This window comes from Talpa europaea (assembly GCF_964194135.1).
Source record: "Talpa europaea genome assembly, chromosome: 11".
Taxonomy (NCBI): Eukaryota; Metazoa; Chordata; class Mammalia; order Eulipotyphla; family Talpidae; genus Talpa; species Talpa europaea.
In genome coordinates this window covers 20,552,160-20,695,849 of record NC_140078.1, presented here as the reverse complement: position 1 = coordinate 20,695,849, position 143,690 = coordinate 20,552,160, and the positions used below count along the sequence as shown (strand labels likewise).

The window sequence follows — 143,690 nt, the reverse complement described above, 5'->3', positions numbered from 1 at the left end:
CTTCAGCCCCATCATACCTTTCGTGTTTTTCGTGGTGATGTGTTCCTGCATGTACTGCACACAGGTGTCCTGCAGGAATTCCTGCAGTTCGTACCGAGTACGGTTGTAGGTGTTGAGCTGCTGTAGGGTGTAGGTGGCCACTTTGGAAGGTGGTTTGGATCCTGCCACCCACAAGGCTGTCTCTGGCTGGAAACTCACAAAAGAACTCCCATTCACAGCCACTTCGAAGAAGACATGGGCTTTAGAGCCCTCGGGAGGCAACTCACAGCCCAGGAAGCAGCGAACGGTCAGAGGAACTGTGGATAGGAGAGTCAGGGTCAGAGGGCTGTGTGGAAAGGGAGCTAAGTGTGGGGTATGCCCACCAAGGGGAAGAGATTGTGGAGGGGGTGTGGGGAAGGTCTTGGGTTACACTGTTGGAGGCTGTGAAGAGGAGTCAGGGATAATGAAGAAATGGGAGGCCTGTGAAAGAAAGGAGTTGGAGGCTCTGAGAGAAAAGTGTGGAGCTATAAGGGAAGTAGCTTCTGTGAAGAGAGATGGTTGAGTTGAGGGTAAAGTGCTGGGGTGGAGAGAGGAAAGGGGATCTGTAAGGGAAAAGAGTTGGAAAACTGAAATGAGGGATGGGGAGACTTCAATGAATTTTTGGGGGTCAGGGTGAATCAGTCATATGGTCTTCTAGGGTCTACCTAGAGGCCACACCAGCAGGAAAAGGGCTTGACTGAGGACCAGTTACTAGGACATCTAAGAACTGCTTCTCTCCACCCTAGAACCCTGAAGCCACTGGAATGTTGAGCAGTCAGCTGACCCTGCTTCATGCTCACCATGCCACGCCCATCCACAGACCCACCACTCCTTGAACCAGGTCCTTCCATAAAGCCCTGCCCTCTTCCCTATAGCCCCACCCCACAGCCCTGTCCCCTGCACCACAACTCACAGGCCAAACTCCGCTCTTGGTGCACTAGCCTCACAAGGCCTGAAAATTGCTGCAGGTAGAGGCGTAGGCCGCGCTCCATGATGGCCCAGCTTTCAGGGTCCTGCAGGGGCTGTAGCTGGAGGATAGTGACATTGTTGTCTGGGCCTTCCAGCGTGTGTGTGGGAAGGCCCCCCAGCGTCGCGTTGCCCCGATGCCACACTTGATAGGGGTTGCGGAAGTAGGACTTCTGGATCATGTGGAAGTTCCATTGGCCTGGGGGTAGAGTCAGCGCGTTGGGCTCTGGCCAGCGTGGGAGGGTCGGTGTGTACCAACCACAGATAATAACCCCTTACCTGGAGGCCAGCCGCCCACCTTCTTGGCCCTTTATAAACTATAAAGTGTCCTCCCACCCTCCCTTCCATTTGGCTCTCACAGTAACTGTGCCAGGAGGGCAACACAGGGATTATTATCTTTGTTTTACAGATGAGGAGACTGAGGCAGGAAGAGCAGAAGCCACTTGCCCCAAGGTAATACAGACAGTGGTCTCCTTTCTCTCTCTCACCCCTCCCTCCCCCATTTCTGGTTGGCCAGCAAATCCTGACCCAGAGTAAAACCCCCATCCCATCTTCTGTTCTCTGTATCTGCCAAGACCTCACTTCAGCCGCATCTGTTCTCATCTGCACAGGGGAAGTAACTTCCTTCCTCAGCCCCTTACCCTCATATTTCAGCTTCACCCCTTCTAATCTTCCCTCTAACTGACCAGGAGTAAGATTGTGTCCTTTGCTGCCTAAAGTGTTCCAGTGAAACACTTCCCTATCAATAATAATAATAATAATAATAATAAAATAGCTGATTGATATTACATACTTATTATGACCTGGTCACTGAACTTCATACACATTATTAGCTTGTGTGTGCCTTCCTGCCAGTAGCTCAATGCAGTAACTACTATTATTAACCCCAGCTTATAAGGGAAACAAACTAAAATGGTATGGCAGAGTCCAGGTTAGAATGCAGGCAGACCAAGTTCAGCACTCTTAGCCACTCAGCTATACTGTCTCCCCATTGGCTGTCTTTCCACACAATCAAGTGAAGGTCTTTAGCCTAACATTCAAGTTGCCAGGGACCAGGCCCCGCTGCTTTTTTAGCCTCTTCCCTATGCTCACATTTATCAAACTACTGGAACTCCTGCTGCTTTTTGACTGACTTGTGACTAGTATGACAGGATTGCTCTGCCTCCTGGCAAACTTCTATTCATGCTTTAAGACCCAGTTCAATTGCCCTCTCCTAATAGAAGTTTTCCTGATGCCTCTCCTCTTTACCCTTCCAGACACAGTGGATCTGTTTCAATAAGCTCAGCTACTTCTTCACTCTTTCCAAATACACAGGCTACACTGGACTCCTCTAGGTGACTGAACCATGTCTGGTTATTGCTGTCTCCTATATCCATAGGGACTGCCACGGAGTTGGTGTCCTGAGAATATTCAAGGAGGGAATGCATCTGGGGTTGTAAGTTGGGGTGTGTGTGTGTATGTATATGTGTGGCCCACTTTTGCATTTGAGAAGTCAAGTTCTGCATCTGCAGGTGTGAATAAGTATATCTATTGGTAACCTTTAACAAGGGTCTTAACTGCTCTGTGTCCTGGTCTCCTTCTCTGTAAAATGGAGATACTATTATCCTCCTTGTGGGGTTTAAGTAAGTAAATTGATGGTTTAAACACAGTGAGTATCCACAGAGACCTGGTTATTATTTGAGGGGGAGACTGAAGCTAGAGAGATTGTGGGAGAGGAGAGAACAAGCCCCTGTATAATTACCCCCTTTTCTGCTTAAATGGAGTCCTTTCAGGCACCTGATTACCCAAGAGTTCTTCCACAGACCACAGCTTCTCCACCCCTGACCCCTGCAGAGAGGGGAGGAGGGCATTCTGCCTCACTGTCTATCCTGGTCTGCCTTCACCTTGTCTACACTCCCCTTTTGCCTCACACATCTCAGCCCCAGGCTTTCCCCCGAAAGTCTTCCATCCATTCTACCAATGTCTTCCCATTCCTTCCAGCTGTCATCTCATCTCTGAGTCTCTTCCATCTTTACTAAACTCACTCACTCCACCCTCAACTCAGACCTTACCCCCTCTAGCCCTCTCCCAGAGCCTAATTTCCTCACCCTTTCTACTTGTCCCCTTTCCATTCTGCCAGGTCTGTATCCCTCCAGCCTCTTCCATCTCCCCCCTTCCTATAAGCTGAACTGTGTTTTTCCTCGCCTTGACTTTGGGACACAAACCAGTCCCCAGGACCCTGCCAGCCCTATGGAGAGACCAGCCGAAGCAGACACAGACACTGGGAGAGGCTCTCCTCTGATCTCAAGCATGTCCCCAAACTGGCAGAGTCTCCAGTACCATCCCAAGGCGGGACATGTGCCCCGGACTCACCATCTGAGGCTTCCTGGCTACATTGGGCCCAGCCAGGCAGGAGCAGTAAAAACAGCAGTGGCAGCAATGTCGTCAACATCCTGGGGTTAGGTTCTTGACTCCACCTGGACCTGGCAAGCTGGGGGGCTCCCGCTGGCTGCAGCCTAGGGGAAAGCGAAGTGAGAACTGCCTTGGGAGGGGAGGAGGCTGGTCCGAGTAGGCTGGAAAGTGGCCAGTGGGGTGGGAGGAGAAAGAAGGCAGCAGACTTATAAAGTGTTATTCCTACCCTGTCTCATTTCCTATTAGGGGGCCGGCCTCCCTCTTGCCCTCCCTCTGCCCCGCCCTGCATTGCGCCCTCCTGCCCAGACCTGCCTTTTCCCTTTACCCAGGACAGCTTCCGAGGAACAGGGAGCGGAAAAGGGGGAGAAGGGCCTGGAGAGAAGCCCTGCCCTCTCTGAGTCAGGGGGTGGGGCATCTACTTTTAACTTAGAGCTGATTGTGGGATGTAGGATCAGCAGGTTACTGGTGGGGAAACTGAGGTCCGAAGAGGTGCAGGATTTACTTAACCTTTGTACATCGATGTAGTGACAGATCTGGGATAAGGATTCAGTGTTCCAACTTGGCCACATCTGTTCAGAATTTTAGGCATGTGTAATCACACAATTAAAATTCTTACTCTCAGAAATAGTCACAGAATGAGTATAAAGCAGCTTCTGCAGCATTGTTTGTAATAGGAGAGAATCAACATCTAATTCTCGACAGAGGATTGGTTATATAAAGCAATGTTTTTTAAACTGAGGTCACATAGTAGAAAAAAACAACAATTTAGCAGTCATGATGGGTAGGTTTTTATTTGTTTGTTTGTTTAATGAAATAGAACAGAATAAAAAAGTGTTAGTGCATCACCATTAACAAGGCAAACAATTTCATGTAATACTGTTCAGTTGTATAAGTGTGAGTTTTGGCTTTGTATGTGCTTGTTTTGAATAACAGCGTAAAATGTATTCTTACTCTATGAAGAAGGTAGAAAAGTGTGAAAATCACTACCCTAAACTACAATAAATCATACTGTTATAGCTTTAAAAAAAGCCCTCCTCTGCCAATATCCCCCCTATTTTCATCATATTAGTTAGCATTCCCTAAAATTATTTATTCATTTACATAATAATTGGTTGTCCCACCAGACTGTAAGCTCCCTGAGGATAGAACTCCATCTTGGTTCTTTACTGTGCCTAGAATAGTGTATGTAATAAATAAAATATATAATAAATAAATAAATGTCAGCTGAATGGATGGTTGAATGAGATAGTTACGATATGCATAGATCTCCAGGATTAAATCACAGAACATTATGTACAGTTTAGAACCAGTATTTGTCAACCACACATGACAACTAAATAACCTGGAAAGATTTACATCAAATATAGCAGTGAGTTAGCTCCAGGGAGGGGCCTGAGATTAAGTGTGTATGTAAGTGTCTTGGTGCATTAGGGGTGGTGATCTTGTGGAAGGTTCTATCCTTCTATTTTATGAAGGGCTTTATCACTCTATTGTGTTGCTCAAAAATTGATCATATATCTCTTGTTGAATTAAAAATAAAAGTTTAAGTAATAAACTGTGGTAGAAAAGGATCATTGTGAGCTGATGTATTGACATGAGACATTGATTGTCCATCTATTTTTAGTTAAAATTTTTTATTTCTATCCAAATAATACATATATAATTCCACTCTCAAATTTAAAAAAAAAAAACAACCTTTATGTGTGCGTCTGTGTATTTTTAGATACATAGGGAAAATGTTTGGAAGGGTACTGCTAATAGAGATTACCTCTGGGGGTTGGGATTAGAGAAAGGGCTGAGGGGGAATTTTTACTATTTTATAAACTGTTGCTTGGAGGGAGAGTTGGTGTCACAGTGGGCAAACCTTGGACACCTGCCAAGTTCCCAGTCTGCTAACTGAACTGAATACATGAAAGAGTGTCCATGCTCACCTCTCAGTTGACGCAAACTAGCTTAGAAATAACATCAGTGTCCTTTTCCAGCTCAGTAATTTAGTTTGGAAGAATGGGGCCTTGATTTCCTGTACTGGGGGAGGAGGGTGAAAATGGAAGCTCTAAATCACCACCGATTATATTGTCTTGCCTTTTATAAAAAATATTATGAATTATTTCATGCTGGAAGAATTTTGTTGCAAACATACATGACCCCACCACCCAGCATAAGAAATAAAATACTGCCAATATAAACCGTGTGTACTCCCCTTAACTGTGTCTCTCTCCCCACCCCACCACCAAAGTAATCACTAACTGAAATTTGCTATTTTTCATTTCCTTACTTTTCTATATACGTATACTTCAAATGCATATATCTCAAAGCTTTATATAGTGGTGGTTTGCATATTTTGGACTTTATGTGGTATCGAAGTGTGCATATTCCTCTGCAACTTGCTTTTTTCACCTTATTAACAAATGGCTAAAGTTATTAACATTTTAATAATATTCACCCATGTTGCTATATGTAGGTCCACTAAGTCCCACTCCTTTCTAATATTCCATCTTATGAATATGCCACCGTTTATTCATTCCCCTGTGGTTAGACATAGAAATTTTTCCCCAGCTTTTTGCTGTTGCATGAACATACTTATACATGTTTTCTTGTGCATATGTAGGAGAATTTTTGTAGGTGTGAATCTGGGAGAGGAATTGCTGAGTCATTGGGTATATTGCACCTTCAATTTTACTATCTATTGCCAAACAATTTTACAAAAAGTATGGGCCAATTTAAATTCCCAGCAGAGTTACCTTGCTCTGCATCCCTGCCAACCCTTGGCACTGGTTTTACTTTGCTTTATCTGACTCCTAGTGAGTTTGAGTGTCTTTTTGCTTTGCCTTTTTTCCCTTAAGGGCTTGGAGAGTGACATGGACGGAGAGCAATAAAGTGTGACTGAGCCCATTAGGAAGAATTGAGTGCTGTCATCTTCCATCTAAGCAGGTAGGGCCTGGGTCACTGGAGTTAAAGTGGATCTACAACACCATCCACAGAGCTGATTGCAGTGAGGTCTACCAAGCTACTGTCTGTCATGGACTGAGGTGGTTGCTGCAGTGGCTATCTCCCAAGCACCCTCCTCACACACCAGCACCCTGAGCATTAATAGCAGAGACAATAATTATTATCATAGCTAACATTTAATGTAGCTAAGAGGAGTGTTAAGCTCCTTACATAAATAATCTCACTTGCCTTGCCAGTCCTACAAGTTGGGTTTCATCAACATCATTTTACTAATAAGAAACTGAGGCTCTGAGAGGTTGACTTAACGGAGGTTACATAGCAAAAGCTAAAATTTGAACCCACATCTTTCTAATTCCAAAGCGTTTGAATTTACCACATATTATCTCAAAAATTTGGGGGGATCTTTGTCCATCAATACATTTTTGAACACATGTTCCCAATATGCTTGAATATTTGTTATATATGGTATAAAACATGCCAAACATTCATAGCATGTGATAAGCCTGTATATTTATCACTTCCTCTGGGGCAGATACTACTAGGCTCATTGTTTCCATGATACAGATGAACTAAATAAAGCCCAGAAAAGTTTAGTAACTTGCCCAAGATCACACAGCTTGCAAGTGCTGAGTAGGGATTTGAATTCAAAGACAAAGAGTATGGAATTGGGTAAAGGGAGAGGGAAGAGAATATTGGGGGTAGGGAAACATGAGTGAGGACAAGTTGAGGGGATCCCAGCGCTGGGAGTAGGGATGAGAAGAGAAATGCTGTGGTAAGAGCCGAAGCCCATGCTCCTAGCCCAGGGGCAGAAAACCACAAAGCAGAGTGGGCACAGGGCCAGAAATTGGGATTTGAATGAGACTTAAAGAATGAGGGTCCTGTTGAGCAAAGGGAAGTGAAGGAAGCTAGCGGTAGTGTTTCCCACTCCAGAGAGCACATGCTGGGAAAGATAAGGGGAGACAGGAAGTGGAGCAGGAGCCAATGCTGGTGCAGCCGCAGTGGATGAGGAAAGTCCTGCCAGGGGCTGGCAGTGTGCCCAGCTGGACTTGAGAGGCTGGGCTGCGGAAGATAGGCAGTTTAACCAGATAACCAGAGTGTGAGCCCTTCAGAGATCACCTCCCGCTTAGGGTTTGTAATAATAACGGTGACATGTACTGAAGGTTTTCAGTGTGTTACACCCCATATTATGTAAGCAGAATACATGTGTTTTATTCCCATTTAGTGCCCTATAAAAAGTGTGAAGAAACTGCAGTTATTCCTAGTTTACGGATGAGAACACAGAGGCACAGAACAGGGGACTGACCTGCTCAAAGATACCCAAATCAAAGAGCTGGGACTCAACCCCAGGTGAGCTGAACTTCAGAGCAGTCTTTCTTATGTGTTAGACCCTCTTCCCAAGAGGGTAAATGTGATAACTCATACGTGGTGCCAGAACATAGTACGTATTCAGGAGGTGGACGAGATAAGAAGGGAACTTGGTTGTGGGGGCAGCAAACAGCTAATTCTGTAGCAGGAAGAAAGGAAGGTAGAGATTGAGTATGATTTCTTAACAGGGAGGTAAAGGAATAGATAGGAATGAACCTTAATCAGGATTTTTCCCTGTAGATGCTAACACACCCCAACTTGGGGACTATGAAAAGAAATCCCTTTAAAGTCAGCATGATTCTAGCTTTTTACCTGCCCAGCAAGTGATGGAAGCCTGCTATTTTGGGCTTGGCTGCTGCCTTTCTTTACAGCCTTATCTTTCTGTGTATTCCAGACTCAGCTAAATCTACTCCTCCCGGTGTCCTGAACACAGAGCACACAAATGTTATCTTTTCAGTTTCTTCATCTTGTCTTTAGATAAACAAGCCCCTAATTTTAAGATGGTCGACTTTACCAATCTTTCCCATTAGTTCATGTGTTGTTTAAGAAATGTTTTCCTACTCTGGGATCATGAAGATATTTTCCTGTTTGTTTAAACAAGTTTCATAGTTTCACCTTTCACCCCTAGGTGTATGGATGCAGTAGAGGTAAGATTAGTTTCTTTTGTGAAGATATCCAAATGTCCCAGAATCACCTAAGGAAAGCCTGCCCTTCCTTACTGATTTGCAGTGACACCTCTGGTTAGTCAACATGGTTGTTTTGTTTTGGGGCCTTTTTCTCTCCCTGCACTAATGCCATGTGACCTCAGGGATATACATCAGGTGTCTCGTAGATAAAGTCTTCCTACTTTGTTCTTCAACAATGTCCTGGATATTTTTGTATATTCTATATGTAAGTTTTATATGTTTATATTCTATATGTAAGTTTTGAAATCATTTTATCAGGTTAGTTTCATGTCTAGAAATCTTAATAAATCATTAATTTATTCCAGTAATTGTTTGTAGATGCTTTTGGATTTTCTGTATGCATAATCATCCACTGATAGTGATAGTTTTATTTCTTCCTTTCCAATTTTTATCATTACTTTTTAAAGTTTATTATTCTGGCTACAATCACTAGTACAGCATTCAATAGAAATGATAGAAACTGTGGAAAGCATTATTATATTTTCTGGTTTAAAAAGAAATTTTCAGTGTTTTCCCATTAAATGTGATATTTGCTGTGTGGTTGTTTTAATAGATATTCTTAATCGGATTGAGGACTATTCCTTTTGCTCCTAATTTGAGTTTTTATTATAACTGTTTTGAGTTTTTCAAATATTTATTATAGAATAAAGTGATCATCTGATTTTTCATCATTAATTTGTTAATGTAGCAAATGCATTAAGTTTCTCGTGTTAAACTAACCTTGGATTGCTGAGATAAAACAACTTCTTTATGGACTATTATCTTTTTTTTTTTTTTTTTGTATAGAGGCATGCTTTATTTATTTGTTTGCTGGTCTGTTTGTTTGTTTTGTTTATACATGCACTGGGTACAGTCAGAAGCGCGGGAGGGTGAGAGAATTCACCAGAGCCAGAGCGGGGAGCAGAGCAGGCAGAAGGACCGAAGTACACTGCTGAGGGGAGCAGCGGGCGGCAGGAGAGGTCTGCGCACCATGTGGGACCCTCCTCCGGTGGCCGGGGAGCAGCCGGGGATCGAACCGGCGCCGCAGAGGCCGCGGGCAGCTTCGCAACCCAGCGCTCAACCGCTGCGCCACCGGGGAGGCCCTGGACTATTATCTTTTTTTACATATATTTCACTCTTCTGCATTCTTCATATTTCACGAAATCCTACCCAGGACTCCAAAGCCTGACTTGGATACTGCCTTCTTCTGAACGCCTTCTAGATGCCTCCTGCTGGAACTGACCTGTCACTCTTCTCATGAAACCAATAGAACATTGCCTCTCACTAGAGCCACACTGCCTGCTTCTATCCCCTTCCCTTTTCCCTATAAACTCTGAACTCCTGGAAGGCACATTTGTGTTCTCTTCTCAATCCACTTTCTCCACCTAGGCTAGTACAGAGGAGGGCAGAGAGAGGAACATAGAGGATGAGGCCATGAATGCTGGATTCCTGGGCTGCATGGGTTCACCTCTCAGCTCTGTCATCTGCTAGCTGTTGGAGTTAGGGCATACTACTTGGCATCTCTGAGCCCTCCAGTAAAATAGGAAGAATAAATAGTACCTGCCTCTTAGAGTTGTTATGGGACTGAAATGAGAGAATATAAGAGAATCAGTACATGGGTGTATGTTCATTTATTTTATTAGCTTAGTCCATACCTATTGCCACTGCATGCTATGCTTCTGATACTCTGAATTGCTCATAAGTTATTTCCAATAGCTGCTGAGAGCTAGCTCTCTCTCTTTCCTTTATTTCCTCTAGAGCTATTCATATGCTGCTTCATTTTTATTCAGTGGGCATTTACTGAGCACTTAATTTGTGCTATGACCTGAAGTAGACCCAATCCCTTCTCAGGAGGCAAACAGGACAGAGGTAAACAATGGTAATAGAATATATAAGTATTAAGATAGGGAGCCAGGAAGATGGAGGATTGGGACTAGAGAGCATGGAGGGAGAGATCTGGGGAGAGCAGTCTTCTAACTTAGCCTGGGGGTCAGAGAAGAGACTTTCAGAGAAGGAGATGCCTAAGCTGGTCTTAAAGGACAAGAGAAGGGTAGTGTGGGGTGAGGCAGAAAATATGGGGGGAAATTGTTTCCAATAGAAGGAAAAAAAGATGAAAAATAATATAATATGAAAGGAGAAAGAAAATAACAAACTTGAGGAATAGGTTGTGCTTAAGTATAACCCAAACAGGATAGGTAGGGGAAAGCAGAAGTGATGTGAAGAGGTAATCTGGAGTCTAATGACGAGCCTGTCATACCACACTAAGGAACTGAGACTTTATTTTGAAGTGATTCTTACCTCCTTCTTTGACTCACCTAACGTCTATTGGAATAGATGTCACCAACTCCAGGAAACCTTCTGTGACTTCATGCCCACGACTCTCAGTTGGATATTCTCTCTGTTCTACTTGTCTTTCCCCTCATCACAACCTTTACTTCTTTCCATAGTAATTGTTTAAGCATCTGTCTTCCACACGAAAAGCTATAAGGTGGAAGGGACCATGTTTTAACATTTGTATCACCAACCTAGCAGAGTGCTTATTTTTAAGTTTATTGAATGAATGAAGAAATAAATTGTTGTCTAGGGAAGAAGAGAAAATTGTGCCTAGCAAAGTGCCAGAACATAACTTGCATGGAAAAAATTATTTAGTATTTTAATGCCTCAGTTTTTTCATCTGGAAAATGGAAATAGAACAGAAATGATCTCAAGGGGGTAGCATGGCTTTGTGAATTTCTTAACTCAGGGTCTGACACATCATGTCAGGGATAAATCTCAGCATGTTAAAAACATAATTCTAATACACATAGTCCAGGGAGCATGGGTCAAAGTTTCACTTGGCTCATTAATAGGGGTCTAGCAGAATGGCAAAGCCAGTTCAAAATAAGGTATAAAGGGACTCCCCGGTGGCCCAGTGGTTGAGCGCTGGGTTGCGAAGCTGCCCGCAGCCTCTGCAGCGCTGGTTCATTCCCCGGCTGTTCCCCGGCCACTGGAGGAGGGTCCCACATGGCGCGCAGACCTCTCCTGCTGCCCGCTGCTCCCCTCAGCAGTGTACTGCGGTCCTTCTGCCTGTTCTGCTCCTCACTCTGGTTCTGGTGAATTCTCTCACCCTCCCGCACTTCTGACTGTACCCAGTGCTTGTATAAATAATAAATAAATAAATCTTTGAGAAAAAAAATAAAATAAATAAAAAATTAAAAAACAAAAAAAAAATAAGGTATAAAAACAGTAGATTTATTAGTCAGTGAAAAAGAAAAATATTGAAATGACATTACTAAATTACTTACAAAATGGATTAATGTCCTACAGGGTAATCAAACCATAACCTTGAGGATTATCTTTTCTAACAGACAGAAAATGAAATCGTCACATCTTAGCACACTTTACGGAATTGTAAAATGTCTGGGCTCTAATCAGCTGTGTAGATAATGTTAAACTTCTCTCAGAGACTGGTGTCTCTTCAGTAAACTTGCCAGTCACTGCTTTATCATGACATCAAAAGGCCACATCCACATGATCATGTTTTTACTTTATATGTTTTAGGTAATTGTTCTTAGTAAGTTTAATTCAACAGGTACTGTTATTATTGTAAGGCCCTCAATAAATGCTTGCTAAAAGGATTTTTATTCTATTATACTTTTTCATTCTCCCCATTTTCTTTACTCCTAACTACACAACTGACCAGCAGCAGAATTTGGGGACTATGGGATAGGTAGACCGAGAGGGCAACCCTGTTGGACACCTCTGTTCTTCCCTCCTGCAGTCTTGGGTGACATCTGACTAAGAGGCAGAGAAATTACCTTCCCCAAAGAAGAACATATATTCTTTTTTTTTAATTAATCTATTTATTTATACAAGCACTGGGTACGGTCAGAAGTGCAGGAGGTTGAGAGAATTCACCAGAGACAGAGCGGAGAGCAGAACAGACAGACTGACCAAGTACACTGCTGAGGGGAGGGGAACAGCAGGCGGCGCTCCATGTGGGACCCTCGCCAGTGGCTGGGGATTGAACCGGCGCTACAGAGGCTGCGGGCAGCTTTGCAGCCCAGCGCTCAACCTCTGTGCCACCAGGGAGGCCCCAGAACATATATTCTTTGAAAGACTGAATACTGCTTGGTGGCCAGGTGGCTTGCCGGCATTCTGCCTGTTGGGGGAAAAGAAAACCAAATATTCTCAAAAACGCAGTGATGTAGGCATCGTGGGAAAAATCAGAAGTTAATTGACCCATTATCCATTTATTTTTTTCCATTTTTTAATTTTAAAAATTGTGGCTATGTACATGTAATATAAAATTTACCATCTTAACCATTTTAAGTGTATCGTTCAGTGATGGTGGGTATATTGTTGTGCAACCAGCTCCACCATCCATCTCCAGGACTTCCTCATCTTGCAAAACTGAAACCCTATACTTATTCATCAATAACCTGTCCCTTCCTTCCATAGTCCCTGGCAACCACACTTCCACTTTCTGTTTGTATGAATTTGACTATCCCAGGTACCTCACGTAAGTGGTATTATATAATATTTCTTCTTCTGTGACTGTCTTATTTTACTTAGCATAATGTTCATCTATGTTGTAGCATATGTCAGAATTCCTTCCTTTTTAAGGCTGAATAATATTCCATTGTATTTATATTCCATTTTATTCAACCATTTGTCCGTTGATGGACACTTGCATGGCTTCCACCTTTTGGCTATTGCCTTCATCTACTTTATAGTATTGGATTATTTTTGTTTTGAGTGATAGGCATCATTTTCAAAGCTTGCAATCTCAAAGATTATTGCCTGGCTCAGTGCCTGGGGCTAAGCAGACTGTGAGACCACCTGTGGCCACTTCTTGATTCTGTACTTTTGCCTAAATACTGCCTGAATGGCTGTATTTCCCTAGGCAGACTTAACCTCAGGTCTGAGTTCACGTGGAACATGAGCATTATAAAATGCATCCTGGGACTCTGACCGAAGAGTTATTGCTCTAAATGTTTGGATAAGCAGGGGCAGGGGAAATTCAAGAATTTCTACATAACAACAGATGGAAAATTTCCCAGGACAGATTAGTTATTTCTTGGCAGTCCAAACGCATGTAGTGTGCACATTCTGCTCTGGGAGAATCCACAAAAATCTCCAGGTGCCAGAAAATTATTCCAGACACTTCCTTGCTAAAAGTAAACAGTAAGTACTGGATCAAAGGAGATCTAACTACCTTGGCTTTGAGCTTCAGAGATTAAACTTTTTACTCTGACTTTCTAATACAAAGGAAGAAAATACTGAATATCGAGTCACATGAACCAAAGGTTAGATGACACTGCAGAAGTTACTTAGCTCTCCACCCTCCTATCCTATATTGACCTTTTATTTATATATTTCTCATTAATTTCATCAATGCCATACAGTATAGCCTGTCTAGGTTCTAACCTTGGCAGTACCACTTATTCAGAGTGAGACATGGGTTGTTACTAAACCTCTCTTCAGCTTTTACATTTGTACTTCAAATTTTATGTCTTTTATGGTGATAAAAGTACTGTCTCAGAGGGATGTACTAAGGTGTTGATGCATGTAAAGTAGGAAGAACAGTGCCTGGAACATATGTAAATGCTTGCTATTATCATTGCATTTTGGTCTCCTCCTCCTCTTCCTACTCCTTCTTATTGTTGTTCAGTTCACAAATTGTCAAATTTAACTTGAAGTATTGTCCTATAGTTCTGTAATAATTCTTAGCTACTTCTGGAGGGAAATTTCTGCATTTGATGTGCGTTGATTTCTGTTGTGCTTTTTTTTTTCTGCAGTAATTCTATATGAATCTGCTAATATTTTCCTTGTGCTGAAATATAGTCTCATTCTCTCATTTTCTAGATATGGAAACTGAATGAATCTCCAAAGGGAATGCTATTTGCCCAAGATCACAGAGAGACAATGGTTAAACCAATAAAGAACTAAGGGCTTCTGACCATGGTTCCAAAGTTTGTTCCACTCAGTGCAGAGTTCAAGGATATTGAACTTGGGTATTGCTATGACTTGTATCCTCTGTTTACCCACAGGACAATGATGAATAACTGTGATTCCAAGTATCTCTGATAGGTATTGTTTCTTTCTCTCAAAATTGCAAGCCCTTCAAAGGATTGTGACTTGTCTACTTTGGAATCTTCACCATATGCCCAATACTTGGTTCAAACTGTTGGGGGCAAGAATTATTACCTATAACACATTGAATTACTAGGGGCAGATGCTCAGTAAATGGGACTGATAACCCTCCTCACTTAAAAAACAAAAGGAATGGGTGGGTGTGGAAGAAAATATTTATCAAGGACTTAGTATGTTCCAGTTACTATGTTGAGGATTTTCACCACTCTCCCATTTAATCCCCAGAAATATTTTATAGCACTGTCAATTTCCACATTTTCAATCAGGAAATAAAGATCCAGATAGGTCAGGCAACTTACTGTGAGTCTCTTCACAAGTAAATATTCAAATTTGACGCTTCACTGGTGGACTCCAGCTTTCTAGAATCCAATATAATAACACAGAGTGAGAGATACAGTTGGGAAGGAAGAATCCTAATGCTTTCCAGAGGGTAAAAAAATTGTTTTCTCCTGAGAAAACTATGAAATCAACTACATAAATTGTGAAAATATAAGTCATGGCTTTATTTTTTTTGTTCTGTGACAGTGTGGGAAATGCATATTTTGATCAAACTTGAAATTAAAAAAACAAGGAAAAATTATGAGCATTTCATAAAAAGAGACCAAACTTTACCCAATTCAGGCAACCTGACCCCACTCTCCCTGAAAGTATTTATCCATACTAGAATCTTGAATGTGACACAAAAGGTAAGCTATAGGATTTACATGGAGAAGGATGCTTAGTCCTGGTGAGTTTCTTAACAGGGAAAGGCCCAGACCTGAAATATGCTTAGTACCAGAGGGAAGAGGAGGGGAAAAGGCAAGGGGATACAAGGGATGGGAGAGTGAGGGAACAACTAAATCTGTTTTCAACAAAAAAACAAAAAACAGTGATCTTGTGGGGGAAAATATGGGGAATTGTGAAGAAAAAAAAAAAAACCCAACAATTTAGGACCTGTACCAGGCTGAAAAATGGCTCCCTAAAGACAGTTAGGTTCCATTCCCTAGAATCTGTAAATGCTACCCAATTTGGAAAAAATGTCTTTGCAGATCTGATTAATTTAAGGATCCTGAGATGGGAGATTATCCTGTATTATCCAGATGGCTTCTAACACATGCAATCACAAGTGACCTTATAAGACAGATACAGAGGGAGATAAGACACACACCCACAAAAGAGGCAATGTGCAGATGGAGGCAGATATTGGAATGATCTGACTACTGGCCAAGGAATGCCAGTTACATTCTTTCTTCCAGGATAAGCTGGACAAACTAGGTACAGATTCTCCCTGGAGCCTCCAGAGGGAGTGTGACCCCTTGATTTTGGCACACTGAAACTGATTGAGACTTTAGGCCTAGAACTGTGAGAGAATAAATTTCTCAGCCACCCACTAAGTTCGTAGTAATTTGTTACAAGTAGCCACAGGAAACTGGTATAGCTGTCCTGTGTTATCCAAGTCTCAGTTTACTCTCCACTCCTTTCCCTTCTATCTGGCACTTCCAAGGGAGTTTCCAAAAATATCCTAATATTTGTTGAGTCTCTCTTCTGCCATGCACTATGATAATAAGCTTTACATGCAATAGCTACTGAATCCTCACAATCCTATTAGGTAGGTACTAATATTAGTCCTATGTTACATATCAGCAAAATGAGTTTCAGAAGAAAACCAAGTGGGGTCACACTCTGAATTGGCAGTGGAAGTAGTATTCTAATTCCATCTAGCTCAAATACAAAACTCACACTTTAACCTCTACACTGTACTTCCACAAGCTCTCTCAGCTAAGACAGGGTTTTAATTCCTGTATTAACTAATGACATTTCAGGACATTTATCTGAGGGATATTTTTAAGGATGCTGGACCAATGGAGAACAAATCTGCCAGCTCAAGAAACGGAGCTGCCACTCTTTTTGGCAGAAAAGAGTATGACCAATCACAGAATTATGGAAAGGTCAAGTTAAAAGGATTATAGAGATCCATTTGGTCAAACTTCTCATTTTATAGGTGAGAAAGCTAGTTCTAGAAAGAGGGAGGTTCTAGTTTGGGTGTCACCCACAGAGGGTATCAGTGGTAAAGTTAGACTTGAATCCAGGTTTCACTTCGATTGCCTATCACACTGCCCAAAGTCATAGGTGTTGCTATGACACTTAATCTTAGCTAGAAGGCTGAGAAGTGCTGTGGTCTAAGATCCTGGTGAAATTCTGGGAACTTGCAAGAAGGAAAATGGAAAAATGTGTCTGAAACCTTTTCAAAGCTACAGTGCCTCCAGGATCTTCTTTCTCACTATATATACTTATATGATGGCATTGTATATTACTGCAGCTTAATGAGATGGCTCAGCGGATTGGGAAGAGGAGGCTTTTGCATTGACAGGGACTGAAGGGACCACCACGATGTGACCACATCCCAAATAAGAGTGTTAGACCAGGGAGGGTGATGCCTAAAGAAAAATTGTCATGTCATGAATGGCAGCCTTGTGTAAGTTGTGCCTTACACGATCAGCAGGGAATTGATTTGGAAACTCATTAATTTGGAAACTCCCTAAAAATACGGTAACATTCTTCATCTTTACATAAGCCCACTCAGTAATGAGGCCCCGCTGGTCCCTGTCTTTTTGTTTATTAAGATAGTTTTAAAAAGATAATGTATTTAAGTGTGGTTGTTCGGCTGTCCGAGGCATTTAAGGTGCCCCCCATATTCTTACTACATAATAAATGCTATTAGTAAAACATTAATAATGGTACCAGCAGCAGCAATAGCCACTGTCTTTAAGACACGTTGATCTTCGCTTAAGAAACTATATAACCCCAAATGCTCTTTGCCTGGGTTCCGCCATCCATTGCATTCTGGGGCTTGTAGTCCGGAAGCGAGTGGCTGATTCATCAGCGCGCAGGCGCACTGACACCGATTCCCGGAAGAACCTGCAGACACTCCGACGATGAGCGGGTGGCGGTGGCTGGTGCTGCTGTGGCGGCGCTGACAGGACACGAGCTCTATGCCTTTCCGGCTGCTCGTCTCGGTTGGCCTCCTGTGCGCGCTGTTGCCCCTGCACCATGGTGCGCCGGGCCCCGACGGCACCGCGCCCGACCCCGCCCACTACAGGTGAAGGGGGATCAGGCTCTCCCCACCCCCTTCCATAGTTGGGGAATGGGAAACGCAGACCCAGCCCCTTCCCTTTCCCTCCTTTCCAGGACTCCCACCCAGACCTGCTCGGACCCCGACACTGGGCTCCTTGCAGAAATCAGGTGGTGATATCCCCACTTTCTGCGTTATTTCTTGCCCTTCCCCTTGTTTGGTTTCGTTTTATGGCCCCTACCTTATATCTCGTACCCCGCACCAGGGAGCGTGTCAAGGCCATGTTCTACCACGCCTACGACAGCTACCTGGAGAATGCCTTTCCCTACGACGAGCTGCGACCTCTCACCTGTGACGGGCACGACACCTGGGGCAGGTAGAGCAAGCGGAGGAGCAAGGGGGCGGCCGGGGTCTGGCAGTCTGTTCTTAGACGGGTGGGTCTGCTGGGGCGAGTGGCTTCATAGTTCCGGAAAAGCTCCTAGCCAAGACGAGGCCGCCTTTCCCCCAACTCCGGCCAGCACCATCAGGATCCACACAGTCAGCTGAAAAGTTGGATCCCGAAGTGGAAAAAGCCCTGGGTACCCTGGTGGACTGGACCTCTGGGCTCCAACCACAGCAGTAACAGGCACCAGCTGTGGGGACTTGGGCACATCTATGGAGTCACGAGATAGTGTGGAAAGACTCCAAGAAATTAGAAAACTTAACCCCCTTCATTTTGTAAGTGAGCAAACTGATCCAGAAGGGGATATAACGCTCAAACATGAAACTTCAGAACCTTTGTTGTCAGTATAATGGAAACACGCTTCCCCCATTATCCTCACATCACTGCTTGTTTTGATTAGTCCAAAATGTCACCTCCTCAGCATCAGTTCCCCTAACTACGAACCTCTTACAGAGGTATTTCTCATATTCTGTGACCTACAGGTCTCTCATGAATCCTCCCTGTTAGTTTCTTCATAGCAGTTCTCACTCACTGAAACTGTCATTTTCAGTAATCTGTTTAGTTTGCCTGTCTCATTCCACTAGAATAAAAATTTGTGAGTTCTCTGTTTTGTCCCTTACTGAGAGAGTGTAGAAACATTACATTTAGCTGAAGCTGACATTGATTATTGTGCTAAGCATTTTACTTGTGTCAGCTCATTTAATTCTCTAGGAATTGAGTGCTGTTATCTTTGTTTTGTACATGAATATGCTAGGGACTGGGGAAATCAGTAAACTGAACAGAGTTTGGGCTATTTTTTTGTTTGTTTGAAAAAAAGTTAAACAAAAAATAGTAATTCGTGCAGTACAAAATCATATACAAAAAGTAATTATTTTCCTTACCTTAGAATTCCAAGTACTGTTAACTTTCTTGTGTATTCTTCTAGAAATATGTTTGTTTATACCATTATTTTTACATATATACATATATAGGTGTGTGTTTTAAATTAACTTTTTTTTTAAAGATTTATTTATTTATTTATACAAGCAGTGGGTACAATCAGAAGCGCAGGAGGGTGAGAGAACTCACCAGAGCCAGAGCGGGGAGCAGAACAGGCAGAAGGACCGAAGTACACTGCTGAAGGGAGCAGCAGGCGGCAGGAGAGGTCTGCGCGCCATGTGGGACCCTCGCCCCGGCAGCCAGGAATTGAACCGGCGCTGCATAGGCTGCGGGCAGCTTCGCAACCCAGCGCTCCGGGGAGGCCCTAAATTAACTTTTTAAAGGCACAATTTGCATGAAATGAAATACATTCATTTTAAGTGTAATAGCTATTCAGTCAAGCTATAGACTATCACCCTACAAAGTTTCCTTATTCCCCTTCAGAGTTAATTCCTCTACCACCACTGCCCAAACAATTGTTAACCTGCTTTCTGTCTATAGTTCTTTTTTTTGAAAATGTGGATAGAAGCTTACTATACTGCCTATTCTGTACCTTGTTTTTCTTCATTTTTCACTTAGTACATAATTTGAATACCTTAACATTAGCCCATAGAACTCTTGATAACTGTCTTTTTGACATCTTCATAGTTTCACATTGTTTGAATTTACTGTGATTTAGTTAATCACTCTTCAACTGGCTTGCATTTGGGTTACTTTTAGTTTTTCCTGCGATAAACACTACCATGAGCATTCTCAAGCATACAGTTCTGCACTGTGAGATAAATTCCTAGATGCGAAAAAGCATGTACTCTTGGCTATAATCTTACACTACCTCCCTATGGCAGAGAAGAATGCCAGGGCATATAGGCCATGTGTTTAACCACAGTTGTGCTATATCAGTCCACCCTGCATTAAACAGATCAGGGGTCACTGGCAGTTTTTATCCTTGTGACTGTAAGTGGGATCAGCAGAGACATCAGTGTGCCTCACTTATTAGTTTGGGGGGATCTGATCTGGGGCAGCCTTAATATCTGGTGTTTGGATTTTCTTACTAAGCAACTGGGATTTATGTCCTTTTACAGTTTTTCTCTGACTCTAATCGATGCTCTGGACACCTTGCTGGTAAGTTTCTCACCCATTCTTTTTCCTCTCTACCATTGCATAATCAGCATCCTTCCTCTTTGGATCACTTAACTGCAGATGAAAAATGAATTCTTCACCTACGCCTTTTATTTTCATCTCTTGATTCTAAAATATCAGTTTCTGGTTGCCCAGTTTAAGGAATATGATGAATTCCAACTTATTCAGATTCATTTATTCAGCAGATGTTTTCAGAGGTCTTACTATAAACAGAACTGTGATAGGCTTAGCTCATTCTGTGGAGGATATAGACACATTGATACTCTGCTTTTTTCAGAGGCTTGCCTTCTTTTTTTAAAGTTATGTTTTCTGAGATAATATTGATATACAACACTGTATTTGTGATTTAGATTCACACCTCTACATATGTGTGTTATCACATCCACACCTGTAAGGCACTAATCTTCCACCACAGTCCCTTGAACCTTCCACCCCTCCACCCCCCACCCACCTTTCAAAGGCTTACATTCTAATGGACATGTTCAGTAATAAAAATGATGATAACTAGTTAGTGTAGGACTTGTCTTCAGCACTTTGTATGTATCTTCTTGTTGAATTCCTCTGACAACTCCATGAGGTAAGTATCCTTATGCCTTACATTTTATCTTTCTAAGCATCAGATTTCCCAGCTTAGAAAGATAAAAATGACTTGGCTAGGGTATATAACTTTTAAATGGCAGAACTAGAAGTCAGTTTTGTCTGACTCCTAATCTTAGCCATCATTCTTAAAAGGATCACAGTAGAAATGTAACAACTTTCCTCCTGTTTCACTATTTCTGGTTCTCTTCTGCCTCTTCTCATTTTCATATGCTGTTAGTACTTAGGTAAATACTACGTGTTATGTAAATTTATGTAAATTGTGATCACTATGTAGACATAATTTAATTTGTTTTGTTTTTGCTCAATGTTAGTTTTTGTATACTTGTTCACCCTTCAGGTATTTATTGAGGGTCAACTCTATACCAAGCATAGTGCTAATCTCTGGGGTTACAATGGTAAGTTTAAGCAGACATGGTCCCTACTTTCTTGGAGTTTATGATTTTAGAGAGGGAAACAAAGAATATTCCTAAAGAATGTGTAATTGCAAATTGAGGTCAGTGCCTTTATAGAAAGGGAACATGGTTCTGTGAGTGGTTATGAAAAAGGAACCTGTTCTAGACTGAGGATATCAGGGAGGACTCCCTAAGGCAATGAAATGACACTTAAGTGGGAATCTGAAGTAGAGATAAGTGTTGGTAAGGGAAGTGGGGAGCGGGGAGGGAAAACAGTCTGTTCAAGTTGCTGGTGGCAGGGGAGAACATGGCTAATGTAGTGAATTAAAGGAAGGCCAGTATGTCTGGGATGTGGAGAAGGAAAAGAAGCAAAGTGAATCTACAGGGATAGATAGCAGCTGATGTAAACCCTTGTTCACTATGTTAGGGATAGTGATCTGAAATTTGAGAACAATGGAAAAAAATCACTGAAATTTCATAAATAAAGGGCAAAAGATGACAAGATTTCTGTTTTAAGATCACTGGCTGCAATGTGGAGAAGGATTAATATAATCATCAAATAACAATAAGTAGTTGCTTCATGGACTGTGCTTGGCATTCTGCAGGAATGAGTGAGGCTCCTGTCCAGGGAAAGATTCTCTTCACATAGAAAGAAAAGATGTTTTAAGAGATGTGTGGATAAAGTTATTGGAATATTTTAAAGGAAGAAGTTAATTTCAGCTGGAAGACTCACAGATTCTTAGAGAAGGTAACAGTTGAAGATAAGTTGAATTTGGAGATGGGAAAACAGATCTCTAGAAGACAGCATGTCTAAAGGCAGGAAATTGGAATAGTGTGTATGTTTTGCTAAAATGGATGAGAATAGGTTAGATGAACAGTGAGAGACATGGTCAGAAAGGTAGGTTGAGTCCAATCATAGAGGACACTGAAGGCTGAGATTATCAGGAATTCGTGTTTGGCCAACCAAGCTGCTGTGTTTTCCACAAGGAAGAATGTGACCAGAGAAGGTTCAACTCAATAGATGTGTACTGCAAACGTCATGCAAAGATTTTCTTATGTGGTCTTTGGTCTTTATAGTTTCTTTTTGAGTGGGTACACAATGCTCTTGAAATGGTATCTAAGAATTTACTCAACCAATTTCTTGATATTAGCTCTCAGTGTTTTTTCCTCCTGTCACCCAATTGTAGGGCAGAAACTGCAGTTCTTTCGTTAAATGAGGGAGGGGCACCCCAACATAGGAGCCCAGACTCTGAATCCAGCACCTTCAGGGCCTGAGAGATCCTTACTGGCATGTCTTACTTTCCTTTCAGATTTTGGGGAATGTTACTGAATTCCAAAGAGTGGTTGAAGTGCTCCAGGACAACGTGGATTTTGACATTGATGTGAATGCCTCTGTGTTTGAAACCAACATCCGAGGTGAGGGCTGCCTTCTAGGACTTCTGGAAGGAAAAAAAAGAAGCATGGAGGTTTTGTCTCTGTGTCAACCAAGAGGTGGTAAACAGGATATTAAGGACAAACCCTGCCAGGACACTTGGCCAAAATCAGTGCCTCAGAGTTCTTCTTCCCTCCTGTAAGGTAGGGGATGGGAAGGTCTTGAGATCCCTCATCATTTTCGGACATGAGAGTGAGCAAGAGACTGAGAAAAGACTGAAAGAAATAAGCTGGAGTTACTCATGTATTTAACATATATTTGATGCTAGGCATACAACTATGAACAAAAAATGTAATAGGGAACTTGTTGGTTAGGAGACCTCTGACAATAGAACTTCCTGAAAGTTCAGTAGAATTTTCTGCTATGATGTAAATGTTTTCTATCTGTGTTGTCTGACATAGTAGCCAGTAGCCATATGTGACTGGCTCCTGAACAATTGAAATCTATCCACTGCAATTGAAGGGCTGAAATTTTAATTTCACTTAAATTTAATGAATTAAATAGTGGCATGTGGTTAATAATTATTATATTACACAGTGCAAGTCTGGGGAATTAGTTTCCAAACCTGGCTGCCCATCAGAACCACTTGGCACCTTTTTTTTTTATTATTTTTTATTATTTTTTTTTTAGACAATATTTTTTCCCCCCCACCCCCTCAGGTTGAGTCCCCATAAAATTTCCTTCCCCAAGGCACCAGTGCACCATCACCACAGTCTCCTGTTCTCTTCCCTTTCTCCCTCTGATCCCTCTCCCTCCTCTTCCCCTGTAGAATGTGTCTGATTTGTAATTGTCTGTTTTTGCTTTGTTGTGTTTTGTACTGTTATTTTTTTTACACTGATGTCTTACTTGGTTCCCCTATATTCCTATTATAAGTGAAACCATCCGATATTTTTCTTTTTCCTTCTGGCTTATTTCACTGAGCATAATTTCTTCTTTAATAAAGTTCAAATGTCGGGAGGAGGAGGGAGTGGGGTCAGAACAGGGGAGGGAAGAGCACAAGGGACTGTGGTGATGGCTCACAGATGCTGTGATGGTGGGAAAATTATGGGGACTACACCTGCGGGGAAAAATTAAATACTGTCCAAAAATTAACAATTTTATAAGAAAATAAATATAAAAAAAGTTCCAGAGTCTGGGCTCCGCTCTAAACCAATGAATTGGGGTGTCTGAGTTGAAGCTTAGGATCAATATTTTTAGCAGGTTTCCACAAATTTTATAACATGCAGAGACCCTGTAGACCACCCATAGCTTAACTACTGTCAACTCTGGATAGCAGAGTTATGTTTTCTTTTTTATTTTGCTTGTCTTTATCTTGTATGCTTTCTGCAATCAAACTTGTATTACAGGTTTATGATAAATGAAGATTTTAAGAAGAGGAGGGAACAGGGGAGAGCTGGGTATAAAAATCCTAATTTTGGAATCAGACTGAGTTTGAGGATTTGCTTATTGCCATGTCACAATTTCTGAGCCCAATTTGGTTGTCCTTGCATATTCACTTCTGATTTGAATGTTATTATACCAGCTTTCTTTTACTTGATATTTGCCCAGTGTATCTTTTCCTACCCTTTTACTTACTTTCAGCCTTCCTGTATTTTTTTAATTAGGTCTTTCTTTTGCAAATTACATACAATATTTTCATTGTTTATCCATTCTGTCTTTTCACAGAAATATTTTCCCCATTTACATTCACTATAATTACTGATATATTTGCATTCATTTCAGTTGTATAATTTTGTACCTTTTGTTCCATCTTCTCTCTTTTTTCATGCCTTCTTTACATTATTATTTTTTTCTTATCCCATTTTCCTTTCACTAACTTAGGAACTATGTATAGCATCTGACTTTTAAAATAGTCTTCATGGAAAATTTAACAAGTCTAAAGTTAATGAAAATCTTTATTCTTCTCCTGAATAATACAAAACCTGGGTCTGAGGACATCATGTCTCTATGCTACAGTTAAATGTTTTAGTTCTTTGTTTAAACCTTCTAAATATTATTGTTCTATACAGTTGAAGTTTGAGTTCTATTCATATACTTACCACTTTTTTTTTTTTAAGATTTTTTATTTATTTACACAAGCACTGGGGTACAGACCAGAGGTGCGGGAGGGTGAGAGAATTCACCAGAGACAGAGCAGGGAGCAGAACAGGCAGAAGGACAGAAGTACACTGCTGAGGGGAGCAGCGGGTGAGACAAGAGGGCTCTGCCTCTTCATGTGGATAGCTCCCTGGCCAGCTGGGAATCAAACTGGCGCAGCAGAGGCTGTGGACAGCTTCACAGTACTGTGCTCAACCCTCTGTGCCATAGGGGAGGCCCCCACTTACCACTTTTTTCATCATCTTTCCTTCTCATGTCTCTGCCCGCCTCCCTGCAGTCCCTTCCCTTCTGCCTGCAGGACTCCTTTTAGAATGTCCCTGAATACAGGTGTGTGTTTGGCACTTTCTCGGTTTTTGTTTGGAGGAAAATGTTTTTATCTCACTGCCTTGGTTTGATCTTTGAGGGATATTTATCCTGTCATGTGGTTCTAGGTGGATAGTTTTTTGTCTTAACATATTGAAGAAAATTTCCCATTGTTTTCTGGTTTTATTGTCATTGTTAAGAAGTACTCTGTCAGTCTATTTCTCACTCTGGCTGCCCCCTCCTTTAAAAAAATTATTATGATATATTAAAAAATGCATAAAAATAGAGAAAACAATATAATGAAAGAGACACACCCATCAACCAGTTTTTACATTTGTTATTTTTATGCTTTTGCATTTGAGATCTTTTCTTTTGTTTGGTGTTCTATAATTTGTGATATATGTATATAAGTGTGGATTTCTTTTTATTGTCCTGCTTGGGATTCTTGAATTTAAGAATTAGTGTCATTCATTAGTTTAGAAAATTCTGTTTTCTCTTCAGATTTTGCTTCTCCCTATTTTTTCCCTCTTCTCTTTTTAGAGATCCTGCCAGATATAATTATACTTTCCATTGTATCCTCCAAGTGCCTTTTGTATTGAAAAAAAAAATCACTTTGTTTCCTTATGTTTTTGATATTTTTTTTTTTTGGGAGAGGGGGTGGTCTCTCTTCAAGTCCATTAATTCTCTCTTCAGGGGCCTCCCTGGTGGCGCAGGGGTTAAATTTCAGCGCTATCAAGCTATCACCAGCCACTGCAACATAAGATCCATCCCTTTCCAGGGAGCAATCCACATGGTGCAGCAGACCTCTCCTGTCTTGCCTGCTGCTCCCCTCAGCAGTGTATTTCAGTTGATCTGCCTTTTCTGCTCCCCACTCTGTCTTTGGTGAATCCTCTCATCCTGGAATACTTCTCTGGCCTACACCCCAGTTCTTCTATGCATAAATAAATAAAAAATAAATCTTTTAAAGAAATTCTCTCTTCGGGTATTTCTTACCTGCTGTTAAACCTACCCATGTAATTTTAAATTTCAATTGTTGTGTTTTTCACTGTAGAAATTCCCATTTGTTTTTTTTTTGTAAATATACTTGGTCATTTTTATAGTTCTTCGTCTGGTTACTCTCATATTTCAACCTCTTATTTCTTTAAATATAGTGCATGTAATTATTTTGTGTTCTGTGATAATTCTAAAATCGAACTGTTGATAAATCTGCTTTACTGTTGCTTCTGCTGGCTCTTACTCATAATGCTTTGTTTCTTTGTATTGTTTGTGATTTATTTTTAAATGTATACTCATCCTCTAGATTTTTTTTTTAAAGTTTTATTTATTTATTCATACAAGCACCGGGTACAGTCAGAAGCACGGGAGGGTGAGAGAATTCACCAGAGCCAGAGCAGGGAGCAGAACAGGCAGACTGACAAAATACACTGCTGAGGGGAGCAGCGGGTGGCAGGAGAGGTCTGCGTGCCATGTGGAACCCTCGCCCAGTGGCCAGGGATCGAACCCGTGCTGCAGAGGCTGCAGGCAGCTTTGCAACCCAGCGCTCAACCGCTGCACCACTGGGGAGGCCCCATCCTCAATATTTTATCTGTGAGATTCTTTGAAGGTTGGGTTGTGGTGGCTTCCAAATAGAATTTTGCTGACCTCTGCCTCTTCCCTATCTCCTCAAAGCCAGTTTTGCTAAAGGTTCGAGGTTTTCCAGACTACCTAGTTAGTGTGAATTCAGACAGTATAACTCAGTGAGAACCAACTTGTAGTAACTTATTCTTGGGGGAGATTATTTTTTTTCTTTCCTTTACTTAGCATGCAGTTTTCTTTACTTTTCATTAGGAGAGGTGTGGAGAGCTTACTTAATTAATTCTTAGAGTATATATTTATTTTAGATCGTAACTTGATGGAGAGACCTTTTATTAGACTTCCCATTTGGGGGAGGTCCTGCCCTTGTCTCCTATGTTCCCTCTGACAGGAGGAAGGGAAAACTGAAGCTCAGGGTCACCAGTTGTTTTCAATAAGAGGGTTATTCAGGATATCCATTTAGTCATATTTCCAGATACTGAACTTGTATCTTTTTATGAATCTTCAATATTATGTAATATATTGAAAAAGGTAAATTAACATAATGAAGGCAATAGCTACTCTTCCTGCCCACATGATTGTGGGGGGATTAGGAGACAGACACAGTGACCAAGAGGGATAAGTATGGGCTTTGAAGTCAGACAGACCTGTCCCTGCCACCTGCTGGGTGCATCACCCAGGGCATGTCACTTCATGTACCTGAACCTCAGAATCTTCATTTGAGGAGGGGACAGTAGAACTTAGTGCTTGGTACATAGTAGGGCCTTTAAAAAAACAGCCATTGCTTTTGTGACTCACTGAGAGAAAAAAAAGCTTTGTAAGTTTCACACTGTACCATTATGTGGGATTAAGGGGCTCTTCTTTCACTCACTGGCTATTGCCCCTTCCCAGTAAGCCACCCAGCAGCATTTAGGTTTCATTTGCACATGGGAAAGACTGATCCTTGGTGCTCTTACTTTTGCCTTTTGTACCATCTGCAGTGGTAGGAGGACTTCTCTCTGCTCACCTGCTGTCAAAGAAGGCTGGGGTGGAGGTGGAAGCTGGATGGCCCTGCTCTGGACCTCTCCTGAGGATGGCTGAAGAGGCAGCCCGGAAACTCCTCCCAGGTAAGAATCATATTGAGATGGGGGAGAACTGAATTTCAGCAGCCCCGCTTCTCTTGCTGGAGATGACTGTGTCAATGCTGAATTATTTCCTGTTGTTTTTACCCAAATGCTTGGCTTTTTTACCTCCACAAAAGAAATCAGGAGAGTTCTGTGCATTTTGAGGCCTTGTTGGGACCCTGGCCCTGGATGGATTAGCTGAATCCATTACTTTTTGCAGGGGAGAGTGGGTAGAAGGTCCTTAGCCTTATTCTGTGTGAGCCCCACACACTTCTAGGGTCACATGATGGAATGAAAGGCTTCCAGAGAAGAGGATGAGGAGTCCCAGGTTCTAGACTTAGTTGTGCCAACCAATGCCTTAACCAAATCTCTGTTCAATTTCCTTGTCTATCAGATGGGAATCATAATGCCTGCCTTTCTGCCACATTGGGTTTTTGGGAAGTTAAAAATGAACTCAGAAAGGAGAAAGCTGTGTTCAGGGCTACAGACCAACCCCCTGTGTTTGTATGTTTGTCTGCTGGGGCAGTAACCCTCGTCTCGGCAACATCAGCTGGACACTGTGTTCTCTTCAGGGTGTGGTTGAGACTCTGAGGGCTGTTCACACCCAAACACGTCACGGTTTGCTTTTCACCAGTTTCCCATCTTCTTGCTTCTCCCTTTCATCCTTAGGGAAGAGCTGAGGAGCCTGCAAACTCTGTTCAGGTCTTGCTCCTGGCTCACGGTTCATGGCCTGAGTGTCTCTTTCTAAACATTGTGTCTTGTGTGGTTCCTGTAGAGGAAAATCTGCCTCCACCCCCACCCCTTTTTTTTGTTCCTCATTTAAGAAAATTTTGTTTGAAGAAAACACATATTGAAAGATGCCAGTGTATCTACCATCCAGGTCAGGAAACATCTCAATCATCCTCTCTTTAACGCTGCCTGACTTTGAGCCCTTCTTGGCTGTGATTTGCATTCTCCTTGCTGCTCCACTCATACTTGCCATGCAGCAGGCTTGTCATCTGCAGCAAAGTTACTGGGCTTTGTCATTCTTGGAAGTTTTTGACAACTTTGTTCACGGTTTGGTGACGCACAGGCTGCTCTGGGATTGTTTGACCCTTTGGCCTGGAGAGGAAGCCTCTGCTTCTGGATGAGTATTTAGTTCCTTGCCTTGAATTGGAAGGTCCTGGGGTGGGCAGGGACTGAACTCAGGGGGTAAAGGAGTGGGTGTGATTTCCCACCCACTGGGAGTGGGAGTCATTTCCACCCCAGTTCTGTTTGGCTTTCTCTATGTGACTTTTCCTGTCCGTAAATTTGACCAAATTACTAGTTTAGTGGGGTTTTTTTTTGTCATTAAAAAAATAATAATTTAGCTCCTAAATGCTTTATTTATTTTTATTTTTATTGAGGTAACAATTTACAATGTTGTATAGGTTCCAAATTACATTTTTTCACCATGCCTGCCACCAAATGTCCATTCACAGTCCACCACAAACCAATTACCCTTTCTACCCCCTCCTTACCCCCACTTTCCCCTAAGGTAACTGCCTTATGTCATCAAATTCTAAGGTCTTGTTTCTGTTTTCTTTATGTTCCATACATGAGTGAAATCATATAGTATTTGTCTTTCTTCTGTTGATTTATTTCACTTAGCATAATCCCCTCAAGGTCCATCCATGTCACAAATGGAAAGATTTCGTCTTTTTTAATGGTTGAGTAATATTCCATTGATGTTTTGTGTGTGTGTGTGTGTGTGTGTGTGTGTGTGTGTGTGTGTGTGTGTGAGAGAGAGAGAGAGAGAGAGAGAGAGAGAGAGAGAGAGAGAGAGAGAGGGAAAGAGAGAGAGAGAGAGATGTATTTATCTGACATCTTTATGTGGTCATCTGTCACTGGACACTTAGAGTCTTTTTTTTTTTTAAGACTTATTTATTTATGCATACAAGAGCTGGGGTACAGGCCAGAGATGCAGGAGGTGAGAGATTCACCAGAGACAGAGTGGGGAACAGAACAGGCAAACTGACTGAAATACACTGCTGAGGGGAGCAGCGGGCGAGACAGGAGAGGTCTGCCTCGCCATGTGGGTTGCTCTCTGGCTGGCCCGGGATCAAACTCGTGCTGCAGAGGCTGCGGATAGCTTCATAGTACAGTGCTTAACCCCTGCACCACCAGGGAGGCCCATACTTAGATTCTTTCTATAACTTGGTTATTGTGAATAGAGCAGCAGTGAACATAGAGGTGCATATGTTTTTTTTGAGTTAGTTGTCATATTCTTCAGGTAAATACCCAGAAGTGGGGCAATTGAGTCTTATGGTAGTTCTAGTTCTAATATTTTGAGAAACTTCCACATTGTTTTCTAAAGTGGCTGTGCCAGTTTACATTCTCACCAATAGTGCATGAGGTTTCCTTTTTTTCCATACCCTCGCCATCATTTATTATTTCTTGCCTTTTTTGGTAACAGCCATTCTAACCTGTGTGTGGTAAAATTGCATTGTGGTTTTGACTTGCTTTTCCTTAATGATTAGTGATATAGAGCATTTTTTTTCATGTGTCTATTGGTCGTTTGTAAGTCTTCTTTAGTGAAATGTCTGTTTAAATCCTCTGCCTATCAGGTTGTATGGTTTTTTTGTTTTTGTTTTTGTTTTTTTAAAGATTTGTTTATTTACTTATTTATACATCTGGGTACAGGCCAGATGCGGGGGAGGGTGAGAGGATTCACCAGAGACAGAGTGGGGAACAGAACAGGCAGACTGAGAAGTACACTGCTGAGGGAAGCAGCGGGCATGACAGGAGAGTATGCAGCACCATATGGGACCCTCACTGGCCGGCCAGGATCGAACTGGTGCTGCAGAGGCTGTGGACAGCTTCATAGCGCGGCGCTTAACCGCCTGCGCCACCAGGGGAAGCCCTGTTTTTGTTTTTGAGTAGTACAAGTTGTTTATATATTTCGGATATTAACCTTTTGTCTGAAAATATCTTCTCCCATTCTAAACTTTTATTTAAAGCAGGAATCTCAAACTGGCTCCTCTGGGACTGTGTAGGGTCTGCAGATATTTTTCATTTGGCCAAAATGGTGTTTGAGAAAGTAAATGAATGGCTTCTAAAGAGGCATGCTCTTCAGTGTGCCACAAGCTCAATCATTCCCCTTAGCTTAAACCCACCTGCTTCAGACTTAAGTTATTTGCCTGGCCTCTGAATGCAGAGTGCAAAATAAATAAAAGCAGAGCTGTTCTAGCTAAAGTAAGTGTGTGTGGATTGTGATAACTTAGAGTGCTTTCCTCCTTATCACAGACAAGAAGAGTCTGAGGGCTAAGTAGAGCAGTGTTTGACAGCAACTAGGTTAGGTGGTCACTGAGGGCCTTCCAGATGTGACATTTATCCTGCTCTGGCTCAGTCTCTAGCAGATCACCCAGGAGATAAAAAGGCCTTAGGCTTTGGGCCTGTATCCATCTATCCCTATCACCCTGCTCTGTCTGGGGTTATAATTTTATAATTGTTCAGCCTTTCAGACGCCTACTGGCATGCCATATGGAACGGTGAACCTGCTTCATGGTGTGAACCCAGGAGAGACCCCTGTCACCTGTACAGCAGGGATTGGGACCTTCATCGTGGAATTTGCCACCCTGAGCAGCCTCACTGGTGACCCTGTGTTTGAAGATGTGGCCAGAGTGGCCCTGATGCGCCTTTGGGAGAGCCGGTCAGATATTGGGCTGGTAGGTCTGCTGCCACCCTTCCTGTCTGAGTCAAGTCATCCTCCTTGGCCCCGCTTATGAATCTCTGGGCTCTGAGCAATAAGTTGCAGTTCAGCCAAGGGAAACTTAGGGTAACCTCAGGAGTGACCCAGGACTTAGACTCAGGATAGTAGACCTAGCCTCCAATTTGAGTTTGACACAGAAGAAGAGAGGATACAGGTACATTCTCTGGCAAGGAAAAGGGCCTGTGTTATGCTTTGAGTCCTTGAGCGTCTCTGATTTCTAGTGAGTGGTCATATATCTTATGCCCCTGTCTCACCCAGTGACTTTATGTCATCAGTCCAACTGGCCCTCGTTTTTACTATCTATTTGTGTTTCTGAAACATGTTTCTTAGAGTAACTAGTTCTGAGAGGTGTTGAATGATTATCATAAAATAATGATTTCTGATAAATTATTTGGAAAATACTACATACAGTATACTGTTTTTTAAAGAATCATAATTAACATGAACAGGCTAAAGGTTATGAAATTCTCTAGTAAATAAATCTATTTACATTTGCTTAACTCAACATTTCCCAAATATGTTTGGCCCCAGAACGTCCCTCTCCTCTCTGATACCTAATTAACCTGTGGAAATTTAGCACACTTTGGACTAGGTGATCTCTAGGCTTGGTTTCAACTCCTAAACTGGATGATTCAGTGAAATTAACAGGAATTGAGCCAAAGCTGTACAGGAAATAGCACTAGATTTAGTCAGAACTGGGTTTGAGTTCTCACCTTGCCGCATTGAAACTGTGACCCTGGGCAAGTTACTCAGCTTCTCTGATCTCAGTTACTTCAGCAGTGACACTGATGTATTAATACCTCCTTGTTAAGTCATCATGACTTATAGAGACTATGTTGTCTGAAAGTGATTTGGGTGAGGCACATTTTATGCACAATTTGGTTCAAAGTCAGCTTGAAAAGTGAAATGTTTATGGACTGCCTCCCTTTCCCCCTCCTAGCCTGGAGTTTCCAGACCCACCTTCCAGATTAACTGCATATAATCCTTACTTGTCTGAGGGTCTGCTCCTGCGGGAACCCAAGCTCATACAGAACAGTTAGTTGTTTCTTTGAGTACCAGCTGAAGTCATTAGCTTCCGTAAGGGTCTAAGTTAAATAAAAAACAGCTCTTCATTTAAATCTTTTAAAATGTATTTATAAAAGTCTTTTATAGACACATTATTCATAAGTCAAAGAATACAAAAGGTATGCAGTGACATTAGTGATCCCTGACCCCCCAGTAACCCAGTTCTTTATTTTTTTAAAGATTCATTTCTTTATGCAGACAAGAACTGGGGTACAGGCCAGAGGTGTGGGGGGTGGAGGGTGAGAGGATTCACCAGAGACAGCGTTGGGAACAGAACAGGCAGACTGACTGAAATACACTGCTTAGGGGAGCAGCAGGCAAGATAGGAGAGGTCTGTTGTGCCAGCCAGGGATTGAACTACAGAGGCTGTGGATAGATTCACAGTGCTGTGCTTAACTCCTTGTGCCACCAGGGAGGCCCCCCCACACCAGTTCCTCTCTTTAGAAGCAACCTCTTTATCAGTTTCTAGGGTATCCTTCCTAAGTTAATTTTGGAAATACATAAAGTGTGTCTTGGATCTTTTAGACCCTGGAACCACATGCACAGTGCTGAGAAATCTCAGACAAACTGTGGAAGCAACAGGTTTTCATCTTGTAGCTCACACTCTCTTTAGGCAGGGCATAAGTACCTCAAGGCATTGTTCTTTTGTATTTTTGCCCAGTTTGTATAATTAAGTCCTTATAAACGTGCACAAATGCATTCCCAGTGTTCAGATATGCAGGAGAGCTGGCATTGATCCTGTCTTGCCCCCCAACCCTGTGTCTAGATAGCCCCAAGAAGTATTGGGGATGCCTGTCTTGCATCTTATGAGGCACTGAGGGGTGGGAAGATCCCTGTCTGGTCTTCGGCCCTTCCTTGGGACCATGTGTGTCTCTCCCAGGTCGGCAACCACATTGACGTGCTCACTGGCAAATGGGTGGCCCAGGATGCAGGCATCGGGGCTGGTGTGGACTCCTACTTTGAGTACCTGGTGAAAGGAGCCATCCTACTTCAGGATAAGAAGCTCATGGCCATGTTTCTAGGTAAAAAAAGGGCAGGGTAAGGGGGCCTTCCCATGATTTTTCCTGTTGACATGTTGTTTTTTGATAAACTTTCAGTTGTTTCCAAATACCTAGAGTCATAATGAACATGAACAGGCTAAAGGTTGTGAAATCCTCTGGTAAATAAATTCTATTAAACTTTGCTTAACTCAACATTTCCCAAATATATTTGACACCAGAACTTCTCTCTCCTAATTAACTATATGAATCTGCATTCAAAGCTACCAAGGACCCACATTCCCAATTGATACTTACTGCACTTCATGCCATCTTGCAAGAGCCATCTTGCACTCTCTGTTCATGTGGCACACTGAATTTCCTGGGTTTCTTATCTCCTGGCCGTGGCTCATGGTGTTTCCTTTGCCTGGAATACCTTTTTTTTCCCCTTTCTGTTTTCATGTGTCCAAATTCTATTCACGCTTCAAGGCCCAACTTAAATGTCATCTTGCCTGGGAAGTAAGTAGCTCCTTTCTTGGAATGCAGGCCTTCAGCACCTTACTTGCAGTTAACCGTCACCCATAGGGATAGTAAAATAATTGACAGCAGCATCCATGCCTTGGCATTATATTTCCCATGATGCTTTGCATGAGGTAGGTTGTAGATGAATGTCTATTGAATAAAAACATTTTACCTCCAGTCCTTTAGACACTAGCAGTAGTAATATTAAGGGTGATCTCAAATAGTGCTGTAAGAAAGAAATGAAATAATTCCTGTTCAGTGCTTGGCACAGCACTTGACATTTTTGATGTGTATTTGGTACTGTTTATTCAGATAATATTTATTGTACATATTTGTTAAGAACTATCTTAATGCTAGGGATTCTGCAATGAGCAAAACAAAGTCCTGGCTCTTGTGGATTTATTATCTAGAGGGTAGAGAACAAGGTATAAGTTCAAGTTCTCACTAGAATGTAAACTCTGAGAACTTGACTTCTGTCCTGTCCCAGGCTTCCTGGCCCCTAGTAGGTGAATATCCAAAATCGTTGAGTGACTAAATGACTGGACAATTCCATGAGGTATATAACATTACTCTCCCCACTTTACAGATAATAAGACTGAGGCTTAAGAGAGGAAAAACTTGCCCAAGGTCACAGCTAGCAAGTGGTAAAGCTGGAGCTGAAATTTGAGCCTGGAAATTTGACTCCAGAACCCATGCTCTTTCCTCCATGCCTCATTTAATCCCATTCTGCTTTGAGCTTAGGCCATTATGATTTTTGAAAAGTGTAAGCCCATGCTTCTGTTGTTAAGGTGTGCTTTTTGTCTCTCTAATCACTGATGTGTCCATCATCCCATCTCCACTGCAGAATATAACAAAGCCATTCGGAATTACACCCGCTTTGATGATTGGTACCTGTGGGTGCAGATGTACAAGGGGACTGTGTCCATGCCTGTCTTCCAGTCCTTGGAGGCCTACTGGCCTGGTCTTCAGGTGAGAGTGATCCTTTCTTCTATGGAAATGGCAAAGAAAGCATTTTCTGCTTTTGGTCAAGCATAAGTCAAATTGCTTAAGTATAAGCCACATAAAATATATTATCTGCTTGAGTTCTTGTTTTGCAGGGGTTGGTTAGGGATGAAAGAGAGATTTATTTATTTATTTAGTTAGTTTTTGAAAAAAAAAATTTTTTTTTAAATCTTTTTTTTTTTTTTTAAGATTTATTTATTTATTTTATATAAGCACTGGATACAGTCAGAAGCGCGGGAGGGTGAGAGAATTCACCAGAGCCAGAGCGGGGAGCAGAACAGGCAAAAGTACCGAAGGACACTGCTAAGGGAGCAGCGGGCGGCAGGAGAGGTCTGCGCGCCATGTGGGACCCTCCTCCGGTGGCAGGGGAGCAGCTGGGGATCGAACTGGCGCTGCAGAGGCTTCGGGCAGCTTCACAACCCAGCGCTCAACCGCTGTGCCACCGGGGAGGCCCTGAAAGAGAGATTTAGAATGAATCAGATGATTTAAGATTCTGCCAGACAAATTTTCCAAGGGGGGTTTTATGGTGTCAGGAACTGAACTGCTCTGGAATGTTGTACTGCTTAAAATACAGCAGACAGTGTCTTTGGCAACAACTATTTCTTTACTGGGCATTTTTGTCAAATCTTCTCATTCTTGACAGTGGATCTGAGAAAAGAGGGTGAAAGCTGGGGCTGCTCTGCCTGCCATCATTTTTTCCCCCCATTACACTGTCTAATAGAGTTGTAGCTGAAAGGGATTTTAGACCCCATCTAATCTACCCCTGAGGTATACCAAAATACTCTTATAAACTAATTTTTTTTAATTTTAAGAAAAGATAATAACATGTGGATGGTGGTAAACTTACAAAGTATGAAAAGCAATACAGTGAAAAGTAAGTGATGAGCCCCCATCCTCAACCCCTTTCCCCAGTCCATCCCCCAGATTAGTCTTCTGTATAGCTTTCCAGGACTACACACACACACATACACACACACACACATCTATCTATCTATACACACACACACACACACACACACATATATATATATATGGCTAAAGGGGGAGATAGATGGATGGATGGATGGATAGATAGATAGATAGGCACATAAATAAGGAGCTGGAGATGGAAGGAGTTTGAGCATTGCAATATCATTTAGTTCTTTGAATCTTTGAGTTAATATATTGAACCATGTAGAACTGCCAGCATTCAACCATTTTTGACCTATAAACATGGGTAATATATGGTTCGTTCAGTACTGTATGGTTCATTCTTTGTAGAAAATTAATCATATGATCTGTCATCAAAAATTATTTTTATGCCCTTGCTGTTAACAACTTGACCAGTTCTTCTTTCCATTTTTATGAAAGCAGAGAATTGGAAACTACCTGATAGTCAAAAAAAATTGTTATTGAATGCTTAGAGTCATTCATTTTTCTTAATGCCTACACTAGTATTTTAAATTTAACTGAGCTTGGTGCTCAGGAAGTTTTTTATACCCACAGTAAGTTTAGAAATTGGTGGTATGTACAGCTTGTTTTTTGTAAGATGAGAGAAGGACAATTGTGAAAGAGACAGTGAGACTGGATAGCCGGCCTTTGTGTTCCAAGGCAGAGTCATATTAGGAAAGTTGAGGAACTGGAAATGTATTTCTTTAAGACTATTTGTGACTACATTGCTCTTGGAAAATCTTCTTGTTCAACCCAAACATTTAACCGATCGTACCTTTTAACTTTGCATGATTCCATTTCTGTGCACATTTTCCAACAAAATAATGCAAGAGAAAATGATGCAGATATTCCTAGTAGCAAAATTTATGACAAAGAAAAAAATGATCAAAGTGCCCCATAATGGAGAAGCAAAAAACAATGGTTTTATTTTCATGGAGTGGATTATCATACCACAAATTGCACTTCATGAAAATTGAAAACATTTGTGCTTCGAAGTACACTCTGGGCCCATCATGGTTCCACTGCACCACTCTGCTAACTCCTCAAAGGACACTATGAAGAAGTAAAAAGACAACCTGCAGAATGGTATGCTAGGGTAACTATACTAAAGGGGGGATTCTGTACTTCCAAAATACTAACAGTGATGTGAACCAACAGTACTTCAATAAAAAATTTAACAAACAAACAAAAATCATATATACAAGGATATCTAGTATCTGGAATATATAAAGAACACTTAGAACTCAACAGTGAAAATGCAAATAACACAATTTAAAAATGGGCAAAGGATTTGAATGCATATTTCTTCAAAGAAGATATACAAATTTTAGTAAACACATGAAAATGTGTTCAACATCATTAATCACTAAGGAAATAAAAGTCAAAATGATAATAAGACATATACACTAGGACAGTTACAATAAAAAAGATAGGCAGTGACAACTACTAGATAAACTGAAACTGGAATCCTCTTCATTGCTGCTGGGACTGTAAAATGGTACAGTTTCTTTGGAAAACAGTTTAGCAGTTACTTAAAAAGTTCAACATAAAGTTACCATATGACCTAACAATCCCACCCTTAGGTGTATATCTATGAAACATTTATCCACACACAAACTTGTACTTGTTCATAGCAATATTATTCATAATAGTTGAAAATGGAAATAGGACAGATGTCCATCAACTGATGAATGGAGAAACAAAATATGTTATATCTATATGATGGGATCTTACTTGGCAATAAACAGGGATGAAGTAGCAATTCATGATAAAACATAAATTAACCTTGAAAATATTTCAAGTAAAAGAACATAGTCAAAAAAGAAACTTCTCTGAAGAGGAAATGCAAATGGCCAACAGGCATATGAAAAAATGTTCAACATCACTTGTCATCAGAGAAATGCAAATCAAAACTACCATGAGATACCATCTTACACCAGTGAGAATGGCACATATTAAAAAAACTAGCAACAACAAATGTTGGCGAGGGTGTGGAGAAAAAGGAACTCTTCTGCACTGTTGGTGGGAGTGCAAACTGGTCCAACCACTGTGGAAAGCTGTGTGGAGATTTCTGGACCTACTAAACATAGAGCTTCCATATGATCCAGCAATTCCACTCCTAGGTATTTACCCAAAGGACACAGAAACATCAATTCCAAAGAACACCTGCACCCCTATGTTTATAGCAGCACTGTTTACAATAGCTAAGCTTTGGAAACAACCCAAATGCCCAAAAACAGATGACTGGATCAAGAAGATGTGGTACATATATACCATGGAATATTACTCAGCATTCAAAAAAGATAAACACATGCAATTTGCAGCAACATGGATGGCGCTGGAAGGGATCATGCTCAGCGAAATAAGCCAAAAAGAAAAAGAAAAATACCGGATGGTCTCACTCATAGCAGGAATCTAGAAAACTTAAATAAGGGACCAGGAAAATGAATAACTATAAGAAAGTGAAAATCAAAATCAACAAAAAACTATGAACCAGAGACACTTTTAGGGGGGCGGGGGCGGGAGGGGAGGGATTGGGGTCAGAATGGGGGGGCTGTAATTGTATGGGGAATATAACAAATTTATAAAAAAAAAAAAAAGAACATAGTCACAAAAGACCACATACTCTGTTATTCCATTTAAGTGAAATGTCCAGGATAGACAAATCTGTAAAAACAACAACAAAAAAAAAAACATTGATATGGACAGGAGCTCGGGGAAGCCGGAGATGGAGAGTAACTACTAATGGGTACAAGTTTATTTGGGAGAGTGATGAAAATATTTGGAATTCAATAGTGGTAATGGTTGTGTAACTGAACGTACTAAAACCCACTGAATTTTGCACTTACAAATGGTGAATATTGTGGTATATAAATTATATCCCAAGAAAGCTTTTTAAAATTAAAAAAAGAAAATGACCACAGTCCAGGGAAGGGAAAGATCATTTTATGGAAGGTCAGCTCTGACCAGACGTTGAGGGCCACAGTGAGGTGTCCTGACTTTATACTGAGCCCAAGGAAAGCCCTGAGGTCTGGTCATGAAGTAAAGTGATTTCTATGGCTGCTTTGTGGATAGTGGACAGGAGAGTGGCAAGAAGACAATTGGTGGACCAGTGAGAAGGCCTTTGAGGTCATCCCAGTATGAGATGCTGGTGACCGGACTAGGCACCGACTCTGGAAATAAAGAGAGAAAATTCTTGCTGGTTTAGAGAGGGAATTGACAGAAGTTGCTGATGGAATGGATGTGGGAAAGAGGAGAAGGGGGAGGAGTAAAGAATGATAACCAGGTTTCCGGACAGAGTAACTGGGTGGGTGGAGGCGCCATTTACTAGGAAGAAAGAGACACGAGAGTAGGAAAGTGGGACAGTGAGGGAACCAAGAATTTTGTTTGGGAAATATCAAGTTTGTTCTATCCATGAGACAGCCAACCGAAGATGTCAAGAAGGTCAATTGTTTCCCTTTGAGCTTACATTAATATTATTAGCTGCTTAGCAACAGTTAGTAAAATCACAAAGGCATATATCCTCAGTCCCAGAAGTCTTAATTCTGGAAATTTATCTCACAGATACACTTTTATGTGTTTGAAGTGACATTTGTATAAGGTTATTGCAGTGGTGACTGTTATATAAATACAGAAAAATGGAACCAAGCCAACTAGCTATTAATAGGGAACTAATTGTGTTCCAAGCAGTGGAATGCTATGTAACTATATAACTGAGGGTAGTGAATCTCTTTAAGTACTTATATGGAAAAATCAAGCCATATTGTTAATTGAAAAAAGGAAACTGGAAAGTGGGGAGAGAGCACCGTGGATTGTGGTAGTGCACTCCGGGTGCTGTGTTGATGGGGTCACGCTAGGATAACTATACTTAAGGCAGAGGGGGCGGGGATCCTGTACTTCCAAAATACTAACATCTATATAAACCAATGATACTTCAATAAAAAATTTAAGCAAGAAGGAAACTGTAGAATGTTATATTTAATTAGCTTTGCTCAAAATGGGGGAAATAGTGTATATGAATACACATTTGCTATGTTTACAAAAGAGTAAAAAATGGTTATCTGCTGAGGTATAGAGTGGGAGTAAGAGTACAACTCTCCTTTTTTCTTTTCTCAGAATTTTGAATGAAAAGACTGACTGACTTATTTAAAATATCTTAGTAGCCAGCATTGGTTGAACATGTAGAGGCACCAGGGGAGCCAGGGACTTTGTATACAACCGCCTCCCTCACCACAATGTATGAGATACATTGTTTTTTGCATTTTAGAGATGAGGCTCAAAGAAGTTAAGTATCTGGCTTGGGGCCTCTCAGTGAGTTAATAGCAGATCCAGCATTTGATGGTGCACCTTTTGGCCCCAAAGTCTTTGCTTTTTCTTTTCCCCTGGGGTTATATGCATGGATTTATACATGGGTCATTATTCCTGGATGCAGCCTCCTAATAACCTCTATCTTACAGAGCCTCATTGGGGACATTGACAATGCCATGAGGACCTTCCTTAACTACTATACTGTCTGGAAGCAGTTTGGGGGACTCCCGGAATTCTACAACATTCCTCAGGGTTACACAGTGGAGAAGCGAGAAGGCTACCCACTTCGGCCAGGTAAGCAGCATCTCTGACCCATGCCCAGCCTACAGATTCTGGTTCTTCTAACTCCACCCACCCTTAGCACGTGGGTGTTTCTACGAGGTTCCACACCTTCCAAGTGCTCGCAAGTCCATTTTTTCCCATCTGATTCTCAGTGGCTCTGAATGGTTTTCCTATAGGAATCATTTATTCCCCTATTTTCAGATAAGGAAACAGGCCTAATGGATTAAAATGGTTTTCCCAAGATGTCATAACTAAATTGTATGCTTGTTCAAGCTTGGAAAAATGAGTAAGAAGGAAGACGCCAAGTTGACTCCTTTTGAGATCCTGTCATTAGGATTTCAAAAGTGTGATGGGCTTCCTAGGTTAGGAGGTCAGATATATTATGCCTCTGCGGCATGGAATGTAAGAACTTTGGAATGGACTTCAGGGATGAATCACGTCATCTCTTCCACCTTCCCATTGCAGCTCAGAAGCCAAAATGCAGAGAAGAAAGGGCCTATACACTATAATGTTCTTAAATTTATTTCTACTTCTTATCCACTGATTCACTGCAGGAAAGTTAAACATTGTGAGGAGGGGAAGAGAAAAAGGAATGGAGGAAGGAAGCTTAGTCAGCACACATAGTCATCCCCCACCCCCAAATAGGTTACTGTCCCATTGTCTTAGGTGCTTCCCACCTCCCACCTGCCACTTAGCTGTGGGGCAGGTCTTCTGGTAGCTTCTGCCCATTTTGCCCTCAATGTCCCATTTCCTTCCTCCTGAAACCCTAGTGATTCTTATAGGAGTTGTGGAGGGGAAGCAAAGAGGGACTGAAACAGCCACTGTAAAGAGCAAATTAGTCATTTTGACTCCTTAGAGGCTGCTGTTCTTGGTGTTTCTCATGCCTTTTTTCCTTTTCTTACGAGGAAACCCTTAGAAGGTATATTCAGTGCTACAATAGATAAAATGAAGATTTAGGCTTGGGCAGTCTCAGGGCTAGGTGGGATCTGAGAGGTCATCTAATTGAAATTTCCCTGTAATAAACCTGTCAAGTGGTCATGTAGTTTTTGCTCAGTTATCGCCACTGACAGGGCACTCATTGGGTACAGAGGAAATTGCTTAGGTTTGCAGGACAAACTTGCAGGAAGGCATCAGTGGAAAGTCAGTCACCACTGCCAGGAATCCAGGAATGCCTTCGTCCAGTCATCCTTCCAAAAGAATAGCAAATAAGAGATGAGGTGCTGTTCTATAATTAGATTGGCCTGTACCTTACATTCTGGTACATGTATAAGATTAGCAGTGTCAGAGCACAAAATCTAGTTTGATGGCCTGAAAGTCTGGGCTCAGCTTGTGCTGGCACCTTCTACTAGAGAGTTGGCTGGTTATACAGGAAATGAAAGCAACTACTGGTATACTTTGGCCATGTGTGAGGAAAAGAACATGAGATGGCTGACTCTGGGCACACTGATCCAGCAGCAGCTTAGGACAGGAGGGCAGGCCGCCCAGGAGTACACTCACTTTTCTTTCTTTGAACAGTATGTTCACTTACTGACTGCCCCAGTCATTGTCTTAGAACATGAGCAGCTCGATTGGCATCTGTCTAGAGGCCCATGGGGTAAAGAGAGTGAGACATAGGAGAGAACTAGGGAGACAGGCAGAGATCTTTTCTTCAAAAATAAGAAAAAAAATAAAGAAATAGAGTTTTCAGTAATCAATCAAAAGAGAGGAAAGTGCTGAGCAACAGAAGGAAACAAGGAAGGAGAGATCAGAAAGAGACATCAGTATGGGGTGGGGAGAGAATTTCTTCCCTCTCTAAGAAAAGGCAGGTGAAGGGCCTCCCCAGTGGCGCAGCGGTTGAGCTCTGGGTTGCGAAGCTGCCCGCAGCCCCTGCAGCGCCGGTTCGATCCCCGGCTGCTCCCCGGCCACCGGAGAGGGTCCCGCATGGCACGCAGACCTCTCCTGCCGCCCACTGCTCCCCTCAGCAGTGTACTTCGGTCCTTCTGCCTGCTCTGCTCCCCGCTCTGACTGTACCCAGTGCTTGTATAAATAAATAAATAAATCTTAAAAAAAAAAAAAAAAAGGCAGGTGAAGAAGTGGAAAAATGTGAGCTGTAGCTCCACCTATGGGGGGGGGTGCTGTTCTCTGTAGACCTCAAGTCTCTTTTTTCTGTAACAGCCCTCCAGATACCTGAAAGCACTAAACACATTTTCCTGTCTTTCTTTCCTCCAGAATAAATACTTTTATCTGAACCAACTCCTGTGGCTAGTATTCATCTTAAGATGGGGCCCATGTCAGAACATCAAATTCCAATTGTGTAGAAAAGGTCAAGACCACCATCTTGTCCACAGTGAGCTATGGCTGCATCTTTGTTAGATTGAAGCTTGGCCCTTGAATATCTTAACTTCTTTGTCAACTATGTCAGAAATGGCCTCAGAATGACAGGCTCATGTCTTTTTTTTTAAATATTTTATTTTATATAATTCTTACATCATTTTTCATTTTTGCACAATGTGTGCATTTTCATTTTGGTTATATTCCCCATACCAGGCTCATATTCTTTTAAGTTTTAGGATTAAATTAAGCTCTGAGTAACAGGGTAAAAAAGGTAGCTTAATTAAATTTCAGATTAATTACTCTTTCATGTTCTGGCCTCTTATGGCACTCTATGGTGTCAGGGACCTTAATCCTACTCCTGGCTGTTGGGAATAGTTGTTAGTCTAGGTAGCCAAGTGCTTGACTAAGTTGGGGATTTTGTTACTAAGGAAGAAAGAGGGAAAAGATACTGGGAGAAAAACAGCATCCTCTACCATTTCCCCATCCCAGAGCCTGCCTGCCTGTCTCCCTGGGGATGGGAGTCCATGACCAGTTTTAATGCTGGTCTCTACTTAAGCTTCAGCCTTTGGGTTTGTTGGCTCTGAAAACTCAGCATTGAATGAGTTGTCCAGTGTTCCTCTGAGCTGGGGCCTTTGGACGAGGTATGGAGTAGAGGAGATTCTCACTACCCTTAGTGCGCCCTGACACTTCCCTCCTCAGCCACTGGATGAAAAAGAATCTCTTTTGTATTTTGCAGAACTCATCGAGAGTGCCATGTACCTCTACCGTGCGACAGGGGATCCCACCCTCTTAGAACTTGGAAGAGATGCTGTGGAATCCATTGAAAAGATCAGCAAGGTGGAGTGTGGATTTGCAACAGTAAGTGTTTCCATAGATCCAAGAACTATGAAATGTCTAAATAGCCTCCTTAAGGTTGGAACATTGGGAGTTCTGGATTATTAGCCCTGGTAGGGACCTTAGAAATACATGTAATGACTTTATTTTATACATGGGGAGACTGAAGAACAGAGAAGCTAAGAGTCTTGCTAAAGGTCACGTAGCTAATAGAGGGGAGCTCAGATTAGTTCCTGGGGGTCTTGACCCCATGCCCTTGGCATTCTCCCTGTGTCAGAGATCCTTTTACTGTCTGAATGGACTGCTTTGCACAAGAGTTTTATGGACTTATAAAATGATCTCTAGAAGGGAAATACAAGTTCCATTGCCCTATATTCAAACCTGGAGAGCCTTCAGGAAATAGTTCCTGCTACTTTCACAAATGTTTCTTCAGTGTCTTTCACAGGTCAGGCTCTGTGGTAGGCTAGAAGGTTAAAACAATGAAGAAATACCAAGCCTCTGAGCTGACATTTTAGTAGGAAAAACAATGAATGTGTTTCTGGCAGACAGGAAGAAGGTTAGTGTGACTGGAGTGGAGTGAACAAGGAAGTGGGAAGAGAGAAAGTCCTAGGGTAAGCAGGGACTACTCAGGTAGGGCTTTGTATAGGCCATGGGGAAGAATTTGGATTTTATTCGGCTTGGAATGAGAAGCTTTGTGGGATTTATAGCATGATCTGATTTGTATTTTAGAAAGGGTACTCTGTCTGCTCTGTGGAGAATGGATTGAAAGGGCAAAGGGTGAGAGCCATGTCACATCCTTAGAGGACCCGAGCAGGCGAGATATAAATAAGCAGTCATCACAGACATGTAAAAAACCAGATGTGTAAGAATGAATGTGGAAAAAATTCACCAAAAAAAACTACAGAGGAGTTTTGAGGGTATGGGATTAAAAAAACAAAAACTTTTTTTCAAATTTTTATAGTACTTCTGTATTCACTAAGTAAGGCATAGATATATATATATATTTTAAGGAAAAGATCTATATGTGTAGGAGGGAAATAAAGCAATGATATGTTTTAGTTTTTAATTTGGTCTATTTCGTGAAAAGCCAAAGTGAATAAACCCACTGGGGCCTCCTTAGGAATGTTCGACTTATTTCCATGAAAATGAAGTCCTTTGGAGGTCTTCCAATGTGAATGATGGGAATAGGCATGTGATTCTCTGGCCTTTGTCAAACTGGGCAAGAAGATAATAATTCGTACATCAAGTCCACATTTTAGTAGCATTTTTTTGTGTGTAAAATAGATGTCCACTGAGAATTAGTTTTGTTGAAGAAAATATATTGCTAATTCCGAAAAACTAAAGTAAGTGTTTATAGCCAGTAAACTTACTCATCCATGATTGTAAATCTAGTATAAGTTTTTCTTCATAAGACTCTTAATTAGTTGTTTTTAAAAGCAAGAGCTTGGGCCTCCCTGGTGGCGCAGGCGGTTGGGCGGAGCACTGTGAAGCTGTTCACAGTCTCTACGGCGCGGGTTCGATCCCTGCCAACCAGGGAGAATCCCATATTGTGTGGCAGAACTCTCCTGTCTTGCCTGCTGCTCCCCTCAACAGTGTATTTCAGTCAATCTGCCTGTTCCCCACTCTGTCTCTGGTGAATCCTCTCACCCTCCCATACATCTGGCCTGTACCCTGGTTCTTGTGTGCATGAATAAATAAATCTTAAAAAATAAATAAATAGATAAAAATTAAAAAAAAAGAACAAGAGCTTGGTAGCCACCTTGAAGCCTATCAAGAGAAGATTAGTTCAATAAGTGGTGCTACATTTTCATAATGTCATTGAAAGGGAAGCTTAGATAGATCTGTATTTGTAGTCACAAAAGACAGGAGATAGGAGGTTGTCATGTCGTGTGGGGAGGTCACAGAAGACTTCCTGATGAGATAGCATTTGAACAGAGACTGGAAGAAAACAAGTGAGCAAACTATGATGATCTAAAGGGAGGGTACTGCAGATTGAAAGAACAACACATGGAAAGAACCTGGGCAGGGGCATGCTTTCTTGCTCCCGGGACAGAAAGGCCACATGGCTAGCACAGCAAGAACAAGGAAGAGAACACTGAGAGATGAGGTCAGGAAGGGAACAGCCACCAGATTATGATGGACCCACCAGGCCTTAGTGTGGACTTGGTTTCCAGTCTACATGAAATGGGTACAAACTGTAATGATTTTCAGTGGATTGACATATTAGATGTATGATATAAATACAGATGGTCCCTGATTTACAGTGGTTCAACTCAGTGTTTTTCAACTTTATGACAATATGAAAGCAGTGTGCATTCAATAGAGACCATACTTTGAATGTTGGTCTTTTCCAGTCTAGTGACATGCAATACAATACTTTCTTGTGATGCCAGGCATCTGCGATGAGGGTGAATGACTGATACTTACACTGGGTACCAGTGGTTATTGTGTTTTGTGTTTTCATATCCCATCATGTTGATAAATACCAACCTATGCCTGAGATAGTCACCATTTTATTATAAAATTGGCTTTGTGTTAGATGATTTTGCCCACTTAAAGATTAATTTAAGTGTTTTGAGCACGTTTAAGGTAGGCTAGGGTACACTGTGATGTTCAGTGGATTGGATGTGTATTAAGGGCATTTTTAACTTATGATATTCTGAGTTTCCAATGGGTTTGTGGGGACAGTGGAGATATAACTCCATCTTATAATAAATTGAGGGAGATCTGTATACTTGAGGGTAAGAATGGAAGCAGGAAGCCCTGTTGGGAGTTGTGATAATCCAGGAATGACATAATGGTGTCTTGGAAAAGGGTGTCTGAGAAGATAAATGATTTGCCCAAAGGCCCTCAACTGCCTTGGGGCAGAGCAGCAATTCCTGTGGGGTCCCTGACCCCTTCTGCTGCCCTATGGTGCTGTTCTGACTTGCTTCCCTCTCCCTTGTGGCAGATCAAAGATCTGCGAGACCACAAGCTTGACAACCGCATGGAGTCTTTCTTCCTGGCTGAGACTGTGAAATACCTGTATCTTCTCTTTGATCCAACCAACTTCATCCACAACAACGGTTCCACCTTCGATGCGGTGATAACCCCCTATGGGGAATGCATTTTGGGGGCTGGGGGCTATATCTTCAACACAGAAGCCCACCCCATTGATCCCGCTGCCCTGCACTGTTGTCGGAGGCTGAAGGAAGAGCAGTGGGAAGTGGAAGACTTGATGAGGGAGTTCTACTCTCTCAAACGGAATAGGTCAAGTTTTAAAAAAAAAACTAGGCGCTCTGGGCCATGGGAACCCCCAACAGGGCCAGGAACATTCTCCTCATCAGAAAACAATGACCAGGGAAGGGAGAAGAAACCTGCCAAGCGGAAAATTCCACTTCTCAGCTGCCCTAGTCAACCCTTTACCTCTAAGTTGGCATTACTGGGACAAGTTTTCCTAGATTCCTCATAACCACTGGATGCTTTTTTGTTTGTTTTTGAAACTAAACTATAACAATAAATCTGCTTTTGGCTATTGTGTTGTTCTCTTTTACATATTGGGCTGTTTCAGGAGATTTCGTCCAAAAAAAGATAGGGTTCATGGCTAAAAATAATTGTGAATCTCATTTATTTTTCTCTTATATTTGGAAAAACAGTTAAGTCATAGATCCTAGGGTTCAACTAATAAGTTGAATGTCCCTTTCTTGCAAGTTTCCCTTTCTCTGGTATCTTTGGGTATTGTTATAAATGTATTCTTCTCCCAGCCTGTGCTTATGCACTCTTGTCTGCCAATCTAACCATCTTCTGGGCCTCCCCGGTGGCACAGCGGTTGAGCGCTGGGTTGCGAAGCTGCCGGAAGCCTCTGCAGCACCAGTTCGATCCCCGGCTGCTCCTGGCCACCGGGGGAGGGTCCCACATGGAGCGCAGACCTCTCCTGCTGCCCACTGCTCCCCTCAGCAGTGTACTTCAGTCCTTCTGCCTACTCTGCTCCCCGCTCTGGCTCTGGTGAATTCTCTCACCCTCCCGTGCTTCTGACTGAACCCTTGCTTGTATAAATAAATAAGTGAATCTTTAAAAAAAAAAAAGTGTAATACGTTAAAAAAAAAATCTAACCATCTTCCATGCAACAAAAATTTCTGCTTTGAAATTTATTTCTACCCATCCTTCCATGCAACAGAGATTTATGAAACACCTTTGTGTGCCAGATTCAGCCCCAGAGTTCAGCGGTGAACAAGGCAGAGTTTTGTTCTCATGGAAACTAAATTCTAGTGGAGAGAAGTAAACTAGTAAATAGATAACATTGTGGTAGGTACTATGAAAAAAAATAGACTGGTGTGCTACAAAATGGAGAGTGATAATCTACCTTCTATAGGTAGATTAATTAATCTACCTTCCATAGGTAAGGGAAGATCTCTCTGAGGAAGTTGAGTTTTTAAACTTTTAATTTTAGAAAATTTGCATTAACAAGAGTGGAGAAGGATAATCCCTCATGGATTTATCACCAAGCTTCAACAAACCCAGCTTCAAAGAAGGTCAATTCATGACTAACCTTATTTCATTTCTATCCACACTGGATTCTTTAGAATGAAATCACCTACATCATAGCATTTCATCCATCAGTATCAGGATGTACTTCAAAAACACACCTACAAAAATCAATAATTATATATCTGACTAGGGAACAAAGAAACAGACAACACAATCAAAAAATGGGCAAAAGACCTAAATAGACACTGTTCTAAAGAAGACATTCAGATGGGCTGTAGGGCATATAAAAAATTGTTCAATGTCATTTATTATAAGGGAAATGTAAATCAAAACCACAATCAGATATGACCTCACCCCAGTGAGAATCAACCATATCAAAAAGAATGGAAATAACAAATGTTGGCGAGTTGTGGAGAAATAAGGAACTCTCATCCACAGTTGGTGGTACTGCAATTTGGTGCAGCATTTATGTAAAATGTCATGGAGATTCCTTTAGGAAAAAAAAAATCTTTTATGATCCAGCAGTACCTCTACTAAGTATTTACCCAAAGAATATAAAAACTCTAATGCAGAAAATGATCATGAACCTTGGTTAATCCAGCTACTGATCATTTTCTGTAGTTACAGAGCAAGCAAGCCTCTGAGGTAGAGATACTGGCTTTCTTTCATTTCTTTACCTCACAGAGGGATGCAAACCTACTCTTAATTCCTTGTAACACAGATGAGAACTGTGTTAATAAGACTTGCCTGAAATTTGAGGAAATTATAGCTTCTAAAAACGAGCAGCTACCATTTGCTATGACCACTCCTAGAGCCAAGTCCATCCTGTTGGCTCTTCAGGGCTTTGTGACCGAGGTCAGCTTATCCCCACACCCAGATTCACACTTGGTCATCAGGCAACACCCCAGGGTCTAGGTCAGAAAGTGGAAGAAAGGAAATTCCTTCCTAAATCCTGTCTTCTTCCCCAACCTAGGAAGCTGTGTTTCCCTATAAATTTTTTAGCAAAGTTATTCTTATTTCTAATATTAGTTATCCATGCCTTCTCTTTATCTTGATAAGTGAAATATCTTGGTTAGTCTTGCCAGAAAATTTTTATTTTATTTTTCTTTCTTTAAGAACAAACTATTGGTTTGGTTGTTGTCAATTTTATGTTGTTTTCAATTGTCCTAAGTTTCTTAATATGTTTATTGAGGAGGTAATGTTAGTTTATAAAACTATGTTTTAGGGGCATAGTTTCACACCTCTACAGATGTATGTTATCATACCAAGCCTACCACCACCGGTCCACCACTGTAGTCCATTGGACTCCTTCACCCTTCCCCTTCTGGTAGCCTCCTAACTGTTGCCCTAATGTGGTCTTTTATTATTCCCTTCCTTCTACCTTCTTTGAGTAATTGTGAAATAAATATTTGTTAATGTGGTAAGTGGATATCTCCCAGTTGCCCTTCTGCTGTCTACCTTCTTAGTCACAAGAGAGTGAATTATTCTCTACTCCTGTATTCTGGTATGAACCACACAAGAATCACTTGCTCTCTAGTTTACAGTTGGGTCCAGCCAGTGGGACATTCTGGGAGAGGGAGCAGAGTGAAGTAAAGATATTTATTCCCCTGGCTCCTTTCCAGCAGGGTTGCTGCAGTCTGGCTAGTCTCTAAATTGAAAGTCACTGTTTCTCTCAAGGTCACCTTCTCTACACAACTCTTTATTTTTGGGCAATGACCATCTTTCCATTCCCTGTTCCCTATAAATTAGGGATGGTAATGACTGTGCTACTTCTAACCCTGGATTATTGTGTTGTCCCTTGTGGTTTCCCTACACTCTGGCCACACCTCTGTTAAGTGGTCTCTTTACTAAACCCTCCCTCTAACCTTCCTAATTTGCATGAGTCATTTGTTTCTTGTCAGGTGCCTGCCCTGTACACCTTTTAAAGACCATTGTGACTGGTAACATGTTCTTAGTTTAAAGTTAATAATTATTTTTATATTCCCTCAAATAAGAGAAAAGCAGTAGATTGGGGAGGTTGAAGGATACAAACGTAATATACAAAAATTAGTTTTTTCTATACATTTGCAATGAATAACCCAGAAATGAAATTAAGAAAACAATTCCATTAACCATAACATACCAAAGAATAAATTACTTGGGAGGAAGTTTAATAAAAGAAGGGCATGAGGATTTGTCTACTGAAAACTATACATTGTTGAGAGAAAACTTAAAAGATCTAAGTAAATGGAAAAATATTACTATGTTTATGGATTAGAAGACTTAATATTAAGATGGCATCACTACCCAAATTGATCTGCAGATTCAATGCAATCTCTCGCAAATTTTTTTTTTTTGAGAAATAGGCTGACCTAAAATTCATATGGAAATTTAAGAAACTCAGAATAGCCAAAACAATCCTGAAAAAGAACAAAGTTGGAGGACTCACATGTCCCAATTTTAAAACTTCCTGAAGCTACAGTAATCAAGAAAGTGTGGAACTGGCATAAGGACAAATACATAAAGTAATGGAATAGAAGTGAGGGTCCAGAAATAAGCCCTTCTATTTATGACCAATTGATTTTTGAAAAAGAGATTAAGAAAATCCAATGAGGATCATTTTTAACAAATATTGCTAGGACAACTGGATATCTACCAATTAAAAAAATCACACCATAAAAAAATTTGATTCAGTGAATCGAAGAAGTAAATATAGGAGTTAAAACTATAAAAATTCTTAGAAGTAATCATAGGTATAAATCTTTGTGACTTTGGATTCAGCTGTGGCTTCTTAAATATAATACCTAAAGCTCATGCAAACAAAGAGTAACAGAAACTGGACTTCTTCAAAATTAAAAACTTTTATGCTTCAAAAGACATAGGAATAAAGGGCACGCTCTCACTTTAGTGTCATTATCAATAAAGTGAAAAGACAATTTACAGAATAGGAGAATATATCTGCGAGTCAAATATCTAATGGGATCTTGTATCCAGAATACAAAGAACTTTTACATCTCAGCAATAAAAAGACAACCCAATTAAAAAATGGTTAAAGAATATAAATAGACATTTCTCCAAAGAAGTATACAGATGGCCAATAAGTACAGGAAAAGATTTTCAGCATCTTTAGTCATTAGGGAAATGCAAATCAAAACCACGATGAGATACCACTTCACACCCACTAGGTTGGTGTCTTTGTCTGCTTAGCCTGCTGTAATGAAATGTCATAAACAGGGGGCTTATATACAACAGAACTTTCTCTCTCACAGTTCTTGATGCTGGGAAGCCCAAGGTTAAGAGGTTAGCACATTCTGTCTGGTGAGGGCCTGCTTCCTAGAAAACTATTATTTTTGCTATACTCTCACATGTCAGAGGAGCAGAATAACCTCTCTGGGCCTCTTTTATAAGGACACTAATCCTATTCATAAGACAATGCCCTCATAATCTGCTTCCCATAATGCCCACTCCCTCATCATCTTGGCATTAGGATTTCAACATATGAATTTTGTTGACATTCAGCCCTTAGCAGATGGGTGTGATTAGGAGGAGGGTCAAATAAATGTTAGGGAGGATGTGGAAAACTTGGAACTCTCAGATGTTGGTGGTGGGGATTTAAAATAGGGCAGCTGGTTTGGAAAATAGTTTGGCCGTTTCTCAAAAAGTTAAATATAGTGTAGAGCCTTATGATCCCCCATTTCCACTGAGATATATACATGTATATGTGTATATACATAGACAGAAGAAATGAAAACGTATGTCCACAAGTCCATACAAAAACTTGTATACCAATGTCCATAGCATCTTAATAGCCAAAGGTGGAAAAATCCTAATGTCCATCTACTACCAAATGGATAAACTTTTTGATAAATCCATATAATGGAATATTGGAACAAAGTATTGGAATATTGGAACAAAAAGGAATGAAGTACTGATAAATACTACAACATGAATAAACCTTGAGAAGATATGCTAAGTGGAAGAAACCAGACACAAAGCCCACATATTTTATTAATCCTTTCATATAAAGCATCCAGCATAGACCGGTATATAGAGACAGAAAGTAAATTGGCAGTTGCCATGGACCAGGAGGACAGGAAATGGCTTTGGAGTTACTTCTAATGGGTATTGGGTGTTTTTTTGGGTGGGTGATGTAAATATAGAATTAAATAATTGTAATGATTACATAACTTTTTGAATATACTGAAACCACTGAGTTGTATACTTTGAGTTTTATTATTATTTATTATTTTTTTATTAAAATTTTTATTAAAATTTTTAAAGATTTATTTATTTTTATACAAAAATTGGGGTACAGGTCAGAGGTATGGGAGGGTGAGAGGATTCACCAGAGACAGAGCGGGGAGCAGAACAAGCAGATGGACCAAAATTCAATGCTGAGGGGAGCAGTGGGCGAGACAGGAGAGGTCTACCGCGTCATGTGAGTATTTTCCTGGCCGGCCGGCAATCGAACCCGTGCTGCAGAGGCTGCAGACAGCTTCACAGCGCTGCACCAACACAGTGTGCCACTGGGGAGGCCCTACTTTGAGTTTTATAGTGTATGAATTATATCTCAATTTAAAAAGGCAAAAAAGAAGAAAAAGAACGTACTCCACCCCCTACCCCCAACTCATGAAGCAGTAGCAGTTTGCAGGCACATTGTGGTCTAAATTCATACTCAAAAAATAAATTTACCAAGGGAGACATTCTGTATGCAGAGAAATAAGCTATTCTGTTTATGTATTTTTAAAACAAACTTTCTTGCTTTATTAACATGTAATGCTTGTGAGCTGTGTTTTTGAGACTTGGCTTCTGACCCTTTAATGGGTCCAGAAATAGATTGAATGTGTCACAACTTACTTTTAAAATAGGGAAATAGAGTGATTAGAAAGTATTAGGAAAAAAAAAAAAGTATTGGAAGGCATCATGTGAATCCTTGGCAGGAAGCAAAGACATTGGTACAATTCAAGGCTAACTGGGGGGAGAGAGACCCAGAGGGGACATGAAAGCACAGACACGCTGGCTGAGAGCAGATTGTTTTATTCAGTGCAAAGGCATCTAGTTTGATTTTCTGGTAGATTACTTGTCAATATGACCATCAGCCTACAATGGGAAATTTGAGTATTATTTAATTTCATATTTGAAGTTAGTTGTAAACTAATGTGTGGGAGAATTTTATTCATTTTTGGCAATGTCATGACTTTCAGCTGAGTCTGTAATTTTTCAGAAAGAGCATAATCAGGAAGATCTGTGAGCATAACAACTGTAGTCTTCTAACTGAATTAGTTTAGTTCAAATTGCCCTTCAGTGGCCCTTAAACAAGAATGAGAAAGTGAAAAATATGGGAAGCATAGTGATAGTGGGGAGAGTATCAGCATTAATCAGCAATGACTATACCTCATTAAACAAAACATCAGCTTTTTTAGAATACAGTTTTATCAAATGTGCAAAACCAACAAATTATTTTTTGTAATGATATTCTTCCAAGTAAAAGCTAAAACCAACAAAATTGAAAAGATTCTTGGAAACATGACATACTGAATTAGTCAGCCCCTTGACTATTTTTCAAAAATTCTAAATGTGATAGACAAATTTTCTGAGTCCTGATGCAACTGTCAATGAGAAAGCCTTAATGTTGTATTGGGTTACATATTATGTGCCAGAAGAGAAAATCAATCACATGGCTTTCAAGGGGAAAAAAATCATTCTTCTGGCATGTATTAGGCGCAGAGAGTTTTTATGGTTAACCAACGGATAAGAAGATGTCTTAACAATATTATGATTTGTTCTTGAGTCCATCCTGTTGCAGAGCTATGTTTATGATGCAGTTATAATCTGATAGGGATTTTGTGATCCATCTTGAGGACAAGTTGAGAATTGCACAGCACTTCACTTATGCTTGATAGATGTGCTAAGGCCATTTTAAGAAGTTTTGTTATGTTTAGTTAATCTCTTCCCACAAAACTGGATTAAAAGTATTTACATGAGGACATAACCAGAAATCTGTGACCCAAAAGAAGCCCTCATCTGACTTTGCTCACAGTCAGATCTTGGACTAAGAGCCTCCAGAACTGTGAGAAGAAAGTTCTGCTGTTTACAAGGCAGGAAAAAAATTTTTACAGGGCCTCCCTGGTGGCGCAGCGATTGAGCGCTGGCTTGCGAAGCTGCCTGCAGCCTCTGCAGCGCCGGTTCGATCCCCAGCTGCTCCCCAGCCACTGGAGGAGGGTCCCACATGGCGCACAGACCTCTCCTGCCGCCCGCTGCTCCCCTCAGCAGTGTACTTCGGTCATTCTGCCTGCTCTGCTCCCCGCTCTGGCTCTGGTGGATTCTCTCACCTTCCTGCGTTTCTGGCTGTACCCAGTGCTTATATAAATAAATCTTTAAAAAAAATTTTTTTTTACAGACTTGACAAGTGCCATTTTGATTAATCTAGATTAGTCTGGACAACTGAAAACATGACTATTTAAAAGTTGTTAGGAGTAACAAAAAATGTTATGAGGAGTACTCTTTCATGTGTTATAAATCTTTGCACTACAGAGTCCCTACTGAAATTCATGTATCTGTTTAAAAAAAACAACAGTGGATGATGTTAATTTTATTAAAGGAAACCAACAAAATAGCCAATTTCTTTTTTTTTTTTTTAAAGATTTATTTATGGGCCTCCCTGCTGGCACAAGAGGTTAAGCACAGCACTGTGAAGTAATCTGCAGCCTCTGCAGCACAAGTTTGATGGGGTGCAGGCCAGAGGAAGGCGGGTGAGAGGATCCACCAGAGACAGAGTGGGGAGCAGAACAGGCAGATCTACTGAAATACACTGCTGAGGGGAGCAGCAGGCGAGACAGGAGAGGTCTGCTGCACCATGTGGGTAGCTCCCTGGCCAGGGAGCTGCAATGGCTGCAGATTGCTTCATAGTGCTTAATCCCTTGAGCCACTAGGGGAGGCCCCGAAATAGCCAATTTCTTTAAAAACAAAACAAACAACAACCACACCTTTTTCAGGGATTAGAACTGATCATACCACTCATTTTACCATATTGAAGTTAGCTGACTATCTTAAAGGAAAGTGCAAAGTAGATTATGAGAATTTCTAGCTGAAAAGCAAGCTCATTTAGAAAATATTTTCAAAGTTATTTTTTGAGTAACAATGTTGGCCTATTTAACATATTTGAAAAACATTCTTAAAGAATTAAATTGGAAAGTTTTTGGGGAAACCATCCCAACATTTTAAGTTGATCCAAATGTCCCAAATGATGTTACTGCTACAACAAACAAAATTGCAGTTTATGTGCTGCTGGAGCCACTGTGTCTCATATGTGCTCTGTGTGCTCAGCAATATCAGTGTCACCAGAGAACTTGTTATAAAACCATTCTCGGGGCCTCCCTGGTGGCTCAGGGGTGGAAGTCTCAGCGCTATCGAGCTATTACCAGCTACTGTGGCTGAGAATGCCCTAAGCTGTCATCTCTGGTTGACCCTTGCTTCACAAGCAAAAAGTGATGGATAAGGCAGAGCTGTCAAAAGACTGACCAAATGTGTGCCCCAACATGCACAGAAAGCCTCTTAGCAAAAATCAGGAGATTGGGCCTCCCTGGTAGTGCAAGAGTTAAGTCTCAGCACTATCAAACTATCAGTGGCCAATGTACCAGGAGTTCGATCCCTGGCCAGGGAGCTAACCCACATGGCGCAGCAGATCTCTTCTGTCTCACCTGCTGCTTCCCCCAGCAGTATATTTCAGTTAATCTGCCTGTTCTACTCCCCACTCTGTCTCTGGTGAATCCTTTCACACCCTGAACCTCTGGCCTATACCCCAGTTCTTGTATGCATAAATTAAAAAAAAAATCTTAAAAAAAAAAACATTTTTGGGCCCCACCCTAAACCTTCTGAATCAGAAACTTTTCTGGTGGGGACAGCAATATGTGTTTTAACAAACCTTCCAGGTGATATTGAAGCCCAAGCTTGAGATGTAAGATACTAGATATTCCCAACATTGTTATAACAAATTGATGAGAGAACTGTCTGTAAACTTCTGTAAACCTGAAAGGGTTTTTAATATTGAGATATGAAATTAATCATTCACTAATTCACCAAGTGCAGAAGGACTTTGGGTTGTGTGTAAGACTTGAATCTTCCAGAGAATTCAAATTTTTCACTCTGAGGAGGTACCAAAGAGTTGTAGTAAGCAGAGGCAGTAGTTTTATTTAGATTTTTCTTTACTTTTAAAAGACTTTCTTGGATTGTTTCCAAAGAGGAACTTCAAAAGGGAATTGAGTCTTTGCTACTTTATTGGAATAATTATACAATGCAAGGAAACAAGACTGAATGTGTTTTGAACCCAGTGTTAAAAGGGAAAAAAACAGTAATCTGATTTATTCTTCTGTCAGATACAATCTACCTAGGAAGGAAAGAAACCACTAGAACAATAATTGTCATGATATCTGTGATTTACTTTCAAGTGGTTTATTAAAAAATGTAATGTTTGTGTATATATATTTGTATATATGTGTATACAGAGATAGAAAGCATGAGAGGGAAAAGATAGATAAAATAATGTTTACAATCGGAACTCTAAGCATTTGTCAGAGTACATGGTATTATTCTTTCAACTTTATTGTAGATTGAAAAAAATTCCCCAAGATGAGGCAAAATAAAATAATGTAAATAAAGGCTTGGCCTTTATTGGCTAATCATTTACAATGATAAGCGCTCAAAAAAAAAAAAAAAAGAGTGGGTCTTACACAATCATATAAGCTCCATGAGAGCAGGGATGCTTGTTTCTTTTAATTATCCCTGTACTCCTAGCACCTACAACAATGCCTGGCACATAAAATGATGCTCAACAAACTCTTTTTTTAATATGAAACACTTCATGAATTAGTATGTCACCCATGCACAAGGAACATGCTAATCTTCTCTGTATTGTTCCGATTGTAGTATATGTGATGTCACACAATGCACATTTTTAAAACAAATCATTGAGAGCTTGTATATTAGAAGTGTAATATAACACAGTAATGTAATGTGAAAAAATAGATTTGTCAGAAGTAACACAGGAAGATGATGGTTACCTATGGTCTGACTGTAATTATGCTAGTTGCTTTGATTAAAACGATTTCTCTGTGATTAAAAATATTATTTTAGAATATGATAAAAAAAATTACCCCCCAAAATTCATCTGCCCAACAGAGCTGAGTTTGGTAGCCCATTTACAATTAGTAATGTTCTGTCTGAGTAACACTAGCATATTTAATTAAACCATTTGGGATTATTGCGGGAAAAGGTGCCACTTTAAAAGCCTCAATTTTTCCAGTGCTGACTCTTTATAAGCTTTTTTTCCAATGCTGACACTTTTTAAGTTTCATATTTTCCAATACAGATCCAAATTGACATCAGCTGGCCTCTTATGGGAGGAGTGCTGTGCCCTCTGGTGGTGAGGCACCTGAATGTAATTTCTATGGAAAACAGCGGCAGAATAGAGATAAATGGAAGGAGTGCTTTCACCCAGAGGTTTCTGGAAACCTGTCTCCTCATTTCCTAAAAACACAGTGTCCTTAAGGACTGACTTTTATGCGATCATTTTTTATTTATTTTATTTATTTATTTTTTTAATAGAGGCATGTTTTTTATTTATTTGTTTGTTTGTTTTGTTTATACATGCACTGGGTATAGTCAGAAGCACAGGAGGGTGAGAGAATTCACCAGAGCCAGAGCGGGGAGCAGAGCAGGCAGAAGGACCGAAGTACACTGCTGAGGGGAGCATCGGGCGGCAGGAGAGGTCTGCGCGCCATGTGGGACCCTCCTCCGGTGGCCGGGGAGCAGTCGGGGATCGAACCGGCGCCGCAGAGGCCGCGGGCAGCTTCGCAACCCAGCGCTCAACCGCTGCGCCACCGGGGAGGCCCGCGATCATTTTTTAAAAAGATTTATTTATTTATACAAGCATTGGGTACAGTCAGAAGCGAGGGAGGGTGAGAGAATTCACCAGAGCCAGAGCGGGGGAACAGAACAGGCAGACTGATGAAACACACTGCTAAGGGGAGCAGTGGGCAGCAGGAGAGGTCTGCTCGCCATGTGGGACCCTTGCTGGCTGCCAGGGATCGAACCGGTGCTGTAGAGGCTGCAGGCAGCTTCGTAGCCCAGAGCTCAACCACTGTGCCACCAGGGAAGGCCCTGTGATCATTTTTGACCCAGTTATTAGCCAGCTATGTGTAAGGCCTGGGCCAGGCTGGATTAAGGAATGTACAAATTTACGAATTAGAAAGTGTCATTTGTGGTTGGGTGAAAGCTGAGGTGGAGAGACTTAGCACTCTGCATGATGAATGCCCAAAGATGCCTGGAGGGCCATTTGAACTTAAAATTTGTCAGAATCCTGCATCCTTGTTGTGGCAAGGATGAGAGTATATTCTACCATATGCCTCAGGAGGAGCTCTGGGCGAATCCTGGGGGTGGTAGATTATCCAGGAACCACTGGCTGTGGTCAGACCAATGCCTAGCTTTGTCCGCCCAGCTCTGGAAACACCTTTTGTTTTCCTTTCTTTTCTTCTGATTATGCATGATCCGTGTTTAAAATTATGAAAAATATTAATAAAGTGAAAATCACCTGAAATCTGTCTACATTGTGATAACCACAGTTGATAATTTTGGTGATGTTTCTTTCAGGTAATTCTGTGCAAGTAACTACATAGAGCAGGAATGTCTAATAATACATTAATGGGATCATGACATACCTATTCTTTTATAAATTGCTATTTTTTTAACAATGTGTTTACATATATTTTATATATGTAAAACTGAATAGAAAAATAATATGTGTAACAATTGTATGAAATTAAAATTTATTTTAAACTATTAAAGTTATATATACTCACAATAAAATATAAATAATACAATAATGTAAAAGGAAAATTCATATTCTTCCCCCATCAACTAATTCCATTTTCTTTTTTTTTTTTAAAGATTTATTTATTTGTTTGTTTGTTTGTTTATACACACAAGCACTGGGTACAGTCAGAAGTGCGGGAGGGTGAGAGAATTCACCAGAGCCAGAGCGGGGAGCAGAGCAGGCAGAAGGACCGAAGTACACTGCTGAGGGGAGCAGTGGGCGCGGCAGGAGAGGTCTGCGCGCCATGCGGGACCCTCCTCCTGTGGCCGGAGAGCAGCCGGGGATCAAACCAGCACCTCATAGGTTGCAGGCAGCTTCGCAACCCAGCGCTCAACCGCTGCGCCACCGGGGAGGCCCAACTAATTCCATTTTCGAGTGGCAATTACTATTAACTATTTCATGCACAATCTTCGAGGTAGTGTATAAATAAATTTATATGAGATAATTTTTATGATACATACTGATCTACTGTGAGTTTTTTTCACTTAACTGTATCATGAACATCATCCCATATCTGTGTGTGTGTGTGTATTTGATTCCTTTTGGTGATTGCATATTCCACTGTATGGATGAACCATGGTTCATTTAATCAGTCACTTCTTGATGGATATTTAGATTGTTTTCAGTATTTTGATATATAAATACCTCACTGAATATTTTAATAATATATCTTGCTATACATATTTAGTTGTTGCTAAAATATAAATTCCCAGAAGCAGATGAAAGAATATGCATGTTTAATTTTATGTGAAATCTTAGTATTTCATTTTATTTTCTAAATGATATGCAATGACTCAAATATTCCATCATACTGAAATACTAGAGTTAACTGTGATCCTGTTTTATGGTTATATTGCTTCGAGTTCGATCCCTGGCCAGGGAGCTACCCACATGCGCAGCAGACCTCTCCTGACTCACCTGCTGCTCCCCTCAGCAGTGTATTTCAGTCAATCTGCCTGTTCTGCTCCCCATGCTGTCTATGGTGAATCTTGTTACCCCCCATACCTCTGGCCTGTACCCCAGTTCTTGTATGTGTAAATAAATCTTTAAAAAATAATAAACCTTCATCTTGTCAAATAATATCACTAGGGGAGATTCCTAAAGGAGTAATTAGTGAATAAAAAAGCTTGGACTTCTTTATGACTTAATTATAGTGCTAAAAAAATTGCTTTCCAGAAGGGTATATCATTTTCTGTTCTCACCATCAACATTATACTATTCGTTAAACTGAGTCTAGGCATCTCTTTATACATTTATTGGCGACTTATTTTTCTTTTTGTGAATTGCCTGTTCCTTTCTACTTTTTTCTGTTGGTTTGTTTGATTTTTCCTTGTATTTTTTGTAGGAGTTCATGCATCTCTTTATTAGTTCATTGAGACCAATAAACAAATATTTGATCACCTACTGTGCCAAATACTATTCTAGATGCTGGAGATGAATACAGCAATAAACAAAACAGAACAAAATTATATTTCAGCCAGGGGGAGGGATGCATAATAAACAACTATGTCAGGTGGTGATGGTGCTATAAAAACAAACAAATATCAGCAGTAATAAGTGGGAGATCAAAAGGAATGCTATTTTGTATGAGTGGCCATGAAGGTCTCTTATTGAATAGAAAGTTAGAATACATACAAAAGCAAGCCATTCAGAGAACTTCCTGGGGATCAGAACTTCAGGTGGAGGGCATCTGAGTGAGTTCTTCATAAACTCTGGCTATGTAGTACTCCCAAAATATCATTTGCTTTTTTGGTTTCTTTATAGTGTATTAAGTTTTAAAGTTTAGGTCAAATTTGTCAGTTCTATTCATGACTTCTGGGTTTTTTATTGTGAAGAATTTTTCTACCTCTAAATGTTAACTGTATTCTCATAGATTTACTTCTACTACTTTTATCATTGATTATCAACAGTTTCACTGAGGTGTAATTTAATATAAACTTCACCCATTTTGAGTACATGTCAATGAATTTTTGTAAACTTAGTTGTGTTAAAATAGGAGTGGACAGGGCCACAAGAAGGGTCACAGGGCAGGTGGCCAGATGGAAGGCTCAAAATGGCCGCCCACCTGCCCCGACTCTGAGACCAGAGAGCTGCCAAAAAGCCCCAAAAGGCCAAAAGGCCAAAAACCAGAAGTAAGGGCTCTAGCAATACAACACCCACACAGTAGCGGCCTGTGGGCTATAGCTAAACAAAAGACAGTGTCCAATAAGAGGACAGGTCACTGGCTGTGGGTTCTGACTCATGCGCACAATTGTAGGAGACCTCAGGCTCCAGGAACAACAACCATGGGGTTTATTTTGTAAACAGGGGAAACAAAGAGCTCACTGTATCCACAGTGGCTGCTATCTCACCCAGGTAGCATCAGTGATGGTTGCCACTGGTCACTAGGAGTGCTGGACAGCACTGGCCAGTAGTGATGGCCACTACTGGTCCTTCAGAGGGGCTGTCAGGGACACCCAGTGTTAACAGATCTTCGTGAGTTGTTTGGTTATACCAACAACACACAGCTCTTTGAGACACCAGGCCCAGGGCCTCGGTGTCCTTTCAGGCGATGTCAGAGACAGGACCAAGGCCCAGTCTGTGACATAGTCCTTCAGCTTCTCTTCCCTCCTTAGAGGTCAGCTGCTGGATGCTTCTTTTCCTCTTTCTTCGGAAGCCAGGAACAGTCTTCCCCATCTTCCTTCTCCTGCAGGGGCTGGGGTCATCTCTCCTTCTTTGGGGACCCTTCGCTCCCTCTGACCCTGGCTTAGCTCTTCTTGTACCCACAAGTCTGATTGGACTATTTAGCACCAATCAGCTCATAGCTCACACATGATTGGTCCATTACAAAACTGGCAGGTATTGAGCTCTGAGGAGCAACTGCCACAACTGACTTGTGGTGGCGCAGGTTGAAAGAACACCACTGCCCCTGCGGGCTCCCACCGCTGAGGTGGCTGGGTTCTGGTAACAGTACAACCACACCCCCGTTTTAGAACTGTACTTTAACTTTGTTACACATATATTTTTATATATCTGAGATTTATTTTAGCTTTTGATGTGAAGTTAAAAGAGCTAATCCCCCCACCCCATTTATTTGAAATATCTCCCTTATCTCAAGAAAAACTTCTATGGATGAATCTGTTCCTGGTCTTCTTTTTCCAGGAGTCACAAACTGACTGGGATTTGTTGGGTGGGTAGAGTTTCCAAAATTGAGAAATATCACATAAAAATGCAGATTTTTACCTTTTCAGGGAAAAAGAGAAGATCCAGCAACAATCTGCTGGAGGCAAGTAGAGACCACTCTAAACAGATATGAGGGTGGTGAATATAACCCCAGTTTGTCTGGGACAGGCTCTCTATATGCCCACTGTGGTGGTGTAATTTTTAACAGACGTCATTCATTCTTAATAGTGTTTTCAGTTTGGATGATAAATTGCAGTTATAATCATGAGTCACAATCTCCACCATTCCTTATTGCATCACACCTAACCTCAGCAGTTTAACTGGCCCAAAGCCCCAGCGGTTTAACTGCTCCAAAAGGCTCCACAGTTTGCATGGTTGAGTTTTGGCAGTTTAACTGTCTAAAGTCCTAAAAGCTTACCTAAACTGCCTAAAAAGCCCCCAGCAGTTTCAACTGCCCCAAACCTTAGCCCCACCCTCTTTTCCCATCTGCCCCAGCTCAGGGAGTGGAGTTCAAAAAGCTCCACCTTCGACCGTCAAGTTGATAAGAAAGGGTGGAATTTAGAAAGCTCCCCTTTTACCACGCACCTCCCTGTTTCTCATTCTTAAAATTTTCATTCTTAAAAGTGTTCCGGTTTGGGTGATAAATTGCAGTTATGTAACCACAAGTCACAGTCTCCACCATTCCATCCCCAAAAAGGGAGAAGTTTGCCAAAAGGTGGGGAGAAATTAGGACAAGTTTCGTCTGACAGACTGTGATGACACAATTTACCAATCCCTTTCCATCCAATATTTTCTCTTCACAACAATCTATTCAGTCACATAATTTATCCAGTTTGTTATTGTGCGTCAGTGTGTGGACTTTGTCTTCTGTAACCGGCATTCCAATACAGAAAACCTACTTAGCCTGTTCTGTTCACCATTGTAGTCCTCGTGATCCCTACGGGGCTGGCACAGAGCAAGCCCCTAGTAATATGACTGGAAGAACAGGATGCCAGGAATTACTAATTGGATGAACTAATGAGGAAAATGCGATGCTGGGACTAATGGCCCATGGCAAGTTAAGGGCCGAGAGAGGCAGAGAGGAATTAAACCCAGTGGCCCGATCATTGGCCTAGAGTTCAGAATTTTTTCCTGGTCAGTTGTCTGTGATCTCCCCCAAACAGGCAAGAAATGGAAGATTACGCACTCAGGAACCTGACTTCGATCTCGAGGGACCTCATAGAAATGTGGGACCCCTGCCCCGAAAAATCAAATGCTGCAGGAAACACCACAATCTATTCTGCACCTGCCCGCCTGAGAGCAAGACTACATTTCCCAGCAGGCCCGGCGGCGCGCAGGCTCCGGCCGCGCAGGGTTCCTGCCACGCGGCTTGCGCCTCCGCCATCCACCCATTGGGGGCGCTGCGGCGACCCCTCCGCCGCCCCGTAGAAATCTCCGCGGCCCCGGGGCCGCTTGCTTCCTGTTTGTCGGACGAGGAGACATGGCGTCGGCGCCGGCGGCGGCTGGGTCTGCGGCCGGCCGAGAGCGACGGGCCGCTGCGACGGGGGCGGCCTGGGGCGGATGGGGCGGCCGGCCGCGACCCGGTAACATTCTGCTACAGCTGCGGCAGGGCCAGCTGACCGGCCGGGGCCTGGTCCGGGCCATGCAGGTACGAAGCCGGTCCGGAGGGGCGGGGCGGGGTGGACCGGGCGGGAGCTGGCTAGGGGCCGGGAAGCGGCCTTTCCAGGCCGCCGCAGTACGGGCCCGACCCCTCTTGGCCGGCCGTGGGACCTCCCTGTGGGCTGCCCGGACGCTGTCAGCCGCGGCGGGGCGCTGGGTGGCGGCCGGCTGGAGGCCCCCGGTTGGGGGCTGAGCTGGTCTGGTCTGCTTCGGGCATTGATGGCGTGTAGGAGCCCCGGCTCAGCTCCTGGAACCTGCCTTCTCTGCGCCACGTCTGCAGGTCCGGGGGACCCTGGGCGAGTTTGCTTAAGCCTCTTGGGACCTCGAGCTTCTCCCCTGTGAGTTGGACGGGCAGCCCCCAAATGATGCCCAAGCCTATTATAAATGTCAGAGAGGCCTTTCCGTAGCAGTACCCCCAGCCCCCATCCTAAAGTAGGACCCCATTGTTAGTCACAGCCCTGAATTCGTTTCGTTTACATTACTTTCTTAGTCTGTAATTACATATTTCTTTGTTGTCTACCCTTTTCTCGCCTGTATCCGCATATTAGACTGAGCTCCAGCGGGTGCAGGGACTATTTGTTTTGCCGTGTAGAGCGTCATGCTTAAGAGCGGGGACTCTAGAAATCAGACATGGATGCAAAGCCCTACTCTCTTGGGCAAGTTCCCGTTCTGTGCCTCAGTTTCCAATTTTGTAAAACGAGGATAATAGTAATCTACCTCGTAAGGTGTGAGGATCGAAGTAGACAGTTGTGTAAAGCGGAAAGTGCATTTCTGGTGCATAGTGAGGACTGAAGGATAAGCACTTAATACTCATGGTTATACTTGGTTTCCATCTAATAATAGGTGCCCGATATAGGATTAGTGTGTTTTGTTTTTTTTTCTTTTTTTTTAATGAAAGGAAGTCACTGCTTTAGGGTAAAGCATGACGAATAAAATCTAGGCTCCTCACTTCTTCCCCTCCTCTCTTATGTTACCCGAACTTATGTTGCAGATACACCTGTAAAACATTAGCTTATTTTAAAGTCCGCTTTTGCATAAAGTAACTCTTGAAGGGTACACAAGATACTAATAAAGTGGTTTGTGGAAGTGGGGAGGGAATTGAATAGATGAAGATGAGAATGAGACTTTTCCCAGTATGATTGTATATATACTAATTTTGAACCATTTCAATATTACTCTTATAATTAAAGGACAGAATAAAGACAAGTGGTCTCTGTGTGGATGAAGGAGTTCTGGGTGAGCAATCATATATAAGCAACTTATATATTAGCAACATTCTCGCCTTGCATACTTCTCTATCTGTCTTAAGATCCTGGAAATACTTGCTCTATCCTTTACACCAAAATACGTTTTTGAACTGGGTGTGTAGTGACAGGAAGAAAGGGAGCTAACTCTGAACCACATACTTTGGATCAAACATTGTGCAAAGTTTACAATATTTTCATTTAATTCTTGGTCTTTTGAATTAGGTGTCTACTCATTTCAAAACAGATGAGGAAACTGAGGCTCAGGAAGGTTAGATAATTTGCTTCTAAACACCATCTTGATAATCCTTTAGATTGAGGGCAGTAGTCACAAAAGTTCTTTAACGTAAGGAATGAGGGAGTTTAGCACACTTATTTTGTTTCCAGTGCTGGATGACTTGAAATGGGAAGCCACTGGAGAAGCACACCAGACACAAGTTGTCTGCTATTCTTGAGCTTGATTTAGAATGGTCATTGTGGTAATTGACAGTTGTATACAGGTGTGGGAGATATTTGAGAGGCTGAGGTGGAGCTATCTTCCTGGAACTTTAGTGAGGATAAGCTAGCGACCTTCATTTTCCATGTGTCTTTTGTCCTTTCTTGATAACCTTGATTTCATCCTTTCTACTTCCCTTTCCCTCCTCCCTCCATTGCAGAATAAATTTTCCTCACAGATATTTCCACAGCACATAAGCAGCATATCCATTATGGCATGTGAAATACCGCGAAATACCAGCTTTAAAAACAATTTTTTTTAATTACGGTAAAAAAATTATAGCATGAAATTGACTTTTTTAAACCATTTTAAAGTGTGGGATTCAGTAGTGTTAAGAATGTTCACATTATAGGCCTCCCTGGTGGTGCAGGTGGTTGAGCGCCCCACTGTGAGACTGTCCGCAGCCTCTGCAGCGTGGGTTTGATTCCCTGCTGGCCTGCGAGAATCCCACATGGTGCCGCAGACCTCTCCTGTCGCCCCCGCTGCTCCCCTCAACAGTGTATTTTGGTCGTCTGCCTGCTCTGCTCCCCGCTCTGTCTCTGGTGAATCCTCTCACCCTCCTTCGCCTCTGGCCTGTACCCCAGCCTTGTATAAAAATAAATCTTTAAAAAAAAAAAGACTGTTCACATTATTGTGAAACATATCTCCAGAATTCTTCATCTTGCTAATCTGACACTAACTCATTAAATAATTCCCTTTCTCCCTCCTCTCAGTTCTGGTGAGTGCCATTCTATTTTCTGGTTCTGTCAGTTTGATTACTTTAGATACCTCATAAAAGTGGAATCACACTGTAGTTGTCTGTTAGTGACTGGCTTATTTCACTTAGTATAATGTCTTCAGGGTTCTTCCAAGTTGTAGCAAGTAGTAGGATTTCTTTGAAAAAGACTAGATTTTGAAGTAAGATGGATTTGGATTGAATCCTAGTTCTATCACTATCTGAGTAACCTAGCTTACCTTGTTTAACCTCTCTGAACCCCAAATTCCTTACTTCTACAATGACAGTAATGACATCTAACATATAGGATTGCTAGGATTAAATGAAATATATCTAAAAAGCTTGCCCAGTGTGTGCTGCATAGTAGATATTCAGCAAATAGTTGCTGTCAGCTTGTAATTATTATACTGGGTTTCTTGAGAGACACAGTCTTATTTTTCTTTGTGTCTGCAGAGCCTGAAATCTTCCAGACACTTAGATAGGACTTAGGACATTATTTGAATTGGAATACTATGTATGAGGGCTCAGTTCTCCTCCTCAGTTCTCTGTACTCCTAAACAGTTCCATGGCTTTAAAGAGTTTGATTGAGATTGCCTAGGTTTGTAGTTCTGTGTGTCTTTGGGCTTATTACTTAATCTCTATATTTCTGTTTCTTCACTTGTAAGATAAGAATAATCATGAGACTATAAACCAGAGACATTCTGCAGGGGATGGTGAGGGAGAGGGAGAGGGAACAAAACAGGGGAGGAAAGAGCGCAAGGGACTGTGGTGATGGTGTATGGGTAAATTGGTGGTAGAATTTTTACTGGAACTATACCTGAGAGAGAAAGCAAATATTGTACAAGAATGAACAATCATGTAAAATATATATACATAAGTTTAATAATAATAAAAAATAGGGCCTCCCCGGTAGCACAGTGGTTGAGCGCTGGGTTGCGAAGCTGCCCGCAGCCTCTGCAGCGCTGGTTCAATCCCAGGCTGCTCCCTGGCCACCGGAGGAGGGTCCTGCATGGCGCCCAGACCTCTCCTGCCACCCGCTGCTCCCCTCAGCAGTGTACTTTGGTCCTTCTGCCTGCTCTGCTCCCTGCTCTGGCTCTGGTGAATTCTCTCACCCTCCCCCTCTTCTGACTGTACCCAGTGCTTGTATAAATAAATAAATAAATAAATAAATAAATAAATCTTAAAACAAACAAACAAACAAAAAAACCCAAAAACCAACAACAATATTTAAATGTTAAAAAAAATAATAATAAAAAATAAATGCATGGGAGGAAACATGTAAAAAAAAAAAAAAAGGATAATCATGAGACCTAACTTCCTAAAGTTGTGGTAAGGACCAAGTGAGTTTATACATATAAAGCACTTAAACTGGTGTCTGAAATGTGGTAAGCTTGCTATAAAAGTTAGCAGATAGTATTGTTTTTAACAAATACTCTATATCCTGATGGATCCTGCATCTATTTCCATCCTGTTTTCTCCCTTTAGCTTCAAGTGGGTATATACAGATAACCTTCTCAGCATCTCCACCACATAGATGAGTAATGGGTATCTCAAACTTATTAAAAAATCTGATTTCTTTTCCACCACACCTGCTCTTCCCCATGTCTCCCCATTTCCCAGTGGGGACTTGGACTTGAAAGAAACCTGGCAGAAAACTCAAGGGCATATAATTTAGAATGGACCTGTCCTGCTTGGATTTTAGTGTGCCTTATTTTAATTTCTTTTTAGTTTGCCCTCTATCAAGGTAATAAAATATGCTGTTATGATGTTGTTAATTTAATAGAGCCTATTCACATCTGTCAGCACATTTGATTCTTAGATCTTATAAATCCTTAAAATCCTCTAGTGGCATCTCATTGCAGTTAGAATTAATTCCAGATTCCTTAACAGGAGCTCCAGTGGCGCAATCGGTTAGCGCGGTACTTATACAGATTCCTTAACATGGGCATATAAAATCAGTAGGAGTTTTGAAAAGGGATAGAACAAACTAACTGTTGGCACTGGGCAGAATAACTCACAATTCACGACGCTCCAACCCTAGAAATACATGTTTGGTTTGGCAATCTTGTCAAAAGCTAGTTAAATAGCATTCTTGCTCTGTTTCCCAAATGACCATCATTGCTTTCTTCATGATTGTTGATACCTAAATAACACCTGTTATTTCATATTTTTCTTTAGATTTTAAATTTTTCAATAGACGCTGCTTGTTTTAGCGACATTCTAAGTTTAAGTATTTGTGAGACCCAGGGGTTTAAGTCGAATACAGTCTTCCCTGCCTGCCAAAGGTAATTTTATACTGGAAGCCCCCTGGACAGGGTACCTTTTCATAAATTAAAAATATAAATACCAGAGGGAACGGGACAAGGGGACACACACACAAAAGGACATATGACAGTGCTATTATTTGTGGTTTTAGGACTGAAGCACTGCCATCTGATTAAAAAAGAAGAAATACCAGTGATTTTAGCAGGAAATTTTTATATTTACAAACTATTAAAATTCACACCTGATTATACTGAAACAAAATAAATCCCATTATTTATTGGTTAACATTTGTTACAGAATAACTTAACAAGGTATTTAATTTTCATTGATATTCTTTAAGATGACTGTTTACTTGCACCTAGATGATATTTTGAGGCATTATTTTACACTTAACACTAAACAAATAAAATATACATTTATGTTATGAAATTCAGCCTTTAATGATTTAAAAAGAAAAGCAGTAAAGACAGAACAAGTCAGTGAAAACTTTATGGAAATATCACATTCACTAGAGAGGTTGACAGCTTAGGCAGTGTGATATAAGAGATTATCACCGCTGTAAACTGTCAAACCACAAGTATTCCAAGAGAAAAACCCCATACAACACCTGCCAGTGATTCAACTTTGAGGATAACTGGATGGTGTTGATTTCATCAGAGTACTCAGTTGTACACAAGGAAGACAAAATTCAAGTGATTATTTTTAAGCTAGAGTCATTGATTTGTGAGACAATGTGGGGGTAGTAAGAGAATATGTTAGCGATATAGTTGAGAGGCTCTCTGGTATCATGACCCTAGTAACAAAATATAGCAGTGCCCTGCTCCACTTTTCACCCACAAGTTTTGTGAACACTGCAGCCTTTTCTTTTGCAGTAGAAGGGTCCAGGAAATAGAAAGGCCAGTGTTTCTAAATAACATGCTTATAATGTTTCTTGACTTTTCAGTTGTAGACATTATCTCTTTTCTTCCTTAAATTCACAACGCTACATATTTTATTTACAACATTCTCTTAATGTAGTTATATCACACTTTTGGCTATTGGTGTTAAGTATTTATTTATTTAGTTTTAAAGATTTATTCATTCATGCATACAAGAACTGGGGTATAGACCAGAGTATGGGGGGTGAGAGGATTCACCAGAGACAGAGTGGGAAACAGAACAGGCAGACCAACTGAAATACACCACTGAGGGGAGAAGCGGGTGAGCCAGGAGAGGTCGCTGCGCCATGTGGGCTGCTCCCTGGCCTGCCGGGGATTGAACTCGTGTTGTAGTGGCTGCAGACAGCTCCATAGGTTGTGACTCAACCCCTTGCGCCACCAGGGAGGCCCCTGGTGTTAAGTATTTACATGATGATGATGACAGTGGTATAATTGTATATTGCAGAGCCATATAGTATACAATGATTATATTTTTGTATAGTTTTTCCTTACAGTTAAAACATCTTTCCCTCCATTTAAAAAATTGAGCTGTAGATGTAAACATAGTAGAATTCACCTTTTTTAGTGTATAGTTCTCTGAGTTTTGATACACCACATATGTAGTCATGCTCTGAATAACAACACTTGAGTCCATTAGGAACTGCATATTTGACAGTGATTCTATATAACGAAGGTGTGTAGGAGCCTATACCATCTAGGTTTGTGTCAGGATCCTCTGTGATGTTAATATGACAATGAAATCATCTGATGCTTCTTAATTTCCTTCATTAAATGATGCTTGACTGTAGTAGAGTTAGGATACAGAATACTATTGCATTAGTCAGTGCTTTCCTCACACCAATTTGTTGTCTTCTGTTTTCTGCCCTAATATGTCATTTTACACAGTCACAGAAATGGAATTGTACCAACATATAGCCTTTTGAGTCTAGTTTCCTTCACTAGAATAATCATCCTTTAAAAATTTGCTTTGCATCTGTGTACTTGTAATTTATCTCCAAATTCTGTTTTTTTTTCCTTTAAGAAATTTTTGTTGGAATGCTGCACCTTCCTGCTCCAATTTACTAGCACAATTATACAGCTGCATGCTTGTGATTTTCCTTCACCAAAGTCAGAGCATTTCCCTCCTCATGTCTTAGAACCTCTGCTGAATTCTGTTTTCCTTTTTCATGTAGAGCGTGTTCTCTAGTAACCTCTCAAGAAAGAGTACAGAGAAAGTAACTTTTTTTAAGCTTGTGTGTCTAAAAATGTCTTTTATTCTTTAAATTGTGTGTTTAGTTTAGCTGAGTATAGAACTCTAAGTTGGAAGTTATTTTACATTTTAGTAGTGTTAATACATTGTCTTTAAGCATTTTGAGAGGTTCTCATCTGGTTCCTTGTTGTGGTGTGTGACCTATACTCACCCCTCAATCCCTTAGAGCTTTTAGGATCATCTCTCTTGCTAGTATTCTAAAATTTTACTTGTATGCATATGTGAAAATCTTATTGTACAGGACACTTTGTGTACTTGTACATAGAAATATGTAAAAGTTACATCAATCATCTGACATTAACCCCTTCTGCAAAGTGATTGTGCTAAATGTTCTTTTAGGGTTTTCCTGTTTTTAAGAGATATTTTCTTTCCTACAGAGTTTGACTTAGGATTGCTTTGGAGAGTTTCATGGAGTGGGTGAAACTTTGGTTCTAAAGAATGAGTAGAATTTGAACAGTGTAGCAGAGTTATTTCATTTCTAGCAGTAAGAACACCCCTGAGAAATCCCTTATAATTGACCATTAGAAGACTGGAAAGTGGAAATGGAATGTTCACGTGGGTGATAGGTGGGAGATAAGTTTAGACAGGTTGGTCATACGATGGGGAAGATAGTTAGCATTTGTCAAGTATCCAGTGTGCCATTGTGTCAAGACTTGGTTTTTGAAAGACTTGGTTTTTAAACATTTTAAAATACCTTGTTGTTATATTTGCCTACAAGAAACTATGCTATGTATAAGCACCATAACCACTTATTTACCACTAAAATTAAAAAATTACCAATACGTTTGATGGCCTTTTGTGTTAGTCCTTATCCACCAGAGGTATCCTTCTCCACCAGGGGTATATGAACATATTTTTATATGAATAAAAAGTATGCATCTATACAAGAGAAAAGTAACTCTCCCTACAGCCACCTCCAGTAGCACCCTGGACTTGTTATGTATCCCTTCAGAGACACTCTAAGAAAGCAGGGCCTCCCTGGTAGCTCAGAGGTTAAGTCTCAGTGCTATCAAGCAAATGCAGCCACTGCAGCTTGAGTTCAATACCTGGTTAGGGAGCTGACCCACATGACACAGCAGACCTCTCCTGTCTCACTGGCTGCTCCCCTCAGCAGTGTATTTCAGTAGATCCACCTGTTCTGCTCGCCACTCTGTCTCTGGTGAATCCGCTCACCTCCCACCCCCCATCTCTGGCAAATGTGTCTATATCTTCCTTGTTTGTTTATACAAATTGTATCATACTGTACATTCTGTTTTCCACTTAAACATGTATCTTGGAGAGCCTCACATAATCAGTATATACAGGTTATTTTGTTTCAGACACTTAAAAAACTTTCTGGTTTAAAATATAACAGATAGATTGCACAAAAAAATGTACAGTATGGCTCAGTGAAAAATAATCAATCATCAACTAATCAAAACCTCCAGATCACATTTGTACCCCCTGTCAACCACTATACTCTCCTCTCTAAATTACTAGCTTCACTTCTAATACTGCATTTTATTGTGCTAGTTTTTATGCTTTACAAACAGAATTAAACAGTATGTACTGAGCCTACCTTCTTTTAATCAATATTTATGTTAGATTTCATCTGTGATGATGATGAAGCTGCAATTCATTAAATGTTCATTGTTGTATAACATTCTGTTGTATTAACAAGCCATAATTCATTCATTCAACTTTTGATGAGTATTTGGGATCTTTCCTATTTGGGACTATGACAAATAATTCTGTGCACATTCTTGTACATGCCTCTTGGGTGTATATGCACAATTTTGCTTTGTTATAGACTGTGCATAAGTTCAGCATAGGTAGCTATTACTGGACATTTTCCACGTGGCTGTATTTATACCCACAGGAGAGTATATGAGTTCCTATTCCATGTTTTCACTAATCCAGGAGTATTGCCAGTCTTTTTAACTTTGGCCCTTCTAAGTGTGTGTGCAATGGTATCTCATTATGGGTTGTTGTTTGTGTTTCCTCATGACAGTGAGGTTAAGCACCTTTTTCAGAAGCATATGGGCATTTGGACATCCTCTTTTGTGAATTGCCTGTTTAAATCATTTGGATATTTTTCTGTTGGGTTTTTTCCTTTTTTTTTTTATTTGCTTGAAATTCATTTCCTGGATATGAGCCCTTTGTAGTGTCTTGTAAATATTTTCTCAATTTGTGGCTTGCCTTTTCAGTCTCTGTAAAGATCCTTTCAATAATAGAAGCGTGTGGGGGGCCTCCCTGGTGGCATAAGGGGGGGGGGTGAAGCTATCTGCTGCCACTGCAGCAAGATTTGATCCCTGGTCAGGGAGCTAAGCCACATGGTGCAGCAGACCTCCCCTGTCTCACCTACTGCTCCCCTCAGCAGTGTATTTCAGTAGATCCACCTGTTCTGCTCCCTGCTTTGTCTCTGGTGAATCCTCTCACCCCCCCCAACCTCTGCCCCACACCCCAGCTCTTCTCTGCATAAATGAATAAAATAAATCTTTTAAGAAATGATAGTAGTGCTTAATTTTAATATAACTCATTGTATCACCATTTTCCATTCTGGTTAGTGCTTTTTGTCTTCTGTTTAAGAAATCTTTGCCTAACCCTGAAGTCATGAAGATATTCTGTTTATCTTCTGGAAGCTTTATTATTTTGTTTTTTACATTTAAATGTGTGCTTCACTTGGAATTAATTTTTTGTATATACTCAGCTTTTCCTTATAGACATCCAGGTGACCTGATGTTACTTATTGAGAAGTCTCTTTTATCCCATCCAATCCTCTATAGTGCCACCTATTTCTGCTTCAGGTCTATTTGGTTGTACTAGTCCAGATTTGTTTTTTTAATTCTTGTGCAGATACTACATTGTTTTACTTTTTGTAACTTTTTATGTGTTGGTTTGGGCTGTACTATATTGAGTAGGTGTAGATTCTCCTACTTAGTTATCTTCAAGATTTACTTGGTTCTTCTTGGCCATTTCCACATACATTTTAGAAAGAACTTGTACATTTTTATAAAATTTGAGATTGTATTCAATCTCTGAATACATTTGTTCTCTGTCACCGTTACTTTTTCTCATCTCTCTCTGTTTTTTGGTCTTTCTTGATTTCTCTTAATTTTTTTTTTTTTATTTTCTGTGTAATGGTCTTGCATAACTTGTTGGATTTATTCCTTGGCATTTGACATTCTTTGATGGTATTATAAATAGTACTTCTAAAATTGCATTTCCTAACTGTAGATATAATATAAAAACAAGCTTGATTTTTATATTGTGCTTGTATTAATATTGCTCTTATGTTTCAAACTTTAACTCTTAATTCTTTTGTATTGTGTATGTGTACAATCATCTGTGAATATCATTCACAAATGAATCATTGATGTTTTCCCTTCCCAGTGTCATATCTTTGATTTCTCTTTCTTGCCTACTCATGTTGCTGGAATCTGTATTACACTGAATTGAAATGGCATATTCTTGATCTAAGAAGAAAAGCCTTAAAACATTTCACTGTTATGTATGATGTCTGTTGAAGGTTCTTTGTAAATACTATTATTAGTTCATTTCTCTTTTGAGTTTGTTATTAGCGGATGTTGAATTATTATCTAAATGCTTTTTCACAACAGTTGAGATGTTCATATATTTGTTCTCCTTTATGTTATTGTGATTAATTACTTTGGGTAAAAATTTTTTAAAATCTGATTTTCATACTTTTTTTTATAGATCATTAAATTTGATTCAGTAATTTTTTTATTAGGATTTTTTTCCTTCTATGTTCATGAGTTAGAAATATCATTTGGGCCCTGGCAGGTTTTGCTATGTAATATTTTCATTGTCTTTAACTTTAGAAAATTGTCAAATTTCTGCTTGGTTTTCTTATTTTAACCATCATTTTTTTTAGAAGTATATTTCTTAATTTCAAACAAGGGTTTTTTTTTTTTAAAGATTATTTATGCATACAAGAACTGGGGTACAGGCCAGATGTGTGGGGGGTGAGAGAATTCACCAGAGACAGAGTGGGGAACAGAACAGGCAGACTAACTGAAATACACTGCTGAGAGGAGCAGCGGGCAAGTCAGGAGAGGTCTACTGCGCCATGTGAGTTTCTCCTGGACGGCTGGAATTGAACGAACCGGTGCTGCAGAGGCTGCGGACAGCTTCACAGCGTGCGTCAGCCCGCTGCGCCACTGGGGAGGCCCCAATCAAGGGTGTTTTATAATTGTCTTTTTGTGACATCAGACATACAGATCATCATCTGTATTTTACTTTTAAATGTGTTGATATGTGTCCTATGACCTAGTGGGTCATTTTGTAAATGTTCTCTGTGTCTTGAAAAGAATGTGTAGAGAATGCAATTAGACATAGTGCTTAGTTTTGTTTGTGTTAAAATCTTCTATGTACTTACTAAATTTTTATTTACATATATCAGCTTCTGGGAGAAATTATAAAATTTCCCACTATGTGGATTTGCCAATTTTTCCTCTTAGTTCTGTCAGATTTTGCTTTATGTATGTGGAGGCTGTTTATTATGGTTAAGCTAAGTTATTCATTATGTTTATTGTTTATTATGTTTAAGCTGTTTGTTAGGTTTAGAACTTTTACATTGTCATGACTTTTTTTTCTTAATGATTATCTCTATTTCTGGTAATACTTTTGCCTTTAGTGTCTTATGCTGATTTTAATACTTACACTCCCTTTTTTGGTGTCTGTATTGCATATGGTTTCCCACTCTTTTAGTCTTTGCAAGATGTTTCTTTGGTAAGTAGCATAACAAACATTGTCTTCTAATTGGAACTCTTAGTACATTTACATTTAATGTAATAACTGGAATTTTAGGATTTAAATATACCTTCTTAATATAGTATTTGCTTTTAAACATCCCACCTATGTCTTTCTTTTTCTCCTTTTTTTTAATGTTGATTACAAAAAATAGCTTTATTCAGGTATAATTTATATGCTATAAAATTTAGCCATAGTAAATAATACAGTTCACCATTTTGCTTTTTTTTTTTTTTTTTTAATAATTAACAACCATCACCACAGTCATTTTGGAATGTTTCCATCAGCTTAGAAGTTCCCTTACACCTACAATTTATTTTTTCATAATAGCTCTGTTAAGCATGTAATTCATGTTACACAAGTCACCTACTTAAAGACTGTAAGTCAGTGGTTTTTACTGTATACATGATATGCCTGTATATAGTGATAATACAGCTATTGCCACAATTTTAAAACATTTCGTCACCCCCAAAAGTAATCCCACATCCAATTATCTGTCACTCCCAGTTCCAAATCTATTTCTATCCCCTTTCAACCCTGCACCTACTCTAGCATTTTCAAAGTATTCAAATCAAATAATATGTGGTCTTTTGTGACTTACTGCTTAATCCTTAGCATAATATTCTCAAGGTTTGTTCATGGTGTAGCAAGTATCAGCACTTCCTTTTTATTGGCAAATACTATTTCTCTATATGGGTTTTCTATTTCCCGTTTTTCATTTGGTGTGCAGGTTTTTGTGTGGACATACGGTTTTAATTTTATTTTTGGTGCTCTATCTCTGAGTGAAGTTGCTCGATCATATGGTAACTCTGTTTAACTTTTTGAGAAACTGTTAAATTCTTTTTCCCCAAAGTGGCTGTACCATTTTACATTCCCAGCAGCTGCCTACCAGTGTTCCAGATTCTCCACACCCTTACCAATACTTGTTATTTATTAACAAGTGTACTTAATAACTGCTCCCTTATATATTTTTTCTTTTTTTTCCCTTTGTCTTTTAAATTATAGCTATCTCATCTGAATATGATTTGCATTTTCCTTGTGACTAATGTTGTTGAGTTTCTTTTTCTGATTGGCCATGTCTATATATAAGTATATCCAGACACTTTGTCCAGTCTTTAAAGTATTAGTACAGTATCTTTAATAGATACAGGCTTATTAACATAACTGTTTTTGCTCTGTGTGAGTTTTGATAGTTTGTATAGTCAAAGAATATACAATTTAATCTAGGTAATCAAAATTATGGACATAAAACTGATCATAATATCCCTTTATATTCATCCAATATCCAAGCAGTCAGTAATGCTGACCCCTCTTATATTTCTTTTTTAAAATTGTAAAAAATACGTAACATAAATTTACCATCTTAACCATTTTTAAGTGTACCATTCAATAGTGTTAAGTACATTCATACTGTTGTGCAACTCGTCTCAAGAACTCTTTTCATCTTGAGGAACGGAAACCCTGGGCTCATTAAACCACTCCCGTTCTTCCCTCCCTGCATTGGTTGCTGGCAGCTAATCTGCTTTCTGCCTCTATGAATTTGACTACTTTAGATGCCACATGTAAATGGAATCATTTTTTTGGGTTTTGGCTTTTTCATTTAACATAACGTCCTCAAGGTTCATGAATGTTGTAGCATATACAAAATTTCCTTTTTTTCTTAAACATTTTTTTTTTTTAAGATTTATTTATTTATACAAGCACTGGGTACAGTCAGAAGCGCAGGAGGGTGAGAGAATTCACCAGAGCCAGAGCGGGGAGCAGAATGGGCAGACTGACAAAATACACTGCTGAGGGGAGCAGTGGGCACAGCAGGAGAGGTCTGCGCGCCACGTGGGACCCTCGCCCGGCAGCCTGGGATCAAGCTGGCCCTGCAGGGGCTGTGGGCAGCTTCACGCCCAGAGTTCAACCGCTGCGCCACCACGGGAGGCCCGAAAATTTCCTTACTTTTTAAGGGCGAATAGTATTCCATTGTGTGTTCAGACAACATTTGTTATCCATTCATCTCTCGATGGACATCTGGTTGCTTTCATTTGATATTGGGAATAATTTTGCCATGAACATGGGTGTGCATAATAAACACAGCTTGGTTTCTTCTGTTTACTACTCTGGAGGAGCTTATGGTTTACAGGAGAGGGACAAATGAATCAGCCATTACGTTATAGTAGGATAAATTTTAGTTAGATAAAGCCTCAGAGTAGAGGAACCTGATCCCTTGGAAAGGAGAGGGGAAAGGCCAATCAAGAAAAGTTTCTTGTTGCTTAACTTGTATTTTGAAGAAGCAGCTATCCAGGTAGGAAAAGGATATTTTAGGCAGGGGAAGAACATGTGCAGAGAGGCACCAAGAGAGAAACATGTGCTTTTAGAACCTAGAATGTGTATTGGGAAAGAAATGAGGCTAGAAAAGAAAGTAGGTGATAGGATAAACAGGACATTATATTACAAGGCAAGGAGTTGGACTTTGAACTAAGGGACTTTGAGAAATGGGAACTTTTGCAGATTTCTAGAAAGAGGTCTTTGAATTATCTCTCCTGGATGGAACTGGGAAGCAACAGCTTTCCTTTGCCACATATGCTAGTAATTCTTTCCTCATCAGTAAAATTTTTTCTTTCTTTTTTTGACTTACAGTTCACTGAGAGTTTTTTGACGGAGAGAGACAAACAATCCAAATGGAGTGGAATTCCTCAACTGCTCCTTAAGCTATATGCAACTAGCCACCTCCACAGTGACTTCGTCGAGTGCCAAAACATCCTCAAGGTAACTCTTAGTCCTTGGAGGGTTGCATTCAGGGCCTCTCAGTGGCATAAAATGTGTGCCTTTTTTCTCTCTCTTTCAGTTTACTTTTTAAAATAGCCTATTCTTACTGTGTAAGTTGTAGAAAATTTGGGAAGTTCAGAAAAATTACAAAGAGGAAAATAAAAACCACCTATAATTCCACCGTCAAGATGTAATCACCATTAAGTCCTCTGTATATCCTTCTGAGCTTTATTCACAGTTTTCTGTTATTGCTTACTTAATTTGGGAGGTAAACATTGTGCCCTGGGATTAGAATGGCAGTCTTTTTGAACAGGGTTTAAAAAGATCCAATAGTGCTGATGTTTCATAGATGTGGTCTTATGATTGTTGATAATTATGACTACATAAAGAGATTGAAAGAACTGGGCTTAATGATAGAGGCTTGGAAAGAGTGCAGAGACATTATGCTAGAGCACTTGTTCTCAAATGTGTGTGTATCAGAATCACCTGGAAGATTTGTTAAAACAGCTACTGCTGGAGTTTCTGATTCAGTATGCTGACCATTCAGTATGCTGACCATTCAGTATGCTAACCAGTATTCAGATGCTAACCATCTCCAGGCATTAACTGGGAGTGGGGGTAGTGGGCCCAAATTTGAATTTAGAGCACTAGCTCTAGCTTAGTTTTGTTTTTTGTTTTTTTTTAAATATTTATTTTATTTATGTATGCGTCCAAGAACTGGGGTGTATGCCAAAGGCGCAGAGGGTGAGAGGATTCACCAGAGACAGAGTGGGGAGCAGAACAGGCGAATCTACTGAAATACACTGCTAAAGGGAGCAGCGGGTGAAACAGCAGAGGTCTGCTGTGCCATGGGTTAGCTCCCTGCCTGGGGGTGGAACTCACGCTGCATTGACTTCCAATAGCTTAATAGTGCTTGAGATTTAACCCCTTGTGCCACCAGGGAGGCCCCTTCGAGCTTAGTTAAAACCCACACAAGGTACTTGGTCATGATGAAATTTAATTATATTTTTCAGAAGTGAAGTTTTGATTACTATATCATAAGTCATTTTAAAATAGACACCAAATAAACTTTATCTGTAAGAAGAGATATTTCGTATTTTTTATATTCTTACAGTCTGATTAAGATGGAAATAATTAAACTTGTTTAAAAACATCTTGGGTCAGTGGCCCGAGGGTAATAAAGAATAAATGCAAAGATAAATAAAAATATTTTGCAGAATTATTTCATTTGATTTCTCCACAATTGCTGAGCTATGGGGTGAAGGTAGAAGAAAGAGGAAAATTAACATTTGTGAGTGCTTGCTCTGTGATCATCTTTTTATTTACCCACTAAATACTTATTTGAAACTTACTGTATGCTAGGCATACTTAATTCTTTTGGTAATTGTATGAGATAGGTGTTAAAGTTCTTTGTATTACTCCAGACTATTTTGATTGAGGGTGACAGTAACCCACTCAGACTAGCAAAAAAAAAATATTGTCTTACATCGGTGGAAAGCACAGCTATAAATTCTAGGGCTGAACAGAGTTAGGCTGTGGGTTTCTTAACTTGACATCTTTGTGTGAACTCATGTTGTTCCTTGTGATCATTTTTCGGTGACATTTCTACAATTTGAGCCAGTCACTGAGATGAAGGGGATCACAGACTATAGACTAATCACCTGCTCCTGGGGCTGGGACTGAGGTGCTTGTTTGAATCCCCAGCAGAATCACATGGACACTGGGGAGGAGTCTTTTGCTTAAGGAAATGGGACTATTACCTGACAAAGACAAAGTGATACTGGGCCGGCAAAATCCACATGTTTTCTGTGTTCCCTTTTTCATTTGAGGGAAGACTTAGCAGTGACACACCCAAAGCTTTGTAACTACTATGTGACAAAGCCATCTTGTCATCTTACTCCAAAGACTGGCTTCCACTGTACTGTGTTGCCGCAGGAGTTTAGATGAGAAAAATGAGACTGAGAGAAAGTGGGTTCACTTTCTTTAGTAATTGATTTAGTCTTTAGTAAGTGGTTTAATTACTTATCAATTAATGCAGCCCTGCACAGCTTTTTTTAATCTGTAAGATGTGTACAACTTTACTCACTTCACTGAATTTTGAGGATCAAATGGGCTAATGTTTAAAAGTCCGGTGCCTAACATATAACAGGTTATCTGTAAGAAAGTGTCCTGCTTTTTCTTGGTGTGTTTTGGTACCTGGATCAGCAGCATCAGCATCACTTGGAAACTTATTATAATGTACATTCTCAGCTCCAGCCCCGACCTGTTGAATCAGAAACTGCAGGTGAGGTCCAGCAACCTGGATTTTAACATGTCCTTCAGGTGATGCTGATGATCACCAGTGTTGTAAAAACCACAACTCTAGCCCATTGTGTTTATTCTTTTCTAGGGTTCCCAAGGAAAGGACATAGTAAGTAAGGTCCTGGTCTATCTCCTGTTTCGCCCAAAATAGTTCTGCTGTCTTTACATAAGCATAAACTCTGGAGCCAGACTTCCAAGTTTAAATCCTGGCTCTACCACTTACCAGCTGTGTGGTGTTGTCAAGTTTTTTGTGCCAGTTTCCTTTTCTATAAAATTGGGATGTTACTATCTTCACATAGGATCGTAAGGGTTAAAGGAGGTAGTAAATACACAAAGTACTTAGAACCATGCCAAGTACATAATGAACATTAAATAAATTAGTCATCACTACCATAACTACAACTTTTATTATATTGTCTTTTCTCTAAGCTTATTTTCTATTAGCAGTGTTTCATATGAGCAAAGGAGTCTTTGACCATTCCTTCCCCCATCACTGCCCCACCCCCACTTTGAGAACCACTAGTCTATATTTAATATAGGGATGAAATAACATAGATTTGTAAAAAGGTGCAAAGTAAAAGTGCTAGATGCCACCAATTAATCACAGTTTGCTTTTGGGGTTCAGAGGTGTACCACATTGCTTCAGGGAAGACTTCTATAGGAGGTGACATTTGAGCTGTATTTTGGTTATATACTGCTGGAAAACCAGCCACTGCCAAAACTCAGTAGCTTGAAGTGACAGCCACCATTTATCATTCTTTGGGTTAATTTAATGGTTATTCTGCTTCATGTGGTGTTGGGTAGGGTATTAAGACATTGAAAAGGTCAAAAGAGCTTTACTCACGTGGCTAGTAGGTAGTTAACTGGAGATCAGCTAAGGATTCAGCCCTGGCCTCAGTTCTCTTCCTCATGGCTTTTCTAGGTATCTGGTTTGGTGAATGGGTTCCCAGCTGGCAAAAGCCAACTCTGCCAGACTTTTTATGAGTTGGGCCACACATGGCATTGTGTCGCTTCTGTCCTGTTCTGTTGGTTGAAACAGTCACACTGGCCCTCTTCAGTATGGAAGAGGATTCTGCAGGGGCATGAATACCAGAAAGTAAATAGCGTTTTGGGGCCTATCTTCGTGTTCATGGGGTTCAAGTTGTGACTAAAATGCAAACTGATGTCTTGGTTTGTGTTGGATACTAAAACTGAGTATCTCTGTGTACTTTTTTAAATTAGGAAATTTCTCCTCTTCTCTCCATGGAGGCTATGGCATTTGTTACTGAAGAGAGGAAGCTTACCCAAGAAACCACTTACCCAAATACTTATATTTTTGACTTGTTTGGAGGTGTTGATGTAAGTAATTATTATTATTACTACCACTGCTACTTAATGGCTTGAAAATATATAGCAAACCCTTCAGAATTTTAATCTTTGGAAGCTCAATGGCACTCATCTGTGTTGATGCTGTCTACCCTTTTACTTTAGAACTAGTTTGGTTTGATAGTAACATCCACATTATTTTTTTTTAAGGCACAAAGTGAAACATGTGTCTCCCATTTCCCCAGTGTCTCCTCCTTAGAGGCAACTGTGATGACTAATTTCTTCTGTGTCCTTCTAGACATGTTCTGTGATTGTGTGTCTGTGTAAATAACCCTTACTACTGATTTTCTCCCTACATAGATATGACATACCATATATACAGGTACACTGTTGTGTTCCTTGCCTTTTCTATGTAATTCTAGCTTGGGGATAGTATAATTGTGCCAAACTTTATTTATCCAGGCCCCAATTGATGAACATTTACAGTTTCCATGTCTTTGCTATTACAAAAAAGGTTGAAGTAAAGGTTTTTGCACATGCTATTGTATGCATGTGAATTTTTACCTTTGGAGGTCAAAGTATATGTGTCTTATTTTTATAACTTATCAGTTTATATACCTCTGGGATTTTATTGATAGCATCCCCAATAACAGAATGAAGGAATGTCTGTTTACCCACACCATCACCAGCACAATGTGTGTATGTGTGATTTTATGAACTTTGTTACTGAAGTATAACTTGCATATAGAAAAAAATACTAGTAATTAATCACAAAATAAGTTTACCCCTGTCACTGCCATCTAAATCATGAAGTAAAACATTACCAGCACCTCGTAGCTTTCTGGTTAAATAGTATATTTTAAATATTTACTAAGCAGATATGAGAAAAATGGTATAAGTTTTAACAACTTTATTGAACTGTATGTAACAAACCATGCAATTCACTCATTTAAAGTTAATAATCAGTGGTTTTGATAAAGTCATAGATATGTGTAACCATCATTACAGTCAATTTTGGAACATTTTTACCACCCCAAGAAATAACTTCATATGTTTTAGTTACCATTGTGCTACCCTCTGATACTCACACCCACCAGAGGCCGTTACTACTTTACTATTTGTCTAGATATCCCTGTTCTGGGCATTTCATATGAATGGGATCATGTAACATGAGGTCTCTTGTTACTGACTTCTTTCACATAGCTTAATGTTTTCAAGGTTCACTCATGTAACAATTCTCTCCTTTTTATGGTTGATATTAGTACATTGTATTTATATACCACGTTTGTTTGGTATATCCACTTATCAGTTGATGGACATTTTGGGCTGTTTCTGCATTTTGGCTTTTGTGAGTTATTGGTGCTGTTAACATTTGTGTGTTCATCCACTTCTGTATAGACATATATTTTCATTAATCTTGGGAAATGCCTAAAAGTGGGATTGCTGGGTCATCTGGTAAATTTCATTTAATCCTTTGAGAAGCCTTCAGAGAGTTTTTCAAAGCAGCTGCACCATTTTACACACCCACCAGCAGTATATGAAAGTTCTGATTTTTCCACATCCTCCCCAACACATGTTACTACATGTGTTTTAATTATAGCCCCCCTAATGGGTGTGAAGTGGTATTTCATTGTGGTTCTGATGGCTAATCTGACTGTCTTTTTGTGCTTATGACCATTTGTATATCTTCTTTGCGAAGGTGTGTCTGTTCACCTCTTTTGTCGTTCCCCCACCCACTTTTTATTGAGTTGCATGAGTTCTGGAGACTAATCCATGATTTGCAAATATTTTCTCCCATTCCGGGACTGTCTTTTCACCTTCTGATGGTGTGTTTTCAAACACAAGAGTTTGAATTTTGATAAAGAAAATACTTTTATCTATTTTCTTTTGTTGCTTGGACTTTGATCTAGATCTGAGAAACCATTGTTTTATCCAAGGTCAAAAAGATTTACCCCTCTGTTTTTCTAAGCACATTCTAGTTTTTTCTCTTACATTTTGGTCTTTGATATTTTGAGTTTATTTTTATTTATGGTGTGATAGAGTGGTTCAGCTTTTTTTTTTTTGCATGTGACACTCCATTTGTTGACAACATCATTTATTGGCAGAACCATTCTTTCACCATTGGACTATCTTGGAACTTTTGTCAAGCAGTCAACTGTAAACACATTGGTTATATTTCTATACTCATAGTCCATGATTATTTTAGGTTAATGTGCATTTCAATGTGAATTTCAGAATCACCGTCAGTTTCTGAAAAGAAATCTGTTGGAATTTTGCTAGGGATTACAGTAAATCTGTAGGTGAATTTGAGGAGTATTACCATCTTAACAATATTAAGATTTCTGATCTTATGAACCTTAAATGTGTTCCTTTTTTTCTACTTGAGTAGAAAGTATTCTGCTGTTACTAGGCAGAGTGTTCTGTACATGTCTGTTACATCGTGTTTAAAATGTTCAAGTCTTCTATTTCTTATATGATGCCTATTTTTGACCAACCAGGGAGATATCCACATAGCGTGGCAGACCTCGCCTGTCTCGCTCGCTGCTCCCCTCAGAAGTGCTTTCACTCGTCTACCTCTTCTGTTCCCTGCTCTGTGTCTGGTAAATCCTCTCACCCTCCCGCGCCTCTGGCCTATACCCTAGCTCTTGTATGAATAAATAAAATCTTAAAAATAAAACAATGGTTACTTAAAAAAAAAAGATTTATATAAGAACTGGGGTACAGGCCAGATGTGCGGGAGGCTGAGAGGATTCACCAGAGACAGAGCGGGGAACAGAACAGGCAGAATGACCGAAATACACTGCTGAGGGGAGTGGCGGGTGAGACATGAGAGGTCTGCCGCGCCATGTGGGTTGCTCTGTGGCTGGTGGGCGGTGATTGAACAGGCACTGCAGAGGCTGCGGACAGCTTCACAGCGCTGCGCTCAACCGCCTGCGCCACCAGGGAAGCCCTGGTGCCTATTACTGAAAACAGGTTATTGGAGCATCCAAATATTATTTTTGAACTGCCTATTTCCTTCAGTTCTGCCAGTGCTGAAGGAAGTAGACAATTCAAAAATAATAGTTGAGGGCCTCCCCCATGGTGCAGTGGTTGAGCACTGGGCTGTGAAGCTGCCCGCAACCTCTGCAGCGCTGGTTCAATCCCTGGCTGCCGGCAAGGGTCCCACATGGCACGCAGACCTCTCCTGCCACCCGCTGCTCCCCCCAGCAGTGTACTTCGTCAGTCTGCCTGCTCTGCTCTCTGCTCTGACTCTGGTGAATTCTCTTACCCTCCTGCGCTTCTGACTGTACCCAGTGCTTGTATGTATGTATAAATAAACAAATAAATAAATAAATAAATCTTTAAAAAAAAATAATAGTTGAACGCTCCAATAACCTGTTTTCAAGTTCTGCCAGTGCTTACTTCATGTGTTTATATACTCTATTGTTAGGTTCATATGTGTTTATAATCATTATATTTTCCTAACTGATCCTTTCATCGTTATAAACTGTCATTTGTCTGAACAGACTGTTTTTGAATATATGTTATAAATAGTTTAAGCAAATTATGTGTTGTATTGTGTGTTAAATGAAAAATAAATTCATATTATCCTCAGCCTGTATAAAAATCAGTACTCAGTTTATCTTTTGAGATTCTTTTTATAAATTTATGTTTGTAACAGAGCACAATGTTCTTAAGCAAAAGAGGAGTCATAGCAATAATGTTCTGCAACTTTTAAAAAGTTATAGCCACATTGGATCCCAGAGATAAAACCTATTCTAACATGCTTATTTTTGAAAATGTAGAAAGCGGAGGCCACGATGGAAGAACTTACTCAAGTTTTCTGAGGGAATAGGTGACTGAGCCTAGGACCAGAACCCATGATTCCTGGCTTTTGACAGTGCTCATTCCTCTGAATCTCAAAACCTTCTGCCTGTGCTGGGAATAGCAGGGCCTGGGGTATTAGGACAGATATTTGGGCCCTAGTTGTCATGACAAGGATTATTTTATAAGTTGTGATTTGAATTAATTTTGAAGATTTTATTTTTTTATTTTTAATAGCTCCTTGTAGAAATTCTTATGAGGCCTACAATCTCTATCCGAAGTCAGAAACTGAAAAGTAAGTATGTATGTCAGCTACTGATTCTCATTCCCCGTCTGCTGATGTAAGTTCCCAGAAGTTTCTTTCTTATATTCTGTTGCAGGACACACTGTATCCCTAACTAAGCAGTTCTCTTTTATACTATGTAGAATATAGATCTGTTGCTTTTAAAAGAAAAATATATAAAAACCACTGACCTAAATGTACTTGCTAATAGTACATGGGTCCAGCTTTTATGTTTTCTTGGGAAATTTTTATTATATACTGTTAATTGAGGGAGTAAGGTATAACCTAATATAATTTTGTTTAATTTTTTTTCCTATATAAAGACTTGTAAAGGTGATACATGCTTACATGCGCTTTGTACAAAGTTCAGTCATTATTAGAATGTGTATGGTAAAAAGTAAAAGTGTTTTGGTAGCACATTACATTCTTAAGCTGCATGATGAATGTATGGTATTTTCTCTTATTCTTAATAATTTATATATGTTATACATAGATTCTTTTTAGGTTTTTAATATTAAAAAGATAGTAAGTGCACTTTACTTTGGCATTAAAAGCCAGAGATCACTTCAGCTAACATTTGATGCCATGAAAAACCACATATATTTTATAATTAAAATAAAATTCCCACTTAACATCAACATGTCATACTATACTAGTCTTGGCTTGTGTGCAGTAGTGGTTAAGAGTATTCACATTCATTTGTGATGTTTCAGCTTTGCAGTATAAGTTGGTTCTTCATGTTCTCTGTCTACCCTCATAGCAGCTGAGAAAGTGGCATTTTGTAATTTCTTGTTGATATGCAATGTTTATTCCTCTCACTAGTTTCTAAAAGTTCATGAGTGCTGAGACTGCCATTTTCAGTGTGGGGAGGGGAGGGTCTAACCACTCTCTATTGTATTCCCTGTTTTAGAATAGGTGTTAAATAAATGTTTGAAAATGAAATGGTCTAGAAAATACTGAGAGCTAATATTTCAACCTGTTCTGAAGTCATGAAATAAACCAACCAACCTAAAAAAGCCCCAGTAGGTTAAAAGGTAGTGGTGAGGGCAATAGGTTCTGTATTGTCTCAGCATTGTATCATGTAACCCAAACTAGCTTGACAGGGCTCACCATTGAGATCTCAGAAGGAGACCTAGCATTTTAAGATTTGTGGCAACAGAGAAAAGAGTGAAAACAGCTTTTAAAAATAAGAAGTAATGCTAAACAAAACTGTCCATGGTTCATATTCAAGTTTATCATCTTGTGGGATTAGTCATAAAAATTTCGTTTCCCTTCTGTTTTACTCTCATATTCCTGTTAACAGAGAAGTAACTAATTCTTAATTGGATTTAGTAGGCCAGGCATTAAAAAATATTTCCCCAACACAAGTAACCAATAAATAAATAGATAAAATAAAAACTTGATGAGTCTGTAGTAAAATTACTCGTTTGCTGCTACTAGAACTTTCAATGGAAATATACAATAAGAGTAGTCAGGTTGCCCATATTTTGGATTCTAGTAGTTCTGCTTTGGAAATGTATCTTGAGGAACCAATTCAACACAAGCATAAAAAGACTACTACACACACAGAGTTTATTTTTAGTGTATTTACATTGTAAAGTATTAAACTAAAACAAAAATTCTGGATACATTCCAAGCAAGCTACAAGGGGAACATGGTTTATTAAATGACATCACAACAGATTGAAGACTATATATTAATAGCATAAGAACAAAATGGCTAGTCTATCAAATAAAAAATCTATACAAATTTGGTTTCCAACTTCTGATGGGCATCATGAGAAAATCCTTGGTAAACAGGACTCGAGGACTAGGTATGCTAAAAGAAAATAAGCATCTTGGAGATTATGAGGAACAGTTCTTAATGTTTAAAGATTGAATTCTGTTACACTATCTTTTCAATGAGAAAAATTTCCACCTATTCCCATTTCACTTTCAGTAAGTGACGAAATGTCCAAGGACTGTTTGAGCATCCTGTATAATACCTGTGTCTGTGTAAGTACCCTGTCATCAGATTATTTCCTTTCCATATCTGCAGTGTTTGAGAAGGGGAGCTCAAATAGGGTGGCAGACATGAGAACTATCTTCAGATATGGGTGAATTGAACTTATTTTATATATGCCTGAGAACCAGGATCGACAGGTAGAAATTATGGAGAGGCATAATTTCATAGTAATTGTTAAGAGAGCTGCTTGAGCAGTTTTGAACTCCTTTAAAGATGTTCAGGCAAAAATGATTCAACACTTGAGCCTCCCCAGTGGCACAGCGGTTGAGCGCTGGGTTGCAAAGCTGCCTGCAGCCTCTGCAGTGCCGGTTCAATATCTGATCCCCAGTCCCACCCCCCACCCCAGGCCCACCCCCTGGTGAGGGTCCCACATGGCGCGTGGACCTCTCCTGCCGCCCGCTGCTCCCCTCAGCTGTGTACTTTGTCAGTCTGCCTGCTCTGCTCTCCCCTCTGGCTCTGGTGAATTCTCTCACCCTCCCGCGCTTCTGACTATACCCAGTGCTTGTATAAATAAATAAATCTTAAAAAAAAAAAAAGATGTTTCAACACTTAAACAGTATAACATCTGTAACAGTGCTGAGCAGTAGAAATATAAGGCAAACTACTGAAGTTATTTCAGATTTCTTTATAGCTATATTTTTTATTATTAGAAAGTAAGGAAAAAATAGGATGAAATAGGTGGTTAATCGTAATAATTTTTTTTTAATTTATTTTCATTTTTAGGTTACATTTTTTTTTTCTTTTTAAAGATTTATTTATACAAGCACTGGGTCCAGTTAGAAGCGTGGGAGGGTGAGAGAATTCACCAGAGCCAGAGCGGGGAGCAGAATGACAGACTGACGAAATACACTGCTGAGGGGAGCAGCGGGTGCAGCAGGAGAGGTCTGCGTGCCATGTTGGACCCTCGCCGGTGGCCGGGGATCGAACTGGCGCTACAGAGGCTGCGGGGCAGTTTCACAGCCCAGTGCTCAACCGCTGCGCCACCAGAGGAGGCCCAATTTTGATAATGTTTTATTTCACATAATATGATTATTCTTCCAAACTGTAATCAGTATAAGTAAATGACCTGAAATATTTTCATTCCTTTTTTTGTACTAAGCTTTTAAAATCCAGAGTTTTTAAAAACCACAGAGTTTGCGTTTTTTAATACACAGAACACATCTCAGTTCAGTCTAGCCACGTTTCAAGTACTTATAGTAACTAGTGACACGGGTAGTTTTAGATCTTAAGATGAAAATAAAATTGTTTAGGAAATGCACAGTTCTTGCAGTTAAGGCCAAAAAGTTGTCTTTGGCAGCTCTCCTGCCCACCTGTGACTATGCAGGTGCTATTATTTTCTAATTAACCTGTCCTTTTAAAGTGTTAAAAAAAAAAAAAAAAAACTGCCCTTAGGAAAAAAGGGCAATGTAAGATTTTATGATTCTGTCATTGGCAACTTCCATATAGCCATCAGTTTTCTGAAGTTGGTCATTAATAGTGACTCCTAATGTTAATAAAATTCTAGCAAAAACACAGTTTTGAATTTTTTAAAAAGTTATAAAAAACAGGATGATACGGCTCAATTCTGTGCTGATCTGCCATAATTCCATATTAGGTGGAGAACCTAGTGCTTTCATAGTTGTAAGCACCAGTGCCTCCAGAGAACAGCTAAAACACAAGAAATGTTTGAAGTTATAATGTTTTGGAGTGGCTACTTATGTAAATCATAACTAACTTTGAGGAAACAGGTCATGCCTAAAGACATTTAAATTTAAATTCAAAATTTAAAAAGTGCTGCTGGTCAAATAAAACTTGCCCTCTGGATGGAGTTTGTAGCTCCCAATTTAGATATTCAGCAGATGCTAGGTCAAGAATCTATCATGAATATCATGGGGGAAAAAACCCTTCCCAGAAAAATGTATTTGTACACAACATGTTTAGGGATTTAAGACCTCAGCGAAGAACTCTGCTAGAGAGTTGGATTGCTTTTCCAGTGTCTGGAAGGGATATCTTGCTCCTCATATTTTATTTTGTGGTTATAACCTATACTGCCTTTTCTCTCCTTTTCTTTTGTGATAGACTGAAGGAGTTACAAAGCGTTTGGCAGAAAAGAATGACTTTGTGATCTTCCTATTTACACTGATGACGAGTAAGAAGACATTCTTACAGACAGCAACCCTTATTGAAGACATTTTGGGTGTTAAAAAGGTAAGCTATATTCTATAGTAAGTTGATCATGACCAGATGTGAAAGGGTATCTCAGATGACTGAATTCTCAAACCTGAACAGTTTAAAGAATTTTAAAGAAAAATTCTTCCATATGTATCTTAGTGTTAATTTATTTTTTATATTATTCAAATATATTCAAGTATAAAACTAGGTTATACCACCTTGTACTAATGTAAAACTAAAACCTAAGTAAATATATAAATGAAATCAAACTAATTATAATACTCAAAAGTTTAGTTGATTTCATGAATTTAATGTAATGCCTAATGTTATTCTGTTGAAATCAAATTGCCCCTCACTTATTATTACAATCTTTTTAGTATGCTTATATTGCTGTATGCTATTTGATGACTTCATTTTCCTATCATTTTACTATATTTTAACAATTATGAAACCTTCATTCATTAGTATATGTACCCCTGGGTGATGATATTTGACTTTTACTTATTAAATCCACCTCTATTTTTTCACATTAGTCTTTAAGTTAAAATTTAATCGACAACACAGGAGACATAAACATGAGAACTGAAATACTGTTACCTGGTCATAAGATGGATATTCAGATTTTCCAGAGTATGCTTTAAAAACAACAACTCTAAAAAAAAAATAAATAACTAAAAACAACAACTCTAATTAAAATGAAAACACAACTAAAATTTTATCAAGGTCTCACAGACCACCCACAAAATACATTCCTAGGCCTCTGTTAGAGAATCATCATATTAGATTTTTGGTGTAATGCTTTTTGGATCTAAAACTTACTTCCCCAGTCCTGTCCATGCCTCCATTTTGGTTGCAGGTTGGCAGATTTCTTTCTGTTACTACTAAGACTGCAGGAACAGCCTCTTTAAGTTGTTGTTGAAGGGAAAGGGTACCTAAGTGCATTTTGGTGACCAGCTTATATTTATTTCTGCTGCACTTTCTCCAGGCCCTGCTTGTCATTGCCCAGGCGAATGATGCACAAGTGGCCCATTGTCTGTAGGAACACATTGGAGATGTGTGCAGGTCCCAGACAGACCCTTTGTTCCTTTTGATAAAAGGGCTTTGTTACTTTTCCAATAACTCTGTGCTCCAGCCAATGTGTGAGAGGGCGCTGCCAGAGTGGAAACTCCAGACTCCCTGGCAGTCTCGGCATAGGAGTCTAGTATTGTTTCTGTTCAACCTTTCCTGCTTGTCCTTTATGCTCTTTGACTCTCTCTCATTCCTTTCTGTGTTACCAAAAGGTGATGCATACGGCTAGACATTATTGGTGCAGCTTGAAACAGGGCTAGAGCCATAATAAAAGTGAGAACCCAAGTCACTGACTGGGAAAAGATACTTGGCAGCTAAGAAAGAAATGGCTTTCAAAAATTATCAAGAATTCTTACAAATTTGCGAGAAAAGGACAAATAACCCATTAGAAAAATGGACAGTGATAGAAATAAGCATTCACAGAAGTAAAACAAATGGTACATAAATGTAAGATACAACTTCATTGATAATCAGGGAACTGCAAACCAAGACCACAATGAGAGATACAGAGAGCAAATGTTGGTGAGGATACTGCTGACATAATATATTGCTGATACATTTGTCTAGCAGGAGAATATGTTTATCTTTTCTGTTTATTGTTGAACAAGCACATACCCTTGTTACCCAGACCAAGGGAAGCACTCTCTTGAGAGACATTGACTTCTGGATTACCAGTAACCCATGCCCAGGTGTATTCATGGGGAAACTCAATCCCAGAACAGTGATTTCTTAGAAATGAAAACACTGAATTGAAGCTAAGAGGATTTGTGAAATGAATTTATTGGGATCTGCCAGCTAAATAGATAGACCAAATTAGGTTGTGTGAGGATATTACTCAGAGAAGTTCTTGTTTCATAATTATACATGTATTCATTTGCATATGTATCCTTATAAGGTTATAAGAGAAAATATATTTCTTTTTTCTTAAAGATTTATTTATTTATGCATGCAAGAACTGGGGTGTAAGCCAGAGGCATGGGGGTGGTGGTGAGAGGATTCACCAGAAAGAGTGGCAGAACAGGCAGATCTACTGAAATACGCTGCTGAGGGGAGCAGCGGGTGAGGCAGGAGAGGTCTTTGCACCATGTGGGTTAGCTTCCTGGCTGGCTGGAGATCAAACTCGTGCTGCAGTGGCTGGCGATAGCTTGTTCGCTCTGTCTTTAAGTCCTAACGCCACCAGGGAGGCCCAGAAAATGTTTCTTACTGTTGGGCATTTGAGAATGTTTTGGAAGCCATTGTGCATGCATATCAAGAAACATAAGAACATTTATAGCATCGTTGTTTCGGGGCAAAAAACTGAAACTAGGTCTACGACCTATCAGTAGGAGAATTGATAAATGTACTCTATTCACATAATGAAATATTATAATGTATTGGAAATGAATGAAGTCGCTATAGGCATCAGCATACCTAAATTGTAGAAATTACTGCAGAAGTCAGTTTGAGAAGACTGAATATCATAATTATTTTTATAAAAGGCAAAAATGAATGTACATCATACGTATGATAAAACATTTTTTAGCGGCAAAGGACTAAGAAACAAAATTCAGGCAGGATAGTGATGTTTTCTGGCTGAGAGGCAGGGAAATGTAATAGGAAAGGCTTACATGTTTTATGGTATGTTGTATATGTTAAATATTAAATGAAAATGTAATACAAAGGTGTTGGGACTGGTTTTTGACCTGGACACTGAGTTAGGGCAAGAGGAATTGATGAGCTGAAAGTCAGTAATAACAATAGCAAATGTTTATTGTTTCAACACTGGGGAAGGGAGGGCAAAGGCTGAAGCAGCACTTTAAATGCCTTCACAGCAAACTCCTGTCCTTCATTATCAGATAAATAAAAGGTATGGGATTCTTGAGGGCTTCTGGGAATCATTCACTTATTCATCCTCACTGTCCAGTCTTTTGCATTGAGGATCTGGAGAGAAGCTAAGACACATTCTTCCCAGCCCTCAAGTTATTATCAGTTTATTTGGGAAATAGATGCAGGCACAGATAATTACAAGATCATGTGATAGGGGCAATGATAGAGAAATCCCTAGTCCACTGGAAGTTAAGTAAATTAGTGGGATGAAGGGTCAAGCAGGTATTATCTGAGGAATGTAAGGATGTTTCAAAAGGAGAGAAGCTGATTTAATAAACAACATTTGCAGATTAAGGAAGGAAAAAAAACAAAGCCTATAACCAAATAACAGAAGTATTTGATAAAATTCTATATTAATTTATGGTAAAAGCTTGGAATACAAGTAAAGTTCCTTGACCTAATATATAATATAGGACCTATATCACAACTGACAGCAGACATCAAACTTAAGGTTGAAACTTTGGAAATATTTCTATGAAAATCAAGAATACTGTCACTCTAGATCATTGGGCAGGTGCATGTACATGAGGAGGGACCTATAAGAATGTTCATTGCAACATTGTTTTAATAGTGAAAAATTATAATTCACCTAAGCTTATGTATAATGGTTAAATTTAGAGTAAAATATTGAAAAATGAATGAACTAGAGCTACTTGTGTAAATGAATGTATCTCAGTATTGACTGAGAAGTAAAGTATGTTGTTCACACTGTGTATGTAGAACAATACCATATATATTTTGTGGAAATATTTGTAAATATTTGTAGGAATAATAATAAATGTAATGTTCAAAATACTGGTTACCTCTAGGGAGAGAGAAAGGGATGCAACTGGGTGGGATACACAGTGCCCTTTATCTGTTTTTGAAATATTTCTTTAAAAAATCTATAGCAAGAATGGCAGCTATGATTGATAAATTTGAGTGGTGGGCATTTTTGTTATAGATAAAATGAGTCACCTGTGCAAGTGTAGAGAATAAGAACAGTAGTGCTCAAAGGATTTAATCCAGACTAGTCTTATGAAGTAGGTTAGTTCCATTTGACCGATAAGCAAACAGAAGTTCCAAATCTTACTAAGATTGCGCAGCTGCAAATTGCAGAGCTGGGGCTTGAACTTCAGAGATCTAGCTACCAAGTCCCATTCTTAGGGGAATGCAAAAGAAGGTCACATCCAATCTTGAATGAATTGACAATGTAGATTATTTATTTGTATCTTTTGTAGGAAATGATCCGACTAGACGAAGTCCCCAATCTAAGTTCCTTAGTATCCAATTTTGATCAGCAACAGCTTGCTAATTTCTGCCGGATTCTGGCTGTCACCATTTCAGAGATGGATACTGGGAATGATGACAAGCATACACTTCTTGCCAAAAATGCTCAGCAGAAGAAGAGCTTGAGCTTGGGGCCTTCTGCAGCTGAAATCAACCAAGGTAAAGCCTCTCAGTTCTCAGAATTTTGAAATTATAGCTCTGGATCCTTCCTAAATCATCTCCTCTTTCATTATCTCAACAGATTGATCCATGTGAGAGATCCTCAGGTCCACTTAGAGTATGTAAAATTTGTGTATGGATAGCTGTTCTTTATTTTGGGGAGCCAAGTCCATAACCTTTATCAGATTTTTTAAATGGATCCAGAACCTCAAAAAAGTTAAGAACCTTTTTTTTTTTTTTTAGAATTACAAATACCTATCTTTTTATCCACTGAGTTGTTTTTGGACATTTCGACATGTATGTATCAAAAGTGTGTACAAATATACACACACATAAAATAGAGGATATATATATACATTATTCATTGCAAACATTGCAATAACAAAAAACTGGAACCATCTAAATGTTTATCAACAAGAGACCACTTTTGGAGATTCTATATAATAGAAAATTGTGGTTTTTTTTTTTTTTTTAAAGAAGGAAATCTTATATACTGATATACAGAAATTTCCAAGATATCTTAATGGTAAAAAGGAAAATGCAGAATTGTGTATTTATGTTACTGGTTTGTATTAAGGTGGAGAGGGAGGAAATGAAGTCAAGGTAAATTAATTTATCTTTAAAAAGCAGGAGTAGGAAACTATGATTGTCCTAAGGCCTGGTAATTCTTTAAAAACAATACTCTGTTTCTAATCCAGTTGACTGGATGTATGTATTCCCAGGCCTAGTTTGCAGAATTCCTAGGTACTACATGGCAGCCTTCCTTCTAAATACTGAATATGAGTATGGTCTTCCATGAGCTCTGTTAACGTTCTAGTTTTAATTATGAGTGCTCAGCAGTCCTGATGGTATTGTAGGTTGAAATATAATTTTACATGTTTGAATTGTATGTAAAAGCAGAATTGTAAGAATTCTCTGGACTCCAGGTTAGTGGTACTCCCTCTAGGCTCGTCTTTCTTCCTGAGGTCATAGATCCGAGGTCTGTATAGGCTTTTCTTCCCCCATTCCTCCTTTCTTACAACTTTTGAGTAGTGCTCACTTTAGTAATCTAAGGTACACATTCTTAAAAACATGCTAATTTGATTATAACTAAATTACACCTCAAAGCTGTTTTAACACACACATACACTAACAAATACTTGTATTGGTTAAGCTCCTGCTGTATGGCAAACATTGAACTAACTGCTTTATCTGGAAGTGATTTTGTTTAATCCTCCAGGCAGCCCTGTAAAATAGAGATTGGCATTCCATTGCACACTTAGTACACTTAGCTTATGACACTGAGGGTCATCAAAGTTCAGTATTGGATACGTGTGTGTGCTGAGGCTCTAAATAATTTTTGTCTTATTTTTCCGTGAAGGGATCTTTTTTAGCAGATTGTTTTCATACTTTAGCATCAATTACCTTTATGTGCCTGTTTGTAAGTTCACCTTAATAAAGCCAGCATATCCATCATTCTTTGGGGAACAAGGTATTCTAGTCAGTTGATTTTTTTTTTTTTTAAGTGAGAGTTAATCCAAGTTAATCCAAGTTTTGTTTGATTTGGGAGATTTAAAATGTCTTTATAAAATGTCTAGGGTCAACTGTCAGACGTGTGTGGCTAACACATAAGATATTCTACATGTGATAATGTCTCCTTGTAGCTTTTGTAATAAAGCTTTATTAAATGTTGTATTTTAGCACATGATGTTGTGCAGGACCGTGGCTTAAACAACAGATATTTTCCTCTCAGTTCTAAAGCTACAGATCCAGGATCAAGGTACCATTAGCATTGTTTCTGGTGAGGCCTCTTTTCCTGGCTTGTAGATAGTGACCTTTCTACAAAGAGCTCTGGTAGGTCATCTTTCTTGTATAAGGACACCAAACCTCCTTAAAGGTCCTGTCTCCAAATACATTCATATTGTGGATTAGGGCTTCAGTGTATGAATTTGGATGAACATAATATGTTCATTATGGAAAGCTGATGTGTATAGGATATTACCAGAATGTTTTGTTTTTAATAAACTCTGACTGAGTTAATTTTCTTGAATGAAATGATTTATACTGTCTTCCTAGACCTCAGTTAATAAAAGTGTCTGAGACTGCCAGTTGGGTTTCTCGGGACTGCCACTTGTCACTTCTATTGATTCAGGTGGAAACAAAATCACTCAAGTCAGAGATGTAGATGAAGCCACTGGTGTGATAATTATTTTATAGATGATACCAAGCCAAGAGGAACTGACAAATGCAGAATGTAAGTTAGGATGGAATTCAGAATCATCTCAGAAAGCTGGAAAGCTGGGCCTAAGCTGTGAGAGGAAACTTCACAGGAGGATTTGGGAGACATTAATGTTTTCACAAATAAAAGGAGAGAAGAGATGTTTTACAAAAATCCTTGGAAGTCATGGGTGTTTAGTTGTGAGCCAGTTTAACATAATCATCAGTGTGTGATAGCTACTCACAAGGCTGTGGAATTTAAAAAACTGTACAGTATTGGGGTGCCAGGTCCCTGAGAATGTGTGTAAGTTGGTGAGAATAATTGGAGCAGTCATTTTTTTTTTGTGGGGGCTTGCTTATAACCTTCATCAGCTTTTTAGCAGATGTGTGTCTCACAAAAGCGTAGGAATCTCTGGGGTGGGAATCCAGTCTGAGAACACTGAATGATGGGCGGTCACGTCTGAAGGCCTGTGTTAAGTGTGCAGTGAAAAGACTAGGGCGTAGGAACTGTTTTGTAAGGAACACTTCAAGAAACTAGAACTATTTACCCTGGAGATAAGAGGTATAAGACTAAAAATCCAGCTTTGTGAAGATTTTCCGGTCGAATCCAAACTCTTATTTATTTTTGGAAAAAAGTAATACATATCTAAGACTATTAGAAAATCCAAAAGGAACAGCAGGTGTACAGTACAAAGTTTGTTTCCCTCCCTCCTCATTGTAAGCTATTACTAGTTTCTCACGTGTCCCTTCAGAGATAACCTATACGTGTCCGATCACTGGAGTGAAGGAGGGGGAGAGAGAGAAATTGACTTCTCCTTCTTTGTACCAGTCTGCCTTGCTCTTTTCTCTTTTTCTTATACAGCAGTCTCTTCCAGTACCTACAGAATTAAGGGATTCCTCTTTTCAGTTACTTAGTATTCAAATATATAGGTATACCATACTTAAGTTAGCCAGTCCTCTATGGAGAGAAATTTGGTTTATTTCTCTTTTTTTTAAGATTTACTTTATTTATGCATACAAGAACTGGGGTATAAGCCAGAGGTGCAGGGGCTTGAGAGGACTCACCAGAGACAGAGTGTGGAGCAGAACAGGAGGACTGACTAAAGAAATACATTGCTGAGGGGAGCAGCGGGCAAGACAAGAGATATCTGCTGCGCCATGTGGGTCAGCTCCCTGGCGGAGGATTGAACTTATGCTGCAGTGGCTGCCAATAACTTCATAGTACTGAGATTCAACCCCTGCAACACCAGGGTGGTCCTCAAGTCTCTTATTTCTACAAACAACCACCTTGTTTGATGTGCTGGATATCTGCCTTTTAAGCTTTGATAGATCTTGATAAAATAATGCTCCAAAGAAATTACTGGTTCTTCTAACCTTCATACATTCTTTTAAGTACTTTTAAAACTAGTTGACATTTGTCAAGCTGACAAGTGAAAAATGGTATTTTCAAAAAAAGCACCCTCTCAACCTAATGCTTTTAATTGAGATAAAAATCACACAACAAAACTAACCATTTAAAGTGAACAATGCAGTAGCATTTAGTGTATCTACATTTTGTGCAGCTATCATCTCCATCCAGCTCCAGAACATTTTCATAACCCTGATGGGAAACCCCATACATATTTAAGCCATTATTTCCTGTTCCCCCATCCTGTGACAACCCACCTGCTTTCTGTTTCTGTGGGTTTGCCTGTCCTGGATGTTTTATGTAAATGGAATGATATAAGCTGGTATCATGTATCTTGCATCTTTCGCCTAGCATGATGTTTTTGAGGTTCAAAACCATTATAGCACGTCAATATTTCATTTCTTTTTATAGCTGAATATTTATTGTATCTGTATACCACAGTTTGTTTATCCATTCATCCATTGATGGACTTTTGGGTTGTTTCTACCTTTTGGCTATTGTTAATAGTGCTATTATGAACACGTCTTTACATGTATTGTTTGGGCACTGGTTTTCATTTCTCAGAAATGGACCTCCTGGTTCTGAGACACAGATTTAATGCATATTAAATATTATTACAAATATTAATTCCCATGTGTAAATATGAAAATGCCTGTTTTCCTGTACTTGCTGAAAAGTGAACTTGTTTTAGAACTTGATTACTGTCATACCTTAGCTTAATATTTCATTTTAAAGGGAAGTTCTGATTAGCTGAAGTCTGATTAAGAATCCTGCAGATGGGCCTCCCCGGTGGCGCAGCAGTTGAGCGCTGGGCTGCGTAGCTGCCTGCAGCCTCGGTTCCATCCCCGGCCACAGGCGAGGGTCCCACATGGCGCACAGACCTCTCCTGTTGCACCTGCTGCTCCTCTCAGCAGTGTATTTCATCAGTCTGTTCTGCTCCCCACTCTGGCTCTGGTGAATTCTCTTACCCTCCTGCGCTTCTGACTGTACCCAGTGCTTGTATAAATAAATAAATAAATCTTTAAAAAAAGAAAAAGAAAGAATCCTGCAGATGAGGAGCAGGTTGTTTGTTGGTCTCTGATTTGAAAATTCCCTCTCTTCTCTCCTTGGCAGCGGCCCTCCTCAGCATCCCTGGCTTTGTTGAGAGGCTTTGCAAACTGGCAACTCGAAAGGTATCAGAATCAACGGGCACAGCCAGCTTCCTTCAGGAGTTGGAGGAGTGGTACACGTGGCTAGACAATGCTTTGGTGCTAGATGCCCTGATGCGAGTGGCTAATGAGGAATCCGAGCATAATCAAGGTACTTGGGGTGTGTTTCCTTGGGCTTTTGAAATCATTCTTGACTTTTTTTTCAAGCCTTATTTGAAATTTGCTTATTAAAACAGAATTTTCTTGAGGACAGTCCAAGATCATGATTGTTAAAACTTTTGACAGGTAGTGATGGAAAACTCTTTGAACACCCTTGAGAGGAACCTGATTGCTGGGAGAAGGGCTTTGTTGCAGTGCTTTAGAAACCGACTGGAATAAGTAACCAGAGTATTCTCAAGAACCCAAAGAGGTCTTTCTTTTCCTACACATTTTTTAGCCTCCCGTTTTTTTGTGTTCTGATGATTAGCCTTCATAGTAAATGAGAAAATTCCTAATCTCAATTCCAGCTTCTTGGTAAAGGACTTCAGCCTATTATTAAGTGAGGTGCTCAACCCTGAAGCATTTGATTCAGGCCAGGAGGATGGGGTCAGATTGTATGAACCCGGAAAGTGTCTGTGATCATGTAGATGAAATGATGGGGGGTAGGTAGATATTCTATTCCAGGATAGCAATATGTAGTGCTTTGTGGACCTGTTCTCTGGTGAAACTATTGACAAAACCTATAAACTATAGCAATCAATTCTAGGGAAGTTATTTGAAGCATACAGGAAATAAACATTTCTTCAAGAAATCTGAAACACTGCAAAAGCAGAGTTTATGATACTTGAAGTCATGCTTGATTGAAGTTCTACTTGGGGCAGGTGTGGCCAAAAAGATAGGGCTTCCTCTTCCCCAGCCCCTACACAAGGAGTACCCTATCTCACTGAGGGAACAGGCTGCCAGCTCCTCTTATGCTCTCCAGCTCTGAGTTGAAGAGGCTAAATTCTTAATGAATATGGCCAAGAAGTCAGGGGCTTCCCCCCCCCCAACTTTATTAAGATATAATTGACATATAATATTGTTTATATTTAAAGTATACAACAAATTTTTGATTTGTGCATTTGTGCTTTGTAAAATAATTACTACCGTAGCATTAGCTAACTAACATCTGTATCCTGCCACATAATTACCATTTCTTTTTTGTGGTGAGAACACTTAAGATTTACTGTCATGCAACATTTAGGTATGTAATACAGTCTTATTACCTATGATCACCATGCTACACATTGGATTCTCAAAACATATAAGTGGAAGTTTGTATACCCTTTGAGCAGTATCTAACCCCCACCCCCACCAACTCCTAGTTAACCACCCACCACTCTACTGTTTCTTTGAGTTTGGCTTTGTTAAATGCCACATATGATAGCATGCAGTATTTCTCCTCTGACTTGTTTCATTTAGCGTAATGCCAGGGTCTCCTCTCCTACTCTGTACAGTGGTATGGAAGCTCTACCCAATGTCTGGCAGGCCAAGAATTCTGTGACCCCTTTTGCCCTTGCTCCATCTCACTTGGAGGAGAGAAGTTCTATGCAGGGACTGGCAAACTGTGAAGACTGGAGACTACCATCCTTGCTCAGAATAGTGGCACTGAGATTTTTGCCAGCGGGAGAGATAATAGGTGATAAATGTTGGGACGGTCAAGGCTAAAGGCATTCTCAAAAACAGTGTAGATTCTGGTGCTAAGCAAATAAAAGGAACCTGTTAGCTCCTTAATTAAGAACAAAAAACTAAACCACACGTCAGTTATTTCACCAGCGAAAATCCAGGAAAAAGACAGTTAAGAGCTCTTCTGACATCAAAACATATCTCAATCTCAAAAAAAAAAAAAAAAAATAGCCCTGCTTAAATTTAATTGAATCAGACTTTGGGGCAGTTTATGCCTCTAGGCATTGTCAAAAGCAGTAGAACATTCACCAGTAATTAGTGGTGCCTGACAGCTGGATTTCATACCAGATGAGGCAGAAAGCTTAACAGGGATCTCCTCAACTGGTATTGACCTTGTTCATTATGCTGCCAACAGATAGACTGCCAGCTCTCAGACCTGAGACCCTAGAAAGGAAGGATATAGTTGTGCCGCAAATATGAACTGGGTTTCATCCCACTTCCCAACCCCCACCCCACATTCATGATAGTGACCAGATCTATCCAGGCCCCTCTAACACCTTGCTGATCTCTACTGCAAGTCTCAGTACCTATAGAAGCCAGCAGAGGCCAAAAATACAAATCCTATCAAAGCCACAGTGCCACTTGCTGAAAAAGTAAAAGTTCTTTTATAGCTCTCCTGGTTGACTGATCCAGATAGCTTAAAAAAAAAAAAAAATCAAACTGTGGAAACTTTTTAAAGTAGAAAAATGGGAAGAGAAAAATAGCATGGTGACTTCAGACCTCAAGGGACTATGACATCACAAGGAGAGAAGAACTATCCTGCTGCTCTAAGTAGTTTCTATCTTCCAGCTTTTAAAATTTCTCCAAAGTGGGGTAAATCGAATGGACTTATTTGGGGCCTTTTAATGTTAGGTGACCAGTAGGTGGTGCCATTGACCCTTCCAGTCTTAGTGTCATATTAAAACACTTGTTATAGCTCCATCAATCTCTGGGTTGTTTGTATGTGTGTTTTTTAAATCTCATTTCTTCATAAATATCTAAAGATAAATATCTTGCTGGGCCAGTTCTGTGGCTCTCCCCTTTTTGATTTCTGTTTCACCACTTTCAAGGTTTGTCTTATTGACCTATTTCTTAGTAATCTTTGGAAGAGTCCAGTGACTCTGCCTTGGAAATCTCCCCATTCTTTTGTTAATTAGCGTGTGTATTGTTAGCATTTTTAAGACCCCAAGGAAGTCTTAGTAGCAAACTGGATAAGGTTTCCTGAACTTTTTTTTTTTTCCAGTTTTGCAGTAATTAAGTTATACAGGATACCATTATTAATGGGACCTTCTTAAGCACAGCATTTAATATGATCTGGATAGCAAGCATACTCAGTGGGTGGTCATCATCTAGATGAAGAGGGATACTGAAGCATAGAGAAATCAATAAATTTTCCCAAGGCCACCTACCTAGTGAAAGGTAGAGCTTGTGTTCAGATCCGGAGAGCTGGCTCCAGAGTCGATCCTCTTAGTAGTTCTCTACACTCTCTCAGTGCTTCATTCCCCAAACTGTTGTTTTCCTGGGTTGTGATTTAATATTAGTGTAAATTTATATTAGTGACATACCATGGCTGAAAAAAGTAGTTGCAAGTTTGTAGGGTGGAGTAAGTTAGGTTCTTCTATCAAGTGATCACAATGCAGAAAACACCAAGACTTCTGCATATGCCTTACCTGTATATATCTGATGACTGCTACTCTATCAGTTTTTCTGACCTTTGCAAAAGGCCTCTAGGGCATTATCCAATAGGAACTTGAAAGGACCTTTAATAGTTAATGATTTATCCTTTCATCTTAAAGCTAAGGAAAACTGAGGGGCTAGAACTCTTCTAAGGCCTCCTGACACTGACCAGTGCCCTTACAAAACAATAAACACCTAAAAGTAAAACTTTCTGAGCAGATATGGGGCTTTTCTTGTGTTCTCATTCAATCTTCACAGTATACCCAGCAGTCTGCTATAATACTAGTACCATTATTCCTGTTTTACAGCACTCTCTAAGGCAGGTGATGAGGTGGCTTACCCAGTGTCAGGTAGCCAGCAAATTTTCACTTCAGAGCCTTACCACTTCAGAGCCTCAGTCTTACCACTTTGCTCTGCCGCCTGCCCAAGTATACACTCCACCATACCTGCATGACCCACTGAGACTTTCTTGTTAACTCTATAGTAGATTAAATAAAATGGTTGCCTAAATCCCAAATCACAATGCCTGGTACATGCCAAGTTATTAGCTTCTGCTATTGTTTGGGCATAATGATATCTGCTAGTATGTAATGTGTTTGTTCATCTGTATCACAAGTAGTATGTATGATACCCAGTCTGTCTTAGAAAGTTAAACCCTAGAAAACTTTAAATGGTTCTTTGAAAAGTCAGAGGGAAATCTTCAAAAAGTATCCATCCCTCTCAGTCTTTCAACAGTCTCCCCCTTGTGAATTCTAGGTGGTGGGACCAAGTACTCATTTGTAACCATAAGAGAGTTTGGTGTACTTTCCCAGCTAGACATATCTGGGCACTCTTGGGGGTCTGATAAGTGACAGGAGAAGAACTATGGGAGGAGGGGATAGATTATGTTACTGTACTGACTGTGTCAGAATATTTTTATTAAAGTTGATGAGCTAGGTAGAACTGCAGAATAATTTTTTCTAAGTTTCTAAGCTTGCCTGGCCCCTAAGAGCCTGAGGGGAGTTGTATGGCTTTGAATGACTTTGTTACAAGCTCTGAGCCCAAGCTAATGGCTCTGTTATCTCAGTCTGTTCAGAGTAGGTTTAGAGGCAGAAACATGTTTCCTCGCAAGAAATGACTCATTCCTCTATCCTGGTGGCTGTCTCAGCCTCCATTGTGTTCCATCCTCCAGGGGCTTCTGAGGAGAATGGCCTGCCTCACACTTCAACTAGGACTCAGCTACCCCAGTCAATGAAGATAATGCATGAGATCATGTACAAACTGGAAGTGCTGTATGTTCTCTGCGTGCTACTGATGGGGCGTCAGCGAAACCAGGTGGGCCTCCCCCGTTGTCTCAGAACAGGGGGATGCAGGAGCAGATGCTGCCTGGATGCTTGTAGTATGCCAAATACTCCATTTGGCTGCTTCTTAGAATGGCTCTCACTCAAACCCCACAAAGCTTAGGGGTAGTTTTCCTTATTTCTGTTTTGTACATAAGAAAGCCAGTCTGATTCCAGAACTTGTAGTCTTTCTACTATACCTTGCTGTGGGCAGCATTTCTAGGCAGAATATTGGTATTCAGGATGAGAGTGGCAGCTTAGCCATGTTACCTGACATGTGAAGAATAAAACATTGGTGACTAGCAAGACAAGTGTCCTGCAGATGCACTGGATATGTTGCCCATCTGGTGCGGGCTCAGGGTAATGTTGGCTTATGAGCAATGTTGGCTTATGAAAACCAGGCAGCTGCAGGGGAGCTCTGTATGTTCTGGGATTGCCTGAAACTTGAAGCATTTCCCAGAGGGAGGAGCAAGGGCCTGTAACCTACAGAGGGCAAAAGAAGATTCAGGAAGTATGCAACACTCTTCAAGATTGAGAAGTAGCACTCTCCTGATAGCTGGGAAAATCTAGAGATGAAGCTAGATGTGGGGGAAGAAGGGGGTGTGCAGTAGTCCTTGAGTGCCTTTTTGAGTTTGATACTGGACTGTCATAACTTGATGGGGGATAGGCACAGCCATCCCCATTATAAGTGAAGTACAGTTTTAGATAGGGTAGCCAGGGAAAAGACTCACTGACCAAATGATGTTTGGTATGACAATGTCTGGAAGAAAGTGAGGAAGCTACGCATGATTATCCCCAGATGGCCTGCCAGGTAGAGGGAGCACACCCCTAAGGTGAGCGCATACCTGGTGGGTTGATGGAGCAGTAACCAAGCTTAGGGGTGGACTGAAGCCAGCATCAGGAGAGGAAGGGCTAAGGGACCCAGGGGCGGATAGCATCAGGCTTTTTCATAGACCATTCTAAGTACTTTGGTGGTTTTTGTTTTTTTTAATTTTAATTTAATTACACTTTTTTGTGTGTAGAGGAACTGGGGTGCAGGCCAGACATGCAGGGGGTGAGCATTCACCAGAGACAGAGGGGGGGCAGAACAGGCAGATCTACTGAAGTATACTGGTAAGGGGAGCAGCAAGTGAGATAGAAGTCTGCTGCACCATGTGGGTTAGCTCCCTGGCTCGGGATGGAACTCAGGCTGTAGCGGTGGTAGAGGTGAGACTTAACCCCTAGGCCATTAGGGAGGCCCCTACTCTAGTATTTTTCTCTGAGTGAAATGGGAAGTCATTTCTCTGACTGCTGTGAAAAAGAGGACAATAGCTAGGACCAACATGGTGGTGGTCGGAGTGGTGAGATGTGCTTGCATTCTGGATATATTTTGAAGGTAGAACAAAGATTGTTTGGATGTGGGCATGAGAGAGAGAGAGTGGTTAAGATGGTTTAACTCCTTCCAAGGTTTCAACCTAAGTAAATGGGAGGATGGACGTGCCATTTAATGTGATGGTTAAGACTGCCAGTGAGAAGTTCAGTTTAAACAAGTTAGGTTTGAGGTGTCTGTTAGAATTGGCACTTGAATTACCTACACCTGGACTTTGGAGAGAGGGCTAAAAGATACAGCTTTGTGGGTCATAAACAGATGGTTGGGATCCCAACCTGACAACCACAGTGTTGGAGTGCCTACCTTCCACATGGAATAGATTTGTTACAAAAATAATAGTTGTGATGTCTTACATGTGTTGAGTTGCCTTCACCTTTGAGCTACTTTTATATTCATATTTTAATTTTCTTGATTTAAGTTAAACAACAGGTGGTGATTCCCTCTCTCCCCTCTTTGATAATTGAGTAAACAAAAGCACATAAAAGCTCTGAGACTGTTCTTATCCCAAGACTGTCTGCCTGTGTTTATGCAGCGTCTCTTTTAACAAAATTTTCCCTTTCAAAAGCAGCAGCAGTAGTAGCTCTCTGCCCTCCTGTGTCTATGCAGGTGCCTCCTTTTTTCCTTTTTCCTTTCCTTAATAAACTTGTCCTTTTAAAATGCAAAACAAAACAAAAAGCCCAAAACACTCATGCCTCTTATTCACCCGACATTAGTAGAGCCAATATTTACTCTTTCCTCCTGTCTCCTCTTTCATATCCCCTCAGTACATCAGTCCCCTGCTTCTTCAGTCTCCTCTTACCAAGTTTCTGTGAATCATGGTGGTCTTTAAACCGTGATTACAGAGCAGCTTCCCTCCTTGGGAGGAACTTATGAGCTTCAGAATCCTGCCTGACTGAGAACCAGTGTTAATCTGACTAACACGGTCAGCTCTTACTGAGCCCCTTTGGTGTCCAACCACTGTGGCTGTGTGGATTTACACGCCCACCTAGACTGGGACATCTTCCTCTTAAAGTGCCTTATTCTTGTGTAGTTGGGCCAAGTTCTCTGGTCAGTCTTGGGTAAATTGAAATCACTAGACTAGCAACATTTCCCAAGTGCCGCAAGTTCCATCCCTTTGGTGCTAATGAAAATATGAGTATAGCAGTCATTTTTTTCTCTTTTTTAGCACTCCCTTTAAGTCATGCCCAAATTTCTCCCACATTACCTCATAGAGTTCTTTCAACAGCTCTATTATCCCTCATTTTCTGTGAAGGAACTTGAGTATAAAGAATATTGTCCAGAGTCGCAGAACTTGAAGTTCTCATCTCCCAAGGCAAATGCATGCCAGCGGTGGGATGGAGAAGGGCAGGCTTTAGGATCAGACCAGCTGAGCTAGGATGACATTCCACCTCTGACCTTGCCTTAGACTTGTTCTGCTGAACTTTCCCCTTGTATAGTGGGGATGCTCGGGACTTTATTCTTAAAACAATCCTGAGAAGAGATAGTAGTAGATTAGTATTGTTATGTAAAAACATAACCTGTTTTTAGTAGGAAATAATTCCCACTGTTCAAAATTAAAAGGGATAAATAAGAATCACTGAAGCCTCTCTCCCCCCATTCTGAATGTTCTTCTTCCTCCACAAAGTATCCCATTTTACCAGTTGCTTTGTATCCTTCTAAAGACATTTGATACTTAAAAAGCAAATATATATAATTCTCCCTTGTTTTTTAGTGTTGTCAGTAGTAATACAGCATATACACAATCACTTTCTTAATATTCCATCCTGTGAATGTCAATTCATTACATGTAAGACCTGGGTGCTTTTTTATTGGTGCTTGTTTGCCATTGAATGGATGCATGGTAATTATGCAACTAATACCCATTGATGGAAGTATAGGTTATGAGTAATTTTGTGTACATGTCATTTAGTATTCATGTAGATCTGTCTTAGAACAAATTCCTAAAAGTAGAATTGCTAGTCAGCAGGACCATGCATTTGTGATTTTTAGAGATCTTGCCAGACTGGACAGGTACAGTTGATATGGCCTCCAGCAGCATTGTGTGCCTGATGCCCAGCTCATCAATGTCAGAAAATTTTTCTTCTTACCTGAAAAAGTGAAAATTTGTTTGTATTGTAACTTCTCTTAATATTTTGAGTGAAGCTGACCATTTTTTATATATTTAATAACTTAATTTTTTTGTTTGTTTGTTTTAATCTCTGTCCTGTCTATACCCTTCACCCATTTTTTCTGTAGGGCTGATCTTTTTGTGTAAGAGATTTTTAGGATTCCTTATCAAAGAAATTAGCCTTTTGCCTGTGACATAAGATTGCCAATATTTTGTCCATTTGTCTTATTTGTGATTTTGCTTATTGTGAGTTTTGCCATGCAGAACTTTAAAAGATTGGTGTGTTTGAATTCAGCAGAGCCTGCTCTTTTGGTTTCTAGGTTTAGCATAATACTTGAGAAAGTCTTTCTCACTCTTTCATCATTCTTTTTAAAGTCTTTGTGTAGATTTTTCTGGGATTTTTTAGAATTTTATTTTTTATATTTTTATCTTACCTCCAATTGAAATTTATCATAGTGTGAAGCCTGAGGGACACCGGTATCTTTATTTTAATGGTATATAAAGAGAACAAGCTAGAAAGGTTAAGGAATGTGCTTAAGATTACAAAATTTATACATAGTGGAGCTAAGGGTACAGTCCAGGACTATCTGAATACAAAACTCATGTTCTTTAAATGGGACCTATTATGTAATAGATGTGCAGGATTATCGTGAGGACTAGGAAGCGGGGCTCCCTGGTGGCACAGGGATAAAGACAGCACTATGAAGCTATTGCCAGCCACTGCAGCACAAGTTCAGTCCCCAGCCAGCCAGGGAGCAATCCATATGATACAGCAGACCTCTCCTTCTTTGCTCACTGCTTCCCTCAGCAGTGTGTTTCAGTAGATCTGCCTGCTCTGCTCCCTGTTCTCTGTTGAATCCTCTCACCCTCCAAACCTCTGGCTTACACCCCAGTTCTTGTATGCATAAATAAATAAATCTTTAAAAGAAAAATATATACTTGTGTGTAGTGGAAGGTGGTATTGAGGGGTTAGGGGATGCATGGATATTTTCTTTAAACATCAATACTGGGCCTCTCCGGTGGCACAGCGGTTGAGCACTGGGCTGCGAAGCTGCCCGCAGCCTCTGCAGCACCAGTTCAATCCCCGGCTGCTCCCTGGCCACCAGAGGAGGGTCCCACATGGCGGGCAGACCTCTCCTGCCTCCCGCTGCTCCCCTCAGCAGTGTACTTCGGTCCTTCTGCCTGTTCTGCTCCCCGCTCTGACTCTGGTGAATTCTCTCACCCTCCCGCACTTCTGACTGTACCCAGTACTTGTATAATTAAATAAACGAATGAATGGATAAATAAATAAATAAATCTTTAAAAAAAAAAAAAAAAAAAAAAAAAAACATCAATACTCCCTGCTGACTGTTGCTTTCTTTGTCCTGAAGATTGTTGTATGTGCTTAGATCTCTACAGGGCATTTGTCTTAATGTCTTTGCATTCCTACCTCCATCCAGGTTCACAGAATGATTGCAGAGTTCAAGTTGATCCCTGGACTCAATAATTTGTTTGACAAGTTGATTTGGAGGAAGCATTCAGCATCTACCCTTGTCCTCCATGGTCACAACCAGAACTGTGACTGTAGTCCGGTAAGCAAGGGAGTCTGGGGGCTGTTGGGGCTTTAATTACCAAGAGTAGTTTTTCAAGACCTGCTGTGTTAACCTTTTGAAATCTCATTCTTGGAGAGTAGAGCAGACACTGAAAGTCATGGCTGCTTATCCCATAGTTGGAAGCTCCCTTGAGGAAGAATGTGACTACAGCCCTCCACCTATGTAGAAATCCCTTTGAGGTCCTCCAGCTAAGTTTCCCCTTGTACACTGCTAAGATGGGGAGCTCACTGCCCCCCAGGAACAACCGCCCACTCTACTACCCAGCAGCAAGTTTTCCTTAGTTTGTCCTCTACCCCATTGTAATATGCATTCACCTTTTAGAAACATGCACCAACAGTGATTTGCATCAATAAAAGTTTAGAATGCTTTCCTTTTTTAAGGGATCAAGGGCTCACCTCTACCTGTCTCAGTGCCGTACAGAGAGCACTGAACTGGGGAGTTGAAGGCCTCTTGTGCCTCTCAGTTTGTTGAGAGCTTGAGCAAGTCACTAAATCTCTGCACCTCTGTTTCTTGCAAAAGGAAGCTCACAACCCCTGGCCTGCTGACCTCACAGACTGTGTGGGGGCTCAGCCACCAGCATGGGGAGAAAGTGCTCTGATCTCAAAGTGCTGCACTGCTCTCAGTGTCCAGGGTCCTGCGCCCTCCCTGAGCTTGGCGCTCTCTTAGCACTTTGCTTGGTGCTTTATCTTCCAGTTCACCATTTTTCTCTTTGACATTTCAGCCCATCTGTGTAGTATTTCAAGTAGCGATAGTCTGCATTTTTAGACATTCTATCTGGCTTTGTCATAAGCTGCTTGGACTTTATATTAATGTTTTATTCTTTGTGCGAGTGTTTTATTTTTCCATTGCATTATATTTCTTTAATCATTTGTAACATACTTTTTATTTATGGTCTCTTTCAGATTGTTAGGGGGTACTAATACTTGTGTTTGTGTCTTGAGACTTAACTCTGGGTGGAGGATTGCCTTATGTTTTGTAATGTTCATGGAGGGGTCACCTTCAGGGGACTTGTTTTCCCTGAGACTACCCATGTAGCATGGGCCCTGAAAGTATTTCTGCAGAGCACTTTGCTTTTGTCTGCCAGGTTCTTCATGGCATATGACTGTCCCGGGGCACGGTTGCATGTTTAGTGTCTTGATCCTGCTGCTCTGGTAGTGTGAGCTCAGGGCCCTGCTGCCCCTTGGAGCTCCCCTCCAACCACCAGCAGCACCCTGGCAGGTCTTCTTTGCCAGCTCCCTGGGCTGGTAGATTGGGTTTTTCTAGCCATTCTTTCACCAAATGTGTACACCCCAGGCCTTACCAGGCCCCAGGCTCTGTCTGATCCCTGTAGAAGGTTGAATTCTCCCATGTGTCTCATTTCTCTTCACTCCACCTGGAACTATTCATCCTTAGCCCTATGCCTACTGCCCTGAACTCCTGAATTCGATCCTGTCTTCATTTCTGATTCCTGTAGATATTCCTTTCTTTCTTATGAACTTAGCCTCATATGTAAAAGAATTCTGCTTATTTTTTATGGAGAATGTTGGGTTTGTGTATTTGGCAGGAAGGGTCTCTGTTAGCTTAATCTGCTGTTGGCCAGATGTAGAAGTTGACAGATGGTTTTCTGACTGAAAACCATTGTGCATGAGGACAGAGGCTCAGAGAAGCAGAGACACGTGCCCAGGCTCTCACCAGACTGTTTTTGCTTTCTTTTGAAACATTGTGACTATGGTTTTAACATCAAGGATGCACCTGTATTTTAGGACATCACCTTGAAGATTCAGTTTTTGAGGCTTCTCCAGAGTTTCAGCGACCACCACGAGTAAGTATAAGATATCCCTGGAAAGGGAGTTGTGCTCCTGTCACTTCTCTCAGTCCGTGCTGACATCAGCTCAGCAAGAGAACCGGGATGCTATGAGAGCCATGGTCATCTTGGTGTCATGTGTGGCGCATTTCTGGTTACTGTCATGAGAACTGCCATTTGCCCAGCCCTTCCTTTATGCCATCACCCACCCCTTGAAACCAGAAATGGAAAGCTGGTGAGTCATAGGACTCAGTGAGAACTGAGTTTGTTTATTGAACACATGGAGTGTTCTTCGTCTGCACTAGATGTGCTCTCTCAGTTTTTTGAAGTGCATTCTGCCCTCTCATTTTTAATTTTTCAACCTTCAGTGGAGAATGTACAGAAGAGTAATTTTCTGCAATAAGGAAAACCGTACCAGAGAGGGGTGAATGGCAGCTGCCCATGACCTTGGGAAGACAGTGTGCTGGGAATCTTGATGAGCTACTGCTTAGCTCCTGCCAACTGTTGACATCCAGGGAGCTGGGTCCAATGTTGTATAGCTTTTGAATATTTTCCCTGTGGAAAGCCAGCAGTTAGGATATGTGTGAAAGATCCTGATACTTATACTGGTTTAAATTTGTTTGAAACATTTTACAAGCTAACATTTGCCTGAGGACAAATGTGGACCCAGGGGCTTCTTGGCAGCATTCAGTTGGATCATGTTGATCATCTTCTTTGAGAGGTTTTCTGAGGCTTTAGAGTGGCTTCCAGAAAGTAATTGAACCTTCTTGAAAACAGTATCAGTATGTTATGAATGTGTACTTTTTTCCTGAGCATGTAGGCCCCTGGTTTTTGTGAGATTCTTAAATCTGAGCACTTGTATGTGCCAGGCACTGTGCTGAACACAGGGGAGACAGTGATGAGAGAAAACAGCCATGACCCCTGCTCACAGGAGGAGGGGAAGGGAAGAGCACATTCATGAGTTCACTGACACCACTGATTGCATTGTGGCAAATGGAGAATGTGTTCAGGAGGAAAGGAGTGTGATTCTGTGAAAGAACATCTGATAGGGGTCCTGACCACAGTGGTCAATAGCTCTTCCCTGCAGAGAAACTTGTCAACTGAGACCTGAAAGGTCATTAATAGTAAATTACATAAAAAGGAAGAGTGAGAGGATAAGTTTTCTATCTAGAGCCAGGGTGCTTGTAGAGGCCCTGCAGGAGGGAGTGTGGCATATTCAGGAATGTGAGTGTGAGCATTGATGTGTTTCAGGAGGGCTTGGCTCAGGGTGAGGCTGCAAAGGTGGTTGGTGGCTGGGCCACAGGGCTTTGTGGGTCACATTCAGACTGGGGCTTTATGTATTCTAAAGCAGTGCAAAACATTTTTAACAGGGGGGCCTCCCCTGGTAGCGCAGCTGTTGAGCGCTGGGCTGCAAAGCTGCCCGCAGCCTCTGCAGCGCCAGTTCGATCCCCGGCCACCGGCGAGGGTCCCACATGGCTCGATAGACCTCTCCTGCCACTCCCGCTGCTCCCCTCAGCAGTGTATTTCATCACTCTGCCTGTTCTGTTCCCCGCTCTGGCTCTGGTGAATTCTCTCACCCTCCTGCGCTTCTGACTGTACCCAGTGCTTGTATAAATAAATAAATAAATCTTTAAAAAAAATTTTAACAGGGAAATGATGTGATCTCATTTCATTTTCTGAAGAACACCCTCAGTGCTGTGTGTGCAATCGATTCCTGTGGGGAGGCCATTTAGGAAGTTGGTTCTGTCCACATGACTCAAGTGATGGCACACCTGGATGTGAAGGGAGTATTACAGTCGACTGAGACCTGGTGTGAATGCTCGGATAAGACCAGGTTTGAGAAGTAAAATGATGAGTTGGATTTGAATATTACTGAATTGAAAGTTCCTTTGAGAATCAAATAGAAATCCAGGCCAAAAGAAAAGTCTGGAGATATCAAAGGAAGGGGCCTTGTTAGTGAATATGGCAGTCAGAGGGGCAAGATAGGGGTCAAGTGGACTCCCACAGCCTGAGAGCCATGTGTCGTCCTGTAGAATAAGGCTCCTTGGAGGTATCTGGGGAATTCTCAGATTCCCCCTCCCACCTACTTGTTTCAGGAACAAGTACCTGCTGCTCAACAACCAGGAGCTGAATGAACTCAGTGCCATCTCTCTCAAGGCCAATATCCCTGAAGTAGAAGCTGTCCTTAATACTGACAGGTGAGTGTGGGTGGAGTGCAACTTTGGCCCACAGGCCCCCCTAACTCTTCCTGCCACACACACACAGCCCTGGTGCTCACCGATGGATACACACAGGTATACATAGTTGTCCTTTTTCCCTCACATGTAGCTACAATATCCTGAGGGCTCCTGTGTGCCAGGCACTATCACGTTAACTGCATTATCATCTCACGGGAGCCTCAGAGCAGCCCTAAGAGCGAAGTGCCATCTTCAGCTCCACTTACAGATGAGGGAGCAGGGGCTCAGGGAGGTCACCTGCCAAAGGTCATATGTGTTCTGCATCCTTCTCTTGTCACTTACTTTGCTGACATGCTCCTTTCTTGCCTTCTGCCAAGTCTTATTCCCCAGGTTATGCTTACTTCATATTTTAGAGCAGGGCAAGAGGCCGCAGGCTCTCAGGGTCAAGCAAGGGAAAAGAATATCCAGCAACAGGAATCAAAATTACCCAACTTTTTTTTTTTTTTTTTTTTTTAAGGCAACAGAATTCTATGTTCAGATGAAATTGTACACAGCCCTTCCCTGATAGCTGTAGTGGATAAAAGTAGAGCTGCTGTATTTGAGGGGGCAGTTTAAGGGTGCAAACTCCTGCCAGCTTGGCCTTCTCTGCCCCCATGATGTGGCCCGAGTTATTTCCTCATCCACTTTCTGCTTCCTAGACCAACAAGCTCAGGCCCAGAGGCAAGGATACCTGCCCAAGGCCAGCTGGAGCTCAACCTGGGGCCCAGCGTACACTCTGCTGCACCCTATCTGGCAGACTGTTTCAAATCCACTATTGTTGTAAACAGACCTCCCCCTAGCAGTTCTGAGCCCTGTCTGATTCTGAAGGTGCTTCTAGCCTCTAATCACTCGCCAGTGAGTCTGGAAAGGGAAGGCTGGGCAGAGGTGAGGTGTGAACACACTTGACTCCTCAGTTCTAAGATGCAGGAGTCCTCGGGGTGCTCTGGGCCTGGCTAGAACAGGAAAGGCATCCTCCAGGCATGGAAATATCCCCACGTCCCCCCAACCTAAGCTAGCAGAGAGACCCACCCCCATTGCCCCCAGATTGATCCTTTGGCCAGGTGGAAGTTCACCCCTATCAGCCTTGCAGTTCTGCCACCAGTGTCCTTGTCTATTTTATTTCAGGAGTTTGGTCTGTGATGGGAAAAGGGGCTTATTAACTCGTCTGCTGCAGGTCATGAAGAAGGAACCAGCCGAGTCATCATTCAGGTAGGTCTGGAGACAGACCCCTGCTGCTTCTGAGGCACACAGGAGCCAAGTGTTTCTCAAGGGGTTCAATATACCTCCTTTAGTTACCAACTTTCACTTTGGACTTCTGTTTTCTGCGGGGGAAGGGGCTTGGCTGCTCTCTCCCCACATGTCAACTCCGCAGGCATGTATTAGCTTCTAATGCTGATCAGCAGTGTGTTTCGAGAACTGACCAAACATTCACCAAGCCCATGTTCTGTGCTGGTACTGGACAGGTGGAAAAGAAATAGGAGATTCAGTCTCTCCCCACGTGGAGTTCCCTGGGTTGTGGGAAGCAGGCATGGAAAGACCTTTGCAATGCAGTGTGGGAAGGTATAGAGCAAGAACCTGTCCAGGAGCTATAATGGGACAAAAGAAAAACCCCTTCCTCTGCTGGGCTCTTGGGGATGAGCACAGAGGGACCACTTCTGAGCATTCCTTAGACTCATCTAGCTGAGTCTTGAGAGCTGTGGGCAGGAACAGCCAGTGAGAGAGGATTTCCTTCAGGGCTGGGTTGCGAACAGTCTCACTCGGCTCCATGCTCAGATGTGCTCCTGTTACCTCAGCCTGTCTTGTCCAGACTCATGGTCATGGGTCCCAGCTCTGTCTTCTAGGGTCACTCAGTTAGTATCTGCCATCCCTATAGGACAGCCGTCAGAAGTGGGCTCAGTGGCCTATCTGCGTATGTTTGTCAGGTTGCCTCACACATTCCAGATTGTCTTTTCATGCCCTCTTGTTCTGAGGGGACAAACCCTAGTGCACATTTTCTCATGTGACTCAATGGGGCCAGCCCTTTGATCTACATGTCACCTCCTCCTTCCAGAGAGAACCAAATAGAAGACTATTCCCACTGGACTGTCAGCTCCACAAATACGCTATATTCTCAGCACCTAGTATGAGGACTGATGCCTGCTTAGATATTCAGTAAATGTCTGTTAAATAAATCAAGAGGCAGCACACATCTCCCAACCCCTGGGGGAATGGGACATGGGCCAGAAGAGGGCAGCCTTAGCCACCTGGGCCAGGGGTCAACATTTGGGTCGCAGGTTTTGGCAAGCCCGGGCTGTGGAGAGTTTCCTCCGAGGGACCACCTCCTATGCAGACCAGATGTTCCTGCTGAAGCGAGGCCTTCTGGAGGTAATGGCCTGAAGGAGCCAGGGTATCGGGTATCCCATTCTCCCCCCAGCCCCTTGCATTGCTTTCCTGTCCTGAGACTTAGATAACTAGGAGGGAGCCAACCAATGCCTTTATTTTAAAATGCCAGCACAGATTGCCCTCGTATTTGCCTCAAGTTTCCAATTATGGGGTCTCCGTGGGTGATTATTGGGAATTGAGGGATTTGGGAGGTGACCATGGACGGATATAAGAACCTATAGTCACCCACCAAGGCCTTTCAACCCTGAGGATAGTTTGCCTCTGATTAAAAGTTACTTTCCCTTTATTGAAAAAAGACCTTCATAAGAAGCAAAATATACCAAAGGGGGAGTGGGGACAAAATGGCCAAAAGCTATATGTTTGTTTGTTTTTTTAAATTATAAATAAGAAATTGACTTTTAAAATCCTGTGGGAAAGAACTGATCCAAATCAATGTAATTTCAGGGAAATGTAAACACTTGTGCTGTCATAGAAAACTTTATCAAGGCTTTGGGTTCTTGATTTTAAAAAATTGATTTTAGTGTAAACTTTACTTAAATAATTTCATTCATAAACACAACTGCAAACCATTGTCCTGTGCTCTTAAACTCTGAGCTTCATTTGTGGCCTCAGTGCTCAGACAGCAACCAGTGTTACATCTGGCAGCGGCTCCCTTTGCTGCAAGCTGGAAAGCCCTGGCCATCTGGGTGACCACAGAGCAGGGTCAGAGACAGCCTGAGCCCTGGGCAAGCAACAGAGGCCATGGCTGTATACCCTCAACTTGCCCCCACCGCTTGGTGAGCTTGTGGGGGCTGATCCTGCCCTTGGAACCACCAGCATCTTCAGATAAGAATCTAGACAGGGGAGCAGGTTCTGTCAACCTGGATGCATATTGGAAGCAAATGTCACATAGTCTGAGCTTCGTGCCAGCCCTGGTGGGAGGCAGGCGGTCACCAGCTTAGATGAGCACAGCCCAGGGGCAGCAGCTATATCTGCCTGTTCGCCCGGGGCTCAGCCATTTTCCTGCCTTCACTGTGTCTCCCCCCACCACTCCTCAGCACATCCTGTACTGCATTGTGGACAGCGAGTGCAAGTCGAGGGATGTGCTGCAGAGTTACTTTGACCTCCTGGGGGAGCTGATGAAATTCAACGTTGATGCATTCAAGAGATTTAATAAGTACATCAACACTGATGCAAAGGTAAGACTACCCGGGGCTCCATGGGTCTGCTGCATTGGCCAAAAGTTATCTTGGCGTACCTTCAGGTGCTGGTTTTAAATTGGAGCTTGGTGGGGAGTCAGTGTGCAGTCTGCAGCCAACATTCATTAAATTTCAGTGAGAGAGGCCATGGCTATACCCTCAACTTGCTGCCACCACCTGGTGAGCTCTGGGGGGTCTGGTCCTGCCCTTGGAACCACCAGCGTCCTCAGATGAGAATCTAGACAGGGGAGCAGGTTGCGGGCAGGATTAGGTGAGAGATGAAAACAACTCTGGTACAGTTTGAAGGGTACCGGGCTGAGCCCGCCGAGGGCGATGGCCTTGGTGTATGAGGCTCTCACCACAGAACCCCACTCAGGTTAGTTGAACTAAAAATGAGAGGATTCCAGTATCCTTCTGTGCAAAAAATGCTGGACATGATGTCAGAAGGTCTGGGTTGAGCTCCTGCTGGGCCTGCTTGTTAGGAGGTGGTGAAGGCAGGTCACCCAGCTATGGTGAACTTCGTCGTCCTGTTAGAAACCCAGGGCTGGGGTAGATCAGTGCTGTGGTTGTCCAGCAGGAGCACTTCCTCCAGGTTGAGCTTGGTCTCTACTCCAGTTCCAGGTGTTCCTGAAACAGATTAACAGCTCGCTGGTGGACTCCAACATGCTGGTGCGCTGCGTCACTCTGTCACTGGACCGGTTTGAAAACCAGGTGGACATGAAAGGTAAGAAAAAGTCAGAATGCTAAGGCAAATCGGTGCAGTGTGGCTGCCCTGGTATCTGACATCCATCTTCTAGCAAGGAGACAAGAATAACTGAAAGTAGCTGCCCCAGATGCCAAAATAACTGGGGTCAGTGTGGTGACTCTGGGTGATTTTCTTTGTTGCTTTTACTTTTCTGTGTCATCTGTGTTTCCTTTAATGAGCACATACACACTTTTAATAAAGGTGAGAAACCTTTGCTGCCAGCAAAGTACAAAAACCAAGAAAACAAAACACCCTTGCTCTCCTGGACTAGGACTGTGGGGTGAGACAGACTCAGGTGGGGGTGCCTGGGGGAGGGCCTCAGGGAGAGAAAGTGGTGAACTCTAGTGCAGATTCTAAGGAGAATGCAGGCTTGGCCTGGGTGGCAGGACAGCTGGAGGTTTGTTCCTGCTGTGACCAGCCGTTTTTTGTAGTTGCTTGACAATGGGGGGCTCCCAAGAGGGAGCCAAGAGAAACTAAACTAGAGGCTTGGAAGGCAGGCTTGTGGGCCAAGCCATACTGCTCACACACCTGCCTCTGTTCCCAGTGGCCGAGGTCCTGTCCGAGTGCCGCCTCCTTGCCTACATATCCCAGGTGCCCACACAGATGTCCTTCCTCTTCCGCCTCATCAACATCATCCACGTGCAGACGCTGACCCAGGTGAGAAGCCCTGGCAGATGGTAGGAGAAGGGAGATTGGAAATAGTTTCCCTCATATCCAGTGGAGCCCAACAGAGCAGACCGCTCACCCTCATCCTAGAGGTGTATCTCTCGAGGCCCATTTCTTGGCTACTAAGAAACCCTCCAAGTTAATAGGATGTTTTCCAGTAAGGGACCAGTGCCCCACTTTACAGACGAGGCCTGAGGAGAGAGCAAGCCTCTGAGGTTAGTGACGGGTGAGGGTCTGACCCCCTGGCCAGTGCGCTCCTCACCCTGCGTGCTGTGCTTGGACCTGAGGTTGACTCCCCCTTCCTCTGAGTAACCGCAGCTGTCCCTTTCCCAAGTATTACAGCTTTTTTTCCTAAAGCAGAGTAATACTGGTACTTCTCAAAGGGTATTTTTTGTTCTTTATCGTGTATTTGTTGAGACTGGGGAGGCAGTGAACTAACAGACCGAGACTCTCTGTCTTGAGGCTCCGCATCTAGTGCTGATTGAAAGTTAAAGAGCTGTGTCTGAGGCACTGTCCGGGAGCTGGAAGCTTCCAAGAAGAAACAATGCAGATTCTGGAGGAGGAGCAGACTCTAAGCTAGACCGGTGTTGTTCCCACAGGGCGGGATGACTTGTGGGTGGGCTGGGGACCAGGAAGGTGCTGGGGCAGAGTGCTGGCGTTGGTCCTTTCCCTGGACGTCTCTGGTTTGTGCCGTGGCAACTCAGCATGTGACCTGTGGACTCTGCCAGGGCCCTTGTGGGTCTGGGCCTGGTACATTCTCCCTGCCTTGGCTCACTGTACCTAAGCCAGCTGGCCTGGGGCTTTGTAGGAGAATGTCAGCTGCCTCAACACCAGCCTGGTGATCCTGATGCTGGCCCGACGGAAAGAGCGGCTGCCCCTGTACCTGCGGCTGCTGCAGCGGATGGAACACAGCAAGAAATACCCCGGCTTCCTACTCAACAACTTCCACAACCTGCTGCGTTTTTGGCAGCAACATTACCTGCACAAGGACAAGGATAGCACCTGCCTGGAGAACGTGAGTGCCTCACCCAAGTGGGTGGTGGGTGGGCCGTGGGCAGCAGACCAAGGGACCCTCAGCGGGGCATCAGGGTATGTGGTCCCTGCTCGGGCTCAGTGATGGGTGGCTCTTTGTCCCCTTACCAGGGCACTCCCTGCCAGGTGCTGGGTTTGACCTGGTTTCTCCAGGCGCCCCACAGCCCCTCTCTCTTTGCCCAGAGCTCCTGCATCAGCTTCTCATACTGGAAAGAGACTGTGTCCATCCTGTTGAACCCAGACCGCCAGTCACCCTCCGCTCTTGTCAGCTACATTGAGGAACCCTACATGGACATAGACAGGGACTTCACTGAGGAGTGACCTTGGGCTTGGCCTTGGGAGGCTGCTGGGCCAGGGCCAGAGCGGGTGAGCGTGGGTACGCGTGCCACACGCCTGGCCCTGTCCCCTCCTGTCCCCTGCCTCCCTGCTGCTCTCGGCCTACCGCAGGTCTTCAGGTACAGGCTTGGCAGGAGGGAGCATCTAGAATCCCTTGGCCCCTGGGTCTGAGGGCACCAGGTCATTGGGAACCTTAGTTCCTTCAAGATGAGGATGGGGCATTATGCCCATCCTTCCTTCAGAACCCTGGACCCTGGCCCATCCAGAGGTAAGGGGATTTTTAAAAATAGCTCTGTATGAGCTCCTGCCCAGTCTCTTGGCCGTCAGTCCTGGGTTGGGGAGGGATATATGCCCCCCCCCCCTTCTGTGAGCCAAGCTTGCCCTGGCCTTTGGACCCAGACAAAGGCTTCTGAGCCCCTGGGCAGGAGTGGGGGATACCAGAGAATGCTACCTTCCCCCAAGCCTGCCCTTTGGTCCCTCCCTCCCTCATTTCCCCTTCAGCTCCTCTGGTTCTCTTTGCTCATTGGCCTCTGTGTTCATCCCAGGGGGTTTCCCCAGAAATTGAGGACCTTTCCCTTCCATCCTTGGGGCATGGGGTGGCTGTGCCTGCCCCAGGTCTGCATTGTCTCCTGCCTGAGCCCAGACACACGGGAGCCTGGCTGGGCGCACCCCCTCGGACCCTTCTCCTGTTACCAGTTTATTAACAACAAATAAACAAGTTAAATGGAGGCTATTAAAAAGAACTTTATTTTAAATGATTGATGTGGACCTGACTTTTGTCCATGGGACCGTGAGCTCTCCCTTGCCCTCCTGAGCTGAACAAAGAAGGAGGAAGCCAGCTGGAGCTGCAGCCATGGCATTTGTTCAGGGTATAGAAGCCTTGGGGGTGCTGAGGCACAGCAAATGAGGACATCTCAGCTGGAGGAAGGTGAGTAGCAAACAGCAGGCGTACTTCTCAGAGCCGGGGTGGGGCTCAGGCATCACTCCTGTGCTAATGGGAAAGGCTGAGTGAGCTGCACCACCTGCCGTCCTACCCTTTGCCCCTCCCACCTGTGCAGAGGCAGGTGGTACCCTGCTTCCCCTCACCTTGGGGCCCAGGGCATCCCGGGTCCGTGCCCTCAGCTTGTTGGCCTGGGTTTCTGCCATGTCAGCTCGCTCCTCCGCATCATCCAACTCGTGCTGGGCTTTGCGATACTTGGCCAGGTTAGTGTTGGCCTGCTGCTCCTGGGGGCACACAGGCCTTTGGTAACTGAGGTGGTCATTCTGATCCCCTCACCACTACCCAGAGCAGGAAGGGAGTGAAGACACTCCTTTCAGAAGTGCCCATGTGTCAGGCTTCCTGGCCTGGGGAAAAGCACATGGGTACCTTCAGGGAGCCAGAACTAGGCCTTGCCTCTTGCTGAGGCTATTAGAAACTTACCTCTCCCACTGCTGGGACAGGGTGGGAGGACAGTGCTACCAGTCTCGGGCAGCCTAACGACGCAAAACCCGCGCTGCTGAAGCCATGACCCAGAATGGTACACCCCACCTGGCGGCAAAGCCAGGGGCCAGCAATTGAGTGGGGGCACCACATGCGTCCTGACCTGAACTAGGCCCCCGGTGCCAGTACCACAGTGACTCACCGCCTCCTCAAGCTGGCGTTTGTAACTCTTGACCTTGCTCTGTAGCTTGTCCACCAGGTCCTGCATGCGAGCCAGGTTCTTCCTGTCCTCCTCAGCCTGGACAGGCAAAAGGGACTCAGCATTTGCATGACCAAGGCCTCCCCTTAAGGTGAACCTAGTCCCCACCTGGTATGCAAGCTCCTTGACTCTGCGCTCATGTTTCCGCACCCCCTTGAGGGCCTCGGCATGCTTCTTCTGCTCTGCATCCAGTTCAGCCTCCAGCTCCCGCACCTGCGAGCAGCCAGGGGATGGGCCTGGTACCCCAGCCTGCCAGTTCACCCTGCAGAGGAAGGGACCAGGAGGGCTACCCATACCTTAGCCTCCAACTTCTGCACCTGCTTCTTCCCACCACGGAGGGCAGCTTGTTCTGCCTCCTCCAGCCGTGCTTGTAGCTCCCTCACTGTCTGCTCCAGTGTCTTCTTCATCCGTTCCAGGTGTGCGCTCGTGTCCTGCTCCTTCTTCAGCTCCTCGGCCATCATGGCTGCCTACAGGACAGGAGGTAGCATGGGCAGGAGGTAACCAGCCCCAGTGGAAGTCCCCTTGGGCTCTGGCCCGAGCTCCCTATAGCCCCAGTCCAGCCTCACATCAGTGATGGCCTTTTTGGCCTTCTCTTCAGCCTCCCGCCTCTCCTGGGCAGCCTCCTCCACCTCCCCACTCAGCTGGGCCAAATCCGCCTCTAGCTTCTTTTTCTGGTTCAGGAGGCCTGTGTTCTGGGAGAAAGCAGAGCCTCAGAGACAGCCACAGGCTGTGGCTTCCCCATACACCCACCCCCTCACCCAGTCCTCACCTGTGAATGCAGGAGGTTGAGGCGCTCGGTGGCCTCCAGCAGCTCCTGTTCTGCCAGCCGCCTGCTGCGCTCACCCTGCTCCAGGGCAGCCCGCAGCTCTTCCAGCTCCGAGGCCAGCAGCGCAGCCCGCCGCTCCAAGGCCTGTGCCTGCTCGCGGAGCTCGGCTGCTAAGCGCTGCTCCTCATCCCGCCCTGCCTGCTCCTCCTTGAGCTGGGCCTGCAGCAGCCGTGTGGCTGCCTGGGCCTCCATGGCCTGGCGGGTGGCATGGCCCAACTGCAGCTCTAGATCGTTGAGGTCACCTTCCATCTTCTTCTTGAGCCGCAGCGCCTCGTTTCGGGCCCGTGTCTCTGCATCCAGGGAGGCCTGCAGGGACTCCACTGCCCGCTGATGGTTGCGCCTGAGAGAGGAAGGGATGAAAGGTGGGGGTCTTGGTCTGAGGGAAGGTAGGCAAGAGCACCACACCTGCTCTTGAAAACACCTATGGAACATGGGAGACATGAACCCATACGTGACATGTCCATCTCTGGTTTCAAGCCCTTGTGACTGCCTGCTGCCCATCAAAACAGGTTCATGGGTAGAGTGAGGCTCTGGCACACAGACATTGGCTGAACTCTGGTTTCGTCTCCATTGTGTAACCTTGGACAAGTTCTTTAGCATCTCTGAGGTTTACCTCTAAACTTGACGATAATCCTGACCTAACAAAGTCATGTGGGCAAACTCAATCTGTGCCAACCCATGCACAGTGGGGCTCAAGCAAACACAGCTTTCCTTCAAGTGGCCTTTGAGTAGCTGGGGTGGGGTCGCCAGCAGGAGCTGGAAGCCCCAGAGAGGAGGGCTGGAGCCTTGGGCAGTCCTGGGCAGCAATGGCCCCAGGCTCCGTACCTTAGGTTAGCGCACTCCTCGTCTTTCTCGGCCAGTTTCCGGTCCACTTCAGCCTTGACCTGGGATAGCTCCAGCTGGATCCGCAGAGTTTTGGTCTCCTCCAGCTCCAGGGCCCCCTGTGTGCAGCGTAGGCAGTGTGCAGGTGGAAACCAGGATCATGTGTTAAGTGATGGAGGAGCTGGGGGAGCAGAAGGGCCGGTGTCCACCCCACCCCCTAACCTCTGCCTCCTCCAGTGCAGCCTGGAGTTCACTCTTCTCCCCTTCCAGCGCCTTCTTGGCTTTCTCTAGCTCCTGGATGCTCTTCCCGCTGAGGCTGACCTGGTCTGCGAGGTCACTGATCTCCTCTGGAGAGCAGACAAGGCACTAAGGGCCACCCACAGGACTCATGCTCCAACCCAGGTCACTTTATTCACCCCTAACTCCAGGGTGACCCCACCAGGGTACCCTTTGTGACTCCAAGGTGCTCCCAATGACCCCAGAGTAGCTTTCTGACCCTGGGGTGGTTTGTACCCTGCAGGTTCTTGTTCTCTCGCTTGACTGTCTCCAGAGCCTCAAGAGCCTCCTCATGGCTGTGCCGCAGCCGGAAGAGCTCAGTCCCCAGGCTGCGCGCCTCCCTCTGGGCTGCCTCCAGCTCGCGCTGCATCTCCTCCTCCTGCCGCCGCCGCTCTTCCAGGGCCCGCTCCAAGTGCCGCTGCTTCTTATCCAGCGCGGCAGCCGCTGAGGTTGCCCGCTCCAGCTCCAGGGTCACGTCCTCCGACTCTGTCTGCAGCCGCAACTTGGCCTTCTCCAGGGATGAGCACTTAGCGTGTGCGGCCTCTACTCCCTCCTCTGCCTCCTGCAGCCGCAGTGCCAGCTTCTTTCTGGCCATGGGAGCAGACAGGGTACGGACTGAGTGGGCAGGGAGGCTAGTGGAAGGGCCCTATGCTCCCTCGCCCCGACAGCATTCAGAGGCACAGGTATCCCCTGGCGTGGCGCCGACTGGCTGATGCGGCACTCACTTGGCCTCCTCCAGTTCCTCGGTCCTCTGGATGGCATCTGCCTCGTACTTGCTCCGCCACTGGGCCACCTCAGCATTGGCCTTGGATAGCAGGCGCTGCAGCTCAGCCTGCGCTTCGGCCTCCTCCTCGTGCTGCTCTCGCAGGAGGTCACAGTCATGCCGTAAAGCCTGCACGGCGTGGGCCAGCGCACTCTTGGCCTGCAGGGACCCTGGTGACCTCAGCATCGGTCCAGTTGGTGGCCCCAGTGCCCACCCTGCCCCCTCTGTGGCAACTAGTGGTCTGCCCACCTTGCTCTCCTCCTCTAGCTGCCTCCGCAGTTCTTCCAGGCTCTGCGTGGCCGAGGCCTTCCCACGACTCAGCTGGCTGATCAGAGACTCCTTCTCCTCCAGCAGGCGGCTTAGCTCCCCTGTAGTCAAGGGAAAGCAGGCAGGTCAGACCAGCAGAGGGGCAGCACCGCCCCAGGCGGCCCAACTGAGCCTCCGGCCTCACCGCTTTCAGTCTGCAGCCGCCCACGCTGGGTGCTTGCGTCTGCCAACTGCCGCTGCAGCTCCTCCACCTTAATCTTGGCCTCACTGAGCTGATCTTCATAGGTCCGGCACAGCTTCTCTGCACTGGCCTGGGATCCAGGGTCAGGAGTTAGGATAAGTGTGAATCCAAGGGCAGGTACTAAGGCTGCCAATCAGACTGGGGCCTGGGGCTGGGAACTAGAAGATTAGACAAAGGCCCAGGAATTGAAGGGGGAGCAGAGTCCCAGGTTCAGGATCAGATTCTACTGCTGGGCTATGACCTAACAGTTGTACATCGGAAGTGAGAGGGCCAGACTTGTCCAAGGCCGGTAGGTCACTGTAAGGTTAGGATACTAGAACCTGAAGTCAGACTGGAACAGTGTTCACAGTCAGCAGATACTATTAGGGGTCAGTGTTGGATGCTGGGGTTGAGAACAGGAACAGTCAGCACAGGTCAGAGTTCAGAGGTCACAGACTGTGAACTGCACACTGGGTCAAAATAAGCTGGAAGTGTCAGGGTTTAGGTCGGGACAGGTGTGAGTCAGCGGGTGGCAGCTGCCGGAGCGGGGAGGGAGGGTCAGGATGGGTTTGGGGACAGCCAGGGGTCAGGAAGGAGGCGGTTACCTTGCCACGGGCCAGCATCTCAACACTGGCACCCAGATCGTCCACCTCCATGCGGAGCTCACTCTTCTCCTTTTCCAGCTTCTGCCGCACCCGCTGCAGACTGTCCACCTGCTCGCCCAGCTCGGCTGCACTGTCCGCCTGCTTGCGCCTCAGGGTGGCCACCGTGGCTTCGTGCCGCAGTGCTGCCTCTTCCAGTTCCCGCCGCAGCCGCCCCAGCTCGGCCTCCCGCTTTCGGCAGCCCTCACGCTGCCCCGCTGATGCACCGCCAGCCTCCTCCAGCCGCTCACTCAGCTCCTCCAGCTCCTGAGCTGCCTCTGCCCGCTGCTTCTCTACGCGGGCCCGGGCTGCCCGTTCCGCCTCCAGCTCCTCTTCCAGCTCCTCTGCCCGAGCCTGGGTTGGAGAGGCCACAGTTGTCACCTCTGCGGGGCTCTGATCAGGGTTCCCGCCGGCCTCCAACCCCCACACACCTGCAGCTCCTTGATCTTCTTCTGCAGCTGGGCCCCGAGGAGCTGCTCATCCTCCACCCGCAGGTTCAACTGACTCAACTCAGAGTCCTTCCTGGAGGTCACAGGGTAGGGAGCAGCCCAGGTCCTGACTTCCCTACCCCAGGTGAGGCAACCTGCACTCCCTACCCCAGCACACACCCCGCCTGAGGCTCTCTGGAGCAGCCCTATGTGCTTTGCCCCAGCCTCGAAGCCTGACCAGGCCCCTTGGTCCAGGGAGGGCAGGATACTATCCCCTGCATTCTAGTGACCCCCCCAACCCCCCATCTCAGCCTTTGTTCCATGTCTGCAGTAACTCAGAACTGACAAGTCCGGAGATAGTGAGATGCAAGAGGGCGGGCATGGAGGCCCCTTGTCAGGTCTGCTGCCAACCCACACCTACTTCTTGAGCTTTTCCTCCAGCTGCTGCTTGTCCTGGGCAGCGTCTGTCACTGATTCCTGCGTCAGCTTGAGGTCACCCTCCAGCTTGCGCTTGGCCCGCTCAGTGTCTATGCGCAGCTTCTTCTCCTGCTCCAGGGAGCACTCCAGCTGTGGGGTGGGGGGCTCCGTCACTGGGCCCAGCCAGCCACCAGTGGAGGGTCCCGGCTCCAGCCCACAGCCCTCTACAGTGGCTCAACTCACATCTTCCACCTGCTGCTCCAGCCGGATCTTGGCCTTGGCCAGTGCATTCACACGGTCCTCCTCGGCCTGCAGGTCACCCAGGGCTTGCTGGTGGGCCTCCTGCAACGCCTTCTTCTCCTTGGTCACTCGGACCACTGACTCGTCCAGTGCTGCCATCTCCTCTGTCAGGTTCTTCACCTGTGCCAGGGCTGGGGTCACCATGGGCCTCCCCCTCACACTGTTCAGAGCAACCACCCCTTACTGCTAGGAAACCCTGAGCAAGTCACTTCATTCTGAGCCTCGATTTCTTCATCCTTCGGAGATGATAATGCCCCACTCCTCGAGTTGTACTGAGGGATTAATGAACAAAATGCTCACAAATTTGGCACAGTGTCTGGCCCAGAGGGACAGATAATTGGTGCCAGTTATTTTTGGTATAAACAGGTGTTTCAGATCTGCATAAGCAGCGTGCCCCTAAAGCCTCGCTTTCCCATCCTGTGAACCACAGGGGCTAAGGCTTCAAAGACAGAAGGCACCAGAGGAGGCAGCAATGGGGCTCCTGCTGTCAAAGGGCTTGAGGCCAGGATGAATGACCATCCCTGGGATAGCTGGGCTCGTACTGCGTGCAAAGCCCTGTGGCGAGTGCTAGCAAAGGCTAATCACACACAGCCTGCTTACCCACCTTAGAGAGGGAGGTGCCATTATTTACCCCATTTAACAGATGAGGAAATTGAGGCCCACAGAGGGGAAGTGACCTGCCCAAGGCCAGACTGCAGGAGGGAGGCAGAGCCAAGAGCCCCACCACAGGCCTCCTGGCTCTGGCTCTTCTCTACAGCAGGCCCAGCCCACACCTTGTTCTCAGTGGCTTGCTTTTCCTTCTCGGCCTTGGCCAGCGTCAGCTCCAGGTCATCAATGTCCTTCTTGAGCTCTGTGCACTCGTCCTCCAGTTTGCGCCGGCGGGCAGCCAGGTCAGCATTCACCTCCTCTTCGTCCTCTAGCCGCTCGCTAAGTTCCTTCACCTTTGCCTCGAGCTGCACCTTGGACTTGATCAGCAGGTGGCAGCGCTCCTCAGCATCCGCCAAGTTATCCTGCTCCTAGAGGGGGACGTGGGGATGCCAGGTAAACTTGCTGAAGAAAGGTTTGGCTCCGTGGGGCCTTGGGGAGCGAAGAATACTGTGACCTGCTCGTGGCCCCAAAGGGCTCGGGTGAGGCAGCACAGGAGGCAAGAAGGGTACATCAGACAAGCTGGGACACCAGGAGAGGAGCGCTGGGCTGAGGTCTTCTCAGGGGTGGGGTGGGAGCAGCGAGCCCTGCACAGTCACAGGGGCACTTTGTCACTGCCTAGCTACCTCCACGTCTCCTGCACTAGACGGTGCATTTTGTGACCCCAGGTCCTACCAGTCCTCCTCTGTCTTCCTACCAGTGTGTCTCCAGAGCGAGCATGGAGCCTAGCATCAGGCCACTCAGAGTGTTTGCTGAAGGACGAAGTGGCTCCGTGAACTTGGGGAGATTCTAGACCTTTGGTTTCTGCCCTCTGGTTGTAACTGTTACCTGCCTTCTGGCTTCCTTTCACCACAGAAAGGGGCTAGGTCTATCTCAGGGATGACAAGGGGAGTGCTGGGGAAATGGGGGCTCCCCTGCAGCTTAGAAGAAAGCCAAGTGGCACGGGGAGAGGGGGTCATTAGGGCACATGGGAAGCTGAGCATGGACACCAGCCTGCAGGCCTCATCTCAGCGCCTCAGGAACTGGGGGGAAGATTCAGGTGACACCTGGGCACCCCACATATACCAAGGGCCTCCCTGGCCGGGGGACATGCAGTATTTCTTGGAGCAGCCTGGGTTTCTCTGGAATGTCAGGGTCACCAGATCCCAGGGCAATCCCTCCCCTTCCACACTCACTGCCTGCAGCTGCAGAGCCAGGTCATTCTTCTCCTGGGTGACGCTGACGTGTGTCTCCTCCAGCTCCCGGTGCTTGGCCTCAGCAGCGGCCAGGGTGCCTCGCAGCCCCCGCAGCTCTGCCCGCAGTGCTGCCAGCTCCTCCTCGGCCTGTGCTGAGCGCAGCAGTGGCTTCATCTTGAAAAAGAGCTTCATCCATGACCAATTCTTGACAGCATTGAAGGCACGGATGTTCCACTGGATGGTGAACAGGGCCTCCCTGGGATGTGGGGACACATCGGGGCCAGGAGAGTCATGCTGTCCCTTCTTACTACCAGCCCTGACGTTCCCCGACCACCTACCCTGGGCCAGCATCAAACTAAGCACCTCAGTGCATGAGCCCATGTATCTTCCCTGAGCCTCTCCAGTAGGTTCTGATGCCTCTGCTTTATAAGTGAGTTTGGAGGAGAGGTGCCAGGTCACATAGTCTGCCTCCAGGGGGAGCACAGAACCCCAAGTGTGTTCTGAAGGTGCCACGTGTGTATCCCTACACTTGGGCTCTAGGGGCAGACTTTCTGGGCTCATAGCCCAGCCTCCCTCTCCCACCACTAGCCCCCTGTGCCCAGATCTCTGACTCAGACATCCCTCCACTGGCCAGAGATCATTCTAGCACCCCTCGGAGCTGTCCTGTACTTTAACTAGGACAGTACAAATCAGGTACCATGCCCATGGCTTGGAAGCCGGAGGTTGAATGGAACAAAACAAAACCATATCCCTGCAGAGACATCCCAACCAGCCAGAGGGATGGTCTGGCCCACTGTACTGACAGGTTCTGGAGGCCTGGTGGTACTGTGAGGCAGGGGCCAGTGGTCACTGGCCAGCCCCTGTGTTCCACCTTCCCACACCTACCTGCCTCCAAGCAGGCGCTGGTATTCAAGGCGCATGAGGTGGCCCCGGCTCCGAGCCTGCAGCAGTGTCAGGACCTTGGCCAGGCGCTGGTCGCGGAGTTCCTCCAGGACGCCTAGAAGCCCAGCCTTGAAGAACACCTAGGGGTGAGGGGAGACAGGTGTAGCCCTCAACTGTCAGTGTGTCCCCTGTCCAGTGTGGCCACCCACAGCCAAGGGCAGTTGTGTGTGCCCTGACCTTGGTGTGGCCAAACTGGTACTGGATGTGGTCGATGTCCAGCGAACCCAGCAGCTTCTCTGTGGCCTTCCTGCTGTCCACAAAGGTGTCGTCCGGGATGGCACTGGGGTTCAGGATGCGGTACCTGGGAGAGCAGTGAAGAGCTGGTAAGGAGACTGGGTGGGGTACAGGGAAATGTTCCTGACCTTCCAGAGGCTGGAGCAGAGGGTCCGGGGCACACACTGAACAAGCTGGTGGGAGTCATGGCCACACCCAGGTTGCCTTGAGATGCATTTGGTAGTTAGGAGGCGGCAATATTTACAAAGATCACATAGCACTTTTATAACTTTTTAATGTACAATTTAACTGGAGAAGGTGAATAATATAAAGGAGGCGATGTAGCCTAGCATATCACAAAGTAAAGAAACCTCTGGGCGGTAATCCGTAAGAGCAAGGGTTCCCGCATGTCCGCTCTCTAAAAGGGTCATACGCGCGTGTGAGCAGCCATGCGGGACATGGCCACAGTGGCAAGGCAAAACCCAGAACACGCGCTCCTCACCAAATCTTGAAGCGCCCGTATCTTTTTCTCTTTCATTCTTACTCTGTGTCCAACTCATCGGTGAGACCTACTGGCTATACCGCCAATATTTACCCCAAACCATAGCCACCGCCCTCTCCCACTGCCTGGCCCGCTCCCTCCCAGCCCCCTGCCTCCTCCTGGGTGAGGAGAACCTGGGGGGCTGGCTCTAAGCCTGTACCCTTCCCACTCCCTCAGGCAGCTGTATCCCCCTGTGGAAGGCTAGCAGGGTAAGAAGATGGCCGTGCAGGGGGAGTTGGGAAGAACTGGGGTTTGGACAGGGAGACAGACACCCACCGCTGCCGGAAGTCTGTGTAGAGCAGCCTGTTGGGGAACCCTTGGCGGCAGATCCGGATCCCCTCCAGAACCCCGTTGCAGCGAAGCTGGTGTAGCACCAAGAAGGCATCCATGACCCCTGGGCATGTTGGGAGTCAGGGAGAAGGCTAGAGGTCGTGGCCAAGACCTCGTGCTGTCCCGACAGGGCACTTGCTTTGAGGCTGTGCAGGCCCCAGGGAGGGGGCGGCTGGGCTCTAGTCTGCCCCTTTCCCTCCTCCCGACATCGCCCCTCCCCACTAGCCCAGCCCCGGGTGATACCTGGAGTCTTGTTCTCATTGGGGACAATGCAACGGACGAAGTGGGGCTGCGTGGCCCGCAGGTTGGTCATCAGCTTGTTGAGGTTCTCCTGGGGGTGAGGAGAGGGGAGGAGGTACAAGAGGGGCAGAGAAGCAGAAGTGGAAGCAGCAGTGGGTCCGCCCTCTAAGGACTGGTGAGCTGGGCACGCTGCCCCTTCACTCTCTATTCCCCGTGACCCTTTGCCGCTTTCTGTTTGACTCACCCACCCCTTCCCCATCCCTCCCACGGGCCCCTATAGGCCTCACCTAATGCCCCCTAAACCCTGCCCAGGCAGAGTGGGGACGGGAAGCAGCACAGACTTGCTGTGATGTTCACATGAGAGGAGTTAAACATCACTGCAAGTCTTAACCGCCGCCCGCCCGGGGTGCAGGGGACGAGCGGGAGCGAGGGACGGGCTGGAGGCCGGCAGGGTTGGGCCTGCAGGAGGCCCAGACTGGGCCTTACCTTATGCAGCTGGGACACAGTCTGGAATGATGCTGCCTTCTTACGCTTTTCCTTCACTCCAGATTTGGGGGGCTCAGCTAGGAGAAACATGGGACCAGTCACACTCCTAGAACATCACCGAGTCCCCCACAGAATGACGACCACGTGCCCTGGTACTCACTGGAGCAGGAGCCACTGTAGTTCTCGTAGAGGGTAGCCAAGAGCTTGTTCTGTGACTTCTGGAAGATGGGGACCACTGTCTCATTCAGAGGATCCTTGTTTTTCTCCAGCCAGCCCACGATGCTGTAAGGCACCTGGCAGAGACCAGACAAGCGCTGGCTCAGGTGGCAGAACCCAGAGAAGGAAGCGTGGACAAGAGCCACAATTCCCACGGGTACTCACCACGCCTGCATAGTGGACGACCTCAAAGTGGGCCTGGTACTTGCGCTTCTTGTCAGGCCGAGGCTGCTGGAAGTTGGGCGACTTCCCAGAGTGGTTATCATAGAGCTTGGCCCGGAAGCTGGCATCGGAGGCCTTGGGGAACATGCATTCCTCCTCCAGGATGGACAGGATGCCCAGCGGCTGGGGAGAGGGAGCAAGTGTGAAGGGTCTCTGTCGCATCCTGCCAGGGCTGGATGACCATTTCCTGGAGCTGCCCCCCGCTTATGGGAACCTTCCCAGAATCCCCAGCCCCACCAGCTACTAGGAGTGACAGACTAGATGATCTCAAGAGCCCTGTTTTTCTGAGAAAGAAAAGTTTGTGACTTGGCTTCCCGCCCCTTCTGCCAATTCAGAGCTCAGAGTTGTCCTCTCTGTTGATGAAAAGGGTGCAAACTCAAACTGGCATCTCTGTCCCCACTGACCTTCCCATCCCCCATATCTGTGGTCTCACACACGATGCAGCCAAAAAAAAGCAGTTGAGTTTATTCTGGCTTCTTCACTTGTTCGCTGTGGGCCCCTGAGACCTAAGCCTGAATTCCCCAACCTACAAAATGGGGGACCCAGTGCTGCTGTAGCAGAAAAACTATCAACACCCTAATGTCCTACTGCAAGAGACAGACACACATGAACACTGGGAGTGTGGAGACCAACAATGTACAGTGTCCAAGATACACTCTCAGAGGAAACAAAGGAGACAGGAGTTGGTGTCTCTAATACAGAGGGGATGCCCAGGGTAAAGGAATTGGAGGAAACTAACCAAAGTGCCGAGATACAGGCTGTGGCAGAATTAGGGGGAATTATTTTGACCCCCTTCTGATTTTTCTGATTTTCTTTCTTCCATTCTTTGTGCAAAGGGGAAAAACATAATGTTTCACAGTCAAATAAACAAATAAGCAAACACACCCTGGCCTGGCCTGCTCCCTGGGCGGTTCTGAGGGGGTCAATGTGACTGCGGAACCAGGTGCACTCAAGAGGGCCTCTTGTCAGCAGTGCTAGAATGCACACATGCTCACACGTACCACTGACACGCATTCACATGCAAACTCCCACACATGCACGCTCCTGATCATACACATGTGCAGGCACACGCGGTCACAGCCGCACACACGTAACAGACTCACCGCAGTGCACAGCCACGTGAGCACATGCACACGCTCGCTCACAAACAAGCACATGTTCATCACACTGCTCGCCCAGGCCGCACCTTCTCGATGAGGTCAATGCAGGGCTGCAGGTCCAGGCCGAAGTCAATGAAGACCCAGTCAATGCCCTCCCGCTTGTACTCCTCCTGCTCCAGCACGAACATGTGCTGGTTGAAGAACTGCTGCAGCTTCTCGTTGGTGAAGTTGATGCACAGCTGCTCGAAGCTGTTAAACTGCAGAGGGAGGCATGGGCTCAGAGGGCCTCCTTGTGGATGGGCACAGGGAGGCCCGCAGAGGAGCTGGGAGCTGCAAGAGCTCACCTCAAAGATCTCAAAACCAGCGATGTCCAGGACCCCAATGAAGAATTGGCGGGGCAGCTTCGTGTCCAGCGTCTGGTTGATCCTTGACACCAGCCACCGGAATAGTCGGTCGTAGGTGGTCTTGGCCAGAGCCCCCACGGCAAACACCACCTAAGGAGTGGGGAGCTGGGCTAGAACTGGGCAGGGATGGGCATTTCCCTAACTGTCCCCAGGTATGCAGTGGCCTACAAGAGTCTCACCTGCTCCACACTCTGGCCCTTGGTCACGTACTCATTCCCTACACGCACTCGGGGGTGCAGAAGGCCTTTGAGGAGGTCCCCGCTGCTGACCCCCATCAGGTAAGCAGCCTTGTCAGCACCTGGTAGGGCGCATGGGTGTGGTGAGAAGGGAGGAGGCCAAGAATGCAGGTAATGGGGGCCCTAGTGGCGTAGGTCTAAGAGAGGGAGGTTGGGAAGGGTAAAGTTCAGGGCCAGCAAAGTGGACAACTCAGGAAGGTGAAGCTCTGGAGCTGAAAACTCAGGGGTTACAGTTAGGACCAGGCGAGATGGAGGTCAAAGGTTGTGGACAGGGTGAGGGCTAACAATGGTCATGGACAGGATGCTGGGGCCAGGTTTGAGACGACCACCCAGAGCAGGGGCAGGGAGCCTCACTCTCAGTGCCATCGGCCTCAGCCTGCTCCTCCCGCTGCTTCTGCTTGAACTTCATGTTGCCGAAGTGCAGGAGCGCGCCCACGATCTTATAGCAGGCACACTTCTCGTCCACACTGAAGCCCAGGATGTCCATGGCATGCTGTGGCAGAACAGTGGGATCAGAGAAGGGCCAGCTAAGCAAAGGGCCAGGGAACCGCTCCCTGATCTCCCCCCGGGCTCACATGGCCCCACGCTGCAGGCGCCCTGCTCTCCCCCCCTCCCGCCCCAGCCGTACGTCAGTAGCCATGAGCTCCTCCCCGTCGTTCATGTTGTCCACGGTGATGACGCCCTGGCTGCAGAAGTGGTAGTCGTAGGGATTCATCGACAGAAGCAGCATGTCTGGGGGAAACAGGGTAGAGAAGGGTGTGTTAGGCTGTGTTCCCCAGGCTGTCCTCTCCCCGCAGCCCAGCAGGAGGGGCCCCCCAGCAGGAGAGTCTGGGTCCTCTCAGGACTCCTCTCTAGTGGCCATTGCCCAGGTTTCTCTATATGGTTCTCTGAGGAATGAACCCCAGATCCTACATCTTACTCATCCCTTGACCATGACCCATGGCAATCCCCTTGGCCCAAACCCTGTGCTCAGTGCTGGGGCACAGGAGGACCAGACTCTGCCTTTGAGGGACTTTTAAGAGAGGGGAGCTGCACCTCAACGGAGCTATCAGTTCCCCTTGGTGCTAAGGGGGCATCTCTAGTTTCAGAACAGGAAGGACAACGGTACTAAGAGTCCTGTTCTCCAGCACCAGGAAGAGGGGCTCAGCAACCACCAGAAGTCCGAGGAAATGGGAGTGGAGTGCCCAGGAAGGAAGGGATGTCACAGATCCCAGCACAGCGAGGGAACAGACTTTCCAGTTCTGACAGGGCCAGGAAGGAGCTGATCAGCCCCATCTCCAACCCACCCGTGGGTTCTGGCCCATCCCCCGGCCCTCACCCTGCAGCTCTGGCTTCTTCCCTGAGAGGATCTGGTAGTACACATGGTAGCCACGCTCACCAGGCAGCTGGAAGATCACCCGCGACTTCTCCAGGAGATCTGGGAGAAAGGGAGGACCGGCCCACTGCCCCCGCACAGGCCCAGGGGGGGTCGCGACCCTACGCTAGGTGTGCAGAGGCAGGGAGGAGGTGCTGTGAGGGGCAGGGGCGTGTGCAGAGGGCCCCGGGAACACCTGCCGGCCTGTGCTGAAGGGGCTCTGTCCATGGGTGCTTAAGCCAGTGCAGGAATGCGTGTGTCCCGTCTCTCAGTCTTGGCCTCGGCGTGTGGCGCGTGAATGTAGTGTCCATGGGTGGGTTTTCATTTGTTCATCCTTTCACTTAAGCTTCCATTCCTCCCTCCACCACGGATCACACGCTCCCCCTCCAGAGCAGCGCTGTGTTCACATGCGCGTAGCACAGCCTCCGTGTGTCTGCACGTGGGCGTCGGGGCTTGCACTACATTTCCTGTCGCTGTCACCAGGTGCCCCTGCTTATGGGTCAGGATCTGGTCCTGCATCCCAGTGTGGGAAAGGCCCCTCTGTTCGTGTGGCCTGGGCACCAGGTCTGTGCAGCAGGGCCGGGCCAGGGGGATGGATGACAGCCCTAGGAAGGCATCAGGGGCGGCTCTGGGAAAGAGGGGGACTTGATGCATAGAAATGAGGCTGGTGGGGAGGGAGGGGCACACAGGCCAAGCCTGCTCTGTCAGGGACCAGAGAAAAGCCTGGGAAAGCTAAGGGCCCAGGCACAAGTTATCTGGCCAAATTAGGATTTGGGTCTCCAGCTGAAGGTGATGGGATCTAGAAAGTTTTCAGGAAAGGAAAGTTTCAGGTAGGAAAGGGTTATGATCAGATTAGGGTCCCGGAGATCACTCTGGCTGGAAGATCAAGAGAGGAGGGGAGGTTGGGAGACCATACAGGGGCTGGTAGAATGTTCCAGGTGAGAGGTGAGGTGGCCTGAACTGGGAGATGGAGAAAAGTGCCTGGAATAGGCAGGAGTCCAAAAGATCTGACGAAGGATGCTTAGTCAGGGCAGGAAGACTCAGGCCTAGGCCTCTGCCTGCCCCATTCCTGCCCTCTCCCAGACTCACAGCTGTCGATATCTGCGGATGCCAGCTTCCCAGAGGGACCGAAGTGAATGCGGATGAACTTGCCCTGTGGGCAAGAGGGCAGACTTAGTTGGGGTTCCAGCCAGTGATGCCCTGTGTACTGAAGGGTCCCCACCACCTTTGTCCCCCTGCTGCAAACCCTGCTGTGCCCCCACTCCATGCTCACTCTGGCCACTCACAAAACGAGAGGAATTGTCATTCCGCAGGGTCTTGGCGTTGCCAAAAGCCTCCATAGCAGGGTTTGCCTCAATGATTTGGTCCTCAAGGGTGCCCTGTTGGTGGCGGGTAGAGATGTCTGTCAGCCCTGGTGCTGATGGTCTGGGAGCCCGGAGCAGCCCGTAGTCCTGGGTGTTGGCCCAACCCTGACAATCTCTAGCTGTTGCCCACTCCCCTCACACTGGGCTTGTACTTACCCCCGTCTTTGTGGCCAGAACTTGCTGGGGGGAGAAGGAAGACAACATTAGAGGGGGCAGGGTCTCACCAGGCTGCGGGGGTAGCAGTTAGCAGGACAGTGAATGTTAGTCACCAAATGTGTTGCCCCCATGACCCCCCCATGCCTGACCCTCCCTGGACTAATAGAGAAATGCTAGAAAGTGGGAGCAAGCATGCCCCTAATCAGGGCTGAGGCAGCAGACTGCATCTGGGGGTGACCCTCTTGTAGCCCTTCCCCTCCCCCACTTCTGTCTCTGACCCCTTTCACATCCCTTCAATTCCCATTCTCCATGAAGTGACCCCCAGCCTCTAGAGGTTTCTGACTAAAATACACTCCCTTCAGAGCCCAGCTCAAATGCTCCCTCCTTCAGGAAGGCTTCAGGAAGGCTCCTCTGGGGCTGAAAGAGACCTCTTCCCACTCTGAGCCTTCTTACCTTCATCTCCCTCTACAATAACCCTTTTTTTTTTTTTTTTTGTGGGACCCTCACCGGTGGTCGGGGATCGAACTGGTGCTGCAGAGGCTGCGGACATCGCAGCCCAGCACTCAACCGCTGCACCACCGAGGAGGCCCCCTACAATAACCCTTCTTGATGCCACTTCTTTGTACTATGACTAGGTGCCTTCACTGTACCCTAGAACACCTGCTATAATTCAAAATGGAAACTAAGTCTTAGGAAACTAAAACTCAGGCACTGAGCCCAGGCAGCTTGTCTCCCATGACACCGCAGCCCCCACATGTCTCACCTAGAGGGACTTACTGAACTTGGAGAAGACCCCCTCCTCCTCCAAGCCTCAACCTGTCTTCATTCCATCCCTCTTTCCTCTCTTTCCTACCCTAGTTCCCAGCAGCCTGGGAAGAAAGAAATAGAATGGAAGAATAGATTCTAGACTAAAAAATCCTCCCAGAAAATTGCTGGGGAAGGAGGCTCCATCCCACACACTCAGAACCAGGGCTTTTGACCAGGGTTGTGTCTGGCAGGTGTGGTGAAATGTGGGACCACGGGGAGGAGACTGGCTTTTAAGTTCCAGCACCTACCTTTGGGCCCGCCTTTTTCTTTCCATCTTCATTGCCTGACACCCCCTAGACTTGGCCCTCCAGAGCTCCCCTCTGACCACATGACTCGGTCCCCCTGCCCTTCTTGAGTCCCTGCCAGGTCTGGCCACTCCCTGCCCTCCATTCCTGTTACTGGACCAAGTCCCAACTTTCTGCAGCATCCTCAGACACTTCGGGGGTTTGGAAATGGGATGGGGAAGGGAGGGAGGAAAGAGTACTAAAAACAAGAACAAAACGACAAAAACAACCATGACCACAACAACAACAACAAAAACTGAAAAAAAAAAAAAAAGTCAAAAACCAAGATCAAATGCAGAAAAAGGAAAAGAAAAAAAGGGAAAAAAAAAAACTTTAAGATGGAACAAAGAAAAGAAAAGCAAGAAAGAAAAATGCCCCAGAATGAAGCAAGGCTCAACAGCACCCGGAGAGGGGCCTGTGTGGGAAGAAAACTGGGCTTCTAGAAAGAAAAGGCAGCCCAGGTTGAGGTGGCTGGGGGCAGCACAGGGCTCTGAACGGCTGGCCTGTGGCTAGGGTCACTTCAGAAAATTTCAAAAACTACAGAGAAGTCCCGGGGTACAAAATTACCCCTTAACCTTTGCTGATAGGAAAGCCAAGGGCTCTCGGGTCTGGCTAACCCCGTAGAAGCCAGCTTGTTTGACTGACAGCAGGAAACTTTGGTGCAGGAAAGCCAAGAAATACACCACTACTCAGTAAAGCGGCCTATTTGGCAAACTCAAAATATGAAGGACACGATGGAAGGGAAAAATCACATGAACAGTTTCGGAATAGCCGTGGTCCCACCCCTCTGTGACGAATGGGAAGTTGAGGCAGGCCCAGACTGGGTGTCCCAGCACGTCAGGGTGGCCACAGCATGTCTGGTCAAGCCTTGCTCAGGCCAGAGTCCCCCACCAGGGTGGGAGCTTCAGGCAGGGCTGGAGGCTCTGGGGAATCAAATTTAAAAAAAGAAAAGAAAAGAAAAGACAAAGAAAAGAGGAGAAAGAAAAGGAAAACTGAGAAGCAGTGGAGCGAGGTGCCCTTGAGGGCGAGTCTTACGGCCTTCTTGCCCGGCCCGTCTCCCAGGGCGGCGACGATGGCAAAGTACTGAATGACCCGCTTGGTGTTAACCGTTTTACCGGCCCCCGACTCTCCGCTTGGACAACACAAACATGAGTCACCAATACCCACCTGGTCACTCTAATTCCTCCCACCCCCAACACCCCACTCCTTCAGCAGAGCCCCTCTGCCCTCCCACCCAGCTCTTAACTCGGGACCCCCAACTCAACACTCCCAAAGATAGCGCAGCCCTCAGAGGGGTCGAGTTTTTGCAAAGATGAGAACTTGCACGATGACACCACTGGTTCCTGGACACATAGTGCCAGGGGCTGCACCCAAAAAGCTCATTTAAGCCTTAAAAACCCTGGAAAGCAACACCTTCATTCTATGGGCAAGGAACTGGGGCTCAGAGAAGTGATGTCACTGTCCCTGGTGTGTGCCAGGCACATACATCCACTCACTGAGTCCTGACAGCTAGCGTGGAAGGTGAAGCAGGACTGTTCTGTTTTCACCAACGCGACTCAGGCCCAGGGGCACCCACTTTCAGTGGAAACATGAGAACTTGAGTCCAGGTCTTTCTGGATTCAAAGCCTTTGTTCTTAGCTAAAAGGTGCTATGCCCACACTGGCGCAGCCATGTCCATATTGGCTTGGTGAGACATGAGCTTGGCATGGAAGTATTCTACCACTTTCCTGGGGGGGGGGCGCAAATGAAGGGCTGAAATAAGATTGAGAGATAAGGAGATTTTAAGGGGGAGGACAAGGAAAGGAGTTTCCCCCTTTCCATGGAGCCAAAATCAAAATTCCCGAAAGATCGAGGTAGGAAAAGATTCAGGTCCTGGGGACAAGGGCATCAGGCTGATGCTCAGGTGCTTGGGGATCTATTCCCTGCCCACCACATGTGATGCACCTGCGCAGAAAGGGACACAAAATGCTTTAGGCCTAGGGTAGCCTCAGCTGGCACATGGGCTCCAGGTGGCAAAAGCCCTGCCCTAAGCACTTGGTATTCAACCCTGTGAGCTGTCCTCTCCCTGCCTGATGGCCAGCATTTCCCACCCCATGCCCAGAACCCGACACTCACGTGATCAGCATGGACTGGTTATCTCTGTCTGGAGGACAGGGGAGGGGATAGAGAAGTTAGCCAAGAGGAGGGACCAGCCACAGAAGGAACAACTTGGGGCTCCACCCACTGGTGCAATCCCTCCACCACCCAGGGTCAGAAATGGGAAAGACCAAGTGGCGTAGAGGCGAGAAAGGACAGAAGGATTACGCAACATCAGAAGGAGAACGCAAGTGGAGGAGGGCAGGGGGTCTTTCACAGAGACCTCCCTGGAGCCAGGGCAGGGGTGCTGGGTAGGGAAGAGGAGTCGGGAGGCTCTTACTGCGCAGCATGTCATTGTAGGCATTATCCGCCACCGCGTATATGTGGGGAGGGGCCTCCGAGCGGCGCTTCCCCTTGTAGGCCGCCACCACGGAGGCCGTGTAGACCGGGAGCCATTTGTAGGGGTTGATGGTAACACAGAAGAGGCCTGAGTACGTCTGAGAGAATATACAGCCAGGTTCTAGGCGGCCAAGTTCCCATCCTCAGACCCCAGGCCTCACCAAACCAGGAGCCTTGCAAAATTCCCTCTGTGGCTGTTCAAGCCCCATCCTAGCCCTGACTCACACAGGGTATGTGGACCCAACTCCACAATCCCTTGCAGCTCTCCCCTGCTGCTGCAGCTCCACACTAGCAATCCTGTAGCCACGCCGCCAGACACGCCCACCATAAGCCCCAGCAAGTGGCCCTGCCCCTAAGCCTTCAAGGCATCACCATATCCCACTGCCAGCTGCCTCCCACCCCAACTGCACACAGCTCCACTTCTTCCCTACAGCTATTCCCACAACTCAGTGGCTCTCCCTAGGCCCCACCCCTGACATGGCCTTGCCACACGGCTTACGTAGATCATCCAGCGAGCGTAACGCTGGCGGAGGTTGTGCAGCACAGTTGCCTCATTGAGGTGCGTCATCATGGACATGTCTTCTAGCAAGTCGAAGCGGGGAGGGTTCATGGGATGCAGCTCGGCCTCGCGTACCATCAGCATCTGCCAGGGAGGCAGTGGTGGGGTAGTAGGCTGGAACCAGCTGACCTCCACCCTTCACCCCTGGGCACTCACAGACCCCCTCCACTGGGTGCACGCTGGCCAGGAGGTGCACACCCTGGGATTTCCCTAATAATTCTAGGAAAAGGGGGAGCCAAACCTTCTGGTCTTTGGTCTCCACGTTGACTTTGCCCCCCGTAGCTTCAGATTTTATCTCTGCCTCCACGTAGGCATCACGCTCATCAGGTACCCAAACCCGCTTCTTCCCTGGGTTGGGGAAGAAGGTTCAGACTTTGAGAGCAGCTGGGGCACATCTGGGGTTTGGGGGCCCAGCTGGGTGCCCCAAGCCTTGTCCATAGATCTGTGTCCTTCCCAGGAGCCCCTCTGTCAGGATGCAGAAGCACCCAATGAAGATCCCTCCAAACGCAGACAGGTTTGGGCAGAGCTCATCAGAGGCCTCCCTCACCGCTGGGGATTATATACTTGGATTCAGATCCCTGCTTCTGCCACCTCTGCCCTGTCACTTGGGGAAAATCTTCACTCTCTCTGGGCCTGTTTCCTGAAAGCAAAACATGATGGACATCTCCTGATGTACCTTCTGGAATGGCTTCAACATCACACATCATTCTCAGGGGAGTCCCATTTCTGTTTTGCTGAAGACTCAGACCCGGATCTCCTGACTGTGTCTTGTGCTACCCCTTGCCTGGCCAGCCGGCCCTAAGGCTTCACAGAGTCCATATTTCCCGGTGGTTAAAGGCACAGATTTGGGCAACCAGATTCTGTTGCCTGCCCTGCCACTAAGCATGGTACCTTTTGCACCTGCAGGAACTGCACATCTGTAAAGGCGGCCCTGGCCCAGATGCCCACTGATCCCCACCTCCCTAGGGTGAGAGGGTGCATGAAAAGTCATCTGCTCTGAGCCTGGCACACAACAAGCACTCGATACACACTGCTTATTGTTATTACTGTCCTATGAGCAAACCAGACCATAAATAGTAGGCTTTATTCCTGCCCCTAAGAAACAAAGGCTTTGGCTCTGGAAAGTGCTAAAAATAACAAGCACAGGTTTGGCGACATGTAGAGGTTGTTTGCATATATGCATCTCATCTCAGAGGTCTCAGGCTTCAGCCACAGACTGGGCGGCAGGTGAAACTGTCCCATTTTACAGAAGGAAAAACCAAGGCTTGATGTATAGAGGGGCCTGGGATTTTAGCCCCAGGGCCCAGACTCTGAGGGAAAGGTCTGGAGCTAAAGATATCAGGCCAGAGTGCCCCATCAGCCACCCTGCCCCACACCTGTCTGCACCCTTAGGGCTTATCTGTGGCTGTGCCCTCTTTGTCTTCACTTACCATCCCATGCAACAGTGTGTACTTTCATCAGCTCCTGGTGGGCCTGGCGGAGGTAGGGGGCAGACTCCCCGAGTTCACTCATATCCATCATGGTGGTGGCACTGAGAGGTGGAAGATGAGGGACTAGAAATCTTGGAGGTCCGAGGCAGCCAAGGCAGCAGGCACTGGAAAAACAGCAGTGTCGGGGGAACTGAGGGACCAGGGGCCCCACACTGGGTTATAATCCAACAACCCACAAGACCTCAGACTAGGTGATCCCCTGGGGCTCCCACAGCAGACGCCCCGGTGAGCCCCCAATACATGCACACACCCTCTCAAACACCAGAGCATCTTCTCTCACAGATACAGACTCGTGCCCACCCAGAGGCACCCTCACCCACCTGCCCGACTGCCCTCCCTTCAGCTCCAACTCAGCCCTGATCACTCACCTCAACACCACGGTGAGGGCTGGGAGCTGGGCTACCCCTTTTATTGCCGCTGTCAAGGTCAGTGGAGGAGAGCTATGTCAGCAATCTCCACGTGTCACAGCCCCCCCAGCCAGCCACAGGACACAAAAGGCAAATTCCCTTTTATCTCCACCAGCACAGCCCCTGTGCTATTTTTACCTCCCATTGTCAGGGGATCACAAAGGAGGAGAGACACACTCCACTGAGAGACAGGGAGGCTGGGACTCAGAGACTGATGAGGGTAAGGACAAGGCACTGACATACTTGGGAAGACTGAGGAGCTTAGAGAAAGAAACTGAGTCACAGGGTGTCTGATACATCCAGAAAAAGACCCACATTCCCAGAAACAGAGAGCCGAGAGAGAGGGGGAGCCCCAGAACGTCCTCTGGGATTATTTGGGCCAATTCTCCTTACACATCCAGGGAAACTGAGGCTCAGAGAAAGGAAAGCACTGGTTAAGTCTCATAGATAAGCTCTGGCAGAGACCAAGAGAAGCAGGCGTGAGATATTCTCCTGCTCTAGCACCAGATGCTGTCTCATTCTCTCCTCTAGCCCCAGCCCCCTGGAGTCCCCTGGGGAAATCACACATGAAGAAAACCAGACCTGAGTCAACAGGCATACAGGAATGATTTGGCTGAAGAGGAAGTAAACTGAAGAAATTTAGATCAGTTAGGAGCCCCTTCATACCCTTAACATTCAAGATTCATAGGAAGTCAACTTTCTACTCTGGGCCCCCTCCCACACCCCTCTCTCACCAGGGGTTGGGGATGCTGGCACTCAATCTGCCTGAGAAGGCTCTGGAATGTGTCAGGGCACTTCCAGGCTCTCCTGTCCATCACCTCATTAGGGCCCTGGTGATGCCACAGAATTTTAGAGCCTCAGAATCAAAGGATCCTGGCAGCTTACACTGGACACGTAGAACTAAAGATCCAGAGCCAACATTCCAGCTAGACGTCAGGCTAAGCTCACTGAGAAATCCTCTATACGAATGGGCTACCAATCCCAAACATGCAGATGGAGCTATATCCTATAAAATATACAGAGATAATTTCAAAGATACATTTTCCTCCATACATATTTCAAACCAGGTAAAAATAACTTATGATGACAAGTAGAAGAGTGGTAGTGACTGGAGGGGGCACAAGAGAAGTCTCTGGAATGCAGGAAAAGTTCTACTAATGAGCTGAGTAGTGGGTAAACTCTGTGAACCTAACTGAGCACCACATGTAAGATCTATGCACTTTGGGCCTTCCCGGTGGCGCAGCGGTTGAGCGCTGGGTTGCGAAGCTGCCCGCAGCCTCTGCAACGCCGGTTCGATCCCCGGCTGCTCCCCGGCCACGGAGGAGGGTCCCACATGGCGCGCAGACCTCTCCTGCCGCCCGCTGCTCCCCTCAGCAGTGTGCTTCGGTCCTTCTGCCTGCTCTGCTCCCAGCTCTGGCTCTGGTGAATTGTCTCACCCTCCCGCGCTTCTGACTGTACCCAGTCTTGTATAAATAAATAAATAAATAAATAAATAAATAAATAAATAAATCATTAAAAAAAAAGAATACCTGGCCAAATCTGGCAATGTCTGTTAAAATGACAAATGCCCACTCCCTTTCAGAAATTAGTCCCACAGACATGCCCCCATGTCACGAAGTGATACAGGTCTCCCTTGGGTGGGCATTTGATTGTTCCCAATCATTTGGCCATTGCAATCAGGGCCATGGCAATATTCTTTCACAGTCGAATTAATTTTCACGAAAAAAAACACCCCTTGTTCAGGAAACATAAATTACCAGCATCCCCCTCACACCCACTCTCTGGCCTCTAATGTCACATATATACACATTTTTGAAATTTTTATGGATTTCTACATTGTGTATTCTTTTATTCTTTCTACCTTATCTTTGTGAAAACATCATTCTGTTTTAATTCTCTTCCTAGAATTTAGGTTGTTCCTTGCCTGCCTCCCCTCGCTGAAGGGCAAGTCCCAGACCTTACGGAGCGCATGCCCACCGCAGGAAGTCAACGTGTGTCTTTTGAGTTAGAAAATGAAACAAAGTTGTTAAATAATTTAGAGTACAGGGTTTTGATCTCTGCACGGGGTCAGAAGATAAAAAGCTGGGCTTCAGCAATTTATAGAAAGCCCATGGGGTGAGGAAAACTGCTTGTTGTTCAAGGTGCTTAGGAACCTAGCAGTGCTTCTTACCAAGGGTTCGGGCGATAGAATCAGCCTGGAGAATCAGAACCTCTAGCAAATCTAGCCTGTTCCAAATAAAATGTGAGTTCTAGAATTACCTGCTCAGTATATAAACCTAAGGCTGAGAAGCCAACCCTCAAA

General features: G+C 43.7%; 4 protein-coding genes across 6 annotated transcripts in view; 2 read left to right on the top strand and 2 right to left on the bottom strand.

Moving 5' to 3' along the window:
* Positions 1-3,415, bottom strand: part of PROCR (protein C receptor) — a gene marked incomplete at both ends in the record, with an annotated part of 3,710 nt that extends 295 nt beyond the window's left edge. The window contains 3 exons of the mRNA XM_084247189.1: positions 18-296; positions 932-1,183; positions 3,337-3,415. Coding sequence (XP_084103315.1) covers positions 18-296; positions 932-1,183; positions 3,337-3,415 — 610 coding nt within the window. The remainder of the gene's footprint in view (positions 1-17; positions 297-931; positions 1,184-3,336) is intronic.
* A 14,046-nt stretch (positions 3,416-17,461) lies between these two features.
* LOC311180266 (ER degradation-enhancing alpha-mannosidase-like protein 2) lies at positions 17,462-47,052 on the top strand (the record flags this gene model as incomplete). Of its 2 annotated transcripts, XM_084247965.1 has the most annotated exons (11): positions 17,462-17,568; positions 17,807-17,917; positions 19,984-20,023; positions 22,344-22,449; positions 27,418-27,543; positions 31,015-31,226; positions 33,216-33,357; positions 34,679-34,803; positions 40,224-40,368; positions 43,406-43,527; positions 46,454-47,052. In XM_084247965.1, the coding sequence occupies 11 exons, from the start codon at positions 17,462-17,464 to the stop codon at positions 46,952-46,954; spliced, it is 1,737 nt and encodes a 578-aa protein (XP_084104091.1). In that variant the 3' UTR covers positions 46,955-47,052. The 2 variants fall into 2 exon arrangements, with proteins under 2 accessions (XP_084104091.1, XP_084104092.1); XM_084247966.1 differs by lacking the exon at positions 17,807-17,917.
* A 16,409-nt stretch (positions 47,053-63,461) lies between these two features.
* On the top strand, positions 63,462-119,088 carry TRPC4AP (transient receptor potential cation channel subfamily C member 4 associated protein; the record flags this gene model as incomplete). 2 transcript variants are annotated; one of them, XM_084247874.1, is made up of 19 exons in its annotated part: positions 63,462-63,629; positions 77,928-78,056; positions 81,579-81,695; positions 85,704-85,761; positions 87,688-87,743; positions 89,812-89,940; positions 94,059-94,266; positions 98,984-99,169; positions 103,550-103,692; positions 108,613-108,744; positions 110,508-110,566; positions 112,645-112,746; positions 113,890-113,973; positions 115,038-115,128; positions 116,184-116,324; positions 116,940-117,048; positions 117,614-117,726; positions 118,544-118,750; positions 118,951-119,088. In XM_084247874.1, 19 exons carry the CDS (start codon positions 63,462-63,464, stop codon positions 119,086-119,088), a joined length of 2,370 nt encoding a protein of 789 aa, XP_084104000.1. The 2 variants fall into 2 exon arrangements, with proteins under 2 accessions (XP_084104000.1, XP_084103999.1); XM_084247873.1 differs by having other exon boundaries at positions 103,526-103,692.
* An 843-nt stretch (positions 119,089-119,931) lies between these two features.
* On the bottom strand, positions 119,932-141,027 carry MYH7B (myosin heavy chain 7B). Its single transcript, XM_084247964.1, has 41 exons — positions 140,922-141,027; positions 139,733-139,839; positions 139,432-139,575; positions 138,874-139,030; positions 138,573-138,600; positions 137,493-137,589; positions 135,367-135,390; positions 135,133-135,225; positions 134,936-134,999; positions 133,811-133,909; positions 133,121-133,224; positions 132,847-132,985; positions 132,436-132,554; positions 132,197-132,346; positions 131,939-132,109; positions 130,696-130,875; positions 130,475-130,607; positions 130,315-130,391; positions 129,832-129,919; positions 129,535-129,652; positions 128,682-128,805; positions 128,448-128,584; positions 127,563-127,818; positions 126,516-126,758; positions 125,686-125,862; positions 125,447-125,592; positions 125,029-125,119; positions 124,562-124,951; positions 123,921-124,047; positions 123,719-123,837; positions 123,432-123,628; positions 122,944-123,293; positions 122,653-122,777; positions 122,434-122,549; positions 121,552-121,948; positions 121,349-121,474; positions 121,079-121,249; positions 120,891-120,995; positions 120,726-120,821; positions 120,190-120,327; positions 119,932-120,094 (listed from the first exon to the last, which is right to left on the bottom strand). The coding sequence occupies exons 1-41, from the start codon at positions 141,010-141,012 to the stop codon at positions 120,077-120,079; spliced, it is 5,832 nt and encodes a 1,943-aa protein (XP_084104090.1). The 5' UTR covers positions 141,013-141,027; the 3' UTR covers positions 119,932-120,076.
* Between the last annotated feature and the right edge of the window lie 2,663 nt (positions 141,028-143,690).

Coding starts and splice junctions, on each gene's coding strand:
- MYH7B (XM_084247964.1), bottom strand. CDS start 141,012: ATGATGGATATGAGTGAACTCGGGGAGTCTGCCCCCTACCTCCGCCAG. Junction 132,347..132,435: donor AGGGCCAGAGTGTGGAGCAG/GTGAGACTCTTG, acceptor CCCACTCCTTAG/GTGGTGTTTGCCGTGGGGGC. Junction 124,952..125,028: donor AGAAGATCAAGGAGCTGCAG/GTGTGTGGGGGT, acceptor TCTCCAACCCAG/GCTCGGGCAGAGGAGCTGGA.